We start from the raw sequence: 115988 nt of genomic DNA on the forward strand, positions 1-115988 counted from the left end.
TGCAGGTTGGCAACTGGATTAGGTGATGCCAGAGGCAGGGAAATGCAGGAGAGCTCTTTTTCCCACAGCTGTGTTTGTTGCAAAAGCAACTAATTTGATCATTATTAAAGATCATAACCATAGCTCTAATGACATTTGTTTGAAGGCAGTGTAGGCTGCATCCTTGGATTCTGCAAGCCTGAGGTGTTAGCCTGCTACTCCCACCTGAGTGACTCTGGTTGGTCTGATCCTCAGTCCACTAACTGTGCCAGGAGTGGGCAGGTTGAGGAGGGGTGGGAGACCAGTGTGCTTCTGCCTCAAGGAGGCCCTGCACTGCAAGGCACTCAGGGACAATGCCAGGGCTTCAGCATGCCCCCATAATGTGGCCCTGTCACCTCTTGCTATGCCATCACCAAGCTCTCCTGTATGCCACCAAGCCCTCCTTCAGCATCCTGTCTCGACAAAGCCAGGGGCTGAGTGCATGGGCAGAGGGCTTGGGTGGATGCCAGGGTGAGGTCCTCCTCAGCGCCCTGTCACGTCTCCTTGCCAATGCTGCCCCACTCCCATGTCTTCTCTGGCATCCCAGCGCCAGTGTCTTTGCCCCTTTATACCCTGCCTTTTGCCCTGACAACAGGTCCTCCTCTTCCTCCTCCTCCTGGTACCCTGGGGGTCTATGCAGACAGCTCCCCTCCCCGCACTCCTCATTAACACCCCTCCAAACCTGCAGGCGCAGATGCCACCAGCAGCTCCTTTCCCCTCCAATCCCCTCCCCTTCCCTTCCATAATCTATCTACATATTAAAATGAGTTTGTCCCTGATTTACATGCGTAAGAAGGGATGTAATAATGAGGACGTAGATTAGAAGATTTAGCACAATCGTTTGTGTAGATTGTGTCCCATCAAAGGGCAGCTCTGACGAGCCGAGATTAAGGACCAAACAGCTGCCGCTGGAATTCAGTCCATTTGTTTGTTTGCTGTTTTCTCTCTTGACTCCAGCAAACAGTCTCATTAACATGCAAGTGATTTGCCCCTTAAGCCTTTTCCTGTTTATTATTGGGGGAGTTGCTGACGAGGGCTTTGTAGAGTCCCTGGCCCAGTTCTGAGAGATCGACGTGCAAATCAAGATTAAAATGGGAAGTAATTAAAAACAAAGAAGGGGCCACGACACCTTGGTCCCCTCTTCCCTTTGAAGGGTCATAAAGTTAGGGGACCAGGAGAAGGTGCAGGGTGAGGGGAAAGGGACCGCTGCCCACCACGTCTGTGCACCCCAGTGGCTCCCTCTCGGCCGCAGTGCTGGGCTCTCCCTTTCTCCTGCTCTCCTCCACTCCCCCCTCTGCCTCCTGCATCCTCAAAATGTCTGGCTGTCTACTAAACTCATCTGCAGCCTTTGCTTCAACGGTCTCATTTGGCGGCACCTTCCATATGGTCCTTGCTCACTCACGTGCGTGGCCTCTAGCCTGGGGCCATCTGTGCCCTCTGCCTCCTTAGCAGTGGTGTCCCCAACCAGCGTCATGACCCCACCAACAGACCCTGCAGCCTTCAGCATCCGTGGTGGGTAAGGGGCTGGGACGCGCTGGGATGGTGCAGCAGCCGCGCTCACAGGCACGGAGGCTGATGCACTGAAGCCTCCTCATGCTCTCATCCTGGAGCTGCCCCGGTTGTGAAGGGTAGATCAGGTCACTGGAGCAACACTGGGAACAACCCGGCATAGTGTCTGTCTTCCAGTAGCAGACAGATTCAGCTGGGTAACTCTGCCGTGGCCCTGGCAAAACGCTGCTGGTGCCCTCAGCACCTCCAAGGTGGTGCAGCACCAACCACCGCCGCTCCCTGGGCTGTTCTGGCTCTTTGGGTCTGGGGTTTTAGCTGCCCAGGGCTGGCCACAGCCTGCTTGGAGGTGGCTTTGTGCCGACCAGCTGCTGGTGATAGCGCAGGGACTGCGACGGTGCGCTCATCCGCTGGCTCCCCTGGTCCAGTGCACCCTACCTGCAGCTGGTTAAGGATGCCAACCGTGAGGAACAGCACAAAGGATTTCCTGGGCTGAGAGAGAGACTGTCACATAAATCCTCTACAAAGAAAGCAGCCCTTTCTCTTCATTTATCAGAGCACCTGCTGCATCCCCTGCAAGACAAGTAAAAATATAATGAAGCCTAGAACTTGCTCTGGGAAGCAGTAATGGTTATTAAGTGTGTGTCTACACAGACAAGCAGGGACAGATGTGGGTTTGCTCTGGCTGGCAGCCAGCTCCAGCCTGGCAGCATGGAGCTGTGCTAGAGCATCTTGACACCCAGCCTCATGTCTTGGTCACCCTCAAGGCCCCTGGCTTAGGCCCAGCTGCTCCTGGACCCACAGTGACTCTTGCCGAGGAAAGCGGCACGCTTGCACCTTGCTAAGCATGGTGCGTGTGCGCATACCCCCAGTGCCTGGATGAGGCTGTTACCAGGTGCTACCACACAACACCGAACGGTTATGAAATTTACGACCTTCTTTCACTGTTTCCTCAAGTGCCTGCTGTTGACAGGCTGCTGTGTACCTCTCTATGGGGCCTGGGACCAGCAGGAGCTCAGGCAGGCAGCCTGCTCTAGGCTAGTCCAAAACCCCTGGCCTGGGCAGGGCCGGCCAGTGTTTTCGGTTGAGGTTACCCAGTTGTCACTGGAGTCATGCATGACTGGGGAGAGACGGCGGCACTGCAGATACGTGATTGCAGATTGCATTGTAATGAACAGGTGTAAGAGAATCATGATGTGTGTTGTAACTACTTCCTAACCCGAGTGCTTTATTTTTATAATCTTGGGGTAGAGCTGCACAAAGGGTTGGTCAGGAAGAGTTCACCCTCTGCCTTGCTCCAGTTAGCTGTCAATACCAGAGAAGCTCACGGCTTTTGCGGGATTGGCTGTTGAGAGCAGCAGTGCCTTCCCCTCAAACCACTTCTGCTACTTGCCAGAGCAATGCAGCAAGGAATGATCAAACCAAAACGTGGATGGCCTCAGTGTTATGGCATTGCGCGAAGTAAATGAGGTGGTGCTCCCCCGTTTGATGCGGGACCACCTGATCGCTACAAACACCCGCTATTGCATAGACAGAATGACAGGCGGATTGTTGTGAATTCCCTAGTGCTGTTTCTAACTCATTGGCCAAAACAATTAATGAAAAAGTTATAGCTTTTGCTTTTTCAAACTCAGAAAATGGCACGGCTTCATTGCTTACCCAGCTTTTTTTGGCTGTTTGTTATGATGGTGCTAAGGGGGGAGAAGAGCATTTTCCCAGCTGGGGCACTACCTGCAGGATAGAGTCTGGTACAGCTGGAGGGGCCAGTAAGGTTCAAACAATGCCAGGGATAGGAATAAATATCTTTCTATCTTTTTTTTTCTGTCTCATACCTGAATAGCTGCTGGATTCCTCTGATCTACTCTGGCACTGCCCCCATACCCTTCCTCCTCCTCTCCAAGCGGTACCTCCCCAACCAGTGGCCAGGCTCCAGGGGTGCTCCCCTAAGAGGTGGCCATCTGCGGTCCCAGCCAGGCCCTTGGCTTCCCCAGCGAGGCAGCGCTTGGCCGTACAGCGCCTTGCACACTCACCCGCCATGCAGCCCCATCGGCAAGGGAGGCCTCCAGGTAGCAGCAGCATCCCACCAGCAATAACACTGCCTCTCTCAGCATGATTTTTTGACCTGTAACAACTCAGCCCTGTTGCAATTGATTTTCAGTGGATCATTGAAAGCTGCTCCATCAGTCTAGCCCTAACAGATTTCTACCGCCTGCTTCTCTGTTGTTTGTTGTGGGTTTTTTTCCCCCATTTCTGCAAAGATAGAATTTTGGTTTATAATAAAATGGGATAAGGGTTCTGTGGCTTGGGCACTTACCCTCAGGAACACCTGAGCCCTTTTTGCTCAAGCACAGCACAGTCAAAGCAAGTGCCACTTCCTTAGGTAGAGATCCGATCTGGAGAACTTCACACTCCCAGATGAAAAGAGTTATGAGTGATTAAGAAGGCAGCTGATAATAGAAATGCTTAGTCAACCTTGATGTAAGTCATCTGAGTGCTCCAGCCCTAAATGGGAATGAGCTGGTGAAATCAATGTGCATCTGCAGCGTGTCTGTAAATAAACACAGAGCTGCAGGACAGCACTGCTTGCCCGCAGCTCATGTCACCATCTGCAACACCATCACACAGAGCATCCCTCCCAAGCTGGTCCTCAGGAATGTGCTGATGGACCCCAAAGAGCGGGGTCAGTGCTTTAGCCAGAGGAAGATGCATGATGGAGGGTGGGGCTAGAAGAAAAACCACTCGAAAACTGAGGAACATGAGGATACTGGGGTGGTTCCCCATTCTCAAAAAAAGAGCTGTCCCTGCAGGAGGGTCTAGAGATTCACCCTGAGATGGCAGGTGCAGGGGAAGCTCTGGAAAGTGGTGGCATTGCCAAAGGGGACAGAGGGGACACTGACTCCCCCAGCATTTCATGTGGTCCTGCATTATGTGCGCAGAAGGGTCCCTGCCCAAACCTCCTGCTGCAGTAATAAGCACTTGACTGAGAACAGGGCAGGCAGAAAAAAAAGAGGGGGCCCATGGGCCCAGCTGCAGCGTGTGCCACCACATGAGCCGGGAAGGTGGGGGCATCTCTAATCCTCTGGGGCCAGGCCAGCTGCCAGGATCTGGCTCTTCCCTCAGCATGGCAGCGCTGCAGCCCCTCTCTCATCACCCGATGACACCCTTGGCAGGGCAGGGGCTGCCTGCAGCCTCTCTTCTCGGGGCTTGTGCTCCAAACAGCTGCAGGCACAGAAATGCCACTTTTGGTGTGCACCTTCTCTTGAGAGGTCCAGGGGGCTTTTGGGACCTGCAGGGTCAAGGGGGCAGGTTGCATCTCCTAACCTGCCCCTCTAGTTGCTGGTTGTTTCATGCACCAACTTTGCCAGACCTGTGCTGGGCTGTTGCTTTTCCTCTCTGTCGGGAATAAAGTATAAAATCATCATTCTGGACACAACAGAGGGATTTTTAATCAAAGCCACTCCAATGCAGGCAGCTTCTCGCTTCAGAGCCGAGAGGTCTAACTCACCCTCCATCACATCCTTCTTCTCTTGACTATGATTATTGCTGCATTACTATTTCTATTATGTCATAAATTGACGTCTTGTGTTCCTGTTTGTTATCCGGGGATTCTGTTCTAATCTTGACGATCGCTAATGCAGTGTAAATCCAGCACGCTGGGTGATAATCTGGCTACATAAAAAAAAAAAAACCCACCAAAAAACCCAACAAAACTTTCTAGGCATAATCAAAACCTTTCACTTCAATGTTGCGCACAATACTTTTATCGTGAAATTGCATTTCCCTCAGCCCTTCTCCGCGGCTCAGAAAGATACTGTGCTCTGTTTGGGTTTAAAGAAAGCTGGCGTTTGCTGGGATTTAGTGCGTGGGGTGCAGGATCCGGCGCCCGGCGCGGCAGAGAGCAGTTTCGTCCTGCACTCAGGCGACATCTGAAAGTTGGCAGGAGCCCGGTTCCCGCCCCAGCCCTGGCGGGGAACGTCTCCCCTCCGCCAAACAGAACTCTGGAGGATGGGTGGGGTGGGGTTTTTTTTTTGGATTGTGTGAATTCCACACGAAAATTAAATGCAATGTGACTCAATTTTATGGGTAGTAATTAATACCGGTTGAAACTCCATTTTCCATCTACACATATCTTCACGCTGTGAAGTAGGTGTGCTCGTAACCGCGGCGGGCCTGGGTCAGGGGAGATGGGGTGTGTTTCAGACCCCCTTCTCAGAGAGACATTAAAAGCACACGAGTGCAGAAAGCACGGCAAACCAGTGAGAGAAAATGGGGAGGGCAAGATGATCTATTAAGGCACGGCGGCGTGAATACGAAGCAAGAAAAAACCCCACCCTAAACGCACGCCGCAGCTTTTTGCGAGTCAGGCCCCCCAAGCAGCGCCCAGGGGCTGCCCCACGCGGTCGGGGGCAGGAGAGCCCCCACCCTGGCGGGCAGGCTCGGGGCCCAGGGCGGCGGGGGCCAGGGCGCCCGCGAGCGGGGCGGGCGCCCGGGTGTCGGTGGCGCGGCGTCCGGGAATGCGCCGCTGATCCTAACCAAGTTTGCCAGCCATGCTTTTCTCATGGCTCCCGCACAATGGCCCGTTTTCTGCCCACCTGCCGATTATGCTTAATTAGGCGAGGAGTTGATTAATTTGAGGTAATTGACAGCTAATTACAGGCCTGAGGGCTCATTAACTTGACGTCCTGTCTGAGAGAATCGGCTGGAGGGGGTCAGGTGATGTGCAGCCCCCCTCCGGTGCCCGCTCGCTGCCCGCTCACCTGGGCGGCCCAGGGCTGGGGACAAGCGAGGCCGCCCCGTGGGAGCTGCAATGCTGCGGGGCCATGGCCGCAGGGGCCTAGGGAGGACAGACACCCCCAGAGGGGATGCTGCGGGGCGGGAGGGCTCCCCACGGCGGAGACAGGTTTTGGAGGTTGGTCATGGGCTTGTGGAGAAACGGGCCAAGCACGCAGGTAGGAGGGGAGTGGGGTGGGGATAGGGTGAGGGCTCAGCCAGCAGTGCCCACCGTGCCCGTGGCCCTGGTGGGGGTCTGTGATGGCGGAGGGGTGCCACAGGTCTGTTACCCTAACAGGAGCCCACAGTGGCTGCTGGCAGGCTGCAAACACCCACACTTGCTGTACAGCAGGTCACTGCCAGGCATCGTTAGTCACTTCATATTTACATCAGAGAATGCAGCTACTGGTTGAAAACAGGGAATTTTTTTTCAGTAAGGCTTTTCTCAGTTGCTCTTCTCTGTGTGCAAATCATGAGACAGCAAGAGAGTTGTTTACCTAACATTCTGTACGATCTCCCTCACCAGAGAATTTGGGCATGTCCTTTGGATTTACAAATTTATCCTTACCTCACCCTCCTGGAGCAGGCGGGATCCCTGCATAGAGAGAGGCTAAGTGACATAAACAAGGACACACTGAAAATCTAGGAGCTGAATCCAGCTTTTCAAGCCCTAAACCCAGGGCCCTGACCATAAAACCAGCTTCACCATACTGCTGAAGCACAAGGCAGGTTACCTGAACATGACTGACACCTGCCAGAGGCCTGGCCTTGGGGCCACTCTCCTCCTGGGGAACAGGCAGCTGCAATGGAACACTGACAGGTCTGGGATATTCCTGGCAACACTGAAGAGAGGGGCAGAGGAAGCCTTTTTAAATCATTACATTGCTGCTGTCTCATTATGTCAGGCAGGATGTGGCTGAAGAAATGTCCTTGAAAGGTGACAAAGGGATGACCAAGGTTTGTGATGGCTTCGTGTTGCTGTGGGAGTGCTCTCCACCCTTAGAATCCATCTCGTCTTTTGGAAATCTTTCCCCAGACTTGGTACGTCCTGGATGTAACACCTGATTATTAAGCTTGGTTCAGGGTTCAGTGGTAAGCTGGTACAGAAAGTGGCAGAGAGGCTGAATTAAAAGTGAGCCATGCCCATGAGTAGAGTGACTAGAGCACACTGTCATAGCTGGACTGTCCTAGGAGACACAGCCTCCATACCAAGGTACTTTGCACTGCTACTGGAGATGAAGGCTTGGATAACTGAAGTGGAAGGAATGGCATCTCCTGGCAAAATCGCAGACAGCTCTTCCTGGGTGCCCATGTGGAAGTCTGGTGGAGAATCCCAAAAATGACCTAAAACCACAGTCTGACCTGGTCACTGGGCCTCTTCAGCCATGGGAAGCTGCATCACAACTGCAGCCTTCTCGAACATTTCCCTTCGTCCACTGGCATCATCCCTTGCCTTACTTCTGCCTGTGGCTCCTATGAAAGCGCTGTGCCATCCTCACATTCTTGGTGTGATCAGAAGGGATGAAAAATAGAGGCGTCTCATCTGCATATTGCTGACAGTGGATTTTAGAAACCTGACTAAACAACTTGCTTCGATATCCTGCTATTGCATTCCACAGCCAACTTACACACTGCCCTTTATCCCTTTGAAATGTATTGGGGTTTCATTTTCTAAGCTCTCTTGTTTAAATTTCATGAAGCTGGGTAAAGCTGAGTGGTCTTTATGGCAATCGTTATTTTCCTCCTCACATTTGTTGTTCCTTCTTTCTATCCCAAGTACACACAGACTTGGTGATGATTCATGGTACAGAGGCCAAATGGATCCATGTGATGAATAATAATATTTCTCACCTGCTCAGAACCTCTCCCATGTATGTCTCTTTCAGGAGAAGATGTCCATAATTTAAGTTGTATTTGAGAGGAGAACACCCCAGCAACTTTTATTATGGCATTTATCACTTAGAGCCTGGGAGAAGAGTTATTTGGAGAGGCCCAGACAAGTAGTTTCCTATTTTTGTCTCTTGATCTATTGTTGAAATTGTCTAAACCTTGGCCATTTCTCATCTTGGCTATTACAAGGCTGTTGCCTTCTAGCGTAAATACAAAGACTATACGTTGCTGCAACAATATTAACCATTACATATAGCACCGGGATACCTAGTAGTGAATTTCTTCCTCTTTTCTTTGTTGACACAGATTCCATCAATAGTCCATAAGAGTCTCATAAACAGGGATACATTTAACCACATACATTTCCTATGAGATTGCGTAACGTTATCATTAGTTTACAGATGGAGCACTAGAACCAAGTAGATTAAGTGGTTGCCCATGTTTAACAGGATGTCTGAGGTAGATCCAGACAGGAAATGTGCATTCTCTGTGTTTTAACTCACTAAACCTTCAGAGCTCTCTTGCTATAGAAAGCCTCAGCCACCAAGCACCGCACTGTGAGGCTGAGTGCCTTTCTGAAGAAGGAATGTTTCATGGGGACCGTGACTTTTCCAAGGCTTAAGCTTTAGGAAAAGTAAGCTTTTTGCTACTGAATATTTGCCTGAATTCCCAAGTCACCACTAGAAGCCAGAAGCCCCACTCAATGGAGTCAAGAGCTCCTTCTCTCTATAAAGAAATTGCTGAGTCTAGGCTTAGGGGGTTAGTTCTAGTAGCAGGAAATTTTACACAACTGTAAATCTCTGGGTAGGCAGCAACAGATATGATCCTTGAGGGAGCGGTAAGTAGCATGGTTAGGATTGTCACATCAGATTGATGGATCAGGATAGTGTAGGATCCTCCATTTGAGAGGTGGTTCTTCAGAGCAATCCACCTTATAGCAGTATGTGTTGACTTCAACTGATGTCACCTCAGCTGGAGAGACTGCTTACTGGTATATGTTCCTGACAATTTATTGGTATATGAATACAGGTCTCTTGGACATCCACAATTTCATTAAATTTAGGCCATCCCCTTTCTGTACTAAGTCTCTGGATGCTGGATAAAAAAAAATGGGAAAAGTCACCAGTACACAGAGGTGTGTAATACTGGTGGTCTGTTTTACGGTAGCAGAAGTGCAAGTATTTCCTACACAAACTATATGCAAGCTTCCTAAGTAAGTTGACAGAAAGGAAATTATTGCTGAGGTCAAAGACAGGGTAACCTGTTTGAATTTAATTTGCTTTTTATCTCAGAACTTTTGGCTTGGGAATCCTCTGGCTTGTGGGAATCTGAAGAAGAGGAGAAGGTCTCAGCAAATCATTTGTCCATGGGAGGCAGCTCTACCATTTTGAAAAGCAATCTGGACTTCCAGCAGGTTGGAGTGTTTTAGAAAGTCTCCAGATTTCAAGGAAGAGGGTAAGATATTCCTACTTCTGATCACCACCTAAGTAGTTGCAAGGATGCAGTTGCTGATGCCTGTGCCTGTGTAAAATCCCGTGTCAGCCATCATGTGAAGCAGTCATTTGTGTTGCCTGGATGAGAACCATGCTCAGATGTGGACTGGCGACATGGCTTGTTCTTTCTGGGATACCCTTTCAGTTGCTTTCCTCATTGGACATAACTCAGGCCATTTCAGGAAGATCTAAAATACTAAGATTTTCTTGAATCTTCATCTGTTCTTCTCTGATTTGGCACATATGAGCTGTTGTTCAGCACTAACATCCCTTGACTGCGTGTCCAGCCACACATGCCTACCTCGTAACTGCATTTGCAGCTGAAGCTGTGTCTGAACCTATTCACAACACTATCTGTAATCAGTGACTTTTAAAAAAGTGGCCTGCTGATTCTCCAATGTCTTCATTTAATTTGGGTACCTCTGTGGAGTGAGGCAACACAACAGGCCAAGAGGACAACTCTGAGCCCAAGGAGTTTGAATGCCCAGAGGGAGGGTTTCTTAGGTCTGAGTTTTCTGAAATACTTCCAACTCTTTTTCTTACCTAAGATAATGTCCTCTGTAACATACAGAGGGAGTGGCCACCAAAAATAAGCTTTTTCTATTGAGTCTGGCTCCAGAAGTCGTTTTTTTTTCCAGATACACAGGGTCTGTGTGAATTAACACAAGGCTGTGATGCCAACAACAGCAACTTGATGAAATGTTGCTTTAAAATCCAGGTCATAACTACCATGTATGTATATATGCTCATGTTTGTATGTGTGTATGTACATGTTGGCACCTACTCTGCAGAGGGTAGAATGACAAACTCTCCCAGATCAATGAGAAAGCTGATAGTGGCATCACTGAATTTTATGTCAAGATCCTGGTAAGCAGCTTCAAAAACTGCCACAAGTACCCTTAGCCCATGGTTACACCAACCAGGACAACTTCTCAGTTCTGAAGTTCGAAGAAAGATATTTTTCAGGTGCTGCCTGCATAAGTGGCATAGCTCCCAATCATCAGCAAACCAGTATTTTAAGCTTAAATGCGACCTCAGGATTGAAATTCTACACTTCCAACCCAAATGTGGTACATGATGCACAAATTACTGATACACATGCATAACAATGTGCCTGAGAAGCCAGTTAGGAGAAGAGTGTACACAGGTGCACAGACTTTTTATAATATTTCAAACATATTTCATCCTGAAGAGCTTTTAAGTAACTATTCTCTATCAATATCTGGGTTTCAGAAGAGAAGCTGCCTGATCGATTGCCTTGCTCAGGAGTAAGAGGGTTACTGTAATTATCTTGTTTGCAAGAAAAATAAGAACATTTATCTCATTTTAGGTTAGCAGAGGAAATAGCAATTGTGAAATTTATCATTAGCCCAAATGTATTTTTATTTTGCTGATGAATATATGTTGAATGACTGACCTTTGTGCTAGTATTTTTCCCATTATTTCTGTAGGAATTTTATATTAAATTTTCCATAAAATGCTGGATTCTTTCAAGGCATTTGACCCAAAGAAGAACAAACCATCTTATTCTTATGTGTTGTGCATTTTAACATTTTGAGGTGAGAGGAGAACCACAAGCCGTCAGGTTCTGTGCTGTATAAAATAAAGAATATTTCTGAACACTTAGCTTACATTAGACTGTTTATGTCCATGCGCAGCAGTGCTAACCTGTTGCAAACTTGTTTGAATTAAACTGAAGGGGGACCTCATATCTAATTTGTCTGAAGGTGCTGCAAGACAGTGTGAACCACAAGAATCAAAGAGAAGGAAACCTTTCTTTTTAGATCAGCAAGTCACCAGGAGGACTAGTCCCCTGGAGTCCCCCAGAGCTGTTGTTTACCTTGGAAAGAATAAGCCACCAAGTGAGTTTCTCCTTCCTAGGATCCACCTCTCTGTACCTCCAAGCAAGGACCGCAAGTCCAGAGTGAAGAGGGCACTTTAGTAAATGTGGGACTGGCACGGGGGAATGAAATGATCTGCCATCCAACAGCAGAAGTCAGGCCCAAGCACAGGTTTGCCTGTGCACTGTCTTTTGACTAATGCACTGACAGTACCTCCTGCAGGTCTGGAGAAGAGAGTCTGAGGAAAGGAGTACGGGGACCGCTGATTCAGAGTATCTATCCACACTTCCTCCCAAATAAAGGTATTTTGAAGTTGTGTAGGTGCTAGACATCACATACCCCTTCTAAGTACAGAGTCTGTTTACTTTGGTATAACTCCAAGCTGGGATTTATAACCAATTTAGCAGGACAGTTTCTCAGAATTTATAGAGGTTGATTATTCTGGCATTAGTTTGATGACTGATCTCCAGTCCAATGCTGAGACTAAATTAATTTGCTGATCTGATAAGATAGTGTTCTTTTTGTTAGCTTCCCTCAATAATACTTAAAGCTTACATATGTATATAAATATGTACGTAGCTTATTTGGATGCTATTTTTATTCCATTTTAGTTTAAGACTTTTATGACCATTATAATAAAAAACATGTACAAATACCCTCCTGATATCTCTTCAGTAGGCAATAACAATTGCCCAGAATGGATATTACCAGGCAAAAAGCCTGCCTGGATTCACTTAAGAACTTAATGATCTCCACACGTTTGTTTCACTGACAGCACATTTGGCTCATCCAGTATATATCACTCCGCCTGTACATTCAAGTTTTCAGGACAGGGGCTTGTGACAAAGAGACTTCTATCCACCCACTACAATGAAAATGGAAAATGTTACTTTTTTTACCATGGACAATAATTTTGTTAAATTACAAAAACTAGGAAGCTGCTTAGAGATTAGAGAAAAGGAATTATGCCATTGATCACAAAAAAAGAGAAAAGGGCAAATTTAGAGTTCTCAGGAATATCTATTGCCAGTAAAATAATAGAATTAAAAAAGGGGGAAAAAATCACTATCTTATCACCTAGGGATAAGAAAACAAGTATCAGCACTAGGGATTTATAAAGAACAAGTGGTGCTGGAGAAATCTGATTGCTTTTTTTAATAGAATTATAAAATTAGTGGATGAAGAGAACACGATGGATTTGATACCTTCGGATTTTAGCAAAGATTTGATACAGAAATCCTACTAAAAATTAGTTCAAATTGGCTTGGCTACACCACCACATGGAATGAAAAATTGTCTGGAGACCCGCAAATCAAGGATAGAGATGCATAAAAAAGGTACTGTGTTGGAGGGAGAGGTCTCCCTCCCAGAGATCAGCAGTCAGTACTGTCCTATTTAACACCTCTTGACATGACACCTTCTGCCTGGAAATCAGGAAATTTTGTTAAGAGAGTGAAATATAGAAGGACATGTGGGATACACCAGCTGAAAATAAAATGGGATCCCAGTAAAAATTCAAGTATTATCCAAACCACAGTATTCAGTCATGAGGAGGTCCCGAGAAAACACCAGATGAGAATCACTGCAGCAGAGACCAATGAGATGGGAATTTGCAGTGAAGGACAGCAGAAAAATAGCTGGAGCGTCTGAGTAATAGAGCTGCAATTCATCCCAGTATGGAATGACTAGAAGGCTTTTGCAGTACCTGTCCCCCAGGTGTGCTCTCAGCGAGGTCCCAGGCAGGTTTTGGTGGTATAGATGGTAGGGGAGCTCCTGGAGTCTCTCCTATCGCGTGCTGGAGACAAAACTGCAGTAAGAGATTTTTCCGCCCAGAAACAACCAGTGTGGACACTCACAGTGAAGTTATCTTGATTTGGGAGGAGGGCTTTAAATAGATCCTCACTAATTTTATTTTTTTTAATGTAAAACCAGGAAAGAAAATGGCAGTAAAGCACATTAAATGCATTAATAGCAGACATAAATCCCCGTTTTCCTAATGTTTTCCCCTTCTCTATCACTCAGTCCATTTGCAATTTCAGCTATTCACCATCTTATCTCACCACCCATCTGCAGGTGTACGTGGGTGTCCCAATGACTTTGGAACCTGTAGGCCCATCTCAGACAACATTGCAGAAGGTAGGTAATACATTTCTGTATGTTTTGTTACGTTAATTGGCTGACAAAAGAAAGAAATCCAATGGCTGCCCTCACTGAAGTGTGAACATACCCTGTTAGGCATCAGAGAATCCACACACGATGCAATCTTGAGACACACATCCACAGGGAAAACCATGCTTCCTTGGCTGGTTCCACTGCTCATGAAACTTCTGCTCTTCTCTGCCCTCCTTCTTCCTGAAAACCACTTCCTATTCCTATTTGCTCCCCTTCTGTTTTGCTTTTTTCACTATTGTTCTTCTTAAACTGCATTTGTAGCAGTCTGCCTTCTTCGCTCTTTTGCATTCTCCCCAACCTCCTGCCCATGCCTTGCTGTCTTCCAAACTGCTTTCTCGTGGTCTCCTCTCCTCTGTTTTTAAGTCCCTATTTTAAAATTCTTCTCACTTGCCTGTATTTTTCTTTCAGTCTTCCATATCACTCCCTTTCCACAGTCCTCCCCCACCAAAAAAGCTTGCTAATAATATTTTGATACTTGTTAGTGAAACTCCTGTAAACCTTATCCAGATGCATTACACTAACGGAGTGCACTAATATTTATTGTAGCAAGTTCTTCCCTTTCCAAACTATTGAATTGAATGAGAGAAGTCATCTCTCTTTTGCTAGAGCAAATAGTTTTAAGCTCCCTAGAGAGCTGCAGTGATCATTTTAGTAATGTTCTCTGTTAAGGCAGGATCAGACCCACAGAACATCAGAGCAAGAGCAAGGATTTAAACATGCCAGAATTAGGAAAATTAAATTTTTCCTGTCCTGGTCTGTTGGCAAACACTTGGACTGAGCAAGTGTAGACTTACATGAAATCTGGAAAGTAGCACTTACACCCCCTCTGCATGAGTGTGAAAGGCTCAGGAAGGTCAGAATAAGTGTTCTACATCAGTGATGATGTTACAATTATTATTAGGATCTCTGTAATGCTCATAGCTCTCCTAAATGCACACCTTGCACACTGTGGCAGTTAACAGCACTGTGAGAAACCTTTCTTTTTAGTGTTCTGTTTTTAAATTCTCAAGCTTTAACATTGCATTAAAGTGATTTTTAAAAAAATTTAATTCTCTGAATAGTTCTTACAGGTCTTTTGAAAAAGATTAAAATGTCTGGTATTGTACTGTAATTTATTATTATTTAAATTACTAATGCCTGTCAGTTGCTTAGGCATTTGCATTTTTATTATTTTTTTTTAGAGCCACATCTATTTAATGAAACAATGAGGCAGGTGGCAAGCAGTGGAAGGGCCACTGGACTGTGGCGAAGAAGTTACAGGGTTTAAGCTGTGTTTGCTGGATAACCTCTAACAAGACTCTTTACATCTTGGTGTCTCCTTTTCTCCTCCTCTACTCTTTTACTGCTTCATCTGCTCATAAGCTCTTGAGGACAGAGACTTTCACCTATGTGTTTCTATGATTCACAGCACAATAAAGTTTTGATACTTGCTGAGGTCACTGTGACTTAAATGACTACAGTAATGCAATTGATAACTCAAACTGCTAAAAAGATGTGCTCCAAATACCATGCCAGCCCACAGGCCATACAATTATTAAGTGGTAGGTGAATGCCAGATGGTCTTAGTGAAGGACACAAGAAGCATTGCACCCTTTTCCTCCATCTGCATATTTGTCACCTGTCTTCACAATATTCTTGAGTGCTGCTAATCTGTATGAAGCATGTTCTTCACCAGAACATCCTCCTCACAAGGACAGAAACCCAACACTTATTTATACTCAATCAACCCTTATCTGCATTTGGAAGTCAGAAATCTGGCATGATACTATTCATATAGCAAGATGACAGGCCAGTAAAAGAGAGGCATAACAAGCAAGGACCCTAATACTTCCTTGGACAAAGACACTGAGATAAAGTGGGAAAACCAGCAATGTGTCTTCTTGGAGACTTCTGGTGTCTGCCAGTGACGTCCAGTCTTTTGAGGGAGGCTTGATGTGGGAAGTGTCACCAACCCTTATTCAGGGAGGTCACTCAACTCCTGAGCTTCCAGACCATGAAAATGGAGGTGGGTATGATGGTCTTCCTCCTTAGACCAAGACTGAAGCATCTGGAAGGCAAGATAAGTGGCCATGCAGTGTAACAGGCAGTAACAGTAGTTTTTCCTCTTCAGAAACTGGTGTTACAGATCTGTTCTGCTGGGACACTTAAAAGCAGTGGTGATGTGGGTTTCACAGAGCATCCACTGGAAAGCCTCAGGTCAGGTGGAGTAATTGCATTCAGATATTTCTCTCTCCACCTCTTTCTATTCATGAGGCAGCATAAAAGCTGCCAGCTCACCGGAGTAAGGCAGGAGCAATAAAGCTCTTTGCCTTTCCTCTCTGGGTTTTGGTAAGAGGATTATATATCTCCTCCTTCTAGAATAAACCTCTTCGCAGGGAAGATACTTCTCAAGTCCCTGCATCAAGACTCCTAAGATTCATGCCATCACAGCAGCCAGTAGGAAATTAACCCCAGTTAAAAGGGAAAGGCTTTTACAGCTCTGCAGGACTGCAGGGCTAGGACATGCTGCCACGGGAAAAGGGTCCTTGACAGGTTCACAGCTATCAGAGACAGAAAAATAAGGAGGTACAAGCACAGAGCAGAGTTCAAGCTCCACCCAAGATGACAGGAGACTGTTGCTGGAGCCTTGGAAAGACACAGCTAACCCTCCTGCTAGAACAGCTTCACCATCAGGGACAAATAACCCAAGAAAAAAAAAAGAGGGAACCTCTTGTAACTTTAACACTTCATCAAATATGCCTGAAAGCAATACCCAAGCATGCAGGAGTGCATGCAATGAGTTCATTGTTAAAACAGAGAAAGTAAATTGAAAGCTTTAAGACATAATTATATGTTTTACTACCTCTAGCCTAGACACTGATTAATTAAGGACCTTTAGAAGGACCGTAACATCCAAATCAGACTTAATCACCAATACATTGCCATAACTTTGGAAACATCAACCAGCAATTACTTCTGCAAGTTACTATGCTCCTATACAAAAATGCCTATGCATTAAAACGAAAGTCTGTGTGACAAGTAAATAAAACTACCCACTTCCACTGACCCTCCTCAGCACCCATGGTTCTTCCCTTCTGCTGAGGCTATCTCAGCTGCTGTGACACCATGGACCTGCTCTGGCTCTTGTTTTGTCCTCCACCTCTCCTGTCACTCCCCCTACTCTCACTGTAGCAGGTTTAGGCCAATGGCATGAATGCACTTTTTTTTTTTAGCGTTTCCTGGGGCTCCTTTGGTCATCACCTTCACCTCCCTTAATCTGTGTGAATCATTTAAATTTTGCCTGTTCTGGGGCAAAAGAAACATCCTGATACATATGTACATCTTGCTTCTCACCTCAGACCATAAGCGTCCCTTCATCAGCATAGAGAGGGACAGTGATTCACCTCCACGTCTTTCCAGCTTTCCCCTTCCTGGCCACACCAGGACCTGTGATGATCACAACTCACAGGAGATTATTTCTTGACGGTGCCTGGAGGCCCTTGCAATTCCTGGGGTCTCTCCCTGCTGCCCACCTCCCACCTCTGCAGGGCGGAAGGTGACACTTTGCGCTCTATGTGAAGGGGCACTGGGGAGAAGGGATGGCTGGAGCCCGACCTGCTACTGCTGCTGCGGTGCGATGCCCTTTCCCCCTCTCTTGACCATTTTAATGGTCCTTCTGCACTTTTGGATGGACGATGGACGTGTGTCGTACGTAAACACCCTTCCCTTCGTACACACAGCATTCGCGTAGCTTGCCCAGGTTTTGGAAGCACCAGGTGCAGCTGCTGGGACCGCTGGTTGGAGAAACATTTGCCTCCTGAGCCCGTTAATTAGCACAGTAACGGTAACTGCGCTCCATTAGCCAACCCATGTGGTCGAGTCCCCTCCCCGTCCACCAGCCTTGCCCTTAATGAGAGCTGGAAGGGGGACACTCACAAAACACTGCCTCAGAATAATATTCGGCTTTGTCCGCGCCGGTAACGAGAGCTGACAGGATCACTACGTCCATTTCTCTTCTAATTAGCACACTTCCAGCTCGGCCTGAGCCAGCAGCCAGAGAAAAGCGATCGGACAACCGTACCGAATCACAAACACAAAGAGGCCCATTCCCCATAATTAGGTGAGACAATCCCTCAGTCTTTTCTCGGCTGGAGCTTGCCGGTAAGACTCTTGCTGTTTTGGTAAGTCCCAGCAACACAAGTTACACGTCTCCCCAGGACACTAATAAGCCCCTAATTGTCTTCCGCTTCACACGGCTTGTACCATAGGTCTGACTTGGGGGAATTCTTCTAACGAGCGGCAGCCAGCACTCCCTGCGCCGCGGACGGACGGGGAGCCGCCTCTCGGGCACCGGGAGGAGAAGGGGGATAGGGAGAAACAGCCAGGAAAGCAGCCCAGGCACTGGGGCCCAGCTATGCAGCACGGGGCCGGTGGCTGCGCAGCAGCCACCCGTTGCTGGGGACATGGACCTTCTCCACCCCTCTCCATCACCACTGTCCACCTGCACGGTGGAAACCCAAGTTCAGCTCTCTGGCCTGCCTTCTCCTTTCTCGTCTCCAGCGGTACACAGGTATCTGCGCTTCCACGCAGAAATGTACCATCAAACCCAAACATCTGATTGCGAAGATTTGCCGTAAGTCTCTGCTAAGGTTCGCTGAGGGCTACCCTTAGAGAAACGCAGCACCTGACACGTGCTTTTCTCCAGTGAGGCCATGCTGCGGGTCCGCCTCAGAGCTCAGGCTGGGAAGGAGCAAGGGTGAAAATGAGACCCTGTCAGTTCCTGTGGAAGGGAACTCGGGCTGGCTTTCACAGGACGGGTTTCTAAAGATGCCCACAACACAACTGAAAACAAAGAGTCCCTCCAGAAGAAGTTGTGAGGTAGGTAGGAAACCCCAGCTCAAACTCCCTGACCAAAACAAGGCACAGAAAGACGCGTACTCCCTCTAACTTTCAATCCAACGCTTTCTTGAGCAACTATCATCAATCAAATATTTTTCAGCAAAACATTTTCCCTAATTTTTGATGACAAGCTTATTTTGAGCAAAATATCTCAGCAGATCCCTTTGCCTCCTGTGCAGCTGATTACAAACTCATACCTCCCACAAACCAGGCCAACGGGCCTCACAAGAAGTGCTTCGTCCCCCAGTTTTACATGTGCTATTCGACTTCGGTGTGCTAAGGAGGGAGAGAAACCCAAGACAGGGCAACAAACTGATGCACGCAGAGTACAAGAGAAAGACAGGCGCCAGTGATTGCCATTTAGGATAATCAATATACCCATATATAAATAAATCAGTTGAAACTAGCTATAACTATTAAGTTAGTTACTTTAATGCAGGGAGAGGAAAACAAAATAAAGGCCATGGAACTAGACAGTCTGAGCATCCATGCCCACTCGGGTCACTCTGCTGGTCTCTTGTCCCTCAATCTCATGCAGCTGATAAGACCTCTTCCTGCTTTTTCGTACGTGACCTGCTGCGTTCTGGGCTATCGTAGTAAGTGGAAGATGGCAAATGGCAAACTTCTGATGCTTCAGAATTAGCTTTACAATTCTGTGATTACAAGGAATGTTGTTAGATGTGCCTGGTATTTTTGAGAGGGGAATCTTCCCGGGCATCCAAGTGCCTGCAAGCACAAAATTTAATTACCCTATATTATTACGCCTACTCATCAGCTATTGGCCACAGAGCCAGCCTTTCAAGTGATACAGAACCAAGTCAAGTACTTTGTCCCCCCAGAGATCTGGTCAATAAATAAGGTGCAAGGTCATTCTTATTACCCATTTTTTCTACTAGCAATTAAGTAAGGGCTTTCAAGCTCAGCCCTCTTCCTCTTTTCTGTTCCTTACTGAGGTGTCTATAACAGAGACAGGCAGGGAGCATTCTGGCTTCACTGGTCACTGATCTGTATTATAGGAATCAGCAGGCAAGCCAGAGGTCAACCACACAAACCCAACAAGAAAACGCCTATTCTGTACACGCATCAGCTGCCTGGAGTCAGTCATCCTGCTCAAAAGGACATGACGGAAAAGGTCAAGTCTAAAAATCGGCGGTTTCAGTGGATGATGAAGGAAAAATGTGAAGAGATCCTGCCATGCTGAAAATCTAGCACAACCTAAATAAAAATGGCACTACTCCACATACTCTATGCAGAACGTGAATTACACTCTTCAGAAACTGGATCAGTCCAGTCTGTGGACACTTGCGCTTTTAAGTATCTTTACGTGGACTTCAAATGATTGGCCACAAATGACTTCAGGATTTTGCATTTCAAATCCTCCTGAAAGAAACTCAAAGCACTGATGTAAGGACTGGCTTGCAGAGGTAACATGTCTCTAGAATAGCTTTGATTCCAAGAATCACAGTATCACATGAAAAAAGCATCCAGTCTTTTTCTTCTCCCTTTCCATTTCCTTGTTTTCCTTTTTCTCTCCTTTTTTCCCTTATCTTTTAAAAATATCAAGATTCACCTCTTATCAGCGCAACTTGTATTTTGCACCACACATACAGTATCTTTGGAAGTATTTGGCACACTGGCAGATGTATATCCTGGGATGTGCATGTAGCAAACATGGGTTTTGATATCATCTGTGGTGCGACATTTTTACTACAGTGATTATAGAAATGTGCTTACAACATTTGCTTTTGTTGTTCTAATCACATTGATTCAGTTCAGAGTTTGTTGGTCCATGGGAAGTTTCCATCCAACTGTGATTTTGCTGGGTTGAAGAAACAGAGAGGATCTTCTGGGAAATTTTCTTTCAATGAATTATCTTCTATAGACTGATTATTTAATGACTTCTTTAAAAGTGTCAAGTGTCAGTACAGAATGGTATATGAAAATGGGGGTACAACATCAAGGAGTAAGGATTATTTTCATGTTGTATTAAGTTTGCATGCCATATTCAGATAGCTCACTCAAAGACATGACATATTTCCCTGTTAAAAGTTGTCTTTTCCTTTTGATTACATATGTCTAAAAATTTGTATTAGTTGAGAAGTATTACAGAAATGTTTATGCAATGTTACTGAACTTGTGGTAGGATAGGAGTCTAGGATTTCAGACCATATGACAAAGATGTAATTTATCTTTTTTACATACTGCATGGCTGATGATGGAATTACCCAGTATCACTTCCTCAACATGCAGGGATTGGCATGACTGTCATCATGATTTGGAAGAAATGTTGCCTAAAACAAATTACTGTGGGTGAAGATGAAGCGGGTGAGATCAGCTGCATGCACAGTTTGAAAACCTAAGTGATGATCCTGTTCTTGGACATGCTCAAAACAGGATTTAGCCCATGATGATGTGGGAGAAAAAAGTAGAGGAACAATATATAAGCTGTAATTAGGACTTACATGCCTCCACAGTATGCTTGCATTCTGCAATTTTGATTATGCCATCTCAAATAGGTTGTAATAGAAGACAAACAATTGAACATTGTGAACATAAGGAAGATGAAAATAACTGTGGAACCAAAAACATAACAAGAGCTGAAAAAATCATGAGTAGTGCACAGACAGCAAAGAAGAAAAAAAGCAAACAACTGTTTCTAGGTTCGAAATTGAATTATCAGGTAAGCAGGTTTAAAAAAAAAATGACCCCTTCCCCCCTTTCTTTTATTTTAAACTTTTCTTTGTATAACTGAATTATGTAACTTGCTGTCCAGGGGCATTTTAGAGGACAGAAGTACAGAAAAATTAGGCCTAACACAAATTTATGGAGGGTAGGGTCTACTGTGCACCAGATTCAACTAAAACAGATTGCTGGGTAAGTTACCCTAAAGCAAAATCATTCTAAGTCTTTTGTTTATATCCTTCCCTATAAGTCTACAACTGTGTATCATCAAAGAGATTATAGATAAGATGGGCTTGTGATTTGACTTGTAATAGCACCTCACATTTTAATGCAACATAAAAATCAGCAAGACAAACCAGAATAAGGTTCAAACATTACCTCCAAGTTGGATTAGTCTGTTTTCACTAATCTGTTATTTCTAGGTGACTTGAGGGAAATAGGAGGCAAAGCTGAGAATTGTGGTTATAGGACTGTTCCAGAACTGTTAATTTTGCAATGGCAAAACACTGAGTTAAATGGAATATTACACTCTTCAATTGCCAGCTAGACTTTTATTTTGATAATGATTAATATAACAAACAAGAATTTCTTCTCAGTTGGATTAAACCACAAAGCATTTGATACTCCAGGACTGAAGTTAATAGCCTTTACAACTGAATATATTTAACACTGGCACTTAAAAGGAACTAAATATATATTGGGTTTATTTCCAAGAACCTCACAGTGACATTTAATATATCAACACATGAAAACACTTTACAAAGCAATGCATTAGCTCCATTAATATTACCAAATCTTGATTATCTTATACTCTTCATTCCCATCATTTAATGTATCAAAACTTTTTTTTATTTCAAAATACAGAAGGTTATCAGCAACAGCGTCACACAGATTTTCTTGTATAGATAGATACGGCAGGGATGTCAGGAAAGACATCACTGAAAGAAAAAAACAGGGTTCAAAAAGGTATGAAAACCCTTAGTACCGTTTGGATATTGCCAAATATTTATTTATTGATGGGAATGGAGCATCCACAGGCCAAATCCTGAGGTGGTGGCATGCAGAAGTGTGATGAAAAGCCTTAGGAAGAGTATTGCCCAGGTGGCTGAGCAAAAACTTTTGCATCTCAGAGGGCTATTTTAGAAACCCAGATGAATCTCTGAGCTTTGCATTTGTTTATTATCAAACCACAAAGCAATAACAGGCAGATTATAATACTCTGGCTAACACACAAAAATACATATAAATATTACCAATAAAAAAAAATATGTCACTGACTCATCTCTACAGATGACAAGTACAAAGCCAATAAATATCACAATTCTAAAGCCTATGTTACTGGCTGCTCTACAGAAAATAAGTACTGCATATGGTAAAAGGCTTTTTTGGCTTTGTTTTGTTTTGTTTTTGTTTTAAAACACATGTATGTTACTAAAAACAACCTACAGTTTGAAATCCCTTACTGAACGTATCAGAAAATATACATATACTTCCATGCCAGGTTTTTTATCTTCTCCTATATTCCTCCTCCTTTCAGATCTCAATTTCTTAATGTGTTGGATTAACAAACCTCTGTAAAATGCACAAACACATATTGGTGATACAGATGAAGTATCCCATTATGTCATATATGTGTGTGTATATATATATTAGGTATATAGTATACAAACTTAAAATTGTATTCAAAATGCATAATTTAATATTTAAAGCTACATCAACATCGGTTTGCACCAGCAGGTTTTTTCTCCGTCTCTGAATTATCACTTTTAGCTTCTCTTCACATTCACCTGTCTTAACTCTTGTGTTCTCAAGGGATGGAGTTCCCATTAAGCTCAGCCCTGCATAAACTGTGAAGTACAGAAGTACATTTGTTAATCACACTCCTGACACTCCTAAATATTCAGTATTTGTGCAGGGTCTTTCCAGGATGTGGGTTTTAACTGCTTAAACTTAGTCAACAGGAGCTGTCCAAAACGAGCCTAGTTCTGACTGGTAATAACCAAGACCACAGACTGCAAACCAAAAGGCCACCAGCATTTCAGTAAAAATTCAGAGAAGTCTATTTGATTAAAAAAATTTGCTCCTCTTTATTGCACATGTACCTGAAAAGAGTCTCCTCTCTCTGCACAGACAGAAAAATGCAATGCTCTATGGACAGCCTGTTTCGAAGTAATTTCTCCTCTCACATGTGACTGCAGTCTGGGAAATGACAAAGTTTGAAAAGCCTGCATGCTAAAAATAACATTTCTAAATGGAGAAAAAATGCTGCTTTTCATTCAATGTTTAAATATTATGTTGTAACCTAGAAAGAACCTATTTACTAAGGCTTAAAATGTTATTTTCTAGGAAAAGGAAAGAGGATGAAATGAAAAAAATTATCTCTTCAATAAAGAGATGCCTCTTCTCAGGGGTGAACATGCAGAAGTGCATTACCAGAAGGAAAAGACATTAAACTGTAAGATGAATAAAGCCCCAAACTGTGTGCTGAAAAAGACCAGGTCACAGCAAATTGTATCTTAAATACTGTGGTTTTGTAGGGGAAGAAAAATTTGAGGTTGCTGTTTTATAAATAATTAAAAATACCACAAAATTTTACTTTCAGAAGTGTTAAAATTCTGTATAAGCAGACCATCCTTACAATGTGGCTAACAATCCTGCTGCCCCTTCTTGGAGTGCTAACTGAAAATATTACCTCCTTTCAACTTCGTAACTTTCTTCAGTTTCTAGCTCTGTAAGAAGCAGAGAATTGCAGTAGACTTACAAAGCTGTTTCTTTGTGTACTGGCCAAAGTTTCTGTAGGGATATTTTCCCTCATGATACAGTAACACCTCTTTTTCCCTATGGCCGGTCTGTCTTGATTTCAGTAGAGAACCGTTTAGCAGCGAAATGAAACTCCTGGTGTACTGAAAGTCTGAAGGCTCTCCTTGGAGTTCCAGACACGCTTCTCTGAAGGCAGTGAGTAACTGGAATCTAATGCACAAACTGCACTCAATTTCTACACTAAAAGCATATGTTCCTGCTGAACCAGTGCTATCGGTCAATCCACACCCCAAACTCTGCTCAAATCCTTCAGCCTGGAAGTTTGTACACAGGAAATCAATGCATCTAAGACAAAAGACACACAATAGGGTCAATGCCTCATGATGTGCACTGGCCAGCGTCAGATCTGCTGCGTACTTCAAACAGGTGCTGCCACTGAGAGCAAATGAATAGAGACACTATGGCTGTTGACTTTGAATAGCTAATTAAAACAGGTAACTTTGCATGTCAGGGCCGAGTCCTGCTGTTGGACATCTTATGGTCAGATGAAGTCCGAATTCCAATGCAACCCAATTGCAGTCCTTGTGACCTGTGTATGCAATACGTCTCCCCCGTAAAGAGATGAGCTGTGGAAGCAAAGAAAGATGTTTGCTTCTGAAGGTCTAGAGCAAGAGTTTTGTACTTCTTAGAAATTCTGGGGCTCATCTGGATCCACAGTACGTAAAATGATCTAGTTGGGGTTTTTTTTGTCCAAACTCCAGATGAGGCAACTACTTTTTGGGTTTCTCCAAGATGTTCAGGAACTTCCCTCGAGTCATTTCTCTAGCTGAAATCACAAGGGAGAAAAAAGAGATTAATGTTTTTTTAAAAGCCAAGAAACCTGAACGATTGTATAATTTACAGATTTTAACCATAGGATAAGAAATTAATTTAGATTTGTGCTTACACCAATAGTGAGTAAGGATTTTTTTTTAAGTGGAAAATAAATAAAACTGCATTCCAGCTTGAATTCCTGACATCCTAGAAATACAGGCAGGGCCTGGAATCTTGTGAACTCAGCAATACAGGCTGTCTCATTACATACAATCTATGCTTTCTATTCCTACTGCGTTGTGCTCTCACAGCATCTCCTTTTCTCTGTACTATCCATCTCTGAATGGTGTAATCCAGATCTCCATCACTCTGTCTCAGAGCAATTGTTCCTGGATGTTATAATCCGTCAGAGATTATGGAACTCTCTCTTTCTCCGTTTCAGGATTATTGGTCCCTGGATGCTATGATCTTCAACAGAAATTAGACAGCATTTTCTCTCTCTCAGCAGTGTCAGTCCCTGGATGCTGTAATATAATGGGGTTTATATTCCTTCAATGCACTTCATCTATGGATGGTGTAATAAAGTAAAGTTTATAGAGCTTTGGTCTTCTCTCTCTCTCTGCATTGTCAGTCCTTCGATGTTTAATACAGCAAGGCAAGGTTTATATGTCTCTCTCTTATTCGTGGCACCATCAATCTCTGGTAGCTGTATTACAGCAGGGTTTACACAGCCACTTTTCTGCACAAGGCATTTCTAACTTGTGAGCCCATAAGATCACAAGCTGGCAGAGCAGCCCTAATACTATCTTTGTCTTGCAATAACAATACAACGAATCAAAGACAACACAATTAGCAATTGAGTCCTGGAGAAAAAGACGATCTTCCCATCGGTGCTTCCCTTCATTTCTTTTAAATAAAGGTATAAGCTTTGTGCTAGACTGACAGGCATCAAAACATGGAGGTTTTTATTCACAGGATTGATGAAAGCATGCATGTTTCTCACACCTAGCCTAGAGAGACTCTGGAAGGAGATGGGAATTCATTTTCTGTTTTATCCATTCAATTGCCAACCCCTCTACTGAGAGAAACAACAGAAATTACAATTAGCATAAAAAGTGGAGGTGGGTTTGTTGCTGATGTTGGGTTTTCTTTTGACATAACTGATTATCTGTAAGAACAGAACTAAAATGTAATAAAAATGTTTATCTTAAAATACTCAATACGTACCCTCAGGTAAAGATATTTTGTTATTCTTTACCTAAAGGTTAGAATTTGTGTCTTAAAGCCTCTTCTTTAAATTACTACATTCTAATTTGTCTACCCAAAATTGTACCACAAGGTACCACAAATCTTGTCATCAAGATCCTTGTAAAACAATTAGTGGTATTATGAACTGTCTGGTACGTATTGATATTCACAGGCTGCAAAGACCACTGCTGTGAGTGGAACATGCTTTAGACTGCTGCAGATTCAAGCAGATCACCGCATTATTTGCTTGGCTCATGCCTCCAGCTGTGAGTTATATCATCTGGGATCCATTCCCAACTCTGCTTTTGTTTCACAACGTGAACTACCACAAAAGTACTCATCTGTACCTCTACTTCCCCATCCTCAAGATAGCTTGTATCTTAAGTGCTGCTGAAGGGACAAATGGACAGAAGATGATGCAGAAGGGCAGAGTGGATTGTTACTTTGTCAGGAACTAAGTTGTTATGCATAAAGAACATGATTAAATAAAAATGCAAGTCTTTAAAAATTTCAGCCAGGAATAGATTTTCAGCACCAGTTCTTTGACACATCCCTGCTTTGCACCATCAACAGTGCATGGTTTCAAAACACTCTTAATGGAGAAAGCACAAAGCCAAACTGTAGTTGATAGAGTGGAAAGTTTTCTGGAGTACAAGTCCCATATAGGAGATATACGAATGCATGACAATTCTGTTCCCCCAAAGAGGGCTGCACCCTATAAATCAGGCAGAGAGCATAGACTCCTTCTGTGCAGAGTGAAATTACTGTGGGTTGGGGGTTGCTCCAGAGCACGTGCCCTCCTGTTCACTTGTCATCGGAGATGTTAACATTTCTGATTAATTCACAGACCTCTCATTTTATTCTTCATTCCTTTATCCTTGCTATCCTGTTCTGCTGCAGCTTAAAGATTCTTACCGACCTGCTACAATAATCACCGCCCGCTTCCCCCCCCAACCTGGTGAAATTGTTTAGTGATGCCAACCGCGCTTTTAATTTGCAAGACATCAGACACAGAGGTAATTTATACCAACATCTGTTCATTTCTGACTTCTGAAACAAACTCACACATGCTGCTACAAAATCCCATTAGGAGCAGGAGACAGCCTTCTGCTATTCTGTATTCCTCTTCTCCTCACAAACTCAGGGTTGCACCGGGGCTTTATTTTTAAAGATATGATGCCAAACTGAAAAAAAAAAGGGACCTTACATCTTTGTATATATATGAAAATGGCCAGGAAATAACATCCTCATATCACAAAAAAAAAAAAATCACAGCCAAACTAAGGGCAAGTTTCCACAAACATTAACAATCTTGTTCTCCCTGCTTCAGCTGCTGCTTCAGCTGCTGCTTCTCTCATCTGCCCAAGAACCACAATTCAATGTATTCCTGGTAAAGACAGGCCAAATACATATTACATGGTACTGCGTTCAAACGTCTTGGCTATTCCTTCCCCTTTGTTCCTCTTTAATCCGCACTGGAGTATGATTTCAGCTTTGGTTTTGCATAGAAAAGCGTCTAATATTAAACGGACTCCTCTGCTCAGTATTGCTTCTGATAAATGAATTCTTAATAATGGGAATATCATTTCCAGTGGGGCCTTTTGGAGCTTGCTAGAGTGAGGGAAGAGCTTGTGAATGAAGAAACCATCACCCACATTCTAAATATGATTGCAGTCTAAGAGAGACAGTAAAACCTGCCTTAAGCAACTACCCAAGGGACCAGCAGAAGCCAGTTGCGTACTAGATAGAGGTGGATTTTTTAATTAAAAGGTTGGACAAAACTGTAGCGAAAACCTTAGGGATTTTTTCTTTAAAATGGTTGCTTAAACCACGGACTTCAAGGGAAGAGAGGGCTTCAGTGCAGGTTTCATTGTACCAGCAAACAGACACTACAGAGAGGCTGTGCAGCGTGAAACAGAAACATGAATCTCCATGTCATGTTACAATTTACAACCTTGCCTACGCTGTGCATCTACTACAATAGAAAAATCTACAACGGATATGATCGCAATAGCTTGGACACAAATTAATCTCACCTACTAGGGAGGAGGAAGAGGATACTGAAGACCATCAGAAAAAAACACTTTAAGATGTTATCAGCACTGGTTACAACGGAAGTTGAGTGCTTAGATAGACTCTTTTAGAGAAATGTCTTGAAAAATGGTGTCAGGCTATTATAATTAACAGAGAATGCTGTCATGTACAAGTTAAGTTTGCTGCCTGACAAGATCTGCCAAGCAGATCTCAAGAACAGGTATTGGGTAGGAAAGGCTGGGGCTGAAAAGAGAAGGAGAGATTTCTACTTGATAGGGGAGCAGAATAAGGTTTAATATAATCTCCTCTTTAGAACTTCAATCCCTCAATCCCGCGTTTAGCCTTGTTGCCTGGGGCTCCTTTTCTACTACAATTGTCCCCAAGCTGCCTCTCCGCAGTAAATTTTGTAGTTGCTGGTTGAAAAGATTCAGTAGTACAGATTGATTTCCTACAAGTGAGGAGATGAGGGATTACCAAAAGCAGTCCTGGTTAACAAGATTGGGGCAGAATCTCCTGCTAGAGCAGCCCACTCTGCCAGTGCTTTGCATCCTTTCACTATGACATATGGGTTTCATTACACAAAGATTTTCCTGATTTTAACTTGGAGGCGATTACGTTAGAAACTCAGAGCTATCTTTACATCTGTAGCAATTTAAAGGTTAAGTAACTTTTAATCAAATGACAAAGACTCATAATGTTTTTTCCTCGATTGAAAATGAAAACTGCTGTTCTGGATATTCCGTCCGATGACAATTTAATTAGAAAAAAACACTGCACTGGAGATTGGGGTCCAGCCTGATTGCTCCCCATAAAAAGCCTTCTCACACATATGACAGCTCAGGACATACTGTGTCATAAGGTCTGGATAGCCAGGAAATAATGGAAGGATTTACTGCTATAAAATCAGCAATGAAAACAGTGATTTACACTTATATAAGCAACTTTCATCCAGGAGAATCCCTAAGCAACACACATATGTACATACTTTTTTAACATAATATACACTTAAATGCAAAACCGCAACACACTTGGTGATAAAGTCTATGTAAAAGATGTATTTAAAAACTGTATTTATCCCACATTTATCATGATCATTAACACCTTCTGCTGCTCACTACTTCTGGGCTTATCTAAAAATCTCAAAACAAAGCCTGTGAGCATCTTCAAATCAGATATTTTAAAATTAAGTCACCCACTAAAGCAGCACTACTGTGCCTCTCCCCAAGATGTACAACTTTGATTTGACTGTGCTTCTCCTCTGACCTGAAAATGTAGTCGTGTTGAAATCTAAAGGTCTCGTTACTAAAAAGAACTGGAAATACAATTAATGCCCTGTGAACAGAACATGTTTTTAGCCCTGAAATGTCTTGTAGTATCACACTTTGAATGCTACATACTTGACTACAAAAAGGTTATTTTAGGCACTGTCATACTTTGTTAGCTTATCAGTTATTCTTCTCATTCAGTTGTATTTACGGTAGCTAAAGAACATTTTTCAACATGGAAGGATTCCTTTAAAGTACTAATCATGCACTCTCAAACTACTGCTGTGTCTTAGGACTATACAGAAAACAAAACTAAAGGCGTTTATTTCTGAAGAATTATCAGTGGAAATTACCAGTTCAGGGCAAAGAACATGAATTGCAGAGAGACAGCAGAACACCACGCTGGTTTTTAACCCCTCTATCACAAGGATCTGTTGCATCAGAAATTACTCCTTTTGCCCTGAAACACAATGTTAGGATAAGAAGACACAACTGTTCTTTTTTCCTAGTTAACAGCACATAAAAGAGGCCTAGAGGAATCTGCCTGTGTGTAACTGTGGGAGTCTTTCTCAACTTGACTTGTGAAAGACAATGGCAAAGCCACATCTTTTGGCTGGGCTCAACTAGTACTGCATTTGGAAGGCAAATTAAAAAAAATCAGTTGCGGGGGTGGGGTGGGGGTGGGGAGTGAAGGTAAAAAGTCAATCTAAACCAGCAAAAATATTTACAAATTACATTATTACTAAACAGCCCTCAAAGAAAAAAACATCTTATTTCAGATGAGACCAACAGAATATTATTACCAAGCCAACATAATTTGAACTTCTATCAGAGACGGAAATCTGTATGGAGTACTTTCTATCTCAAGACCAAACCCCCAAAATCCTACCACCACCTGGATGCCTGCTGGCACCAGCTCACTCCTCTTCCTTCATAAAAAGAGCTCCAATTACTCTGCTAACTGCATACTTCCTTAACCTAATTCTCAAATGAACTGCTGCGCGATGACTGTGGGCCTTTGACAAATACTTACCAGTGAATGCTACACCAAGCCCAATTTCATAAAGAGCTGGAAGTGCAGGAGGGCAGTGGTTAGCAAAAGCAACATCCGTTGCCTTTACTGAAGGTAGAGCTGGCACATGCAGATACTCAAACCTGTGCTTCAGGAACTGTTACACTTACCCTGCAGACCAGCATAATCATCTAGCACTCCTGAAACACATTTTTCAGGTAAGACGACAGAATCAGCATAAACCTCCAGGTGGAATAAGCTTGCATGACCATGGCATCTTTCAATAATCAATATCAAAGAACTTGCAAAGTTTATCAAGCTTCACAATATTCTTGAGACATCCAGTGATTTAATTCCTATCTTACAGATGGGGTCACAGCCTCAGTAAGGAGTGATGTACAGATGTATACTAAGGGAGTCAGCAACCGTGCTAGAATTCAGGCTCTGAAAGATGAGCTCTGTCAAGTCTTGCTGCAGCATTTTAAAATATTAACACCACCCTTGGTACAAAACATCACCATCCTTCCCTTGGTGAATGAGACTGCAGAATCTGCCCTTACTTCAGCTGTAGCTCACAGTCTGGCATGACTTGTTTTGAAATGCCAAAGAAGGGGGAGGCTTGCACAAGGCAAGGCTGTGAACCAGAGCAGCTGAGGCACACGGACCGCTCCTCCCAGCGTGCTGTGAAAAGAGTCATCTCTGACAGAGAAGTGGTAAATAGCAGAGGTTGATAAAGTTTTAAACCACTGAAACAGTTCAGTGAGTGTTATCTAGAGCCTTAAGAATTGCAATCAAATACCTAATGCTTTCCTGAATCATGAAATCCTCATGTGACCTCTTTCCACCTTGTTTTTCTCCACCACATTAGTGTTGTAGCATATACCTGGTAAGAGATCTCAAGAGATCATTCAGGATTATCCAGAATGGTGGATATGAAGATGAATAAATACTAAAATTACATCTGCTCTTAAAAAAAAAAAATTGATTCCTTCTCTGAAGAATTTACCTTGTTCTCCTGATCAGATTTCCCTACCTTGCACGGCAGCACCATCCTGTTTGCAGTCAGTTGCAAACAATGCCCACAGAGCTTCGAATGCAAAAACTGCAAACAGTATTCATTCACATACAGGCGGGCAAAGCCAGTCAATGAAAACACTCGAAGCAAGGGGCAGTGACATCCCTCCCAATGCCCAGGAGCTACTAAACTTACAGGTCATGGATATTAGGATGCACAGATCTTTTGCCCCAAGTGACCCCCATATTAAAGGAAACTCTTACAGTACTTCCCATTTCTAGGAGCTGCCTGCAGCCAGCATCCTGTGGGGCCAAAGACCTGATCCCTTTGACCCCCAAAGCAGGGAAAGAGTTACATCTTCTCTCTGCAAAGCCAATAAAAACCTCTCTTGATTATAATTTAGATAAGAGCCACTGGATTGAATAATAATGTCTGAAACTCCCCTGGCTGTTTCACCTTGAGACGTCCATCACTGGGTTAAACATGATGCTAATTGCATTTGGATTGATTAATTTCTCTCACTCCTGTCTATTCGAATAATGCTTAACAAAATAATCACAGCACCCAGAGCCAAATCTTCTCCGTCAAAGGAATGAAGCCATCAGAACCAGCAGAGATGAAAGAAATGAAGATGACCCGTAATTACTGCTACGGTGATATCATTACCATATTATAGCAAATGAGTGTACGTGGGGGGAGCGGGGGCTGCGATTATTATTTATTTTTTAATGGAACCTCACATCCCAAGAATGCAGATCTGACACAGTGGAGCATACAGAAATACAGAACTAAAAAATTATAGTGCATTAAATTGCAAAATACAGTGAACACTGGGACTCTGGATACATCGAGTGTCTTGTACCTTGAGCTGCTGTTCATTCACTTCACTATTTTTTCATTGCAATAATACTTTGTATATGACTAGCATAGAGATTTAAGATGCCTACCTTCCCAAAAAGATCCTCAAGCAACAGAACTCACCCATAAGCCTGATGCTAAAGCCATTCTCCTTTAATATCATTACAAGTCATCTTACTTTGGACATTGGCATTGAGATTTTTAAACCACAAGACCTAACTTGATGGTCAAAGAAAAGCCAGCATGCAAGAAATTTTTATTCTTAACTGTTGATTCCTGTCTGAAGGAAGTTATAAATTCCATCACCAGCCGCAGTAGATCACTTTCAACCATTCATTACGCTGGTTCTTTAAAGATATCAAATGTATCAAGTCTGGAAGAATTTAAACTAGGATTTGGAAAAAAAAAAAAACCCACACACCAACAAAACCAAAACCACAACACTAACATCCAAACGGAAGGCCTTCTGCTCCCTTTATTCTCCAAAATACACTCCTAAAGCCCCTCTCATTTGCGAAACAAATAGCTTGGCAATTGTATAAGATCTTCAGACACCTGTGCACTGCAATTCTAATTGTGGTTTATACAGTTCACTTCTCTCAGTGCTGGTTATGTCTGCCCCCTAGTCTCAGACTGAAGACAAAAAAAAAAACCAAAACCCACACACAACTAGCAGCTTAAAATATTTATTCTGGAATACAGCCAAGGTCAAATACACAAAAAAATTTCACACGCCAAAAATGTCAAGACCTAAGACCAGGCACTGACTCATGAAGCTAATTAAACAAAGAATGATGTTCAAGTATTTTATAAGGCTTAAAGAAAGAAATTCAAGTTATGTTTCTAATAGTAAAAGCAGTATAAAGGCAATTTTATATCAAAGTTTAGGATACTTTCAAGTATACCTTAAAGGGACTTTACTAACGTGAAGTTATCACTGAAATAGCTACAGCTTGGGAGAGCTTTGGCCACCAAGTCCCATAGATGTTGGGCGCAAATAGTGAGATAGAAATGGGGCATGTTTTAACAAGCAGCACTCTAAGGGGTTTTTTTCTACCTCCTTGTACCAAAAAGGAAAATATCTTCCTGGGCTCCCAATCCCTGGGGAGGACCGAGAGTTCTTCATGATTTAGGTTTTCTCAGCACAGTATCTCAAAGAGGAATCTTCTTTACTGAGCAACATGGAGAAATGAGATCAAAAAACTGTTTGCTCAAGAACTCTTGAGTATAAAACACATGAAGAAGCTGGGCGGAGAGGTCTGCGCTGAATACACGCACACAGCTGGGTATGAAAGGTTTCTGGATGCGAGCGGACTCATCTCAGAAGGCACGCAGGAAGAAGCGCTGCCCAAGCTCCCACAGAACAGTGCACCATCATGCGGTGCCCCTGCCGATGCTGGGGAGGAGGTATTTACCGGTTGGGAGCAAAGCAGGTGAACCTTGAAAGTAACAATTTTTTCAAGTCTTATCAGTGACCAGGGCACGCAGGCCATGGCAAAATCTGAGCCTAGGAGCCAATAGGAACAAAGGGATTAAGAGTTATTAGGAGTAGAGAGAATTACATATTTACAGTACAGTTACTGAAAAATAATCGTGTAATGATTATGTAAGTCCCTATACTCCTTTTGGCTAATAATGCTGGGATACAAACTGTATGGTTATGCAAGCCAGGGCACACAAATCCAATCAGAAGACATCAAGGCATGTTTACGGGGAGGCTGGCAGCTCTGGTTCAAGAACAGTACGGCTTCCTTGACCTCCAAAAGGCAGAAACAAGGCCCTGTCAGTAGGTTAGCTAATGGCTTGAGCTGTGAAGCAGAAGTGAATTTTTAAATTCAACTTCTGTCAACAAGCTTCATAGGAAGAGATATCTGGATGAAAGAAGCTCATACTATGGGTAGTCGGTATTTATTTGTCCAGAGGTCTGTCTTTACTTTAAAAAGCAGACTAATTTTTAAAAATGTTTTCTAATCCCAGGATTCCTTATTGAAACATTTTTCCACATAGATGAATGCAGCCCTTGACACGACAATGAATTATGAGTATTGAAGGTCTCTATGAAAAGAAGATTGAGGCTTTTTATCACTGAACAATATTATTTGATTTACACATGAAATAAACCAACATTCCTTTTGCCATAATTACAACAAGACGATCATGAAACTACATACAGAACTTACATAATTTAAAAAGAATCCAAGTAAAAAGCCTGTATGAGCAAATACAAGTAAGTGATTGAAATCTCAGTGTTCCCAGGCCAAAACCTCAACCTTAGTTAAACCAGAAGTTATGGAAGAGCAGCAATATGCAGTTTGTGGGCTGCAGAAGAAAACCTTCACAATTGCCTCCATCATTTTATTCTTTCCTCCACATGAATCAAAGGCACTTTCCTTAATGACTACCCTCATCTCTATCCTCATCCTTCCCAGTATATTCACTGCTTGCTTTAGTCCAGTTTTTTCAGTTATACTACTGACCAGTTTCATGCGCTCTGCCTGCCACAATCCTCTTCTGGCAACAATACCCTGAGCTGAGGAATATTTTAAAGTCCAGAAGAGGGTTCAGGGAATTCAAAACCATCATTACCAACCCCAAGTTGGTCACAAGACATCTGAGGAAATGCACTGATTTAGAAGTGTTACAGTTTTTACAGCATCCAAATGCTATTAGAGTCAAATTAAAATTCAAAAGAAAAAAATGTGTATTTGTAAGAGTTAAAAATCACACAAAAATTGTTGTTACTCAGAGAAACTATCACTAGTTTTAGTTTGACCTACTTGATAACAAGATTGTAATACCACTCAGGACTGTTTGATATAGATATTAAAATATAAACAATGCAGGCTCTGCTACAATTATTACAATTTAACTGTTAATCAGCTCAAAGGCAACTAGTCAAGGACCAGCTGTAAAAGCAGATGTAAAAGATGCACCAACAATAATCCCTCCCAGACCCATGAAGAAATATGAGAACATTTTTCATAATCACCCTCACACTTCTAGTACCCATGGGTTTTGCAGAAAAGCTTAAAAGACATGATTCAAATAAAAGAAATACAGAGGTATCAGAGTCTGCAGGTAACTCCTGAGAGTAGCGGCCAGAAGAAATTCCAGTTTCTTGAAACCCAGAAATAAAGCATACTAATCAACTGTCATTCCTAAAAAAAAAACCCAAGCCAAAACAAAACAACATTATTTTTCACTCCAGAAGATCTACTGAGAGCAGCCCAGTAAGCTTTGGTACTCTTTTGCTTCCAAAAATCTCTTAATGTTTATTCCTAGTCCATGCACACCACTGGTCTGAGACCATGTCTACCGTTACTTACTCTTATGAAAGCTGAATACAGTGCCATAGCTATCTTTTAATGAGCAGACAAGTGTTCTTCATCCATTACTGGAAACCAAGAACAGAGGCACTGCAGTAATGCAGAAAGCAAACCATCTACAGGACAGCTCAGAATGTAAAGCAGAGGGTGGTGATGGCCATGAGTAGTCTCCAAACATCCAGTGACTGATAAGATTGCTCTGAGGATTGAGGGACACTGAAGAAACTTTGGAAGCCAGGAGAACCCAGATGATTCCATGTTTCAGTGACAATGGGATTATCAGACATATTTGGAGGTAGAAAGACACAGCAGAGTAGAAGAGGTATAAGTAAAAGAAGCATATAAGGAAAAAGTGATGAATGAAGAAAATTGAATTTATGAGAACAGAACAGATCAAATTATAAGGTATACAGTACAATATCATATGAGAAAAATTGTACAGAATCAGAATCATTCAGGTTTGGAAAGACCTTGGCAGGTGTCCAGTCAACCTTCTGTTCAGAACAGGCAGGCTGCTCAAGGCTTTAGCCAGTCAAGTCTTAAAAACATCCATGATGGAGACTGCAAAACCTCTCTTGGCAATCCTTCCAATACTTGACTGTTCCATACTGAGAAAATTTTTTCCTGAATCAAGTCAGAAATCTTCTTGCTTCTATTTATGACTGTTGTCTCTTGTCCTCCCACCATGCAGAACTACGCAGAGCCTGACTCCATTTTCTCAATAACCTCCTCACAGGTACTAGCAGGCAGCTGTCAGGTCCCTGTGAACTCACCTTTTCTCCATGCTGAACAGGACACATTCCCTTGGCCTCTGTTCACAGGGCAAGTGCTCCAGCCACCTGATCATCTTGGTAGCCCTCCGCTGAACTCACTCCAATTTACCAATGTCTTCCTCATGCTGCGGCATGGAGGATACCACTGGATATAGCATTGCAGATGCAGTCTAATGACTGCTGAGTAGAAGTGCACAATCACCTCCCTCAACCTACCGGACATGCTCCTATCAACAGATGTATATGCAATCCTACATTCCTTTCCCAAATAGTACCTACCTGCTATATTCCTGTTCAACACCGTTTCCTAGCCTCTAGCCTCCACCCAGCCACTGCTTCGCTTAGAGTTCCAGGAAAGCTGAGCACCAGTCAAGAGTCAGTGCACTTTGTGCCCCGAGACGGGGGAGGAACTGTTTTCTCCTCCAAGTTTTATATACATGCATTAGTAAACACAAATTGTAAACATTTTTTTTAATTAATATGCTCTCTATTTTCAAGTAAGCCAGATAATAGACGTGAAAACCTTGAGGCAACCCGGAGAACTATCTGTTGAAAACCAAATGACAGCTTGGCCCGCTACCCAGAAACATCCATCACCCAGCCCTTTTCTGTTGGGATTTGTTGAATGACGTCTTCTGCAGGTTAACAATTACTTTTTAGCAAAAGAGTCTTGTGTCATCGTTGTCTCCCCAGGAGAGAGAAACAGGCTGAGTGATTTTTAGATTATATGCTCTGATAAGACACAGGCTCCTGACTCCCTGTGTGCTTGTGCCATGCAGGCCACCTGCTCTATGGAGCTGCCACTGGGGACACCCTCAAAAAGGTTTAATAATAATGTTCTCTCTAGAGATGTAACTCAGAGCATGCTCTGAATTTACATTCTGTATCACTGACTAAAATCTTGTAAATAAAATCCTATCAATAGTTAGGATCTAAGACTAGTCGCTAAAAGAAGAGTAATACAGTATATTGTAGAAATGTTATTTCCTATTAAACAAGATCTGTCAGGTCTGTAGTCATAAAAACCATAAATGAACACAGGAATTGATAGAGCAGGGCGGATCAGTGATCTACCCAGGCAGGTATCCTGTCTGACTGCACCCAATATCAGAAACATCACAGGAAAAAACCCAAGGAACCCTATTATGAAGACATATGGAATAATAGTCTCTGAAAGTTTCCTCCTCTTCTTAAGTGCTTGTTTTATATCCTGAAGCAGTTGATATTTCCTACTTCATTTTATATTTTATTCTGCTATAACTAGAAATGTTCTTATGATCCATTTAATTGCCTGATTCCTTTTCAGTAGCTGCTAGAGTACTTGGTCTCAAGGAAAAAAAAAAAAAAAGAAAAAAAGAGAATCTTAGTATGACAGAAAGTTCCACATCAAATTATTGTTTAAAAAGCATTCCTATTTGCTACTTTTAATCCAACTATCTTCCATTACTTTTTTCTGAATTCCTCTCCTCTTATTCTTTTCAGGGTTGGGAGTCAATAGGAATTTTCAATTTATCTTCTCAAGTGTAGAGATGTAAAATAACAACTGCGCTATCTTTCAAAATCAGAGATCCACTTTTTTTCACATCTTATGAAGAAATCTCTTGATTTATAAGCAGCTTTCTAGAAGTGAATGGTGTATTTCACACTATCTTGAAATTATTCCTACCAAAAGACTGCCTGAAGTGACAGAGTATCTGAAGTTACAAAAGAGAGAATGAGACTTACTTCCTTTCTGGGAGATGATTATGAAACCTTATGCAGAAATACGGGTTGTAAAGCGCAAACAATTATTAAAGTCAAGCAGAAGAGGTGGGAAACAGCACAATAATTTGCTGTGTCTTGGCGTTTCACTCAAGCCTGAAGATATACAGGGGTAGAGCAATCCGCTCTGCTTCACCATGCTGGGGACTGTGCTTCCACCTGGTTGTTCTGGACCATCCCAGGAGCTCAGGAGGCTTGAAGGGTACATGCAACATGATTAAATGCTGCCACATTCACCAATTGCACACAAACTCCAATTACTTTGTGTAACTAAATTCTCCAGCAAGTTCATGAAAATTCTGCCAAACAGCAAGTTTTTAGTTCAGAAACATCAAAATCCTATTTAAAAAAAACTAACATAAAGAATATCAGTACAACTTAGCATAACTATTCTTATCAGTCCAAGTATAAAGAGCTATCAAGTGAAGTTGGCCCAGGTACTGATCCTTGTGTCACCACCTTCTATCCACCTCAACTTATGCCAATGCTTTTGAAACCTACTCTTTACAAACCTACTAAAGTGACAAACTTTTGTTAAGGAAAAACCCTACATCAGTGCAGTTTAACCAAAACTTTGTGATTACAAATGCATACAAAGATCATACTTAATTTGTTAACTTTATCAGACTTACCCAACAAGAAGTAACAGCAAATTAGAGTTACTTTACAACTTCCTGGAAAAAAGATTTTACTTTTTACATACATGGCATAAAACATTTAAAGATATTATGGCCCTTGAAGCGGCCTGCAATTTATACAGAAAGTGAAGGTCCAGAGAACAAATTTTACTCCACTCTCTCCTATTTTATAACCGAAGAAAAAGCAAGGCTGTGACTAATTGTTGCCATGTTTGAACTTCGAGTATGTCCTCTTCAGTTTCTGATAATAGTTATGAATGATATTATTTTCATGTCAGAAAGCATTATGTCAAATACAACAAGAGTGGTGTTACTTACAGGTAAGGTTTTCTTTGATAGATAAAATTATTATTGGGCTGGAATGACAGCATGCCCCATCAGACAGCACTTTAGACTGCAAATGGAAACTCGGTTTCTATTCCTCAAGCAGTCACTCCAGCTATGTGACTTCTCCATCCATCCCTCAGGTTCCACCATCCATGAATTGATATATATCTTTCTCTGTCCAGTTCCCAGATTGAGGGAACAGAATTATTACGAAACAAGGAATCTATTTTAATCTCATGAATAGTGTTTTAGATCCAAGGCTTAGATCCATGCCAATTAAATTAAGGTTCCAGATGGAGGTGTCTAAGTTGAGAACCTCATATAAATCTACAGAAAGATACAAATGCCTCCAAAACAGCAGTTCAACTTATTTAAGATCTGTCTGCATGTACAGCTTACAGTGATTCTATTTCTGATTTGGAGAGTGCAGGTAGGTGTGAAAAGGTAACAGCTGTGGACACTAGTCCCAAACGTCAGGTATATCTCTTTGTGGCATTTCCTGGAACTGCTTTCCTAAGTAGTCGGTCAAAAGAGCCTTGAATACTCCTGCAGAAGACTGTTTTTATGTCATCAAAGCCCTTCAAGGAATACTCCACAAAGTTTATTCCATACATATCTGCTGTTAAGACATGTAATGTCAAAGCAGAGGAAGCCAACATGTTCAACAGTGTCAACAAAAAGAGAAGAGCCAGGATGCTAGCTTGATGAATACCTTTAAATAAATAGAGCTAGCTAGCAATGGTGATGTACATCTTGAGTAATTATTTTGATGCCTGGAAGTTCTTGTTGTTGATCAATTACCCACTTGCTACATGGTGTACAAACACAGGACAAGTTCTTTCTGCCCTAAGGAGCTTAGGAGAGACACTATATAAATACAGACAGAAAATAGAGGTACACAGTTAAATGAGACTGAAAACACTGAAAAGTATCACACTCACAACACATCATCTTCACAGTTACCAAGATTTCTATACATACTGTACAGCAGGTGGAAGGAGGATGAGCTAGCTCCCTGGATGTTTGCAAAGCATGCCTCCAAAGTGTGCAGGGAAACCAGTTTCTTAGAAAACACAGTAATGACTCATAGTAATTTGCATTTTTGACAGACTGGAAGTGTCTGTTGTCTTTCTGTTACTGGATGCAGTGTATTAGATACAGCACCAAACACATCATTAAGAGAAAGAAAAGTGATTTGATACAATGCTGAAGCATGTGGCGAAATGTATGGAGATCTTGATCAGTCAAAATTATGAGCTCATCTTTGTGAGTGGAACAAGATTTGTTAAGATCAAAGTAAAAGACCCTTGAAAAGGTATAATATTTTAAGAACTTGGATAAGAGCTGTGTGGATAGGTAGGAAAGGTTTTATTCCATAGGTGTTACATAGAAAAACTGAAGAAGATTTAGATTATAGCTTGGATGCCTGAACTTACTGGAGCATCAAGCCATTGTACTTGGTCACAAGGCTAAATGAGAGACAGAACAGCAGTGGTGTTCACTGTCAAAAAAGGGATCACGGATAATTTGTTTGGAATAGGAGGAGGAGAGAGTCAAAAACTCTGGTTCCCACATCTACTCAGGTTCTCAGATATAAGGGAAATGAAGGGGCTGGTAGAAGGCATTTTTAATTCCATAGGTTCTAGAAAGGTAGCGAAGTTTATTAGCTCTCCATGTGGTCTAAATACTCTGAAATGGGTATGTTGCTAACTTATAGTCACAATACAGGACAATATATAAACAACAGGAGGCAAAGTCACGCTACATAGTTCTGATGTGGGCATTCATGCTAACTCCACATGATAGTTGTGTTTCATGCACATAAATTTTATCATTGTATCGTTTATCTTTCAAATTATTTGGCTGCTCGGGAGTAATAATACACTACCTTGCATGAGTATGGTAATGCTTGCACAGAAATTATATTAAACAGCATATTTAATGAAAAGAAAGAATAAAGATAAAAGAATAAAGAAAACAGGAAACAAAGATAAGTACTACAGAACTGAACTTCTTTTCATGTATAGTAAACAACTTTCAGTTCTCAGCTGCGTTGCCATAGCCAGTACCATTTGAATCATTACACTACATCTACATCCCAATGTCCTCATGATTTAATTTAGAAGCTAAGTGATACCCACTCTAAATATCATCAACATCCACAATCTCTCCTCCTCCCAATGACCCACATGAAAAGGCCTACAAACTCCTACTGTCACCAGCCTACAAAATGCTCTTCGCTGGGAAGATGCTGCCACTGGCTTGAAGAACTTGCGCCCTCTCCGGGAATCCAGCAGCAGGTCTGAGCTAGTGAGTACTGCAGGACTACTCAAAAGGAGGATGGCTTAACATTACCTTTGCTGCTGAGCTTATTGAAAGATCACTGCTTATTGCCCACAAGACACAAATACCAAGATGACTGGCAGACAAGCAGATGGACAAACAATGTAAGTCAGGAAAGAGAAGACTACTAATAGGGCTCGCCCAAACACTAAATGTTTAAAGGAATACTTTGAAACCCTGAAAAGGGATTTTGGTGCAGGCACACCAGCCTTAAATTCCTTTCTTGTTACTCCATGGATGTGCTGGCTTTTGTTTTACCCACTAGGCAGGGGGCACTCAAAATCCTCATTAGGAAGCCATCTGCAGCTATGCACCAGAGAAAAAGGAAGAGTACAGCCTATACTGTAGGATTTCAGATTTCAGCTAAGGCACTGCTTAGCAAGAAGGGAGCAGCAGGTACATTTTCAATGCCATCTGCTGGATAAGATGAACAACTCTACTAAAGGTTAGAAATCACTGTTTTCCATCTCTCATGATCAACACATACCAACAGTTCCCTCCTCTTCATACCCTACCTAAACAGAGATCAGAATTGAAGTTGTCTTAATAAGCACTCCTTATTTCCCACACTCTGACAATGCATCCAAGAAAGCAAATAAGCCAATAGTTATGAAAATGTTTGGATGCATAAAAATGACTGTGTGTAACTCCTGCTGAACATTCAGGGGGTTCTGACAGTGGCAAATATCTTAAATCAGATTTGGTAGGAAGAGCCTGATGCCTAGGTTGCAAAACATATTTCTGCACTGGGCCTATCTCATCTCCCATCCTAGAACAGCTAATACTTCTTTTTGAAGACAACAATGAAAAAGTCCCAAGACAGGCAGGTTTTTTGCTCTTGCCTTAAGAGTATTTTTCCCCATTGGAAAGACCAACAACTGGCAGAGCTCACTCAGCTAAAGAAGCAGAAACAGTCTTATGTGTTACAAATCCAAATACAAAAATGGAAGAGACCACTACTCTGAAAGACAGGTAACTTCTATTGCTAAGGAAGTCCAACACAGAAAATAGCCTAGAATTTGAGGACAGCTATTTATTAATAGAGCAAATAAAAGGTCACCTTGATCTTGAAGATGAAGAACAACTTTCTGACTTTTTGAATTATAACTTATAATCTGGTTGTTCAAATTGCAAAGCTTCATTAAATGTGTCTCAACTGTTTAGAGAAAACACTGACACTAGAGATATCTGTAATTTCTCCTAAAGGGCATCTGGACACATTCCTCTTGTGATAGTGTAACCAAAGAACTCCTGGAGACTCTGGTAGAATGACCCTCTTGGTCTATCATGCCATTTAGACAGCCTACTGAATCACCTGGATTCAATAAAAAGAGGGATAGACATGAAATGGGGTCTGGCATGAGGCTGATATAATTCATGCAGCAACAGATTGCATTCCCAGGTCCTCAAATATGAAAATCATACTTGCTGACGTGAAAAAACAACAATTGTTAATAAACAGATATTCTGCTCTTCAACACTCCATATGGCAGTCTGATGGATTAAACACCAGCAGAGTGTTGATCACTCTAAAAGCTCATATTGAGATGATCTGGAAAATCTGTCTATCTACAATTTATGAATTCTGGTTAATTTAATTAAAATGATGCATCACTAAGTGCCTTAATATGTGGAAAGCCATAAGCTTGTGAGGTTCCTGGCACACGCCTGCTTTCAGAAGAAGCTACAGAACACACTACCAAGTCTCCTTTTTAATTCAGGATAAAACAAAGGAAGACTCCTGAGCTACAAAATCAGTCTAAGTTTACATGCAGGGAGAAGAGAGCAGAATAATCTTCAAAATAGGCAGAGAGATAGGTGATACAGTAAGGCTAAGGATGCCAGTAGCATGAGAAACAAGGACATAAGCTGTCAAGGTACTGGTGACTTCTTTGAAAGGGCCCATGCAAGGTTAAAGGAAACTAGATGGGTTATGAATAGTTAGCAGACTGAGAAATGGAAAGAGGGGTGAGGTTCAGGAGAGCAACTGTCCCCTTGCACGGGGACAAAAGCCAGGAAGTCCCAGGAGAGAAGGAGCTAGTGATCAACATGCCTGGCCAAAGGTAAACCCAATGCTGTATTCTGCCTTTACCAAGGGAGGCTTGAGATCTGATGGCTTCTTAAATTGAGACAGGCTACAGCACATACACAATCAATTACTGCAATTTAGCTAAGGGGTGGTACCTGTTCATTTTCAATTTGGTGCCAACACCATGAAAGAGAATCCTTGAGGCTGAGCCAGCCCAGAAAACTTTTTCCTTGCTAGAAGCATGGCTGGATGAAAGAATACAGATATTCCCAACCCAAAAACCCTCTGACAAAAGATGAGTAAACTGCTCGGATGTGGAAGCAGCTGATAGTTTGGGAAACAGGTGGAAAACCTTTGTCAAGTCTGCAGCAGCTCTGAGCTAAAGGAAACCAAGGCATTCCCAGTACGCTTATTACTGTCTCTGGAATGGACCCATATTAATACTCAACAATAGCTATTTGTTCTTCCTAAACCAAAGATGATGATGCTGCGTTCAGTTCTTAGCAGCTGAAGCTGAGAATGCAGCATCAAGGGTTTTCCAGGCATGACTGCTAAAATTTGAGGAGTCTGAAGAGAGGAAAGTGGTGTTATTGGGGAGATTTCATGGAAGACTAGACAGAATTCCCCATGTCTCAGTCCATTATAATTCAGCAAAGCATAAATCCTATTTTTCTCTTTGCATTCTCAGAACTATTTAAGGAGAAAAATTTCTAGAAGGAAGGAACAGCAATTTTCTCCAGGAACATATTAGTTAAGGCTAATTTCTTGTTAAGAAACGTTAAACGAACCTTTTTGGATTTCGTTCTGCAGAATGATCATCTTATTTGGAAAAAGAGGAGCAGTCTCTCTAGTATGGCAATTGGTCCTCTACTTGTACAGGCAGATGAGGTTCTGCCTGCAAAACCCAGGAGGACCTGCTGACTTTCTGCAACAGAGGATGGGGCATGCAGAGTTGTGAAAAAGGCCTGACTGCATTCTACATCTAGCACAGTATTAAAAAGATTGTCACCTATTAAAGGCCACTTCAGCCGTGTTTCTACAATTCGTTGCATGACAAGAAAGAACATGGACGTTTTACAATGCATACCCCTACACTAATCTTTCTCATAATGGTAGATGTCAGAAAAATTGACGTGGAGTAAATTAAAAACAAAGCCATATGCTCAGAGAATAAAACCCATTTTAAAAAAGCCTGATCACATTTACATTTCACTTTCCAATATCATCTCTATGCTTCCTCTAGACTATTTCCAACTACTTTTCAGGACATGTGACTGAGCATGCTGCAGCCAAAGTTAATTATTTCCATATTCAAATACGGGAGTACTGATCTTCTATACTATTACAAGCATAAGAGCCAAGAAAAAGTGCCTAAGACAGAAAGCAAGGTGGGGAAAAAAACCCTCCTTCCCCTAAGTCTTCTCTGCTTCAGAGATACCAAGCAGGCTGGTTTCAAAACAAGAGCAAGTAATATAACCAAACAAAAGCAGATCTGAAAGGTGAGCAAACCCCACAAGCCACACAGTCATTATTACCATGTCGACAGCACACTTGTTAAAAATGTATATTTTAATTTTCTGTATTGCTAAAGGTCCCAATTTGCCCAAGGATCTAGCTAAGCTGCCATTTTCTACCACGACAGAGTCTAATCTTTATTTAATGGATTTAGCATCTATCTTCACTAGAGTGGTCTCTAAGGGAAAGGGGAGGGGAATATGAAGGGGCATGAAGAGATGATCAGAGCCCCCCTCTCCTTCATCCATTCGGCGCTCATGTTTGTGTTCAAAATTCAATTACCTCCTTATTGATACTTCACAGAGATATTTAAGCTGCAAACATGAAGCCCTGATTTCCCAGGGGGCCATGCCCCTCTCTATTTCACTGCTCTGCTTCCCCCAGGGTGAATTCCTGAGGCGTCCATATTAATAGGTAATCAGTCACAATTCATTTATTAAACAGCTAGCAAGGTTTATCAGCCTGCCCTGATTAGCCGGAAGAAGCCACTGAATTCCTAATTTATTTATGGAAATGTAAGTGTCTTTTTGAATTCCATTCATGAAAGACAGGGGTGCCGTGGGTCTGGCACACTGAATTCTAACAGGGAAGCAGCAAGCAATCCAGAGACCGGGGACTTTGCAACTTCAGCCTGGGGAATGCGCTATGGTGACCCTAGCGCGATCAATAGATTTAGGGCCAGAACATCATACAAGCATTCGCAAGCCAGCACTTCAGAGGGTAAGCATTACCACCCATTACAACTAGAGAATTACCATCCTGATGGTTCAGGATGTGGACTGGCTGAATAAGTTCCTTAAACAGAGCAGGTGATGTGGTGAAACTGGGACAAAATAATAATAATAATAAAAAATAGAAGCGTTTTAAAAAGTTCCAATAAAACATTCAGAATAGTGCTGAAAACAACTGCCAAGTAACATTAATACATGCATTTACATATAAAGTTCACCTTTTTGAAAACTGCAGACTGTGACAACCTTTAAATTATTTTTGCTATAATCATTTCAACTGAACTGGTTTTAAAATGCAACAAACACGGCCACTGTACTTTCAAACTAAGACACAGAAGCTCACTGATGCTGCTGGGTTACCAGAAAGTGCAAATGGCTAACAACAACAACAAGACTTCTTTATTGTTTTAAAAAGAGAAATGGAGTACTCGGTAAAAAGCAGACCTTGAAGTGAAAAGATTTCCACATGCGCTTAATACATCCTAAGGCAATTAGGATACAGCTTCAGATAACATAAAGCCTGTGACAGTTCAAGACCAGCACTGGTGAAAAGCACCTTTTTATCCCTTTCAGCTGTTTAGTGATCTCTGAAACTCATATTCACCTGAATTTTACCCACCATTTACTTAACCATAAAACAACTAGGAATGGAAGACTACAGAAAATGTTTATTTCCTTTTTGTTCTCCATACAAATTTGTGCAAAGTAACTTTCACTGTACCCCCCTCTGTGCTTAGTGACATTTCTGAACAGCTCAACTGGGAAGTAAACATACAGATTGTATTTTTAAATCCTCTGAACAAGAAGGATGTCCCTCAGGCAGATGCAATAGTTAAAAGGGGATTTTTAATTAATTTTTTCTTAAATTATTTAAATCTCAAACTGTCAGGGTTTAACAATGCACAGTGTTATACGTAATATAGACAGAAGCATGTTTAAACATATTGAGAGCATTTCTGTAACACTAATTCTGAAACACTGTTATAAGACATTTTGTTCAGTGACTTCAGTACTCTGATCTGGTCATTAACTGACTAGGAAAGTATTCAAAACTAACAAGTCAAAGCATAAATAATGGCAGGTGCAGATGCCACTCCACAATATTGTACCTCACAGAAATTAGTTCAGTGCAATCACAGTTACTTGAAAATGTTTCAAGTAACAGTCCAAAACCCTACATAGTTTAAAACTGGCTACACCTATGTTTACCCTCTGTATTTACAAGCACAAGCTCAATAGTTGCATATGAGGTTTTAATTTGCTTAAGAGCTCATTATGCAAAAATTTCACTACTGTATTAAAACTGATATAAAATCCCCACTTGAACTAAACTAGTACAACCCATACCCTTAAATAAAAAAGATATGATTTCCTCTCAAATTACAGTGGTCAGACATGAAAAGATGTAGTACATGCAATAAATATGTCCAAAATGCTAGGAGGAATGAGTGTTTGAATTCATCTATGACCAGAACCCATTTGTTGCAGGTGTTTGAAGTCATGGATGGCATGGGGAAACCAATCATAGAAGCAGCAGCTTTTCACTGCCCGAAAAAGTAATCAATAGTCTAATTGTTATTAGCTTGTGTTTTATGCAGACAAGTGTAATTCAATGTATTTTTCCTACTATGAACAGTAGCTCCTAGAAGAAGGGAAAAAACAGAATTTACAGGAAAGATTTCTCAATACTTTTCCTCCAGTATATAGGTAGGATTTCCACACTGGCACAACAGGCAGACATCACAGGATTTTATAACAGGTTCAAACATCTAATCAAGATGCAGTTCTCAACAGCCAGTTTCTCCAGCCCTCATTCCTTGAGGAACTACAAATGCTACCAATGAAAATAAAACAACCTGTTCCCTTCATGCATCTAGGTATACTTCACCTTTTCCCCCTTCAGCGGTAAATTCACAAAGGTGATTTCAAGTAAGGGCTTTGCCGAGTACCCAAGACAAAACTCACCACAGAGCAGGTAAAGCAGGACACCTGCGTATGTTCTTACTGGTGAGCTCACTGAGCATCAAACTCAATGTTATTTTCACTCCTTCTATACATAAGCTCCTTATCATACAGAGAACTGCCGTGCCATCCGTAACGGATGTCCAACCCATACTGCCCAAATGTGTTGGAGAATATAAGCTGTAATCACATTGCAGTTATTTCTAGTCCTCACAGATGTTATTTCTAGTCTTGTAGTTTTCACAGATGTCATTTGTAGTTATTTCTAGCCTTCAACACAATCGAGTGAAAGCAATGCAGCACTGGCTTTCTGAAACCAAAGACAATTGCTCCAGGAGATGCAAACTGTTGTCATTCATGTCAGTAAATGTTTCTTCCTTGGCTATGTTTAAGACATCAGCATTAACACTGAAATTACTACACACCGCTGCTTATGTTAGCCCATACACGCAATGAAAGGGCTTACCTACCCAACTGCCTTGCATTCTTACCCACATATCAAAGCCTGCCAATGCCACCAGCTAGCTTCCCAAGCCATCAGCTTCCCTTATGCAATGTACTGTCAACACAAAACCATGTATATGGAAAAGCAAACCTACAAAACTGTAAGAGAATAGAATTTACTATCACAACAGAGAGCACTGCATTGCAACCTTTAACTCCTTGACTCCTTTTCAAACTAACCATTTTAAAGTCCATTTTAATGTAATCAAGTCTGATACAGAATGCCCAGTCAAACCCAGCATGATACTGCACATCTACCAAGGCAGAACTGGGATTCATGTCCATAACACCCAAAGTAAGGGTTTGGAAATAAAACCCAGAAGTATTACATAGGTATTCCTTCCTTTCTAAATGCCACTTGATACAACTTGACAACAAATGCCTATTACTCCACTGAGAATTACTTTTCATACTTTCATCCTGTCTCATCTTGTCATCCATCTTGCCCATTTATTTCTAACACTCCCGTAACAATGCCCATATACTTCTAAGGTTACTACAGTAATGAACTGCATGGTTACAGTAAAGGCTGGGATAATTATTTCCTGTCTTTCTTGCACATACAGTCAGTGCTGATAACATCACACTTCTAGTGACTTACACAAGGAACTCTGCAAACCGCATACACAAAAATTATTCCCTACACTACTTAAATGCTGTGACTTAAGTGACAGCCATTTACATGCAGAGCAGAACACAGTTCAGAATAAAAATGAGAATCTCTAATTGACACTGGAGAAAATTAGATTCCAGTTGCATATGCTGTATTTTGCTGATGACAATGAGGTTAGCATTTTCCAAAAAAAAAGTGTTATGAGTTCTTTAATGACCAACAGGTTATTACTAAGACCTTTGTCATAGAACTCCTTGGAAATGTAACATTTCCAACAGCAGAGAGCCCTCTAGAGCTACCACAGGATAACAGTTCAGCAATCCACCGGGAGAAGGGCACCAACGCCGCTTATTGCAGCACCTGGGCTCTTCACAGATTCCCCTCCAGCTACTGACCAAACCCAATTTTACCTGGTTCAGTAGAACAGAGATTAAGCCCTAGAGTAAGAAAACAGAAGTCACGTTTTAATTTGAAGAAAATGGGAGCTAACAGTTGTTGAATTGCCGCTGAACCTAGAAAGATTTAAAATTTAACAATAAGTTTCAGAGACATAGTGCAAGTACTTAAAGAGAAACTTACATTATTTATAATACAGAAGTTTGTAAACATCATCAAGTATCTGGAAATCCAGATTTTACATAACAGTGTATACTGACACCAAAATAACTGGCACTTTTTGCAGTTTAAACAATGCATAGATATATGCCTCGTAGCACAGAAAGCTCTCCATATGGAAATGTCCTATCAATGTAAAATAATTTCTACACAGCAAATGTACTCTGCTGAACTTTATTATAATAAGTTTCACTAGCTTTCACTAAAACAGTGCTCAAAACAACACACAAGCAAAATCTGCTTAATTGGTTATTAGACACTTTTCAATTAACCCCACTCTTGTGCTGCAGCAACCAATCAGCAAAAATGTGTCCTCAAAATTAAATTACAAACAGAAAACCTCTACTTACGCAGCATGGAGTTTCCTATTCCCACCTCCACAATTACAGTAAAAAGTTGTAAGATAAATCACTGGAAAATAATTGAACTATATCCTTTAGCTTTACTGTCAAGATTTACAACTGTGAAAAGCAGTAAACACAACTTTATTCTCTCCTCATTGTGACGAAAAATTTCTGCAAAAATAACATTTATGAAAGAATAAATCCACCCATTTTCTCAGAACCCATCCATACATAACATTTTGGGACTGACAACTGAAGTACAGCACGCCAAACAAAGGTTTGGTTCCACATTTTAAGAGCCTAAATTAACCACTGAAAGTTATGAGCTTAACTTTCTGCATGTTAATTCACCAGGCATAACGATGACCTGAGTTTGCAGTGTGCTCAGGGAACAACAATCTCTTGGACACTTTAAAGAATCCACAAAGAGCCTTCAAACATGCTTTCATGGGCAAGTATAAAGTAATGTTTTATTACCAAAATAAATTTCTAAGAGCCAGCACTTCACTGGAGGAGGGAGGTGAAGAGCAAACTTGCAATGAATATGATGAGAAGAGGTAGTATGTTTACTCTGCTGGCAATGTCATTAAGCACCTTTTTAGATCTCCAGCTAGAACTCAAAAAGCCACAGCAAAGCCCTCCTGTACAGATGGAGACAATTCAAAATGTCTCAGCACCCAGACAAATTCACATTAAGATCAAAAGTTGGATTTTTAAGAGAGAAGTAAACAATAGCTATATAATAAATTCTCCATCACTATTAATTTTAGTGAGACAGGATCCCCCCCCCCCCCCCGCCAAAGACAGTTTTTAAACAAGGAAATTCAGGAAAGAAATTAATTCAAAGAAGCCTGCTAGCCACATGATCAAAATTTTTCTTGTGACCTTTTAAACTGTACCTCTTTCCCATCACTCAGGCTGGGTCTCATTTAAAAGCTCCATTACCTAGAGTGTCCTTTTAGGATGCTCTGGAAGAGTTGGAGAGATGTGCTCCCTTTGAATTCTAGTCTTCTCAGAATATTGTCCCTAGGCCTGAAACCAGATAGACCTACACTTAAAGAGTAACATAAGAGTAAGCGCAACAAAACACAGTTTTCAACACTTAAGTCTATAAAGTGGCTGGAACAAATTAGTATGACCTATTTTAATTTGTCCTGAATTTACTAAGATACTTCACATGAACTTCAGAGTGGGCTGAATTGCGTCACTTAAAACCACAGGTGAAACAAAAAATAAGGTTTAATACCAAAAAATGAGGTTGATTCCTTTCCCCTCCCTGCACATTTCTATCTTATCATCTGACCTTGTACATCTGTTCCATAGTCTCATGATCGACCTAGCATTAAAAACCCTACCTTCAGGCAGTCTATCCTTTTAACTCTCAGTATTATACCATTGGCAGGTACCTGGTGAATATATACTTCCAAGCACCCTCAAAAACTAAGACAAAAAAAATATTTGCCATTTAGCAAGGTCTCCCCTTTCTTATCTCTTTTCTAAGCTCCCCTTCTTGTCACTCAGCTTTGTGAACAAATCCATTCTCTCCTCACAGTTTCTTCAAGTAGTAGAAACATGAATTTCATTCTTCCTCTGTCCAAGCCAGCACTGAGATAGAGGAGACCTGTTATTTTCACTCTATAGACTCTCAGAAAAAAACAGCTTTATAAGTAGCAAAGTAAGCCACAAGAACTGTCAGTCCAGTATAACAATATCACACCAGATCCAATTAATTCATACATGAGAAGTCCTTTTATAGCCATTAGATTTGCTTAATGAAAACAAACTGTATAGAAATTAATAAAAAAACCCCCAGAGGAACAATAATTAAATCAGTCTGAAGAAATCTGTAAGAGGAAATAAAGGCAAAGCAAAATTTGCGAGAGTTCAGACTCGTGGATATAGCTGGGGGGGAAAATGTAAGCTTTCATGCACTCAAGTTATTAGCTCTTTAATTAAAAATCATGTGACATTATATTGTTAAATTTAACAAGATCCTGAAGAAGTATTACATAAAAATGTAGAAATAGGTATATTTTCAATAGATAAAGCTATAGAAGCTTCATGTTTCAGGGAATACACCAACTGCTGTTAGGGAGGGTTGGCAAGAAACCTCCCTTTGCCTGCTCCTCTGCAATTGTGCAGAACAGTGAGCAGCTCTTCACACTGACAACGTCCACTGTTGGAGGCAATATACCACAAGAGTATTAGTCTGAGTATGGCAATTCTCATGGTCCTCTTAAAAGTTGTTTCCTGAATTGGTATAATGTGATCTATACTATTACCGTCAGAAAACATTCATTTAACCCAGTGAGTTTCATCTGCCAATCCCAACACAGCACTTAAAAAAACCAAGAACCAAACGACAAACAACACACCCCACACATAAAAAGGCTATCCTGGAAGTCAGGAGTACAGTTCCCCATTCCAGCTCTTTTTATCTCAAGCCCATTGCTATATTCAACGGTGCATTTCTAAAGGAGAAAATCTTCAGGGAAAAAATAAAATCACACTGTTTTATACAGATCAGTCACTTCTCTATCCTAAAACCCTGAAAGCTCATGGCCATAAACTCCAGTCCTGTTGGAACACATGGATAGGCTACGTTTTTACAAGATTTTTATTCTATCTTAGATGCATTTTTCAATGCCTAACAAAATGCAAATAGCTATCATTACTTCCATGCTATTAATACCAGTGATCCTTTGATATTCTGAAATACAGTTATTGCCTTCTTTTATAATCAAGTACAATCTCTATGCATCAAGGATCGGTATCACAGAAGACAGGCCTTAGACATAAAAGAAAAGGTAAGTTTGGGTAAAATCAGTTGTACACGCCTGTGCAGAGACTCCAAACAGATCCACACTAAGATGAGAGGCGAGCAAGAACACACAGCCACACTCACTGGAAACACGTCAGAGCAGTAATCTACATGTGTAAACCGAGGGTCATAGCAGAGCCCTCAGCTTCTTTTCCCTCCCCCCATAAAAATGTATATTTCCACAGGAGATATATGGGAACTAGTTATGAAAGTCAAGCAATTAAAAAGCATTTCTGAGGTATTCATGGGACTGTACCAGCCACAAGTGCCTGACAGCTCTACGCGTGTGCAAGTCCCTGGAGAGCCATCACACTTCAATTACTATCACTAACATTAGTCATTATCAGGCTGGCTTCAGTCCCTGGGGAAGGCAGCTTGTGATGACAATATCCAGCCTCTCCTTGTAAAACAATTCATTAGGCAAAGCAGAACAGCTGGGGCAGCCACGTGGAGGTCTGCAGAGTGGCCGCCCCACTGGGACCTCAGGCCCCCCTTTTCCTTTTGGAGAGGGGCAGCCACCGCCCCCATGACAGCTGTAAAAGCCTCTGGGGACACTTCAGGTTTAATCAGTGCTCCTTATACTCAGGGGAAGCATTTGATGGCAAACTTAAACTAATGGCACTCAGAAGGTTACAACAATCATCAGATAAGAGGCTTTAGGGCATTTTTATCTTGTTCTAATGCTCACAAGTTAATGAGGCAATAAGAGACAGATACTATCGGACTTGGTCTAGCAACATTATACAGACGGGATGTTCAGAGCTGCATTTACTGGAGATGCAAGAGGTAAGGTGGCAAGTCCGTTATTGATCTTAGAGAAGACTTCATGCTCGGAACAACTGAAAACACTCAATAAAGCAACAAAATGCTAGGAGATTTTTCACATAGCCTTGTAGGCATTATCACCTGATCCAAAATAAAGCAAACTGAAAAGGAATATAGCAATACCCCATCAATATACGTTCAGTCTATTTGACAAATATACTGTATTTCCTTTTCCAAAGCACAAATTCTGTCTAAATAAAACAGTGAGACTGATCCTTACATACTGAGTAACTCCACTGTCTCTGAGCTAGCAGGGCAAATGTGCCACCAAACAGATAAATAATCCCTGGTATTAGTATGGAAACATATACTAATAACTTTTAATTTTTATGCTGCTTGCAAATATGGATATTTTTACATGTAAGGTTTGTAAACAGCTCAGAACAGCCTTGCTTTTCTTAGTTACTTTGCTTGGGTCCCAGGCTGAAGAGCACTTCATACTAGGATCTGTTTCATCACCATATTCTCATTTTACTTCTACTGACGACATTCTAATGATGCCTTCCTGTGGCATATAATAGCACCAAGCAAGGGACAACAACAAACAGTACAGGATAGTTAATGACAAAGGCTTTATATGCTGTTTTTTTACAATCTGATTTTTCCAATGTCTTACAAAAGCAAGTTAACATGAACTCCACCTTACAGTTGGGGACACGTTGAGAAGGCAAATAAACTGACTAAACAGAACAGTGGTAGTGCCAGAAACTGAACCAAGGTCTCCAAAGCCACACTCTAGTGCGATTTTCACCAGGATCAGCTGCTGCTCTGCAAATAGGTCCAGCTACCCACATTGAGGAAGAAAATTCTCTCTTCGCTTCTGCCAGGAGCCAATATTCACAGAAAAACATTTCAGACAGAGGTGATACAGAGATAACCTTTCCAAAATTTGTAAATACAGAGGAAATGTTCTATTAACGCAGAAGTAGAAAAGTTTTAATTGCATAAAGCTACAGATGGCAAAAGAATTTTAAACAATAAATACAGACCAGTTGCAAAGGTTTAAGACTCCCTGCCAGAGCATCTCCAGAGATTTGTTTGGCATTTTTGTGTTTTTAAACCATAATGGAAAAATGCACATAACCTTATGCTTGATCAAACTTTTCCCCATCCTCAATTCCTCCACTGACAGTAGTCTACAAGTTATCCTGTCAGAATGAGAGTAGCAAAAAATAGGCTTCTGACAGTATAATGTAAGAACATTTTGTTTGTAGTCATGTTTCTTTCTGTGCCAAGCATGTGGCAGGTAGAAATGCTTTAATGTGACAGCCCATTCCTTTACTTTTGTGGCTAAAACCTCTTCAGTCAAGCTCCATTGACCCCCTGCTTGTCTAGACAGATGATGGTGGTTTCACTGTTCATTTGAGCCAAGACACACAAGAACCTCTGTGTATGTTGAGGACCACTCTCTTACTCTGCCTAAAGAATGATAGCGAATGGACTGTATCTCCTTACGCAGAAAAACGGGTTCCCCAGCCCAAGTTGCATAGACTCATAACGAGCTCTGTAGATGGAAGTATTTGGAAGTCCATTCATCATCCCTAAAAAGCATGAAAGCCATCACTGTGATACAAGGAAAAAAGACATTTCAATAAAGATCAGGTGCTTTTTAGCATCTCATAGTAACACAGCTTTTACTTAGAATGTTGCTGCTGCATTGAACATCACTCATTAAGATCAACAGCAGTTGTAAGAGCACAGTTATCTGCCAGCTATTGGGCCACTTAGCCCATGGTCTTTATACATAGCTTTGGAAACTCAGTTACCAGCGCTAGATGGACACTATCCAACACTCAGAAAGCTCCCCTTTTTATTTCCAACATTAGGCTCCAGAATTAACCACCATGCAATGTCAGATGTCATCTTAACATTTCTAACACTCCTACATCTCTGTACATTTAAAAACTATTTACACAATCACAGAGTTTACATCAGTTGTGATATCTCCCTTCTGTAAAAGGTGCCCAGCAGACTTAGAAAAATTGAATCAGCGGCATTTGGGGGTCTCAATGCATACTTGACATAATGGAAATCTGGGTTTTTACAGTCACTTTGAATATTTAAAAATAATTATGAGGGAAAATATTTACCTTCTTACTGTGACAAAACATTAGTAAGTCAGACCAAAAAACCCCTGCCTACACTAATTATATAATCTAACAAAAGGAGATTATACCTACACAAATATCAATAGGCAAACAAACAGAAAATAAAAGCAAAGAGAAATTGCAGGATTTTGAACTTTTGACACATTTAAGAGAGTTTTAGAGATTTTTTTCCCTTTTCTCAAACTCCAACAGTATATACACCTCCACTGCAGCAAGCAGAGTCATCAAAGCCTGAAGGCTAGGGTGCTCTATTAGTACTCGCCATCCAAATTCACAACAGCACTTTCCCCTCAGAGTAAGGGAGGGGGAAGAAAGCAAAGATGCAAAAATTTCTTGAAGCTTAGAGAAATATTTATTCTACTTCACCAGCAGACAGAGAACACCCTAAGGATCCATGCAGTATTTTTTCCATGTATGACAGTTACCTAGATACAGCATTTGTTTTATGATAAGGATGCACTATTTATGCATACGGATAGTATCACATTTGATATCATCAGTAGACTGTATCTCACCGATTTTGTATTTAAGAACAGTGTGGACCTGCTTTTTTTTCTGCACATAGAGGGCAACTCAACCACACACCCACTTTAAAAAAAACAATAGCAGCCAAGGTCCAGACTCAATTTCTGTCCTCACCATCGCAACCTAATCTCCTGGCAAGTTAATGCAAATCAAAGCGAACACTTCTCTGACACTGGTAGCAAAGTGTGCTCCTCTCCCAAGAGAGACCTGTAAAACAGGACAGTCACTGACAGCAGTACAATTACTGACACAGATACAGACTTTATGGACATGTTTATCTCTGCTGTAAATCCACACTCTCTCTCCACTCCGATTCATGAGTCATAAAGAAATTGCAGATAATGAAAAAGTTGGAGAAATTTACAGCGTGTCGGAAACCTCAGACAGCCAGAAGAAATTAAAGAGCTGACTGAGGATAAATCACACAGGTACAATTAAAACTTCCTATACCTTCTTCACTTCCAAACTGGGGCACAAGCCAATGGAGATGATGAAAAGTTGAGGTCATGACTCCTCTGACTGTAATCATTTCTTAACTACCTACATGTCAAAATTAGCCAATTCACAGATCACATATGAATGGCAATTTCAAGCCAGCATTCTGATGTCTCATTCTTCCAACACGAGCCGCCCCAGAAGAATCCTGCCTGTAAATAAGCCACCCAGTGAGCAGTATGAGGAAAGGTGATTTCCTCATCCCTCTGCAGACACAGAGTATCTCTTACCATAGCGCTGTGCATTAAAATGAAGAAGCAGATCTACAGTATGGGAGGAGTGGATAAAGAGAGTTGGAAGAAAGGCCAAGGCTTCACATGGAAATCATAGCAGCTTGGACATCGGAGTGACAGAGCCATATAAACACCCTAACTGACAACATAAGTGTTCTTTTCACGTTTCTGAAACAATAAATAAGGACTGAGAATTACTATGAATGTACATTGAAAACAGCCTCCATATTTTTTCCTGGTAAGGAAAACAAAAACAACCATTTCAACTGATTGCGTCCTTCCTGAAAAACTCTGTGATTGTTTCCTAACCCACAAATGAACCATTCAAAATGTGAAACATTTTCTGGGAGAAGTCTACTAACTCTGCTAAGTAAATCCTTAAGCTAACTGCATACTACAGAAACCCAGTGTCCAAAGAGCATAATTTTGTTGTCCAGCTATAAAACTCTGCCTTCAAGCTTTGAAGCACATGAAGTATGCTATTTCACAAAAAGTCCTTGCAAACACAGTACTAAATAAGGGAGAAATATGTTTTCAGGCAAAACTGAAACATGATGAAGATTCATTCACCAAGGCAGGGAGCATAGAAACTAACCAAGAAAAAACACAGTTGCTACAAAGAAAATTCTAAAAAGAGCAGAAATAACTGAAGTACACGCACTTCAAACTGCTTCCTCCTGTGCAGGACAGCCCACCTTGCAAAAGTAAACTGTGTATTTTAAGTTTAAGGACATAATGAGCACTAGACTTGGCATATAATGTTCTCTTCCAAGTCCAACATATTTAGAACAATGTAGGCGATTCCAAACCATATTTTCTTCCTTCTAGTTTTGGATTAATAGACACACTGGTGCTAGAAGCACTATACTTCTGGAGGTGCCAGTTTTTAACACAGAAAAAGGGAGCAGTCTCCTTACTCTTTCGTCAGCAGTCAAGATGTTAAGAACATTGCTGTATCCTTCTAATAACTGGCACTGACATTCCTGCTGTGGAATCTACATTTGGATTCACATCATGCAATCCTCTTTCACTTTATTTCCTTCTTCCTTTTCCAATAATCGGTTCTCTTCTCCAGCTCTACCACAACACCACGTTCAGAAAAGAGTCTGCTCTTCTACATAGATGCCCAAAAATTTCCTACAAATGTAAGAATCTGAAACATCTTATTACACACAAGTGTACATACAGACTATAAAAGGCACTAGGCAACTAGAAAAGGCACAAGGCAACCAGACTGCAGGAAGCAAGGGCATGTTCATAAATGCAAAGTAAGGCTTCTGAGCTTAAAAAGCCTCTGTGTTGACTGACTCAGGACTAAAGAAAAAGTAGCTATGGTCAGGAAATATTTTTACCTGATCAGTCATTGATCTGAGCCTTTTTGGGTATGAAGGCCTTGTGTTTTGCACGGAGCCTAAAGGCTGTATGTTGGTACTACATGTAGACACTCCCAGAAAATACAAACCATTAGGAAAAAGGAAAGAGACATTTCAGTAAGAGGATAAACTGTCATGTCTCCTTTCCTTACTTTGATTCAAATTCAACAACTTACACAAATTTCAAGTTTAACACTAAATTAAGTGTCATGCCCTGTTGTTTTTTAGTTTAATAGATAATACAAGTTCAGTCCACCAAAGACAGAGGCCTTGATTTAAACATATCGTACCTACAATCAGCATCAAAGTGGAAAAAACCACCACCCCCCCAATAAAAAACCAAAATAAAACAATGAGTGAATTCACATTCAACCATGCTGGGAAGAGCTATCCTAGCTTTGAAATTATCCATGCCGAGACTAGCCTGCAAGGATCACAGGCAGAACTAAGTGTCTATGTTTCAAAATATGCTACAGTTAAATCCTGCTGAAGGAAAGAGATGGAACTGCTCTACCCCTCCAAACCTACAAAAAAGCTGAACTTGTAGGCAGAAGATCACAATACATAGCATTTATCTGAGCGAAATGAAAAACTGAAGACTACCAATCTGAGAAAGAGTGGCAATCTGTAAATACCTTGGAGTTCAGAAGGACTCCTTTATGATTTTCCAGAAATTTCAGAGGCTGCTGAGGATGCAGAGGACTACAATTCACAACCAAGGACAGCTTAACTTGGGAGCAAGGTAGCTGTTCCTCATTCACGTGCCCATCTGTCTCTTGCCGTCTCTCAAAGGGTCTCCATTATGGGGACACCGCAGTGATTTCTGGTAGCGGTTACTTAACTACCATGCAGTCTAGCCTATTACTAAAATAAAACCAAAAAAACCCCCACTGTCAAACAAAAGGTCCTTCTAACCCACCACATTGACTCTGAAATGCTGATGACAAACGCCTGTAGAAGACTGTAAGAGCAAGGAAGCACATTGCTGCACCCGCCTAGTAATCTCTTCCAGCTTTCTGCATCTCCAAGATTTCCAAGCCACTGGTGACTTCCTCTGTGGTTAGACACCCTCAATGGATTTATCTTCCAATAATTTGCCTCATTTATTGAGCGAGATAAACACCATGCCCACAACCTCCTGCACCACGAGTTCTGCCTTTAATGTGCAGCATTAAGTATCTCCTTGTGTCTGTCCTAACATGCTATTTTATTCTCGCTGGCTCCTGTACTATGAGAAACATTGAAGAGTTATTCCCTATTCACACTTTCTCTGTGTTAATCAATTTTACAGATCGTTTTCACATACTGCACCAATTGCCTCTCTCCAGGCTAAAAACTTCTAGTAATTTACTCATTCTTCATATTAAGGCAAACTATCACTGACTGACTTTTCCTTTATCAGTCTGTGGTGCTACAAGATGGCCAACTTTTTGCTGTTCACCTGACATCTCCCAGGTCATCCAGGTCTCATTCTTGGGCCCTTGATAGCTAGCATCAACTAGCTCTTTCACTGTACCTGTGATATTTAATTTGCTTGAACACATACAGAAAATAAATCAGTGTTACAAAGAAAATAGGAGCAAAGTTGCTAGAGTCCAGGGAAAGCCAGGGCACACAAAATCATGGGGAACTATAAATATGGACACTCGCTTAAGCATGTTCAGTAACTGTCTCATTGCTCGTGAAAGGGTGTGAGGATTTGACATTGGATAATACAGTCATTCTTGCATTCCTGATTTTACAGGAGGAAAAGCACAAAACAGCTTCAAATCTAAATAAAAATTTAATCTGATGTAAGAGAACAGACTAACAAAAAAATGACTGACAGGGAAATTATAAATTTTCTAATGTATAAGGCAGATACTGCATAAAAGCACCATTACCTCCACAAACAATATTAGGGCTTAAAAAGAGTAGGTTTTTCAGGAAGTCTTGCACTAGCGCTACCACTGAAACGATACTGTGATAGCATAGCAGCCAGGTAATCTCTCTGGCATCAGTGAGATTTTATAAACATGGCTGTAATACCAGGTGTGTGTATATATATGTAAAATGTATATATACATACATTTTAAGACTTCTGAACCACTATAGCAGATGTTATCTGAAAAATATCAGAGATTCACAGGGAAGAAAAAGCAAGGCCTTCAGAAAGTCCCTGGACAACCACATTCCTTCAGAGGCAAGCTTTTCCTGCTTTCCCATCCTACCTATCTGTTACTTATACAGATAAGTTTGTTCCAAAGTTTGGGAAAAAAATTTTTTTTTTTTTTAAATATATTTGTGTCTCTGTATGTAATTCTCAGATACACCTCTCTGTATATGTATATTCAAGAGGATGACAGGGTAGATCTTTAAAAATAACTGCAATCAAGGATAATAAATATCTGTCAACACCAAGTTAAGTTTGCTTACTAGCAATGTATGCACTCCTAGGGCTGCTAGCTCATGAAATCAAGACTTTAAAGATCTTGTAAAGTCAACTTTGACTCAGATGCTCAGAAAGCTGTAATGGGTCGCACAGTGGAAAAACAGACCTAGGTATCTAAATTTGCAGTTATTTACACAAACTGTTTTGAAATTTGCTGCTTTGTGGGCCACAGACATTGAGTCAGGATCTGTGACTGGGTTCCCAGATAAGAGCTACCTCGCTCTGCAGTGCTCACTACCTGGCTCCAAGCGAAGCTGGAGGGACACAGAGGGGAAAAAAGCCCGTAACGATGCAATACGCCTATACTTCCCCCCCGCCCAGACTTCTGCCAACAACAGAGATGACTGGCTGATGCTCCCATTCTGCAGCGATACCGTGCCTCCCAAACTCACCCCTAACTACATGAACAATTAAAAGTACGTGTGTCCATTGAGCCCTGTTCCTCCTCCCAGCCTTACAATACCCACATTAACAGGGACAGCAAAATCCACACAAAGCAGGATTTTTAATACTAAAATTGGTTGCAATGTATTCTAACCAATAAAATAACTCTTTAACAGAAGGAAAATAGAAGCTTTAATGAGAGAACTGAAGCAAAAAAAGAAAAGCAGTAACAAGCAAGAGGATGAGGTAGAATTTTACATAGCTTAAAAAGGAGGCAAGGAAACACAAGCTGTGTCAGAAGGTGTGTTGAAAAATAATTTATTTTAAAAATATTTTATTATTATTATTGATACCAGGTCCTGAACCTAGAAGCTGCTGGGGAACTCCAGAACCACCTTGTAGCAAAGAATAAATACACAAACCAGACCCAAGGATAGCCTATCTTTAAGAGAAGAGTAAAAATAAAAAACAACTAATGGGTTCATGCTACAAAAATCCTGCTTCATTCAAGAAAGGCTATCCTTTAGGTGAATTCTGTGCTAAGGAAGGGAAGACTACTCTGCAAGGAACAGACATGAGCGAGCAAGAATCTACTTACTAGCATGCTAGGAGGAGAGCTGAAGAAATTCCCCAGGATCACCTTGGAGATCCTCTCTGATCCACATTAAAGATCTTCAACCTAAGTCATCAGCAAACTAAATGGTGCAAATAAGAAATTCTGATTTATGGAAGATAGCCCATCTTTTATTGGCAGTTTAATGGCTTGCATCTTAGTAAAGGGGAAATGAAAGTACAGGGGATCATGCAACCAGCAACGAGAAATACATTTTTAAAAAAGCAATGTGCTCTTTTGGTTAGAAAAAGTTGCAAAAGATCTGCCAAACAGAAGTCTTTTTAAGCTATAAAGGTAAAACAACACCGAAAATAAGCAATTGACCTTGTCTGAGAAGGAACTGAATGTATTAGGTACTACTGAAGCTAGCAGAATCAGATACATGGCTGGACAGATCAAGAGTTACCTTATTCAGAAAGAAGTAAATGAACCCTCAGACAAGGAGGAGGGAACCGGCATTACCAAAAATAACATAAACCATTTCAGTTGTCAAAGCTCTCCTTTGACACTATCATCCCACACGCTCAGAGGCTGATCTGTTATCAGATAAAGCTACTGCAGTCTGAACAGGTATGTGCTAGACTGCACAGAAACCATAACAGAGGGTAAGGAGCCTGACTCCTCAGATGCTCACTTAAAATACTAGAGGAAGCTGTGTTAGCATTATTCCAGCCTGAATGACATTCACTCTATCGCAGACCTCTAACACTAAGAATCACCTGTGACGTTTCTAGCTGACTGTTTCTTGAACTTACTGTGACAATCCAAGCAGAGCAAGCCTATTCAGTTTCATCTGATACAGAAAAACGTTCACAGAACTCTGCACTAATCAAGACAGAATTATTTAAATCACATCAGAATATGCAGCTTAAAGTGCAGACCAGTGAAATAGCAGTGACTGTAAAACTGGCTACTTCTAAAAGTGAAGGACAACTGTAAATCACACCAGATGTCAAACCAGCTGGAAAGAAAATGTAAGTTATAAGTTAACAACTTAATTAGATTCACAGAATCCATGGGACATTCAACAAAATAGCCAGCGTTACAGAAAGTAAAGGTAGCCCTATGGGAAAAAGAGGGCGGAAAGTTAGTTGTAAAGAATAGAAATCTGTGAGAAGCAAGAAACCAAAAGAGGAACTGAGAAATCCATGGCCAAAAAGTTAGGGACAGCAGGAATTATGTATAATAAGAATGAGGAATCCAGATAATAGTGTTCAGCCATTCCTAGATGAAAGCAGTGAAAATGGACAAAGCATTCAATACATTTGTTCCAAATTTGTCAAGAAAGCCCGCTTGTATAGACAAAATAATAAGACAGTTCATATAAATTTAAGAAACAAGGTAATTCAGTAATTATTAATTTATCAAACTACATAACATCAAATCAATTACTCAGATTTCAATTTTAGTGTTGCAATAGTACCTTGGTGAACGTTTCAAATGGCACCCAGTCCCACATGTCACTTTGCTTAATCAATTCTAATGTAAAGTTAACATGAAGTGTGCTGTGAACCAGTTCAATAACAGACCTCACAACATAACTACAAAGTCACTCAATAGATACATTTGTCGTGTAGTGCTGCAGGAATCACTCTGGTCCTGCACAGCATTTTATCAATCACCTGGACAAAACCAGAAGTCTGTGAAAATATAAAGGATTTGAAATGGGGTATAGAAGAAGAAGGTTGGAAGGAAAAGTTGCTAACACAATGAAGCAGAATTGTTTCTCACAATACAGATAAAACGTTTGAAAATACTGTAAAAAAAAAAAAGACAGTGCACATTAAGAACAGGAAATATGTCACAGAAAAACCATTTTGGGAAGAAGAAACTTCAAATCATGACTGAAAACAGTACAGTGTCATTAAAAAAAAAAAAGCAGCAAGACTTCTATGGGAAGCCTCATGCTGCCATCTAGAGGAGACTGGTCAGCAGCGGGTTTAATCTTGGTTTTGACAGCCAGTTTCAATTGACAGTTAAGTCAAAAGGGGACTATTAAATTTCAATACACAAAGATGTAATCAAATCCAATACCTCTGGACCAAAATTACAAGTCCCTTAACTTTAATAAACAGATCTTTTGAATTTTTCTTCTCGTTCTCTCACTTACCTAAATCTGTAAGAGAAAAGAACTTAAAGACAGTATTGGGAAAAAACAGCCCTGAGGAGCACTGTTCAAACTCTGCATCTAATTGTGGAAATTTTCTTAAGATTAACGTATATTATGACACATAAAGCATTCAATGTATTATAGCCTAAAGGAAAATAGACTTCAGTGACAAGAAGTTAAAAACATGGAGAGCTTCCATAAAGCTTGAAAATTCAAGACTTCAGTTACTCTAGACTAAAGGTTGTAACTGTCAGACCTCAGATATTTCATTGTTTGCTCACTTTGTCTTCTTTCCGTATTTATTTGTTCGCAGTAAAAATAAATGGAAATACATGCAACAAATAATGCTAAGGAAACAACAACCTTGTTAGCTTTAATGTAACTCAGGCTCTGCTTAAAACTCCATTTAGCAGTACAAAACTATCGACATTTAAACCTACAGCTTAACCGAGAAAGCCAATCATCAGCCAACCTTTGTATTGACTCAGTTTTACATTGTTATACTGTAACTTCTATTCCACTAAATGCTTTATACAGTCTTAATAGATGTTAGCAGTGAAAGTAAAATAAATTTGCACGGAGTGTGTTAAAATAGGCTTAATGATCTGTTAATAAGAAAGCATTAGGATATCGTAGGTTTACAGTCAAGAGGACTCTAAAGGTCTGTTACTGCTTTTTGTTAACTGCTGAAAGAAAGGTGAACGACCTGTAAGCTTTCAAACTTTTGGTGCTTTGTGTAGCCCAAAAGCAACTGTAACTAAGGTCTCTGCTAGACCAAAATTAGCAGGAAAAATTAAATGTGTCAGTATGTACAGGCAACTTTAAAAGAAACACAATCCTCCTGAAATCCTCAAAGCTGGATCAATCTGTTAACAATAGAGTCCTAAATGCAATGCTGAAAGCTGCTCCTTCTTCAAAAAAATTATAAAAATTGGCTGTGTCTAAGTGGGATGAAGGTCAACTTATCACTTCCTGCCACAATTGAGTGTAGGAAAAAAAAAATAACAGCTACAGAAGTAGAAAACCTTATGAACACTAAGCAATAGGAGAATCCTACACACAAATTAAAGTTTCACTGTGGAGGCAGTACATGAAGTTTGACAAAACTACTGACACAAGTATTCTGAGAAATAGCTTCAGTATCTGAGTGGGAGTTAAGCAAAGTGACATGATTTATCTAAGTCAACATTAAGTCAGGAACAGAAGTCTCTGTGCCACTAGACAACACCAGACTGACACATGACCTCCTGTTATTTCTGCTGTTTCCCCCATGCAGGTACGCTGTTAAGTTGGAGATGTAAGCCGTTTCGGAAGGTCACTAACTGTGACTATCAGACACTTTTCACACTTGCCAACACGCTTTTCCAGCTACAAATGTATCATGAGTGCATGTTTTAGTGGGAAGATTTGCAGTGCAGTTAGTCACATCTGCATACAGCACTTACATTCATCCAGTCCCAGCTGATACGCCAAGTTCTGCAGGCCACGAACTTTTTCCATCAGGTTAGCTGTGGTGAGGCTCCCCAACTCTAAGAGAGAAAAGTAGAGATTTTAACACTGGCTATAGCCCTCTAGTGACAGTTTACCTGTTTACTACTTCACAGAGCACTTCCAAGTTATACTTCTGACAGGATCTATTTCCAGTGAACAGAGTACATTCCAAATTCAAGCTGATACCATCCCTGATTTTAACGTACTGAGAAAAGACCAGCTTTCTCTACTGAAAAAGACAGCCACGGATCTGGTTCATACTGTAATCTGCCACTGTTGCAATGAGCAACTTGTGCTCCATATTTTGCAAGTTCTTGTAAATTCAGATTGCTACGTGAACAAGCTACGAAGAAGTACGCAAGGGAATGGATGTACTATATGTTAATAATGCATGTTTAGGCACATTTCTTGCCGCAAGTCAAAGTTAATTTCTCCCACTTTCACTTTGGAACAGCTTATCTGGAATTCACATGAGAGGCAAAGCATGCTCAAGGATGTTTACTACAAACTAATAGCTGTAACACGCAGCAAATCTACATGCTAGCTAGCCCTTCGCGAACTTGCTCATACAGCCTTACCATTCCATTAGAGATCATGGATCTATGAATGAAGACACATGCATAGAGCATCTCTGAACAAGTAAATCGACAAGTCTAAGCTGCTCACCAAGTTTGATCAGCTGAGACCCACCAAAAAATTCATGCCACTTCTCAAACTACAGCAGACACCCACTATACTTATGTAGTGAGAGATTGGTGAGGTAACTGAAATACATGTAACGTTACACCTGCTTCAACTAATTCTTGCATGCTTGTTTTGAAAAATCAGCCTGCCACTGACATCTGGATATTCTCTTGGAGATAATGATACATATTTTTCATTAATCCAGTTAACAACATAGACTCCTGAGCTGGAGATTCTGCCAAGGTGAGGCAGATTGAGGCCACAGGGCTTACTGATAGAAGACTCCTACCTTCAAAAGTGAGGCAAATCAACAGTATAACTAAAAAAAAAAAAAAAGCACAAGCATTGGGGCACCCAGGACAAAAGAGCTCTGAAATAAGTACTGAACACCATAAAAGAACTACTCCTTATTCATCCACCTCCAGAACATTTAAAGAACAAGTGTTTTAAGCCTCTTAAGTACTGAATTCCCATTGGCGTTGGCAACCTTACTTCCTACCCATAATATCCATACTCACCCTTCAACATATCGATATCATCATTTTCTAATTCAGCCATCCACTTGGGAGGAGAACTTGTAATAGGCTGTTTTAGAAAAAATAAGCGTTCATACTCAGATAAGTACATTTTTAGAATTATACAAAAAAGACTATTCTTGTATTGAGAACTAGTTACACTAACAGCAAAAATATGAGAGTTCAGTTGCTCTATAGGGATATTTTAATGTTTAATCTTGTTTTCTAGCTTTCCCTGGACTTTTCAGAGTTAAAAACGGCACACTACCACCCACAAGCCAAAGACAATATGAAAAGCAGGATCTCCTCAAGTTTAAAGCCGTTTATTTCTTCCAGGGTGTAACTCTCATTCAGAGTAAGTTGCGTAAGGTACCAAAAAAAAAAAATTATGTAAAAGAGATCTTTACAACAAAAGGATTATTCGAACGTATAGTGAAGTTATCACTGAGATACGTTTTATAGAAAAAAGATGTGAAGCCCACAAGAGGAAACAGCGGATCTCCCACCACACCACACGGGAAGGGCGGAAAACGCGAGAGGCAAGGCAGCGATCACTCACGCTTTTGAAAGAGGCGGCGAACTCGGCAACCCCGGGCACTGGGAAGAGAAAACGAGGGGCAGCGGGGGTGAGCGCCTCTGGCGGCGGCACCCCGCCCGCCCCCGCGGGCTCAGCCCGGCCCACGCAGCTGCCCGAGGAAGGGCCGCGCCGTGGCTGTGACAGACGGCCGCGGGCCCGCCGGACTTACGCTGCTCGGGCCACAGGTCCGGGGAGGCGCGGTCCAGCTTCTCGAAGCTCAGCAGCGAGGCCTCCAGGTCAGCGCCTGCAACAGAGAGGCGGAGTGAGACACCGCCCAGGCCCCGCCAGCGGGACGGGGAGCGAAGCGGAGCAATACCGCCCGGTCCTCGTGCCTTACCGTCCGTGGGAGCCGCCATCTTGCCCACCTCACGTGACACGTCGCCGGTACTCGCGGGACACTCCCCCCCCCCCCCCCGGCACGTGACCCCGCTCTCGCGGACGAGCCCGAGAGGGAGAGGAAAAACAAACCACCCTCCGAACCCCACGTGTCGCTCTCGCCGCCACCGCCAGGAGGCGTCGCCGCGGGGCGACCCTTGGCCAATCCGGGCTCTAACGGCCAGTGGGCGGCTCAGCTCTCGCGGCCAATCCACGGCCCGGCACGGGGGGCGGAGGGGCGGGGGGCGGGGGCGATGGGCTTGACAACGGCGATTGGCTGCGAGCCACGAGTGGGGGGTGCGGAGCGGGCGAGGCCGGTGCGCGAGAGGCCAATGAGCGCGCGGGGGCGGGCAGGGGCGGGGCGCGGGGCACAGTCGGGGACCGCGCTACAGCGACCCTCGGCCGGGATGGCGGCGGTGGCGGCAGCAGCAGCAGTGGTGGCAGCGCGCGGTGCTTGGGGCGGGAGGCGGCGCTTGGCGCTGAGGGTGAGGCGGCGGTCCCCGGCCTGGCAGCGGCTCGGGGGGGCGGTGGCGGAGGGGGTCGCGGCCCATCTGGCCCCGGGGCGCCGTGGGTGGGGCGGTCCTGAGCGGGGAGTAGCCGATGGCGCGCTGGCGGGGGGTGGCTGGGTGGGTGCCAGCCGGACCCGTGGTGAGCCCTGGGAAACCGGTCGGGTCTGTGCTTCCCCTCCCGTCCAGCTGTCGCGGAGAGCCGGTGCCCCCTGGATCGCCTCAGCCGCCGCCTCCTTCTCCTCCTCGGTGGTGAGTACTCGTCCGGCGGGCGGGTGGGCTGGGAGGCCGCGGGGCCTGAGGGGCGGCCCCGCTCGGGCTGAGGAGCGGCTGCGGGCGGGGGGAGGGCGCGGGCAAGCCCTAGGCACCGCTGCGTCCCTCCGCAGACGGCCAAAGGCTTCCCTCGGGTCTTGTCTTGTAAGGTCGTTTCTGCCAGCCCAGCTCAGCCCAGCTCCTCTTCCCCGTGGCTCCGGGTTGGTATTTTTGGAACAAACATTCGGGACTGCCCGTGCACCGGGCGCGGAGGGCCCCAGTGCCCAGCAGGAGGCAAGGAAAACCAGTTCAATGCCAGGCTGGTTTGACTCCGGAGCTCAGCAGTGCCCGGTGGGGCTGCTCCCTCCGCGGGTCGCGGTGTAGCCGCTCGGCGAGTCGCCTCGCATTACTGCTTGTAGCGAACCCTGCCTGGCTCAGCAGGTGCAGCATGGGCAGTATGTTAGTGCAGTTAATCGCGTCCTGATTTGTTTTTCCCTGTTCCTTAAGTAGCATACATTGTGCTAAATATGCACGGGTTTTTTATATATGTGGTATTTTTTCTGATTTTTAGATGTCTTTTATCATGTGTAATATCTCTTCAATAAGATCAGCAAAAATTAGTATAGACTATATCACTAATAATGTGTGAAAAAAAAGGTTGTTGCAAGCTGTGTGGATTGGCCTTATACCATGTATTTACGGCAGAGAGAGGATCTGATTTCCTTTGGGTAGTATCAAACAACTTTAACTGTTACAATGCCTTTTTTCTTCTGATACCCATGGCTGTGCACTCTCCAAGTTCTGAACAGCTAAATCATGATTTTCCAAATAGTCTGCTTTACTTTTTAGTCCTTTACTTTTTGTTTTTAGTTCTTGTTCCCACAGCAGGCTCATTCTCCACAGAAAAAAGGTGGTGACCGTATGGAAAAAGTGCAGTCGATCTTAATTCAGCCTTTCCTGGCTTGCTTAGAATACTTTTTATCTGTAGGTGTGATTTTGTAGATATGCCTTTTAAGCAATTTGAAGAAAAACATAAATTCCATTGCACTGAAGTCCACATGGGTCATAAAGCTCTAGAGCTTATAGGTCCCCAGCAGACACGTGGCACTCAGGCTAATGGAGTGACTGATAGCAGTAGGAGTATGTCATTCTTTAGACCAGCACTAGATCTTTTCTGACAGTGAAGACGACAGGGACTCGGATTTCGTGCGCTTCCTTCCAGATTCTAGAGGGGATTGTGTTTTTGTAGGCACAACCTTCTGCCTCTCCTTCCCAAGTATATAATTCCAGCTACATAATCATCTGCAACTGTTTTTTTTTTTACCCACTCCTGGTGTTACCTCCCAAACCAAAAGGTCTTATAGATTAACAGTCTTACTTTACACTTCCTCGTCCTAGTCCTGCTTTCTGAGTTTGTCCCAACTCTCACTGCTGTTCCCATTTTCACTGTCATCGCTTGTCCAGCTGTCCCCATTTGTTTTCCTTTTTCTTCCTCTGATCTCTCTCCCTTCATTACACCTTGGATAGTGTCTCAAGCCTCATCTCCCTCTCATAATTCCACATCCTAATTTATTCACACTGCTCCCTGATACATTTCTTTTTATGGCCCAATTCTTTTGGTCTGCTGTGTCCCATTTCTGTTCTTCAAACAGCAGATCTGTTTCCCCCTCTTATCTGTTCTCCTCAAGCCACTGTTTTGTGGCATGATTAACTAATTCTCACTTTCTCCTCGTTCTCTCCTTACCTCCCAATATCGACTTCTAGTTTCCAGTCTCTTTATTTATACAGTCCCAATCTGGTTTCCTATGTGCTACGGTTTTGTTGCTTATCCAGTGCTAGTTACAGCTTCTACCCCTGCTTTTCCTTCAGCACTACGTTTACCTCCTTATTCCAAACTTTCCTTTTCTCTCCTCTGTATCTGAGTTGGAAACTTCTGTTCTCCATGCTGCCTGCCAGGACAATCACTGTGAACTCAGCAGATGCAGGTTTCTTACTCTTAGTTGCAGGGAATGGGGGAAGTCCAATTTTATGCCTGTAGCTACGAGCTGGAGAGATGAACCTACTTAGTGGCTCGATGGGAAGGAAACACATAGTACAGTGTGCACTGGGTACAAGGAATTCTCACAAGGTGAATTATTAACTGTTTCTTTTGAACGTTTACAAATTGAAGTTTTTCAGTTTTCTAACTTAGTAAACGCTGAGTGATTAAGTAGATTGAAATAGTTCTGAACGTAAGCGTAGCAATGTATTTTTTCTATAACTGCTTTTAGAAAGAATTTTGGCCATTTTGGTGTAAAGTGACAAAAAAATGGGACAGAGAGCATGAAACATTTCAGCCTAAGCAGTTAGCTGGGTCTTGCTGTAAATACTGGATCTAGACTCTCTAATGGGCAGCATAGTGGCAAATGATGAAGGATTGCATGTAATGGAGCACACTGGTATTTGGGTATCTTGAGGAAAAGATGGCTCACTAACTGGCCAGTGTTTTTTCCTCTACAGCCAACAACCAAACTCTTCATTGATGGGAAGTTTGTTGAGTCCAAAACTACTGAATGGATTGATATCCACAACCCGGTAAGTGAAGTGGTCTCAGCTTATATATTAGCAAATGCTGTGCAACAAGAGACTGTGCCTCTGGTCAAGCATTTGGCAGAAGGGGAAGGGACATACATTTCTTGAGAAAGGCTTAGACTTGGAACTTAAGATGGATTTAGCACTGTGTAATTGCTTCTCAATTTCCTTTTCACGTGAAATGTCAGCCTTAGGAAAGTGATGACTTCCTTTATCTCCCCTGTGTAGTGAAACCCTGATCTCTGGAAAGGAAGCTTCAACACTGCTTACATTTTTTTTTGCTCATAGAAGGGCTCTGTGATCAGTATGTCAAATTTCTGAATGGTTTCTTTCACCTTGTATGTGAAATCAACTGGGTGTGATTTGATGCCAGCTGATTGTGAAGTCCTGATAGACACTGATTTCACTCTCAGACCAAGGTAAAAATTCCTGACAGCAGAAGCTCCAATCCTTTCATTGTCAGCCACAATATTCAGAGATTGGATGCTATGCAGTGCAAAATAATCTTAGATTAGTAGCACTTGTACTTGTTTGAGTCCTCCACCAAAGACAAATGGAAATGAGGTTGCACTCAGAATTCTGACCCTTCTTAACCCCCTAGTAAGCATTTCCATAGCAATTTCTAAACATTTTCTTTGTAAAGCCCTATTTTGGTTTGCTTTGTGGAAGTGATCTGAAACATTGGTAAGGTTTTAGCATGTGTCACTAATGAACTGTAAGTTTTGCAAACTTCTTAATATATGGAGGGTTATTGATTACATGATTAGTTTAACTTTAGTATAGAATTCTTTAACCTAATAACTGTGTGATTATGTTTAATGGCCTATTCTCATAGTCCTTAGGCTGTATTTGCCTCAGTGCTAACATTGTAACTATGTGTAAACGGTTAATCATGAGTAAAGCAGGCCTCATGAAAATTAAAACAAAGAAGAATTACGAGCAAGGACTGAGAGGTTAAAGAGAACAGAGAAGATATCTTAACCTTGAGCATAGAGACAGACTGGCAGGAGTGCTCAAACAAGGATGATGAGAAGGAACTGCTTGGCTGGACAACAGAAGGGGCAAACATCCAAGGAGAAGAAATTATCCTCAAGAGACCCGTGACCTTAAAAGGGAAAAAGGAGTAGGGGGCTAACTCCCCAAATGGACCACCGACGACCACCCAAGACCCCTGCGCATGCGTAGTGTACTTTTGCAACGCCAGCATTACGTAAATGTAGTAGATAAGCAAGGAGGCAGTGATTTCTTGGAAAACATGTGAATATTCATGTCTTTAAGGTATATATAAAGGATGAACCTCTGTTGCAGTGCACGCATGTTAGGAGGAGATATCCCCCATGTGTCCAGCACTGCAATAAAAATGTCTGCTTAGTAACACTTTGATGTTATTGAGTTTAAATTTCTTTGACTTTTTTGAATCAGATCAGAGCAGCAAGCCATGTCCACGAAGCTCATTTGGTCTCTATGTGTTTAATTTTCTTTCTCTTGAGTAGTTTCTCTCTTAATGATGTATCTGATGTTTTTGTCACGTCAAAGCAGAATTAATTTTTAAGAGTGCATTAGAAGGAGGTTAAACTGGCAAAGATAAGCTTTTAAAGTTAAAATACTGTAGAAATAAGGTTGCCTGTAAAAATCTTACTTTGGCCTAGTGGTCTAGGTAAACTAAAATCAGTGCCAATTGCAGAGTCATGTACTGCTTTTTCCAAAGGAACCTTGCCTCATTTAATGAGCAAGAGGGACAGCAGATGAGCCAAGATGATATAGAGGCAAAAGACCACAGTCCACAGAAAGCTTTGCCTTATACTCTCTAGAAACTGCAAGATAGACAAGTCACTTCAACTCTAACTTGGAAATCAGCACTGCATTTGCAGCTTTCTGGGTGCCTAATTTGAGATGCTTAGAGTGCACATTTTCAGAACTATTCCAGTTGTGTCCCAGACCTTTTGTGTGCACCAGGGAAGGAGTCTCTTTTGTGCTTACCCCTCAGAAGTACAGCTCCTTGTAGAACAAGGGTATTAGGTGTGAAAGGACCACTGAATGGTTGGCAGGGACAGCTGGAAAAAGTTGAGTTTTGATACAGTTTGTTTTTTCCTTCAGGCCACAAATGAAGTGGTTGGCCGTGTACCAAAAGCCACAGCCAGTGAGATGGAGGCAGCTGTGGCTTCTTGCAAAAAGGCTTTTTGGAACTGGTCAGAAACATCTGTTTTGAGTCGCCAGCAAATCTTCCTGCGTTATCAACAACTCATCAAAGACAATCTGGTGAGACACCATGGCTGTGTGTGATGGCTGTTGCTGAATGCATTGCAGTTGACTATGAATTAAATTGTTCCCTGTTTACTGTGTTCTTGATGAGGCATTGTTGCTGTGATTGAGGAGCCAACTGAGACACTGTCATTGAGAGGTGTAGCAAAGCTCTATCCAAGCAAACGGGGACAGAGAGGCAGTGCTTCTTAGGGTATATTATCCTGCATTTGTTCCTTTACCAAAAGACCATGAGAGGAACTTTCAGCCTTGGTGAGGAATGTGCCAATTGACAAAGCCAAGTGGGACAAGAATGTTACTATGACTTTGGATTCCTCAGATTGCTTTTCCTGCATGTCTGTGGTGCAACACATGAAAGCTGTGGAATATAAGCCAGCCCACGGTTGATTTTTCTAAAATGTCACCTGTGTGCCTTATTGGCTTCTTATCTACAAGGAGCAAATCAATCAGTGTAGGCTTTCCCAGGTTCTACTCAGTCTTCGTTGTGATGTTCAACTGGTAAACTCCCCTATCTCTGCACCCTGTTTCAGCAGCAGACACTTTTCTAACATTCATAAACTTCATCTTTTCCATTTGCAGAAAGAAATTTCAAAACTCATCACCTTTGAGCAAGGGAAGACCCTGGCTGATGCTGAGGGAGATGTGTTCCGAGGCCTCCGTAAGCTGCTGGCTCCTCCTGTTAAAAAAGGGGCTTTGAGAATCTATAGGAAGGGAGGAGAGTAAACTCCCAACTAATTGCTCTGGGAGTCTGTACATGTAGCTCCCTTCACAGCCTCCTTCTGAAAGAAAATGGGCTATTGTAACTCTAACCTGAAAAGTTCCCTTAGATTGAGTTACCCTAAATCACTTCCAAGTTGTTAGATCCTTCCTTTTCCTAGGAGTGACCACAAATTGCTGTAAAGGGATAAGAACTTCTTGTTTGTGCTCAGATGTCTAAGGTTGAGTCCCAGGTGGTACACTAATATTCTACCTATGATTCTTTTACTGGGGCTGTTCTGTCTGTGCTCCTGTCACGATGACATAAAATGCACTCAAGAGAATCCATTCACAATGAGCTCACAGTGCTTGGCAGAGCAAAAGTACTTTCTGGAGCACAGTGAGTTTTAAGTTGTGGGAAAAAAAGCTGGAAGAAAGACTTAGATCAAGGTGGTGAGAAGGGAATTTGGGGACTGATTGTTAACAGATCATCCAGTGGCGTATTGCCCTTTTTGCTGCAGAGGTGGTTGAACATGCTTGCAGTGTGACATCCCTCATACTGGGAGAGACCATGCCCTCCATCACTAAAGACATGGACACTTACACCTACCGTCTGCCTCTTGGTGTGTGTGCTGGAATTGCACCGTTCAATTTCCCAGCCATGATTCCTCTTTGGATGTTCCCCATGGCTATGGTTTGTGGAAACACCTTCTTGATGAAACCATCTGAGCGTGTACCAGGAGCACTCATGTTCCTTGCCAAGCTGTTTCAGGATGCTGGTGCCCCCGATGGGACCCTGAATATTATCCATGGACAGCATGAAGGTAATAGTAGCCCTTGGGAGATGGCTGGAGTGCGTTAAGTGTTGTGGTGTATGTTCAGTGGAGGTACTAAAGAAGCTGCAGAGTCTGATACTACTGCTGTTAGATAGGTTTGGACAGACTCTTCAACCCCCTTGATAGAGGGGAGGTGACTGAGAGATTCTCTGCCTTCTTGCACCAAATCTTGCAGGACATATGATGGACAACATTTTGGGGGCTGGGGTCAGAGTTCCCAAGGCATGTAAGTGCTCAAATTCTATTTTGCAACCTAAGCTCCACCTGAAATAAGTAGATAAATCATCTTGATTTCACAAGGAAGCCTGAACAAGAATTAAATGCCTCACTGAATGTGGAGTGGATGCCAGTATTTTAGCTCCTAATGTGATGTTTTCCACAGCACACAAGTACCTTGAAAACACAAGGATACAGATAGACAACAGTAACTTCGCTTCAGCATCACTCGGGCACCTTGGGAGATGCCCAGAGCATGAAGAGATGGCAGAGAGCCAGGTGTGTGAGCACAGGGGCAGGAGTACACATGCTGAGAAATTAGTGGAGAGGTACATGGACAGACAGTAGGGGAACTCAAATGTAGGAAACACAGAGGCGGGAATTTTGATAAGAAGAAGGATGCATAGATATATCACTGTGGGGATGGGGACAGAGGGAAGCATTTGTGCATCACAGTATATAATGTATTATTTCCTATTTGAAGCTGTGAATTTCATTTGTGACCATCCGGATATCAGAGCAATCAGCTTTGTGGGATCTAATCAGGCTGGCGAGTACATCTATGAGAGAGGATCCCGGAATGGCAAGAGAGTCCAGGCCAACATGGTAATGCCTCTGAATGGAGCACACTTCAGCGCACAGACTGCCTCTGTCACCTGTGAATGTTGAGACCATGCCACTCAGCAGCAGAAGCTGACTTTGCTACTGATAGTTAAGTGATGAGGCTTCCTTTCTTGCCAGCCTCTTGGTAGCAGAGTCATAGCTACTATATGAAGATATTGCCAGAGAACTAGAGAAGTGGGCTGGGGTGGTTAATAATGGGAGACTGTGTATGTGTTATATTTCAGGGAGCCAAGAACCACGGTGTGGTGATGCCTGATGCCAATAAAGAGAACACCTTGAACCAGCTGGTTGGAGCTGCTTTTGGAGCAGCTGGCCAACGCTGCATGGCCCTGTCTACAGCAATTCTAGTGGGAGAAGCTCAGAAATGGCTGCCAGAGCTTGTGGACAGAGCCAAAAATCTGCGTGTAAATGCAGGTACAGACTGTGATAATTTCTTACAAGGTACTTCACTTCTGTACAACTGTAGCTTTTTAGGTCAGTGCCATATGGCGTGTGCCTTGGAGCTATCGGCACCATATGTTTGATGTGTAGGGGTAGGAGCTTGCAGGTTGTCTGGATTGGGAAACACAGGCCTACACTTGGAGTTAGGAATATATAGGAAGGCTTGTCAGTGTGACTGTGATGCAAGGTTTACAGAATCGGTCTTGTTTTAACTGGAGCTTTGAGGTTATGCCCTATGCTTAACTCAAACCTACCATTTACATAGCAACATCACTTAGAGATCCTTCTGATTTGTAGTAAGCATGCACTAAAAAGGAAAAATGGAAACAAGTACTTTGGAAAAACTAGACTATTATTAATTCTAGGAGAATTATCTTTTGTTTATGTTCAATAAAGTCCTGCAAAGGGGAAAAGTTTCTTTCCTGAGAAGAATCTGTTGTTGAATTTTGGTATTCCAATGACCTAAAGTTATGCTTAATCTTATGTGTTGATTATGAGAGTTGCAGGCTATTACTCCTGTTCATTAATGTCTCAAATCTTTTTTCTGTGTCTCGGAAATATGAGGATTTTCAGATTTTTCCTGCCAGTGTAGTTATCTCCATGATAAGAGGAAGCTGTCAGGGTTAAAAACTTGGCGCCTCTGCCTCTTCACAGGAGACCAGCCTGGAGCAGATCTAGGGCCTCTAATCAGTCCCCAAGCTAAGGAACGGGTTTGCCATCTGATTGAGAAAGGAGTAAAAGAAGGTGCCAGCCTTCTTCTGGATGGACGTAATATCAAAGTGAAGGGTTATGAAAATGGCAATTTTGTTGGACCAACGATCCTTGCCAATGTCAAGGTAAGATGACCAAAACCAGCGCTTGATGCTCTATATTGCAGGGTCAGTTGGAAAACAGGTTACCCAAATCAGTCAGTAATTAATAATCACCAAGTAGAAAGCTTGTAAATGGCTCAGCTTTCCCTTGCACAGTTCCCATGAAGTGCTTATGGTAATGCTGTTGTGGAGGTGATGAAAGAATTTGCTGTAGTGCAACATACTCTGAATGAGGTTAATGATCTTAACTTGAACAGAATGCAGCCCATTAAAAGAAGATGCGGGCAGTTTATACGGTGTTAAACTACATGTCCATCGGGCACAGTGTACTATCTGTAGTAACGGCCAGCAGCAGATGCCCAAGGAACAGTATGATGAACAGCCAAACCTGCAGTTTTCCTTCCTCCTTTATACATTCCTGCAGTTTGCAATTTAAGGACTTGCAGAAAGAAAAGCTATTTTTATATATTTGTGGAAATCTTCATGAGAATAATATAGGATAAGGTACAAAATCTCTTTATTGTTGAATATATTCAAAACTTTGTTGAGCCAGCCTCTCAATATAATGCATGGTGTAGAACAGATGAACACTACTATGGGGAAATATTCTTTACCAGGTACACATCCATGAGAGTTTTCATACCTAAATTACTTCTTTTATGTTTAATGCAATTAGCTGGTATGATTTCCTTAATTTTTAAGTATTCAATTCTTTGTGGGCCTTTTGGTGAGTGATTCTATGATAGCAAACTGATCTTAATAATTCTACTATTGTACTTTGTGTTCTTGGGATTTTATTGATTTTATGCTCTTACATAATCCAGGCTTTGAATCTATCTCAGAATTTTCGTGCCTTATTTTCATTAAACATCTTAAAATACTTCACTTTCCTGTGAGGTGTCATAAACAATTAGGTATTCAAAAGTAAAAGTTTCACAGAGATTTTGTGATTCTTAGTTTTCTTATACAGTTGTGAATAATATGGTAAGCCACGTAAAACTTACAACTTATCAAATGAATGTTTTGTAGTTTGCTGTATTAGCTATTAGTGATTAAAGTACTCTCCAGCTAGTGTTCTTCTATTTGTCAGACGTAATTATCAGACGTAAAACCTGGACACTGAGTTGGAAAGGATAGCAGGTTGTAGTCACTTTGTCAACAAGAACTGAAGTAAACTGAATTAATCCCGGTCTTAATCAGCCCTGGTCAGAGTAGAACTGTAAGTGAGGTTAGTTAGGCAGCCAGTAAAAGCAGAAAGCACTCAGGGGGTGAAAAGTGTAACCCTCTTTAGTGGACTAGGTAGATGGCAGGGCATGGGAAATAGTGAGAAGGAGAGGAGGACTGACGGATGGCCTGTGGCAATGCAGTATGATGGGTGATCCTAGAAATATCCTGAGCATTAGTAGCACATGTTTATTATATCCTATTTCCTAGGATATTTGTATTATATCCTATATACAAGCTGCTTTTTCTGCTGTTTGTCTTGGCAGCCAAACATGACTTGCTACAAGGAAGAAATCTTTGGGCCCGTCTTAGTGGTTTTGGAAGCAGACACTTTGGATGATGCCATTGAGATGGTGAATAATAACCCCTATGGAAACGGAACTGCAATCTTCACCACCAATGGAGCCACAGCTCGGAAATATTCTCACTTAGTAGATGTGGGTCAGGTATGTTTAAGCTAGAATTGTTGCTATTAGTACTCACCATTTACAGTGGGTAACCATCCAGCTGTAGTGACTAATCACTGACTACTCAGCCAACAGTACCCAGCCTCAGATTGAAGGAAACAAAATACAGTAAGTTTTGGAAAGTGCTCTGCAATCTGCTACTTGTTGTGATTAATACAGCACCTTTCCTTTGGTTTAGGTGGGTGTCAACGTTCCGATCCCAGTACCTCTGCCCATGTTCTCTTTCACTGGCTCTCGTGCTTCTTTCCGAGGAGACACCAATTTCTATGGAAAGCAGGTAACTTACTGAATCAGAGTACTCTATTGGGTTGAACTGTGATAAATCACTTTGTAAATGGTAATGGGGAGATGGTCGCCAGACCTCATTAGTAAGGAGACTTTGAATCCATCTTAACAAGGAAACTGAAGACCAGCCAGTGATCACAGACACCATAATGCATGTTACAATAGCTGATCCTTTTTTTTTCCCCCCTTTAATACAAAAAAGCAAGTCATTTTATTAGGACACTTGAGAAGGAAAGGAGAACTAAGTAGCAAGCTTTCTCACAGAACCAGAATTTTTGGGGAACTGGTAAAAGGAACAAGCTGACAGGAATTGTTACCACAGAGGAAAACTCAACCCTTTGAAGATATGACAAAAACTGCTTGATACACCACTTTTTATGCAGACATAAAGAATTTGTAAGGCCAAACGTCTGATCCATGTGTGTCCCCTTTCTTCCAGGGAGTGCAATTCTACACACAGCTGAAAACAATCATTTCTCAATGGAAAGAGGAAGATGCCACTGTTACCAAGCCTGCTGTGGTTATGCCAACTATGGGAAACTAAATCAGCCTGTACAGATGTGTTGCTGGTGCCGTTGTCCTTCTGTGCTGCACTTTCCAGCTTTGTCCTGACTATCATGTCCTTGGGAATAAATAGAAAGCTCCGTTTTCTCAAGGGCCTGTTTCTGTGCAGATTAGGCAGGCTCACTTAACGCCCAGTCTGAGTTTTCTGTTGCTGTCAGTGTTTTTTGGCTAGCTGAACTCAATTTTTTTTTCTATAACCTATCACAGAGGAAACAACCTTATCTAATTGAAAGGGAAGACAGTGAGATTGGCCTTAATTTGTGTTTCTTTCCAGACCCTCTGAACTTGAACATTACTCTGGTTTCCACTTCACTATCTTTAGCCTTAGTGACTCACTCCTGGCTACATCTTGTAGCAGTTTTCTTTACCTCTTTATCTTACATGTTAAGATTTTGAGTTTGCTTTACTCAAAGTTAAATACTCATTTTGAGTAACATAACTGGGACGCCTTGGGTGTCTCATGACTTTACATACAATGAAGACAGCAAGTTTGGGAGTTGAAAATGTCAGTCTTTCACCTGTTGAGCAGTTTCCAAAGTTTCTACTTGGGAAATAGCTTTCTAAGGATTTTTCAGGAAAGTGTATTTGATTGCTTGTCTGAGGATGAAAGAAACTCCTGTATGGTACAGTGGCCTTCACCATGCCTCTGACAGCTTGAAAACTTCTCTTCCTGTTGTGCATGTGGCTTGCATTCTCCAGCTTGCTGTCAATTCCATTACACCTGAAAGCTGTTTGGTGCCTTCTTACTGTGCTAACAGATATGTGCCTACAGGTGCTATAACATAATGAAACTGTGGAAGCCGAAACGTAAGCATGTATATGTATCTTTGTGTCGCAGCACTGTGTGGGTCTGGGTGGAAGGAAGAGTAAGTAGGTGGGTCAGTAGGAAGAAAACATGTTTTTAATCACAAAGCAGCCAGGCCTGTTCTGTTGGTTTCTTTTCCTGACTATAGCTGTATTTCTTGTGTTGATTGATTGACTCCTTGTCACATTTGCTCTAGTCACATTCTCTAGGGACTGCAGGTCCCGTTACTAGAGAATTATAAGACTTGGTATACCTTGTTTTTAAGAATCTGTGCATTTGGAGCTGGAGAGCCTGTATTTTTTATTCCTGGTTCCTAGAAGATGATGCAGCCATGAGGAATCTGCAGGGATCATTCAAGCACCCATGGAAAATAATATTATTCTAATGATTGTAGCCATTACTTGTTCTAATTAAACAAACTGAATGTGAACACTTTGTATCCTGCCTTCTGGTAAAGATGCCTTGTAACTGACAGTTATGTATTCATGCAGTTGCTGTGGATTCACTAATGTTTGTATCTTATTTTTTTCCTCTGCTATACCCTAGAGGGAAATTCTCATCCTTGCAATTTTATTACAAATTAAAAATATGCTAATAAATTTCTGCAGAACATGACTGTTCCTTGGTAGGACATTATAGAGGCACGATGTTGACTTTATTGCCCTCTTTGTGGAGGCTGGTCTGTGACTTCTGTAACCCATGTATACATCTTCCTTTTACAGTATTTCAAGGACCTCTGTACCAATTTCCTCATACAGTATTTCAAGCACTGTCTTGTTTCTGTTTCCACACAAACATCATTTGATCACAAAAACTGTTAAGCTTCATGTAAATGACTTTATTGCAAACTGAAAATGTAACTTCATCAAATTATAGCAAGAGATAATACACAGAATTCTAACCACTAATCCAAATCCTAGTGCTGTGTACAGGGTCATCCAAGCTCCTGGCTTGGGAACGTGTAAAATCTTTATTTTAAGAAGGAGGAAAATAACTATATTTCAGATGGATTTCAAACATGTAGTCAGAGCAGCAGGGTAGCAGACGGGATTTAGAATTTGCAGCTTTGCTCACAAGGTAACTTCCAACATGAAAAGTACTGATGAGTCAGTAATGGCGGTGGCTGTTGTTCATGCAAAGTGTACAGCTGCCTTACTCTGTCTGTGGTGTTAACATCTGAATATGTGGAAGGATTACTGCAGAAGATGATGAATCTGATAATTCATCCTGCTGTGTAATGAATATTAGGTTGGGAGAAGTATTTTCTGTGCTGCAAAGCTAAAATATTCTAGGTAAATCACCATTAAGACATTGGCATTCATTCATGCACTTGGGAAAGGAATACTGATTAACAGCCTCTAATACTGTCATTCACTTTCAAAACACCTTAATTTTCTTCCTAATCAGTATTGCTATTCTGGCTTTTCTGTTGTCCTCTTAAAACCCATTATATCTTTCCTTTAAAAATTCTAAAATCCATCTTCTCCTGTGACAAAAGCAGTCTTTATTACCGAGCTTACTGCTCCTTGAAGGAGTATCCCTGCACTTTCTCCAGACCTGGAGAAGACACTTTTCATTTGTGTGAAAACATCTTTTCTGATTATCTGCATTTCCAACAGCATTTTTTAAACAGGCGGTTTTAAATAATTGTACTAGAAATACAAATCTTGTATCTGTGGTTTTTAGCTAACGAAATGCCTTTTTAGATCAAGCTGCAGATGCTGACTGATCATGATGTACCTGTCTCATCTCACTGCTGTTACTACTTTCCACCCACTTGTTTATTCTCCTTTTTATTTCAATACTCACTATTAAAAATTAAGCTAAAGAATATATCTTTTATATTATACTGAAGTATAATCCAAGCATAAAGTGTATCATAATAAATTTCTTTAAATTTATTAAAATACAATCTTATAGTCCACCCTTTGTCTCCTATTAAAAATTGTTTCTTACCTAGAAAGCACTACAGTCTAGATTCTCAAAGCTGTGTGATATTCTTAAGTCCAAAAAATATGTTAAAGTAGTTTAACCACCTTGGAAAATTCCTGTAACTTCCACTTCTGCTTGCTTTCCCTGTCTGTGCAAAAAAAGGCTGCAACTCACTTCCACTCCTCTTTCTGGAAGTGGTGGCCTGCCTCTCCAAAGGAGGTCTCTCTCATCTTTCTGTATCAGTCCCTCCATGGCTCCTGCTTTTGAACTTTATCTGGCCATTTGACATCTGAGTATTACATTTTAAGTTTTGTGTGCTTGACTGCCTCATGTCTGACATGACACTCCATGATGGAATGCCAGAACCCCTCCCTACTTATTCCTCCAGGGTATAGATATTGCTTGCCTTGGAGTATTATAATTAACTATATAGTTGTATCTGAAAATCAGGCATATGAATCTTCATCCTGGTCCATTCTCCGTAGGTGATTCTATACTGAACACAAAATTAGATTAATAGATTTTGCCTTTTAATCAAAACTCCCTGTGCTAGCTGAAAATGCGTCTCCTTGTATGATTATGGCCTTTCACAAGAGAATCCTCCAAAAATAATAGAGCTGCTTTTCAGCAAGAGGAGGCTTTCAGGGGGCATGAGATCAATTTTTTTTTTAATGAGAGCTGAGTCTAAATCCCTGCTGCTAAAAGATCAACATGACCAGAAATTTCAAAATAAATAAAAAATTCCTCTCTCTTGTCACACATACATTTATTTTGCGTATAGACACACTAATACAGATCTTGAGACAAACCAAAGTATTCTATAGTGGGAGGGATGACAGACAATTGCATCCATTTATATATAACCAGGACTGAGGAGATGTTAGATAGTGTGGTATAGTTTAGTACCTTACCCTATTTTGCTTTCTTCTTTAGTATTGTCAGGAGCTGGAGCTGAAGTAGCCAAAACTCTGGGGCATTTCCTGTGAGGAAGAAACAAGAGAAAAGTAATCCTCAATCAACGGTGATTTATACTCAGCCAGGTTTCTAATCCCACACCAAACTTCTTTTCTAAATGAACAGCAAGCAAAAAATGCCAAGGGCACCTGAGCCATTGCAGTACGCTCCCCCAAATCAGCACTATCAAACATTCAGTTCACTGTGGAATTCTGTATTTTGTAGAAAAATCATTGGAATTAAAAGGGAATGAGGAGAAGCAAACAAAAAAGTGTTTTTTTAAAAAAACGGGTTTAATCATAAGTCAAAATGAAGTGTTTGTATTTCATTCTTCAAGCTTTCCATACTCTACAGCTTTATGTGTGCTCTTGTGTGTTGGCAAACACTGATAAAAGGAGTAAAATCCATGCATAAATTGGAACCATAAAAGCTGATGGATTAATAACTTCATTATACATTTCTTAATTCCACTGTAATAACCTTAACAAAATTTGCTAAAATTCCATTAGTCACTTTTGCTAATAAAATTTAAATTTAATTTTTAAAAAATTAAATAAACTCTTTTAACACAGAGCAGCTGATATTCTACCCCAAGCGTTATGTCTCCCCAAACTACATTAAAAATCATAGCAATTTAGATTTCTCTTTGGGCCCTCTTATGCCCCAGTTCACAGCTTGTAATATATTTAATGCTGTTTGAACGTCAAATTCCCAGTGTAAGCCATATTTTAGGCATCTCTGAAGTCATGCTACCAAGTTTCTTATGCAGACAGCAATGAGCCACAGAGTAAGTACACTTCTAATAATCTGGTTGTGGACATTTGTACTTCTTAAATATTGGGCAGATTGCTCTTACGGTACTCTTGTTAAAAGGACATGTATGTGGGGAGTGCTACTGTCACAATATACATTATTTACTTGTTTGGTAAAGATGGATAGGGATTCATTAACGACTGAACAAAATTAATCCCACTGCACTGAGCAAAGTTAATTCTCCTCACTTCTTCTCTCTTCCTCAGCACTACTGAAATTTACTTCCACTTGCTCTTCTTTTGATACTACACACAAAGATCTAACAGTGTAGTCTGGTGCATGTCCAAAATTAGTATATAGTGTATCAACTTTTTCAAAAGGTTGAATCACCTTTTCAAAAGGTTGAAGTATCTCACACCAACCCACACAGTTAGCTAGACTCTTATGTTAGATTCAGAGTTTCTGGGAATCCCCTGACCTGAAGTTATCAGCCCAGCTCCTCTAACAGGGAAAGCTCAGCATTCAACCTACTGAAGAAACAGAATACTACCATGGATTTGTGCCATTCATTTTGGCAAAAAGCAATCGCAGAACACGTTCTTTTTGTTCCCATGTCAACTCACTGATATCCACTTTTTCAAACTGGATTTTTTCACTGAAAAACACAGAAAAGATCAATGTATTAGAAGAAAATTTCAAAGGCATCTCTTTCATGGATTCTGTATGTGTGAAACAGGTTTTAAATTCCAGCTCTGCCTTGCTCTTGTTCAGCTATTCATAGCATGTACATTAAAAAAATAAATTAGGCACATGGTGCCGTCTTTTCAACTTCTAAATCTATGGCGCTTTAAACCAAGTAGAACAAAACCAATGATTTCTGTTGCATGTGTAGTGGTTACAAATACTGGGAGGGGGAGGGTTAGTACTAACGTGTATTAGTTTCAAGTACGTTGTCCTTCCCTTGTTTCTCCTGTACATACATAAAAAGGTCAATATGTATAACCATTTCATTCTTGGTTCCAGTCTCCTCCTCTTGCTCCAAGGAGAAGCTTCCTTAGATCTCTATAACTACTTTCACCTCTGATTTTTCATGAAGTGTTTCTGCTGTATCATTTTTGAGATAAGATAACCTCAACTGAACAAAGCATTCTGACTGATTGTGTGGTACCAAGTTACTCAATAGCCAATGCAATAAGCAAACATTTAATTTGGGAGTAAGATAATTTTTGATCTCTCACTAAGGATGTATGCAAGCTTCAGCTATGAGGGACCTTAACTTTATGGCTTAAAATCCAAGTGCCTGGACACTGCTGCAGTTTGTAGGCACAGATTTCTAGCAGGAGGTTGGAGACCTGTAATTCTGGCCACCGAAGCATGTGTAGCCCCAATTTAAACTAAGCTGCATCCCAATACAAACTTTGAGACACTCCCACTTATAAATCTGAGATTTTGTTTTATTCACTATCAAATGTAATCCTGTCAGTCAGTACCGTGCTGCATGTGACCTTGTTTTTGATATGTCAGTGTCTATTTCATGTAACGGCTTAATTTTTAGATTATTATGAAGCTTGAGGAAAACAGCTTTTGAAAGGACAATGCAACTCAGAGGCTTCTGACATACAGAGAACAGCTGAAAAAAGACTGGTTTTGCCATCTACTGGATGTTTCTGTTAAAATCATCAGCAACATAGTAAAGAGCGGTTAGCATCTTAATTGTAACTTTTAGGCTTCAGTGTTGTTAGCTCACTGGAGTGAGTAAAAAGCAAAAGAGCAATGCCAGAAGAGCGATGCCTATAAAACAAAAAAAAAAAGGAAACTGCAGAAGCACTTCTATGTACTGGAAGTTCTATATCAAATTCCACAGCACATGGCAGAATATGCAAAGAACTCTTTCAAGCTTATCTTTAATTTAATCCATAGAAATAATGACCAAGAAGTGATAGCCTAGTTGAAATTAGGTGCCCACAAAGTCATCACTAATTGATAGGATATTGCACCCATACAGTTACTCTCACTACAGAAGCCTCCACAAGCATTCCAAATGTAGACAGTATTATCATGCAAAGGGTTTTTTCAGGTACGCTGGGAAGATAGTCAATAGTTTTTGATGTTTCAATACCAGTAGCATTTCTCTGCTTCCTCTAGGTCTCTGTACACACTATTTGTGCTATTGATGTTGCTTTTGAATGTTTTGATTTTGGGAAATTCTTCCTTTCCTGCACATGCCTCCATCATTTTTCTGTAATAGGCAGTTTGGGCCTTTTTCTTATAGTGCTTTCTGCTGGATATGATCTCCTGCTTCACATGTTCCAGAGCATCTAGGAAGAACGTTTCCACCTCAGTCCTCTCATTTAAGATATTCCGGGCTAGCTTCTTCACTCTGTTCATCTCCTGATCCTTCATTTCTAGTAGTTGCTGCAGTTTCTTGATCTCCACCATGCTTGCCTGGTTTTCTGTCAGTGCCTGATGCTGTGTTTTCTGAGTCTCTCTCACAGATTCTCTGGTCATGCGGCATAAGGCCATCTCCAGCTTTTCCACTTTATGCTGCAGATCTCCAATCTGTGCTCTCTGGCGATTAATCTGTAGGATCTTTTTTCGAATCAAACCCTCATTGGTTTCCTAAAAGATGAGAAGAAATTATTTGGGCTTTTATTTCATTTGCACCAAATCTGAAAGGTCCCCCCCGCCCAATGCTGACAATGTATTAAACATGCTGGCACCTTCACACTGGAGAGTGAATACTTCTCTAGGATCAGGTTTTTGTTTACAAGAGAAGCCAAATAAAGAAGGCTTGGTATATAGTATATGTTACAGAGAGACCTATTCTTAACGGGCTAGCATAGAAAACCCTTCCTTCTTTTTCCTCCATAATTAAGATAGAACAAGAGCTCTTCTTCAGACAACTCTGAATTCACTGACTGCAGAGGCATCTGACTGGGCAGAGCTTAGTCTCAGTAAATTTACATCTGTATCCAGATGTACCCCTTCCTGGAGGAGAATGAAACAGAATTAAAACCAGAGCAGAAACCTTCTCCTGTAACAGAAGAGTTTTGTCCTCTTCTAACTTCTGTTTGATTTTCTGTAATTCCATTGTCTCTTTCAGCTGGTAAGCAAATGCATTGTGAAGACGAACATTCTCCTTAAACACTTCTCTCCCAGTGCTGTTCAGCTGCCTGGACAGAGGGAAACAAAATCCAGAAGCTTTAATCACAACCTTTCTTCCTTTTTTTTAATATTAAAAATCAGTATTTCAGTGTTCTAATTTCAGAGCTAAGCTGAAAAATTCTTACAGGTCTGCTTCTAGTCCTACCTCCGGATTAGGGAAATGAAGAAAACAGCGATATCGTTGTGATAATATTACCTCCAGTTCTCCCCTAGAACCAGCATGAGTCTCACAGTGTAAATGGAAGTGCTGACATCACCTTGACATTTGAAATATAAAAACAGCCTAGGTCATCGTTGATTTTGCCCTTCAAAAGCCTATGTAGTAACATGGTCACCTTGTTACTTAGAACAAGCCAAAAGGGTTTTGTAAAGTAGAAAACAGGAAAAGCATGTGTTTCTTACAAAACAGCCTCATGCTGGGCGGTCTCTGCCATCATTATTTGCTTTTTCTCAGCATCTTCTTCCAGACTTTTCTGAAAGGGAAAAAAGCCTGTTCAAATTTTGCATGAGACCTGTGGCACCAAAGCTAAAATCTGGAACAGTGTAAATTCTAAAATCACACCCATAGTTTTCAGCTCACCCAGCTTCTTGCTAGAGAAAGAATGAACCCCCAAGCATACTGAAGTTCCTGATGGAAGTGGAGAATACAGCCTTTCTGGGATCCTGGCATCCTGTATTTTTCCTTGGAAAGCTGCACCTAGCCTCCAACTCATTCATCATACTTGTGTTGACATAGGAAACTATAAAATGCTCAGTAAAGAACTGTGAAAACTATATAAACCAGAGTAGTCAGTGGGAAAAAGAATTTTGTTCTAATAAAGGTTTCTTTAACTGCCTGTCAGTCTTTACCTTTTCTTCAAGAAACCTCCTCTCCAATCTCACAACCACCTCCTGATGTCTCCTGTTTGAAATCTCCATACTCACTTTTAACTGTGATGAAAAATAAAATGTCTTTAATAATGGCATTTTATTTCAGCCATATAACTAAAAGTGTGGATGTCCTCTTCAAGAAGGAATTTGTTAGTCTTTCCTGGCACTACAGAGGCTTCATCAAATTTTTACACAATCTGTAAAATTCACTTAACCTTCTGGCTTGTATATTGCTTTGCTTCCCCTTCATAGTTCACCTGTACCCATATTTTCACATCATTGACAGTCATTCACACACACTCCATCACTCTGTTTAATGCTCAGTTTTAGCAATCTGCTTTACTTTGTCTATTCATTCAGTCATCAAGATCATTCAAAGTCCAATGCCTCAAATGTTCTTTGAAAAATGCCTGACTAACTCGCATTTAATATCTTAGCTTAAAAGCAGCTACATATTAATAATCCAAATGCTGTTGACCAATCATTTGTCTCCACGGAAAGAATTTGTTGTTTCTAAGCCCCTTCTTGAGGTTGAAAAAAATTCCAGTAGAGCTGCGTGAGCAAGGCAGTTGAATTGTTCGAAGCACTTTTTGCATGTCATCAGTCAGCTGGGTACTTTTTTATTCCAGGCTGAAATGTTTTAAAGGCAATACTACTGTTCAGTATTTGTATTCTAGCTCCAAAGTATCTCTGATTAAGTCATGTACTGCATAAGTGTTTAGTGAAAGACAGTCCTTAGTTTTATATTCTAAATAGCTTATGCAGTTGAAAAGATGATACAATACTAGCTTTCACATCCTGAGATGACTAGTGAGAAATCAGTCAGACTTATACTGCTTATAGTCAGTTGCTAGCTCCTCCATACATATCTTTAAAGTGTGTACTAGATGCTCTACTCCATCCACATATGATTGTATGATTCCATGTTATTGTGTAAAAAAAACAAAAAAAACCCTACCGCACTGGACTGTTACAGAAGTGAGTTCTGGCTACAGAACTTGCATCAGCCTAGTGCTTTTCCTCACTCTCTTAAAGAAAACAATCCAGTAGATTGGCCATGTCTGTTCTCCTCCACTCCCAAACTCTATGCTGCCATGCAGACAGAAAAGTTGCTTTTTAAATAAATACTGCAAACGCATATTTATGACAAACTTACATCTTCCAGCTCTTTCTCCATAGCTGCCTTCTCCCTGTGGAACTCCTTTATTAACTTCAGTTCTAATTGAATTTGGCCAATTTCTCTGACTTTGTTCTGAAATTTCTCTTCCAGTTCTTCTATTTGTTGGGCATAATAGTCTGCCTGCAAATCAGAAATTCTCAATAAGAAGAAAGCAAAATGAGAGAAACAACTAGTCAAATATTGTAAAACAGAGAGCACACAGAACTGAATGTCTGAAATTATACCAAGCTGCAGTGTTTTAAAAAACACCAAGAATTCATCATTAGAAGAAATGCTGCAAACTCAGCAGAAGCTGCCCTCCACCGAAACAAGAAGTGTAGAAATGAATAGTAAGTTTAAAGCACCATCCCTAGTATCACTGTATTGGGTTTGCGTGGCAAGGTTTTGGTAGCAGGGGGCTGCAGGGGTGACTTCTGTGAGAAGCTGCTAGAAGCTTCCCCTGTGTCTGATACAGCCAATGCCAGGAGGCTCCAAGATGGACCCACTGCTGGCCAAAGCCGAGCCAGTCAGCGACGGTGGTAGCACCTCTGGGATAACATAGTTAAGAAGGGGGGAAAAAAAGGGCAATAGCAGTTGCAGCCGGAGACAGGAGTGAGAATATGTGAGAGAAACAGCTCTGCAGGCACCAAGGTCAGTGAAGAAGGAGGGGGAGGAGGTGCTCCAGACGCCAGAGCAGAGATTCCCCTTGCAGCCTGTGGTGAAGAGCTTGGTGAGGCAGGCTGTGCCCCTGCAGCCCATGGAGCTCCACGCTGGAGCAGATCTCCACCTGCAGCCTGTGGAGGACCCCATGCCAGAGCAGGGGGATGCCCAAAGGAGGCTGTGACCCCATGGGAAGCCCATGTTGGGAGCAAGTTCCTGACAGAACCTGTGGAGAGAGGAGCCGAGGCTGGAGCAGGTTTCTGGCAGGACTTGTGACCCTGTGGGGGACCCACGCTGGAGCAATCTGTTCCTGAAGGACTGCACCCCATGGAAGGGACCCAGGCTGGAGCAGTTCATGAAGAACTGTAGCCTGTGGGAAGGACTCACGTTGGAGAAGTTCATGGAGGACTGTCTCCTGTTAGAGGGACCCCACGCTGGAGCAGGGGAGGAGTGCAAGGAGGAAGGAGCAGCAGAGGCAATGCATGATGAACCGACTGTCCCCCTGTGCCGCTCGGGAGGAGGAGGTAAAGAATTTGGGAGTGAAATTGAGCCTAGGAATAAGGGAGGGGTGGGGGGAAGGTGTTTTAAGATTTGGTTTTATTTCTCGTTACTCTACTCTGATTTGATTGGTAACAAATTAATTTAATTTCCCCAAGTCAGGTCTGGTTTGTCTGTGATGGTAATTGGTGAGTGATCTATCATCTATAGCCTTTTCTGCTCGTTAGAATCAGAGGGTGAGAGAAAGTTCCTTGTGGAGTCTGCTTGATGGGAGATAACTAGCTCAAAGTGCAAATGAGTGTTTCTTATTGAAGCCAGATTAACAAGTAATAGTTTTCTCAGTTCTTTTTAAGAATTCTTGGTTCAACAGTAATGAACGAAGGAGAACTATAAAAGAATTCAAAGTAGTTATTGTTTATGTCAGTAAAAATGAAACATATGTTTCATATGCCTCACTGTTACCCAGCTGGTTCCCAATAATATTTCAGATGCTATAAAATATTCCTACTACTATCTAACATAATACTATAGAGTCACAGGATAACTTCCACATCACCATTGTTTTTTTTCAAGTTCTCCACGCAATATTTTTGCGTCAAAACCCCTAACAGTTAATTGCCCTAGCTTGTTCCTCATACTAAAATCAGAACTACTTTTCAGCCTGCTCAGAAGATCCCACTGTTATAAGGGCAAAGAGAAAAGTTCATTCACCAGCTGCTTCTTCTCTTCTTGCGCTTGCTGTTTCAAATCAATCATCTCCTGCTTCAGTTTCTCAATCTGTAAAAAGAGAAATCTGTGAGGGGGGAAAAGTATCCTTGCTGTGTTCTCCTCTTCAAATTTAATTATGAGAAGACACAGAAAGAGGGGAAAGATCCCTCATTTGCAGTGTTCAGGTCAGTTAAACTGTGTTTAAAATCGTTTGATTTGTGTTAAGCATAGGAATAATGTAAGCTTAAACTATAAAGCCCCACATGTATTGGATACAAACACATCTGTGACTCCACTGAAGAACTAAAACTATGTGGATAGAGGTTTTTTCCTCCTTACAGTTTTGGACAGTGGTGCAGTGCTAGAGATGCAGTTTAAAAAAAGGAGCAGACAGATGGAGAGACAAAAAAAGGCAGCTGGAAAAAGGTCTGAGTAAGATCTTCTATACTGGATAGGCTGAAAGAAAATGGTGGGATGCGAGCAAGAAAACTGTCTCCTACCATTTGACTTCACCAGTGTCCTGGGGATCACAGCTTTGTATCTTCTTATTCAATAAATAAATTGTTAAAATAATTTAGTTTCCATTTTCAGTTTCTTTTTCTAACTGATTTTGCTTGGTACTTGGATTTAGAAAAGTAGGTATAGGACTAACGTGAAATAATCTGTGATAGAGGAAATGCAAGCTACAGTATAGGGATTCTTTTTCTTCATTGTGTTCTTAGTCGAGTTTGCCTCTATTTTCTCTAGAACCTTCTCCAGGTAGCTAAAACCAGCAGACTCCCCTTTAGCCTTCTCTTTTTTCACAGCTGCACAAACGCTTTAGCCTCTTCTTCTACGCGCTGCAGCCTCCCCTGAATTCGTTCCGGCATATTGCTCTCTCCCTTGTTCGGGGAGGGGGAAGCAAAACTGGACGCCGTATTCCTGCAGGGGTAGGCCCCGGGCAGGGAGGGCACTAGGGGCAAGCCCCGCTCCTCGCAGCCCAGCCCCAGAGGAGCCTTCCCGCCGCAAGGGCGCACCGCTGCCTCACGCTCTCCTGGCCCGGCAGGCCCTCCGCACGGCTGCCTGTCACCGGGCGGGACGGGCACCGGCTGCAGGGAAGCAACGCCGTCCCGCCTGCGTCCGTATCTGGCCGCAGGCACCGAAACACGGGGGGGGGGGAGGGGCCAACACCTGCCGTTAGGTGTTTTGCTCCAGAATGGGAAGCCGCATCGGGAGGGCGGGGGGAAGATAGGGGCCTGCCCGCCTGCACACACACCTCTTCCGCCTTCTCCTGGCCTCGCTTCGTGAGCAAGGCCACGACGGCCGCCGCCTCCCGCCCCGCGTCCTGCTGCCGCCACAGCAGCTCCGCGTTGCCGTTGGCCAGCCGGCGCTTGGCTTCGCGGTACTCGGCCCGGGACGCCTCGGTCGCCGCCAGCCGAGCCTCCCATAGCACCCCGTCGACCTCGTCCCGTTTCTCCTCAGACACCCGGGCCGCCTGCCCCGCCGTCGACCCGTGGGAGCGAGAGGAACTGCTACGGCATAGCGACCGACGCTCGTCCGCCATGACACCCCCGCCGTCTCCACGGCAACCCGCCCCGCCCGTTACGGCGGAGGCCCCGTCCCGTTGCCTCAGTTACCTGCCACCGCCTCGCCTGCCTCGGGACTCTCCCCCGCGCCCGCCGCAGCGAGAAGCGCGCGGCGGCCTGTTCCCGTGGAAACCGGACGGCGCCGTCCTGCGACGCGCAACTCACGCGACGGGCGTGTCATGCGGGCGCGCTGACGTGACGCGCAAGGACCGGCGAGATGTGGCGCCGCCAGCGCTCCGAGGGACCGGTGAGCACGCGCAGCGGCGGGGGCTCAGGGGAGGAGGGGGAAAGGTGTGTGACGGTGCCGCGCTGCCATGGAAACCGCGCCCTTTCCCGCCGCCCCGTGCGAACCGCGCCGGGATCAGGAGCGTGGCGGCTGCCGGAGGCTCGTCCGGGGCTGCTGCCGTCCTGCCGGGTGCGGCAGAGGAGCGGGCAGAGAGCTGCTCCGAGGCCGGGTGACACCCCCCGCCTCCCGGCCCGTGCCTGTTCGCGGCGCCCCGGGAGGGAGCTCCGCCGGCGTGTGACGCCGGGGAGGCGTCAGGGAGCGGCGTGAGCCGCTCAAAAAGCCGAGAAGGCGGCGGCGTTTCCGTTACTCCCCGCGGCGCAACCGCCTGGGGCGGGCAGAAGAACGCGCTGTCTTGCTCGAGTAACAACTGTGGGTGGCTGAGGGGGAAGGAACAGGTATTTATTTCTGCGTGGTGTTACCGGTACCGGCTTCGGGAGGAGCGCCGCGGAATCCCGAGGGCCGAGCCTACCGCCGGGGTTCAGGGGAGGAGCCGCGGGGCGTTTGCCTTGGGGAAAGAAAAAATGAAGGTAGGGGAGTATTTTTAGGCGTGTTCAGTGTAAAGGTTTAGAGTGCAGCCGTTCGACGTGGAGGAAGGAAGAATGCTGTGACGCTGAGGTGTACAGAAGTTAGAAAACCTACCGCCCTTACGACAGTGAGATTTGGAAAAGGGGTGTCGGGCTGCCCGTCTCCAGGTGACTCTCGGTGAAGCTCCGGGGGAATGCTTTCAAGGCGGGCAGCTAGCAGCGTCATGCCCAAGTTTGCGCTGGGTTAGTTCAGGTTGAAGCAGAAGCCCTCTGCACCCGATGGCCGTTTCCTGCGAATACCGCTTAGTGCAGTAAAAGCTGTTATTTGCAGGTAACTAAGAGGTGTGCAGTTACAAGGGACACTCCCTAGCGCTGCAGGAGGGTAACGCAGCAGCCTCTTGGAAAGCTGCCTTGGGCTAATTAAGCAGGGGAATTGAAAATTAAATAAATAATGTGTATTTGGACCCTCAGTACGGGGAAAAGATTAAAACCGCTGATTAATGCACGTTTGTGAGTTGGTGGTTGTTTTTTTTTTTAGCGTTGAAAGCTCTAGATCCAGAATTTTACCCAAAATGTATGTGTGCAAAGACTACTGTGCCATTATCTTTATGGAAATTCTGCCAATGAATTTAGTTATTTTTTCTACTAAGATTTTTAAACTGTGTGCTCTTGAGAAGCTTAAATTTTTGTCATAACAATCCAAGAAAGGTTTTGGGTGGGGTTTTTTTTTTTTTTACTAGGCAAAAATAAGTCCAGCAAAAATGTAATGGCTTTTTGGTTTTGGAAAAAAAAAAATGGTAAAAATGTATTTGTATAGTCATGAGTATTAAGTGTAAAAGCTGCTCAGCTGGGAAATAAATCTTGTTACCATAAGAGCTGCTCATCTGGAAAATAGATTTTGTTACTGTTTTAGTGCAGAAAATAGACCTTCCATTCTGAATGATTTTTAGTGTGCCTGAGCAATAAATAACAATATGAAATGAATTACATAATTTGTCTATTTTGTTTCCTTAAAAAATTGTCTAAGCAAATATTTCTAATTACTTCCTAATATTTTTCCTTATGTCCAAATATTTGCCAATGATATTTTAGGAAACAGAAGGGGAAGTCTTGTGTTATCTCAGGTACACTGCTTTTCCTTCCACTCAGAAGAGACAGACTCATTTTTAGAGGGAGATGCTTCTGTGGGTGTGTTTTGGGTTTTGCATGTTCTCTTGCCTGAAATACTTGAGAGTGTGGGTAAGACTTTCTTCTCTTGAAAATCACTGGTGTTTTCAGTGTATGGTGAACTCTAAGTAAGGTTGTGTTTTGCTGTCTTAAGGTTTCTTATTATTATTCCAGCATTGTTTTTACTTTTATTGTCTAAGGAGAGTTTGGTTGGGGTGTTTTGTTTCTTTTTTTTTTTTTTCCCCTTCCTATTCATGCTTTCAGTCTTGGCAGTCTCTTTGCAGCATCCAGGTATTTTTTTGGTTCGTACAGTCTGTGTATCTCCCAAATCTTTATATTGGATGTGCTTCAACTTCTTGGTTTAGTACCTAAAATCTGCATTATACGGATGATAATTTACATATCTTTCTCTGTGTTGGGGAAATGAGTGTTCTACTTTCTGTCACTGGACTTGGGTCAGTGCTGTTGAGGTCAACTGTGATATTTGTGTAAATGTTTTACTACCTTGTTGAACTCGGTTAACTTTCAACTTCTTGAAATTCACCCCATGTAATTATCTGAGCATGTTTCGCTGCTCGTATTGAGCAATGACAAACTCAAATTTGAATAAAGCAACTCGACTGATATTTTATGTGCCTCCATGACCTTATAATTTGCCTGTAACGTAGTCTGCTCATATTAGCTGAAAGCAAAGGTGAAGAAAAGAAGTGCAGGCGCAGTGTCTCTTGTCGCAGCGCTCCGAAGTGGTTTTCATTAGGAATCTCTGGAGTGGAATAGTTGTTGCTTCCATCCTGCTTCAGGTGTGTGCCTAACACATTCACAATTTATGTTATTACTGCTCATTTATAAAGGCAGTAACTGGAGCCTACTGATGGTGATCTGTGTGTTTTACCTGCTGGGCTGCTTGTTTATATGAATGAACTTGTGCTCATACTACTGTTACCCTGTGTTCTCGTTTCTGTGTGTTGTTCATTTTATCCGTCCTGTTGTATTCTGATAGCAGCTAGGATTTTAAGTTGTTTGAGAGGGACTCTTTTGCAAATATTTTTCCTTCTTCGTAACTACTCTCTTGTCTATCTCCACCCTACATTTTTTCCTCCATTCTTTCTTCTGACCTTCTTTTTCCAAATTCCTTTTCCATCGCGATTTCTGTTATCCCTGCCAATTTCCCTCTCTTGTCTCCGATTTCTTACTCTCGTCTATTTTTATACTTGTCGTCGCTGTTTTGCTAGTGCGCTTGATTAAATAGTCTTCACCACTTGTCAAAGAGGCTCAGTGTGCTTTTTTCATTCTTAATGAAGGGTAGAGAGAAATAAAATCCTGAGGGCCGGTTCAGGTTTTTTTCCCCTCTACTTCTGAGGGTAAAGGTGGAAAGGAAAAAAGTCGGGAGAAGTAGAGAACGGAAAGTGTGACATGGTGGTGGATGTCTGAGAAGGGATAAAGAAGAAAAGCTTGGTGAGTCAAGTCAGTGTTTCATGGGAGGCTAAGGCTCATCCACTATTAGATCTGGCAAGAAGAGTATGTGTTAGTGATGGCAGTTGCTCAGATATTTTCGGATCATTGGAGATTCTAGGGCTTGCGTAAGTGTCACATGTGCCATTTGTAATAGGACTCTGGAGTTTGTTCTTAAGGCAGGTTCTTGGGTTGTATTTGTGATTGTTCAGTGAGCAAAATCCTAATGTTGCCTGAGAATAACACCACCTCTCCTGACCAGCTGGAAGATAGTACTCATTAACGTGGCTTATGTTCTGTTAAAACGGCACAGCTTCTTGGATTTTCAGTAGACCTCCTTGCTGTGATGAAGCAAATGTGGGTAATGCCAGCTGCATCTTAGTACAAATTCATAGCTATGAAGCTGCCAAACGGCTCAGCGCTTTTCATGAACTCCCTTCAGGATAGGACTTTTAAGTTGTTACAGGTTAAAACTAAGTTTTTACTCATTTCCACACAGAATGTGAATGCTTTAGAAACTATTACAGTTGGAGTTGATCTGTCACAGAGGGTGGCCAGGTTTATTGCCCACTTATGGAGTCATAAAGTCACTTCTTCCTCTTCTCAGAGTGTGCTTTTAAGGCAGAGTGGGTTAAGAGCTTGTGCCTCTGCCCTCAGTGCTCTGCATTTGCTAGGAATGGGAGGATACAAATAAAGGTGATTGATAGAAGACAGGCAAGGTTACCCTTCTGCAGTGGGCTGTGTGTTTTGTTTGCCCTAGAGATAGCTGAACACAAGTGAGTTAGAGAGGCACTCAAGGAATGACCCAGTGTTTACATAATTTACTGAGAATGGCTAAAAGTTAATCCCAGTTTGATGTAACTGGGGTCAAAAGTGAAGGATGGAAATCATAAAAGTCGTACAAGAGCTAGGTCTGGGATAAAGGGTAGTGGAGGATAAGTGAGTTCTTTGGGCGTGAGAGAAAGGTGTGTGGAAACAGGCTGACATGGAAAGGAAGTGTCAGGTTCACATAGGGAAGGAGAGAAATTAGGATTAGGAATGAATAGTAGGATAGAGATGGTGAATAAAGATTTTGAGAGAATGAACATGGTGGGGCTGAGCAGGTTGCTAAAAGAGAATCAAATGTAAGGGCTAGGGGTGGGTGAGGGTCTCGGGCAGATGGACAGGCGTATGAAGTAGAATATTCAGTGCTGTGGGCGGATGGATGTGTTACCAAGTGTCTGTTACCAAGAGACTGATAAGGAGCTGTTTGCACCTTCTGTATGCCAAGTGCTCTGTGTATATATTGATGCAGGTGATACTGCATATGGTGGGGCGTCCAGCTGCATGCCCTTTTCTGCTGTTAAAATGCAAATAGCAAAGATAGCTATGTATGATCGTCCTTGTTACCTGGGCACCTAATGCACCCTATCATTTCTGTGCCAGTATCTTCCCTTTATTAGCATTTCTTAGGACAAAATATATGCAAAGAGATACATGTTAACAGAGAGGAGGTTTAGTTCTTGTATCTTGATACCCAGTACTGCGTCATACAACTTTGGGGCCTTGGCTTATTGAAGCTGTTGTTAGAAGCTGTGTAAGCAACCTCAGTGTTCAGGGCAACTGGACTAGATGTGAGAGAGTGGTGGGGTTTTGTTGCCTTTTTTCTTTTTTTTTTTTAATCCTGAAAATGAAAACTCATGTCAGGAGAAAATGATGAAAAACCAAAATGAAGACAGAAAGGAAAAGTATGATAAGTATTGAGAGGCAGAGCCCAGGTGCACCTTACAGTTCAGTCCCTCTTGTGCAGCACAGGCTTTTCTTGGGGATGAGGATGCTGCTGGAAGGATGTGCCTTCACTCTATGCGCTGATGTTTCCCAGCAGCTGTTCTTAGCCTGAGTTGAAATTCTCTTTGTTTGTGACCCTGAATAACACTTGTGTTCTGCCATAGCATCTCAAGTGTGTAAATGTTAGGGCAAAGCAGTTCTGCCCTGAGCTCCCCTTTGATGATGCTTCTTTTCAGATAACATTTGGTCTTTTTGGAGGTTCTGAAGACTCTAAATGTTGAAAACCTTCAAGCCAAATCACAGAAGAAAATTGTCTAAATAAAACCAAACTAGAAATACTGGGAAGCAAACTACTTTAACTCTTCTGCATTTTGGAAATGGAGAAACCTTTACACTGAAACAACAAATCGCTTAGATGCAGTTGTAGCACTAAGTGCAGTAAATCACATCTTTTGGATGAGGTGTTGAAAAACATCTAAAGGGCAGAACATATGCGTACGGACTGATTTTTATTTCTTTTATCTCTACAGACTTTTTAAGGACAGGGCTCTTGGTAATTTCCTATTCCTGCTTTTTTTCTGTACAGGACCCACTGCAGCTCTGTGATTGCTGATCCATGCTTGACTGCCTCAAAGGGTCCTGGCAAGATGGCATCTTCCAGACTTCCCATTCTTCTAGCATTGGCATTTTCCTCTTTGTTCTTTGTTCTTTCCCATTCAAACAGGGAGATGTGGTTTCAGGATTTCTTTCCACCTAACATGTGCCCTATAAATGCCAAAGCAAATACTTTTTATGGCATAATGTTTGACGCGGGAAGCACTGGAACCCGGATTCACATTTACACCTTTGTGCAGAAGAGCCCAGGTAAGACCCCGTGTCAGTCTGTGCACTTGGAGTATGTTGACTTAGGTTCCAACTTCCCAAAAGAGGTTTTTTTTCCCCCAATAAAGCATTTGGGAACAGCTGAAGATTTCTACAGTTTGTCCTTCAAATGGTCCTCTGGCAGATGGTTATTGTCCATTTGTGGTGGCGTTTTGCTGTGAAAATATCTTTTTGTAGATCTTTTGAAACTCAGGGGTTCAATTCTGGGTGTACTGGAGAGTTCTGAATTTTCAAAGATTTTTGTCTATGCGTCTGTTTAAAGGAATGTCTCATTGAGTTGGAAGGAGGCTTATGCTGTTTTTGTCAAGCTGCATATTACCTTGAATTATATCAAGAGATACTTAAATTCTGCATATGTTTATATGTCACATTTTGTAGCAAATTAAAGTCAGTAAATTAAAGAGTTATAAGCAGTGAAGATGCACCACACTCCAGTATACCTGGTTCTGACACAGTGCAGAGCTACCCAAGTTGGCTGCACATGCAACAGGATTCAAGAGGATGAATTAGCTTGGGTACAGTGAACCAGCAAAGGTTGGAGGCTGGTTGATGGGACTCGGCTAATAAGCCCATCAGGGCCACGCATTGTACCTATGTAGCTTCACATGATTACAACCTTAGTTTGGAAGGACTGGTACAACGTCCAGCTCTGATGGACTCTGCTTGACTTGTCATACACAATACTCAGGAACAGCTTCCAGACCTAAGCTGCTCTGGGAGCAATGGTCACACTTGTTTGGTTTTGCAGCCAAGTGCTGGAGCCCAGTCAGCTCTGTCCTGTGTTTGTGAGTTGGATGAATCACCTAAGAATAATCAGGAATTGACTGTGTGTGTCTTAATATGAATTAGTATTTCACAATTAGCTTGGGGACAGAAATGGAAAGAAATTTTATTAAGATTAGGCAACAGTCATGTTACATTGCTATAATTCATTGTTCATTTCCATTTGTGAACTACATACTTCTAATTATAACGTGTTCTTAATAAAATTGTGAACTTGGAGGATACAAGGACAACATTCTGTTAAATATATTCTTGAAGTGAAGGAGCCATGTTTGTTTTAGAAAGGGAATAGTATTGTTTGCAAGGGGAAGTCAAGGATAGTCACTTTAGAGGGGTTGCAGGCAACCTTTTTGAAACTAAAGAAAAAGGTTTGAGTTGTTGAGTGTTTCATGTAATGTTTTGTTTGTGCAGAAAACCTTCCAGAGTTGGAAGGGGAAATCTTTGAGTCTGTGAAGCCAGGTCTTTCTGCATATGCTGATCAGCCTGAGAAGGTAAGGCTTTCCCCCATTCCCTGTGAGCTGATCTTGCTTCTACTAATAGCGGTTGGACTCTACCAAGCAGTTCAAGTATTACTAATTGTAATTGCAGAGAATCAAGAAAAAATATAAAGGTTTCACTGCTGGCTCTTTAAACCTGTTGCTCTACTTCTGTGAGTTAATTTCTACCCAGTGAAATTAGAGCTGTTGTTTTACATATTTCATGAATGGAACAATGGCTTAATTAATTGCTTAAATGCTATATAGAACTAGACTATATGCCTCTGAGAATTTAAAAGACAAAGTGCTTTTTAGCTTTAGCAGCATCCATATTTCCCCTATAGCTACCGCAAATATGAGTAAATATGTACTCCTGACTTATTTGCTAATAATTTTCTCAGTTTTTCCTTTTGGTTGAAATTTTCAGTGCTGGTCACAGTTCAAAATGGGCATATTTTGTTTTGATTTGTTTAGTTTAGGAGTAAGGGGTTAAGACTGTGGAGGTTTTCTTTTTTAGTCATGTTACACTGACAAGCAAAGAGGGTTCATTTCTCTGACTCCTAAGTATGTTTAAATTTTTTGTGTGTTTAATCAGATCTACAAAAGTTAATTTTTGTTAACAAGTTATGGAGAAGGGAAGAATAAATATGCACTTAGCAGGTTAAGTCAGGCCTTAATATTTCTCCAAGTGTATTCTCTGCTTCTATCATCAGACATCCAATAATTTGTTTGTTATGATTCTTTGCCATTGTCTTTGGAACCATGGCTTGTAAGCCAGTGCTCAGTGATACACAGGACTCAGTCATGCTCAGTTAAAATATTTGATTACAATTTCAGCTGAATAATGATATAGGTACAGGCAGTTACTCTGCTACTGCCTCAGGACTTTTATTGTTTTGTTTATGTACAGAGTTTTTCAAAACACACTTGGACAGTTCCATCTTCCATAATCAGATGTAATAATTAACATATAAATCTATAATTTTAATAAGAAATTGAAGTTACTGGACATCCTCTTTGTTTTTAAATGGGAGTGGTTGTGAATTTGTGCAAGTACACTTGTTCCATGCAACTCTATTGGATCAGGAGTCAGAAATGAGCAACAGAGCAGAGAGCGCTAAAATAATCCTGTTATCATATACAGGACCAGTCCTGAAGTAAGCTGCCATTTTCCAGATCCCCTGTGCTGCCAGTAAGCTCTTTCACAAGCTAAAGGAGGTGCTAGAGAAATGACACATTAGATACTCTATCTGGTGTGCTTTAGCAGTCTTGGAGTTGGGGGCTTGCACAAGGGGGAGTTTCAAGTTTCTCGGTTTGCTCAGTTGCATTCAGTGCTACAGGAATCTGAGTGAGAAACTTCATGGAAAAGTGAATGGCTTTTGTATTTTTTTTAAGCTTTGATGAGATCTCCCATTATTTCACTAAATTGTTTTGTTTGTAGGGTAGAAGAGAAGAATTCACCCCAAAGTAAATTTCTAGACATTCCACAAGAGAATTTTTATTACTAAAGCCAAACTGTAATTATTAGAGCAGTGTAAATAATTGAGCAGTGATGCCTGTACCTCATGTGGTAACCATTCTACAGCTGGCATTTTAATTACACTACTTGCTCTGGACACACTTGGAATTCTTAAATTGCATTTAGTGAAATCTACAGACATTCCTCCTGACCTTTGCAGCTTCAGTCAGTAATTGTACCATTTAGTTTCATCATACTGCGAGATGTCTAGGTTTGTCAGACTCTCAGTTCCCTCTCCTTCCTCCATCCTTTCAAATAATACTCTCCACAAACAATGACGTTTCTCTCGCCTAAGATATAACTCTGAATACACTTGTCCTTCCAATGCAGATGTTCTCTCTAAGGTTCTTACGAGATTTCTAGCATGGTTTTTATCCTTATCTTGGGTGTGGGTGAGGTATCTTCTGCTATTGAATACTGGTTTCACTAGTGTTGAAGGGTAATTGAGAGGCCTATTTTCTGATGGCTTGTAGGAGGAAACGGTAAGAAAAAACAACATCTTTTTCTTTTTAGGGTGCTGAAACTGTCAAAAGATTGCTGGACATGGCCATAGATGCTGTGCCACCTCAGCTCTGGAAGAAGACACCAGTAGTGTTAAAAGCCACAGCTGGACTGCGCTTGCTATCAGAGGAGAAAGCTCAGGCTCTGCTTTTAGAGGTAATACTAAGATCTTTTGGATGCACTAGTATTGCTCTCCTGTTTCATCTTTCATGACTCAGTTCTCCATTTAGCATAAGAGAATGTCAGCTGTGAAAAGTGACTGTAATCCCATCATAATACGAAACTCACAGACTTTACGGACTTTCTTGTATGGTCCCGCTATCCTCTGTCTCAGTGAGGGTAGAAGGCATTGGAAGAGACACTTACAATACTTCACTCTCTCCTGGCCCTTGAAAGAAGAATAATTTTGTCTACTCCACACACTTGTCTTATATTGTACTGCTGTGAAAAAGAAAACTTTCTCTGTCACCATCAGAGCAGAACAAGACTCTTAAGACCAAGAATCTAATCATTATTTCTTTTTTCAGGTGAGAGAAGTCTTTGAGGAATCACCATTTCTTGTTCCAGAGGACAGTGTTAGCATCATGGATGGGTCTTATGAAGGTACGCTTTAGAAGGAGGAAAAAGTGAAAGCAAAGAGGAGTAGGGGAAAGAAAGAGAGAGATATCTTATGGACATGAGAGGGAAAGAAAAATCATCACAAAACTGAGGGGAGAAAATAAAAGGTTTCTAGCCCTGTTTGAGACAATTCAATCCTGCTTTTCCTAGGACATGTTGATTGCTTGGTCATCTGTTTGTCTACAAATGCAGGTACACAAAGGGTTTTATGAGTTAGCTAGATGAAGGTTCATCCAAAACCTTCTCAGGTTCCAGAAGAGAACCTTCTCACAGAAGTAAGTGTGCAGGCTGATGCAGGCTAAGCGGCTGAAGCGTGGTCTTGGGAATTGGTGGGAAAAAGATGGTGTCCACCTCTGAAAGGCTACCTGACGATGTGTAGCAAGCTTATGGACAGTGCCTAGTAAATTCTGCAATATCAGCATTAAAAATAATCTTTCATGATTAGCTCATCAATTTTCAGGTTAAAATTGGAAGCATTGTGAATATTAGAGGAGAATGAAGGCTAATTGGCAAGTATTAAAAAAAAAAATAATAATAAATTTAAAAAATATTCTGACTGGAAAAATGAAGCTGGTAAAGTAGCAAAGGAAGTAACCTAAAATACAAGAAAAGGTGAAATATGTTGTAGGTTTGGACTGATGATTTTGCAGTGCAGAACAGATCACTCTAACCTTTTGGCTACATATCCAGACATACTGCCTTGCAGAATAGGCAGGTAATAATCCTTCTGTATGGATGCCTAATTAGAGCTGTCTGTGATGTTAACATTCAGTTCCGAACACTTCATTATGGCAGATATATTGCCAGTTTGGAAGGTGTTCAAGGAAAGCAAGAAGAATTATCGTGACACTTAAACAAATAACTCATGGAGGAAGATTAAAGAGCAAAATCTGTCTGTATGTGCCAAAAGAAAAGGAAAAATAACATGAAGTCTGCAAGTATTCGATAAAGTACAGTGCAATGCACAGTACGTCACTAGGGTTAGCAGGGGAATTGTATAGTAGGGAGAAGTGTTGTATTGGCAGGGAGCAGGAGCAATGAGGTGTAATAGAGCACAGTGTATCCTGCCAAGGCTTATTTAAAAGTCCCACCTCTTCTACTGTCATGTGTCTGCCTATGTTTGGGTGAGAATCATGACCAGTGTCAATCAAGCAGCTGGAGTCAAAGAGGAGTTGTTTGTGTTTTACTGGTTGCCACTATGTCTGTAGTATAATTACAGAAACCACGACATTAAAACACAGAGCGGTGTGTATGCAGTTTCCAGATTAGGAATTGAAATGCTGGGGGGCAAAAAAGTGCCCGAGGAAGCTTGTGCATTGTGTCAGCTCGTTACTTCTTTGCATATTGTTTGGATAATAGGCATGATTTGTGCATGCTGCTGTTGCATATGTATTACAAATGTTCTACCTATCCTGGTTTATGAGAGTTTAATGAATCGATAATGCATCATGTCACTCAGTTATGAGTTTGAATTAATCTCTGAAGTATGGGGCATTTACGTTAAGTTAGTAATGATTTCCAGGTAAATAAATAATATGTGGAGGGGTGATAAGGGTGAGCAGGAGGTTGTGGAAGTCCTCAGTGGTGACTTTTTTTTTCCTTTTTGCAGGAATTTTAGCCTGGATCACTGTGAACTTTTTGACAGGTAGTTAATTCTGTATAATTTGTCTCTAAATATGAACTTGAGTCTCTTCTGCAGAGATGATGACCCTAAGTTCCTTCGCCTTGGTTGCCATGTCCTGCTTTTCCTCCCCAGTGTGGCACCAGTGCTAACGCAGTGGATTGTCTTGGGCAGACTGTGTTCCAGAGGGTGAGCCACACCTGTAGTAAGAAGGAGGCATCTTAATCCAGAAGGTGCCAGCATTTACTCAGGACTGGGAGGCACTGGCAAGCTGGTTTCTGTAATGTTCATAGGGGAGTTCTGCTGCTCATCTGTTAGAAGGTGGGAAACAAGGTTTTACAATGTTCTTCATCCCAGCATGAACTATGCAACTAAAATGGTGTAACAGGGAATGCACTGGTGCTTTAGCCCTGCTGGGAATGCAGTGAAGAGAAAAGAAAATCAGTACTCTAGTAGATACATGAGCAAGCAAGCTGTTGTGGGTGAAGAGAAAATATAATAGCTGGTTCTGCTTTTACTATCCTTCCTCTCCTGCTGCTCTTGACCAGCTATATGGTGATTATAGAATTTATGTACCCTCCCTGACAGTCTTCTGCAGGAGATATTTTGTCCCTTACTTTCAGCTTTTGCTGGGTGCCAAGAGATTTATCTTATCTCTCTTAGGTATCTCTCTTTGGAGGTGAGATTGGAATCAAGGAAGAAACTCCTATGAATCTTTTCATAATACCTTCTGTTTGCCTACCTTTTCTCTGTAATGTTTTTTGTCTTTGAAGGGCAGTTCAGCCCTGCTGTATTGCTCTGATAATGTGATAACTTGGTGGCTGCCTGATCATGCATGCAGTATTTTGCACTCGGGGCTGTTCTGAGCACGGTGTTGTTTGCAGGGCAGCTGTCTGGCCAGAACCAGCATACTGTTGGGACTCTGGACTTGGGAGGAGCCTCAACCCAAATCACATTCCTGCCACGGTTTGAGGTGAGGAGTGGTTAAAAGTGTGCGGGTTGGGGCTGCAGGGCCAGTGGAGAGACCTGAGCACTGCTCTGCTCCCTGATATCATTTTGTCATCACTGGCACAAGCAGAACATCTGTGGTGTACAGAACATCTGTATTTCTGTTCTCTTTGACATCAGCAGTTGGCTGATAGGCACTTGCAAACAAAGGAGCCTGGATAACACGGAAGAAAAAAGAAAGCAAGCAAATGGGTAAAAACAAAGAGAAACAGTTTTGTTTTCTAGACCCAGGCTGGGAAAGCTGCACTAATGCAGACAATTATTTTGTATTCAATAAATGTAGAATATTTCCAGGGAATATACTAGCAGATTACAAGAAATTTAGGGTCTGCTCTGAGTTATATCCTCCACCTCTCCCCCCCCGCCCAGTCTATTAGCAGATCTTCATTAAATTTTGGAAGGGAGTGTGTCTTATGGGGCAAATGTCTTTTATAATAGCACAGCCAACCCCTCTTTGTTTTCTTATAAATTTCTTCTTATTTTCTTGGGGAATTCCCCTTTCTGCCCCTCAGTCCATCTCTGCTGGATTTGTCAGGTATTCTATAGTGCTTTGGAAACAGTTTGAACTGGGACCTAAGTCTAATGTTTTCATGGGAAAATTACATGGGTATTGGAAGGATACTATACCACTCTATACCTTGGTATTGTGAAGTTGGTTTTGTCCCCTTTCTGAAGGAGTCCTTTGTTTAGCATGTTTTTTGTTTACAGAAAATTGAGATTCTCAAAGGGTGTTCGGTGACCACAAAACACATGGTTTTCATTTCAGGATATTTTAGTTCTGCAATGGTGGGTCATGTTGAAACATGATGTGCAACCTTATCCTGTTCAGCAAAGCGTCAAGCACTCTGCGCTTGCCCTCTGTTTTGTGTTGATAACACCTGCTGAAGTGGGCACTGGACCAAGAGGAAAGGGTGTTGCATATCAGGGTTTTGGAGAATAAATAGGGCTGTGAAGTAGGCTGAACTGCAGCTCAGGATTCAGACGTCTCCTTGGAGCCTTGCAGGAAAATGCCTCGAGGGTTTGCTACTGACCAGGACCAATGGTGTGAATTCATAGGGCGGCGTAGAATTCAAGGTTCAACCTTGTCTGCTTGTACATTATGTCTGCTTCTTGCCTGTATTGTCAAGTTCATCCAAAAAAGCACGTACATAGCTCAGTACGTTTCTGAGTTTTTCCCATCTGACAGAATTATCAGGGATTTTGCCCTTTGATTTGCAGAGGGGTTTTTTCCCTTCCTGCAGTCTGAAGCAGCCACATGTTTACTTTTGTATTCATTTTGAACAAAATGCTGTAACAGTAAAAGATTCATTAATGAAATACAGATTACAAGCAAATAGAGGATATGTAATAGTAACTGCATGGAGCTGTTTTTAAGTTAGTGTTATGTTTCTCGTGGTATTATTGCTGAAGTGATAAGCAACTGAAAACTGACCATAATCATTATGAAATTGTCTGGTGCCTGCTCCATTTGGGAGGGGTGTGAAGATTTCTACATTTTTGTGGAAGGCATGAAAAAAGCTAGTTGTTTTCTCCAATTTTTTTTTTTTTCAGGATCTCTCCTTTTTTAAAGTTTTTGGGATGTAAGGTTTAAGAACAGAACTCACAATATGGCAGGGTCTGGGAGTGTTGGGTAAAGGATGTGACCACCATTCCAATGAAAATCTACCTGAGGCCCAAAACAAATCTCATTTTTTTCATTTGTTCAGGAGAAACTCAAGCTGAATACTGCCAAATCTTTCAGCTTCAACCAGGCTTCTGTCTAGGACTCTACAATTCCAGATCTGGGTTATTTTTGCTGTATCTGCTTACTTGAATGGTTACTACAGGGATTGTGCAGCTTCGGTCCTCTCTGAGATTCTGCTGCTTGGCCCAGATTAACAGAGTGTCTGACATGAATGCATAGGGCCAAGAAGGGATGGGAGAATGAGGTCATTAGCAGAGGAATGACAGAAACTGGGAGTGAGATCTTGGGGACTGGAAACAAAGGAACAGTAAATGAGCCCTGAAGTGGTTCAGGTTTACAGGAATAGGACAGTTAGTCTGGCAAGAAGGTAGGGACTGAGTACCAGTGGGGTGGAGGTGTGCACAGAGGGAAGACTGTGAAAGGAGGAAAACTGGAGGTGGTGAGACAAGAGGTTAATTTAGAGGAAAGCACTTAAACCAGGAGGTAAAGCAGCCCTAAGACTGGGAGTGAGTGGTCAGACTGTTTCCTTGAGTATCAGCATGACATTTAACATGGTGAAAATGTGGCCTATACTTCGCATTTTTAATTCTTCTGAGCTCTTGAATCTAGAGATATCTAGCCTGATTTGCAAACGTTCATAGCACTTCTAGTGCAGCTGATTTTGTTGGGGACTCTCTATATAGACTAGCACATGAGTACCCTGAAAAATTCAGGTATCCTGAATTAGAAAGTATTTTCATCCTCATCTGTTGCACTTCCCTGTTATAGACTGAAGTAACACAAAGATGCATATAAATAAACTCGGTATTAAAAGCTGCAGATATTACAGCAGTGGGGACCACTGGAAAACTGTTCTTTGTTTTCAAAACAGATCAGATGAGTGTGCAATAAACCCTATGGGTATATTTATGATATTACATCAAAGTTGGTTATTTTTTATTGCATAATAGAAACTAAAAGATTTCTTCTTTTACTTAACTTTTAGGCAACTTTGAAGGAAACCCCTGGGGATTTTCTTACCTCATTTGAAATGTTTAATAGCACCTACAAGCTCTATACCCACAGGTGAGGAGCAAAAAGGCTGCTGTCTCTGCTGGGAAAATCAGTCTTTTTGCTTTCTGCAGCCCCTGAGCTAACCACAAATGGCCATGTCATCCTGTTACCGTTGGGACCATGACCTTTTTACTAGTTTTCTTATCTGCTTGAAACATTAGTTGAAGTGGAACATGACATTAGTTGACTGGAAATGTTCCAGGATCATGCTTAATATCACTTCAAGGGAATACTAGTCAGTCTGTCAAATAAAGAGGAAGCATGAGTCACTATATTTAAGGAGAAGAATTCTTATTACTGGATTCAAGCCAAATATTCTGGACCAAGCAGAAAGGTGGATAAAAGGAAAGTAGTCAGAACTAAACCTGGTCAGAGATTTGGAAAGAGGACCTTCCTGAGACTTTTTCCTTCTTAGTTCAAAATGGCACATCTCATCAGCAACAGGATGAAAAGTAAAACCTAGACTGATGTAAACCAAAGAGAGACAACCACAGGCAGCTGATACAGACCATGGAGCACAACAGATTCTTGAACCAATTGGAGGGATATTTGGCCTGGAATAATATAATTGTGCTTACTGTGTTAAGCTAACAAGTTCCTGAGATGTCAGCAGTGAAATTCAGAGAGTTTACCTGCATGACTTACAGTCCAATGAGAACTCGACCACGTATAATAGAGAGTTGGTCTCAGCCCATTACTAGTGGGGTGAGGATTATCATCTCAGTCAGTTAAGAGTATGCTTACTTGGCAACAGAGCTGGTTTAATAGCCCTCCTTCCCTGTTGCTTACAGTTACTGATGTAACTGATTGCTGTGTTCATCAATACAGTCCATTAGATCACTTAAAATAATTGGAATTGAAAAGCATCTCCTAAAAAAAGAGGGAGCTGGAGGTTAGTTTAACTCTGATTATTCTGTAAATGTTTGTATTGACATGACTAAAGGGATAAGCAGCCAAACAGAGGTGGGAATGAAAGGCCAACAGGTTTTTAATCTAGCTGTGTTGCTGAAGCCAGCAGCGTGTAATGACATTCTTATAAATGTTGTTCACATCCTAGTTTGTAATGAGTATAGCAGTAATCCATGGAGTCAAACAGGTGAATTTCACACAAAGGCACAGCTCCTATTCAGCGGGAGGTCCTGCAGTTCTCCTATTAGTTCTGCCCTAAGAGCACATAGTCTTACACATATGACATAAGAATGGCCATTCTATTCCCCATGTGCTCCTCACATACCCTTCTTTCTCCCTCGTTTTTAAGACTACATTTTTGCTTTTCATGAATGTCTTGTAGAAATGTCACATCAGCTCTAACCACTTTCTGCAGTTTTAGATTTACCTATTTTACAGCTCTTCATAATTCTTGGGTTTGTGTCACTCTTTTGGTACTTGGAATTGGTCTGGCAAAGGGAACACTCTGTTTTAGAGGGGAGACTTGTGGGAAGTAGAGGAAGGAAATTTGGTTTGGGTGTTCCAGAATTTAGGAAGAGGCTATGGGTGAATTATATCAGATGTGCAAGAATTAAAACTGTAATGTCTGTCTTTTGTTGTTTCCAGCTATTTGGGGTTTGGACTAAAAGCTGCCAGACTAGCAACGCTTGGAGCTTTGAATATGGAGGGTATGTTCATATGATAAAACATCCAGGATTTTTAAGAGACTGTTAGACTTAAGTCTTGTGTCAGCAGCCCTTTTCCTGTGTCTTTGCTTCTGTATCTTGTGCTTTTCTATGTTTTCGCTGGTGTAAATCTGTCTGGAAACAGACTACTGCTTGTTAAGGAGTTGTCTTGTGAGACAGCTGCTTTTCCCTATTTCCAGGTTTGGCCAGCAGTGAGACTGAGTGCAAATTCCAGAAATGCGCACATGGGAACATATCAAACACCATATAGATACGGTCAGCCAAAACCACACAGCTTTACAAGCATCCACAGAAACACAAACAGCACAAATCCTTTCCTAAGGATTGCTGCTTAGGCCAAACCCACTTTGTAGGTGTCTCTGATATCTGCCTGGCCCACCATGTTCTCCCAGACCTCCTGTTGCATTCACTGACTAGTCTAGCTTGAAGTCCACAAGTGTGTCATACACATTCCACTCACTAACCTGAATGCATACTCGCATTCCTGAGTCTTTCCAGCCTCTGACCCAGACCTTAGGTCCTTCCAGTCTTCATGCCCAGACGTTGGGCCTTTTTCCAGTCTCTGGCCAGGGCCTGGGCTCTTTCCACCTTCTAGATTCTCACTTGCCAGCTAGATGGACTTGTGTTAATCACTGGAATGTACTCAACTCAAAAACAGTTGGCAATGGGGTTTAAGAAGAAGGTAGGACAGGCTGCAGTGATTGGTCACAAGGCTCAGACAGAAAAGTATACTGATCAGCTGCCTGCTTGCTCATGATTGCCATCTTCTCTTGTCCGCTCCATTTTCCCACACTTGCACTTCCCCAATCCCTTGATTCCCCCTTTCCCTGCCTTTGAGCCTTCCCCTAAACATCCCATAGTAAATTTTGCACAGTCCCATAATCCCCCTCAACCATTCTGTAAGAAGTTTGCTTTTTCTGTGAGACCTATGCTGGCCACAATAATCATGTGTTTTTCTTATCAGTTACGGTATTTCTGGTTGAACTCTTCAGGCGTACATTCAGTGGATCCTGTAGTGGCCATTGATCAGTGTCTTAGGAGGTTTTGTCTTTGTTGCTCAGTTGCTTTGTTTCGGTTATCTGCTGTTTGTTAAGGTTTGTGTATCTGTGTGTTTAATTAATTACCTCTTTTTTTTTTTTCTTGTCTTCTATGGTGAACAGCCATTATCCAGGTATCCTTGTACCATTTGTCTCCCATTAACAAATGAGAAGCCCAGCTGCTCTGCAGCTTGCAGGACAAAATGGACACAACTTTTCCAGACTGAGACTGGTCCTTAATTCATAATCAGTTTGTGTGGCATCCATCAGTTCAGATTTCTGTACTTTTGCTTAAAGACCTTGATGAAGATCTTTCAGCCTCTTATTTTCTGGTTCTGCATATTGATAACTGTGTTGAATTTTGTCCTTTCTGACTCTCCCCTCTGGTTTCATTCCAGCTGTGGATGGACAAATGTTCCGCAGTTCTTGTTTGCCAAAGCAGCTGGAGGCAGAGTGGCACTTTGGGGGAGTGAAATACCGGTATGGTGGCAACAAAGAAGGTAAACTAAGGAGACTTGTTGCTTCTTGTAAGATAAGTCTTGTCTTTAGAATCTGAGTTTTTCCTTGGCAAATAACTCCATCAGTTACCTTGGGTTGTGAAGGATACCTGTCCAGTCATAGATGTGGACTTTCGACAGAGCCAAAGAAAAATCTGAAGCTGTAAGAGTAGCTGGCCTGCACTCTCCATACTCTGAGATCACTCTCTGTGATCTCTTATTACAAATGCTACTTTTATAGGAAACACTAAGAGTTTGCCAATGAGAGTGCTTTTTCTGAGGCTTTGAGCTAAGCGCAAAAACTCTGGCTGTGTTAGGGTACAATAACTGGTAGGCCAAAGTGTATCTCACTTGTGGAACTATTTCTTAAGATGCATCCCTAATGCTGCAGACAGAGGGTGAAGCTGCTACTGCCAGTGACTAGAACAGACCCCTTTGGTGACTGATGTTGCTTTGCTTTACAGTGGGGAATATGAGAGTTGAGTTGCAGATTTGGTGTGTGTGGAGTAGATTGATAAAACTACAGTGTGATGGAGAGGGAAAGTAGCAAATGTAAATGAGATTCTGCTGACCACAGAACATAACAATGGGAGTTTTGTCTGATGTGGAAGAAGCTTTTCATGCACCTATGCTAGTTTGTGCCTCACACCTTTCAGATATATTGCTATGATCTGCTCTAACCAGTTCCACTTGCCTGCATGCAGGTGGATTACGAAGGGATATCTAAGTTCTTCTCACCTATTCTGACGCTTTAATCTCTGCTTCTTCCCGTTTTCATCCTATTGCCACTGATTCTTCCATTTCCTGGATACGCCTCTTTGGCTCACCCCACCTGTGTTTGTCCTGACAGGAGAAACAGGATTCAAGCCTTGCTACTTGGAAGTACTCAAGGTTGTCAAAGGGAAACTGCACCAACCAGATGAGATTCGTGGAAGTTCTTTCTATGCTTTCTCCTATTACTATGATCGTGCAGTTGACACCAACCTAATTGGTAAATTGGTTTGGGATAATCTATTACGTGTGAGCATGTCATCCAGAAGGTAGACAGAGGAACCCTGGAGGCTGGAGCCATGGGGAGCAGGGAAAAGCAACGGTGTTGAGAAGGATGAAGTACACAAAATGCCTTCAGGGAATGATCTGTCAGTGCAGTTTGATGTTCAGAGTTCAGCAGATGAGACTTGCGCTCTGAGCTGCAGTTATACTTGCAGCTCTGTCCTCTGTTACCAACAGATAGCCCAGCATCACAGGGCTGTGCTCTAGGGTCAACTTAGATACAGAAGACAAATGCTTTCAGGTCTCTGATGTTTGCCCACCTCTTCTTTTTCAGATTATGAACAAGGAGGTGTTCTGGAAGTGAAAGATTTTGAAAGAAAAGCCAAAGAAGGTAATAGTCATGAGACTTGGGAAACTGATGGGGATGAGAAATAACAAAACCATGAATGTTTATAGGCAGTACATAATGTGAGTTTGTCTTTTTAAAAGAAGTTTGTTTAACCTTTATTCCACTTACACCTTCTGTGTCATGTTACTTAGCTTTTATTAGCCAACACCTGTAACTGTTGCAGAAGGAAGTACTGAAGAGCAGTGAGGGGAAACAAAGTGTTAGTGGTTTTGCAGTTGTGTTCAGGAGAGGAGGGAGATAGTACATAAATGTCAGTACAACAGTGAATTTCCTGTATCAAGAGATCCTTCTGTCAAACTGCAACTCTCTGAGTTTAGGAGAGTGCCAACTTCTGTAAGTCTTTCACCTTAAATCCTTTTTAATCTCTAACAAAATGGAGGGAGAGAACAGAGGTTAAGTCTGACAGCCTCTTCTGCATTCCTTTCCCTCCCCCTGACTTTTTTCCTGAGTACTTGTTCTAGTTTTGTACCTCCTCCTGTGAAAAAAAGAGCTCCCACTCTGCCATACTACTGATGGCTAAAACTTTAGCTTACAGAGCAAGACGTTTCCTCTGAATTGTGATCATCCTCACGATGATTAGTAGACTGTATTTGTCACCAGGAGATGCTTAATCATGTAGTTCAGGACTGACTTTTTTCTAAAATAGGACCTAAATTCTAATGATTTTTCAATTAAACTTAATCTCCCTAGAAACTTAGATGGTTTTGAATAGGGGGATTAGGCTCTAAAGTTTGAGTGTGTTTGTTTTAGTTTGTTTCCCTGGATACTGAGAGAGCTTATTTCCAAAGATGCAGCTGAGATGTTATCTAACACCATCAGACCATTTATTTAGAGCATCAGGAGATCAATTCTATGATCCTAAATTAATGCTGCTCTTTCTCATGTCAGTAGAAGGAGGATGCTGCTTATCAGTTTCTAAAAAGAAGTGAACTCTGCTCTTGATGCTTGTAGAACAGGGCAGTAACAGTAGGACCAGAAGACAACACTTACTGTAAATCCCTTTCCCAGTCACTGTCACCCTTACTGTGGAATCTTAACTTAGCTGCAGCGAGGGAGTAGCCTCTTCCATGTCCTCAGACAGGTGTAGTTGGAAAGATATAAAAGAAGGTGCCAGCCTAGAGGGTGGAGTCCATTACTTGAGCCATCCTTGGGCACCAGACAAGGAAGACAAATGATACTGTGTTCTTGAAAGACCAAGTAATAACCAGCTCTCTGCCAGTTATCAGCTGAGCAGAGATTCAGGCTTCAAAAGAACTATGTGGATTATGTATATATATTATATATATACTATTAAAATATGTGCTTATGATGGAGTTAAGAGAAACTGGAAGTACTATATGGTTTATTCTCCAACATTACAGAACAGCTCTGTAGCATGTACCATGTGTCATATGTACCTGTTAATAGAAGTGGGTGGCTTGTTTTAGTAGGCTTTGGCCTGAGGTCAATTCAAATGTATAATGTAGATAAAAGCTCCATTATTTTGCTGAAATCCCTTTTTTTTTCCTTCCTTCTCTAGTCTGTGATAACATGGAGAGGTACAAGTCAGCCAGTCCTTTCCTCTGCATGGATCTCACTTATATCACTGCTTTACTAAAGGAAGGTTTTGGCTTTAGGGACAACACACTCTTACAGGTGAGAAAAACAGTTAAATCCCAAAGCCAGCTTCCAAATTTCTCTTATCAATCAACATTTTTCTAGCTAATTATCTACTGAGTCTTTCCAAGGTCATTACATCTAGTTGCTGTCATCTGTGCAACATATGAATCTAGAGAACTGTTGGGAGCAACTTCTTTTTTTTCCTTTATAGTTAACAAAGAAAGTGAACAACATAGAGACAAGCTGGACTTTGGGTGCTACTTTTCACCTACTGCAATCTCTGGGGATAACTTACTGAGCTGTGACATTCCTGTGGACTTCAGTATTTCTGAGAAGCTGAGAAAGCAAATTGAAATCTCCAGGTACGTTGTTCAGCTGGGGTTTGTCACAGAGCAGAACAAGGACCAAAGCAATAGAACAGATCTTCACCCGGGACTGGCATCGTGCATAATGAGAGTGGCCACAGTATGATTTGTAATTGTGATTGATTGCCATAAATGATCCAGAAGCTGCCTTCTGAAAGTCACAAGACCTAAACTCCAGTGGAGTATCTGCAAGGGGCTCAAAGCCAGCTTTCACCAGCACATTTGTAATAAGTAGCACAGAGTACCTGGTATGTGGTTGTAGACTACAGACATGTGATTTCCCCTCCCCTTTTATTTTAAACGTACATAACTTAAGTTTGCTTGTGAGATTTTAAATACAGAAATTAAAGATGGCATCAACAATCATTCAGAGAAATGTGAACAACTCTGGATGCTGCCAGCCTCCACGTTCCAAGTACCTGGCTGTTAGCTTAGTTAACATGCTGCAAGACGACTCAGATCTTTCAAGAAGGGGCCTGCTGTAAGTACATTTTGGGCATGGTTTTGGGAAAGGTGTTGGCTAAAACGTAGGTTGTAGCTTACCGAGCGTCTCTTCAGGCAGCAGTCGTTTCCTAAGCTGAATGTGTGCTTGACTGTTTGTGTTCCTTTTTGCTGCCCTTTACAAATCTGTGCAGCTATACCGTACATCTGGCTACCAGACCTGATAACTTGATTCATTTAGCATGTAGTCATAACACATAGTTGTGCTGGCACAACTAGACAGCAGTGCCAGCTATTTAAACTCCACTGCCAAAAGAAATGCTTGTCACATTACACCCACAAGGAAATTAAGGGTGCAGTCCAATGAAATGGCTTTCTGATAGCTCACTTAGCTGTGAGAGGCAGTTCTCTTTCTCTGCTCTCAGCAGGGCACTCCTGCAGCCACCTTTCCTTGGATGCTGATGCTCCTCAGGTTCTTCAGTGAACCAGTCCATGACACCAAACTGGAGTTAAATCAGCTCACCAAAGAGTCAAGCCTAGTGTTAGCACAAGGGAAACGGGCACACGCAGCCCAGAGAGACCTGCCAGGCCAGTGAGCTGTTAGACCACCACAGCCCATTTTGTCGGAGTGAGCTCTAAGGTGTGGTTTCCCAGCTGAAAGTTGGGGCTCATCTCTTCCTGAGCTTTCCTTAGGAACCTCCTCTAAATGCAGCACTGTGGTGAAACAGGTTGTTTTTTCAGTTGTTTAATAGATGAAGATGGGGAGAGGGGAATTAGCATCAGAAATGGAGGGAGAACAAGAGCAGAAGTAGCTTTGCTTTTTCTCATCCCTTGTTTGCTTATTCCTTGTTCATTTTAAATTGTTTTAAATGCCATTTCTCTTTAATTTAATACAGTGGAGTTGGACCCATAAAATGGTGTATGCAGCCCTGCACTGCTCTGGAATTATTTTTATTATATACAGCATGGCTTTAGGAACAGTGCATCCAATGAAGGGATTGCAGCTGTTTAGGAAGCCCAAGACTTCTGTCAGGATAGCATGAAGCTGTGTGAGTAACAATTTAAAGTGAATCTTGTAATCTCTTGTCACACCAAATACATAGAATCAATGAAAGATCAATATTTTAAATAAAGCATCTTGTCAGATAGGCTAGAAAGCTGGGCTGTAAGATCCTGGCTTTCTTGGTTTAATTGGCTGTAGAGAACATCAAGATTTGCTCAAATGCCTTGAGGCTCCAAGTGTGGACCTTGCATTGTCCTAAATAGAAACAGCTGTAGCGACAACTTTTTCCACCCCATGAAATAGGTGGCAGCTAGCTCATCAAAAATTAGTATCTTCTACTCACCATGGAATGTGTAAGGTAAAGATGAATTTACCTCAGTAGTAAGAACAGAGAGGTATTACTCACGTGACTAGGGGAGGCTTTTCTCTACTGATGTCATGACGAACGCTTTCCTGTCAGGCATTTGCAGTTACCCATTTGCTATAACACACCTTTCCCACTCCTATAAAACCAAAGACTGCCCTCATGCTACCTTCTCTGCAAACTG

General features: G+C 41.9%; 4 protein-coding genes across 4 annotated transcripts; 2 read left to right on the top strand and 2 right to left on the bottom strand.

Annotated features, from left to right (window-relative positions):
- Positions 1-24780: 24780 nt before the first annotated feature.
- Positions 24781-67400, bottom strand: LIN52 (lin-52 DREAM MuvB core complex component; the record flags this gene model as incomplete). Its single annotated transcript, XM_081999950.1, has 6 exons — positions 67259-67400; positions 67091-67165; positions 66904-66941; positions 66348-66414; positions 65100-65183; positions 24781-24836 (listed from the first exon to the last, which is right to left on the bottom strand). The coding sequence occupies exons 1-6, from the start codon at positions 67275-67277 to the stop codon at positions 24781-24783; spliced, it is 339 nt and encodes a 112-aa protein (XP_081856076.1). The 5' UTR covers positions 67278-67400.
- Positions 67401-67703: 303 nt separating this feature from the next.
- ALDH6A1 (aldehyde dehydrogenase 6 family member A1) lies at positions 67704-79032 on the top strand (the record flags this gene model as incomplete). Its single annotated transcript, XM_082000271.1, has 12 exons — positions 67704-67781; positions 67992-68054; positions 70554-70628; positions 72723-72884; positions 73467-73545; positions 74105-74407; positions 75120-75241; positions 75484-75673; positions 76355-76536; positions 78003-78182; positions 78382-78480; positions 78928-79032. 12 exons carry the CDS (start codon positions 67704-67706, stop codon positions 79030-79032), a joined length of 1638 nt encoding a protein of 545 aa, XP_081856397.1.
- A 3664-nt stretch (positions 79033-82696) lies between these two features.
- BBOF1 (basal body orientation factor 1) lies at positions 82697-92099 on the bottom strand (the record flags this gene model as incomplete). The annotated part of the gene is made up of 9 exons (XM_082000143.1): positions 82697-82769; positions 84047-84151; positions 85616-86115; positions 86525-86669; positions 87064-87134; positions 87511-87591; positions 88688-88831; positions 90560-90625; positions 91812-92099. 9 exons carry the CDS (start codon positions 92097-92099, stop codon positions 82697-82699), a joined length of 1473 nt encoding a protein of 490 aa, XP_081856269.1.
- Positions 92100-97907: 5808 nt separating this feature from the next.
- On the top strand, positions 97908-113929 carry ENTPD5 (ectonucleoside triphosphate diphosphohydrolase 5 (inactive); the record flags this gene model as incomplete). The annotated part of the gene is made up of 13 exons (XM_081999854.1): positions 97908-98181; positions 99394-99473; positions 101491-101634; positions 102006-102081; positions 103706-103741; positions 104602-104690; positions 107395-107474; positions 109017-109078; positions 110532-110633; positions 111481-111621; positions 111958-112014; positions 113552-113667; positions 113843-113929. Exons 1-13 carry the CDS (start codon positions 97965-97967, stop codon positions 113927-113929), a joined length of 1287 nt encoding a protein of 428 aa, XP_081855980.1. The 5' UTR covers positions 97908-97964.
- Positions 113930-115988: the final 2059 nt, after the last annotated feature.

This window comes from Phaethon aethereus (genome assembly GCF_964289735.1).
Source record: "Phaethon aethereus genome assembly, chromosome: 5".
Taxonomy (NCBI): Eukaryota; Metazoa; Chordata; class Aves; order Phaethontiformes; family Phaethontidae; genus Phaethon; species Phaethon aethereus.